Source organism: Polyodon spathula, chromosome 14 (assembly GCF_017654505.1).
Source record: "Polyodon spathula isolate WHYD16114869_AA chromosome 14, ASM1765450v1, whole genome shotgun sequence".
In the NCBI taxonomy this organism is placed as follows: domain Eukaryota; kingdom Metazoa; phylum Chordata; class Actinopteri; order Acipenseriformes; family Polyodontidae; genus Polyodon; species Polyodon spathula.
Window position 1 is genome coordinate 16,077,300 of NC_054547.1, and position 144,179 is coordinate 16,221,478.

The following is a 144,179-nucleotide window of genomic DNA, read 5'->3' on the forward strand; positions in this document are numbered from 1 at the left end:
GATATCCAAGGCCTTTGATATTTTTTTTATACCCATCCCCTGATCCGTGCCTTTCAACAACTTTGTCCCAGAGTTATTTTGAAAGCGGCTTGGAAGTTGTTGGGTAGGGTGTGTAGATTTGAAAAAAAAAAAAAAAAAAAAAAAAAAAAAAAAAAAGGCAATAAAATGAAAATTTTAAAAGGGGGTGTAGACTTTCTATAAGCACTGTATGTGTAATTATTTTATTTATATATACATATACACACACACACACACATATACATACACACACAATTTCTGATAAACTTTACCACATGTAAAACCTGTAACTAACGGAAATTACCAAATATAATTAGTATACAATTAGTTTTAAGCAAGGACAGAAAATTGATACTGAGCTTACAGCACTTCAGCTCAAAAGCATTTGGTATTGTCTTTAGAATTTCTTTTTCAGTAAATTATGTGAATTTCTTCAAAACACACAATACAAACAGCATGTCTCAAATCACTCTTTAATGTGCTAGTTATGTTAACTGCAGTTACATGTTAATTCATGAATATTATTTTATGAAGTTCCACAGTGCTTCTGCTTCTTTTTTTTTGTTGCTATGTTTCATATATAATTTGGCTTTTTCACTCAGAAACCAAACACAGAAAACACCTTAACGATGGCATGCCGGGATAAGAAAAAAGCTTGCTCACAAACAAAACGCCACATTTTACAAAAGTGCTTAAAGTCCAAGCATCATCCTAACAGCAGATTTCTAATGGTTTTGTAAGTGTTTAAACTGTGCTTTAAACTCTTTCAACACTACAGGGTTGATTTGATCAACCTATACCCCACTGGGATAAGCACAACAGCACTGGAAACTCAAAGATAAAAAAGACAACCCTATTGCTGTATAACTATTTAAACATATTTAGTGTCTCCCATGAGAAAAAAGGCACACACACAAATGATATAGGGCCATACTCAAGAATAAGACTGTTAAATAGTCTGTTGCACTGAATGATGTTTTTCCTAGACTGCTGGCAGTTCATTTTGGGTGGAGTTAGTTTTAAGACACCTTTAGAGATCTGCACTGTTGAAAGAGTTAAAATGTACTTTAGAGATTTCTGAGTCCAGGTATAAAAAAAGGTGTGAACTGTAATTCAAAATAACAAAATAAAAAACAAAGTAGCAGTATACTGTAAAAAAAAATGAAAGAAAAACTCTACATCTTTTTCTGTTTGTGTAATTGTAAACATACAAAAGTTAAATAAAAAATATGTAGTCGAAAAAAATCGTACCATCAGGAATTCTTGCATTTTGTAGAAAATAAAAATGTAATTAATTTCATCAAGTATACCTTAAATTTTCAGCCCTGATATGCAGGTTTTAATTGAAATTTGGTTGTCTCAAACCTCTTAACCTTATAGGATATGAAATACATGCTGTATACACCAGAAGTAAAAAAATGAATATGAATATTCAAGGCCATGGAATCATTAGGAGGGATGTGCGAGTGACATGTGTTTGTAGTGTAGCAGGGACACATCTGTCCAGCGGTTAAAATTTAGGTAGGTATACGGCTTCTAAGGTATTCCAATAGTGCATCAGTTCCTCTGGCCACAATGGCTGCCCTTGGATTGCGAAATGGATTTCCATCAAGCATTAGTGCTCTGCAAAAAAAATAAATAAATAAATAAATAAAATAAAAAAATGTTGAGTAGGTATTTCTGAGTTTAGTTTAAGTTGTTTTAAAAAAATGACGACTACGAATCTAATGGTGAGATTGAAAGAATTAATGCTTATTTTGTAAACTGCTAGAAAAATGTCTTGTTATGTTAAATTACCCCCCGATTAGTGGTATGGTTCTACAAACGGTCTTTTTACCAGTTACCAAAAAGTTTTGGTATAATCGTTTCTTTCTTGGTAATTGTGTAAACGTCACTAAATAAGTCGTGCACAGTCCGTTCAGTACAGGTTAAATAAAAGTGTTCGCGGCAAATAAATGTACGGGACAAATTTTACATGCGCTGTTAAAACAGGTTTTAAATTCATTGCATGTCTAAACGACATAAGTTCTGCATCTCTAGCTAGGCCCCATCGCTTGTTCGCTGTATTTTTCACATACCTCTATACAGACGTGCATACTGATCAATCCTCTACTGATCACTCGTTTTATCACCAAACACCCTAATAATGTGATCCAAGTCATTATTTTATTACTATAACATCTCAAAAAGCTCTGCAAATGTCCATGATATTCTTTGAGCGCTGGATGAGGAAGCAGCTACCTCCATTTGTATTGCTCAGATATGCCCCCTTTTTTTTGGCTTAATTTCAGCTTCTATCGGTCTCACTCGGCCATTGAAAGGTTTTCTCGGCTTTTTCAGGAGAAAAAATGACTCGAGACCTGTGCGTTACGTCTTTTTGATGATGTCGGACAGTGTCCGACATAGGAATAAAAAGGGAAAATTGTAATGTCGGACCTGGTCTGACATAGGACTACAAGGGGTTAGTGAGAGAAGTATAAAGCACTTTTAATAAATGCGAAATAACAAAGCAAATTATACCTACTCTATTAAATATCTACATTTCATCTATATTTCATATATGCATGGAAATGAAATAAACAAAACTAAATACAATAGAATTGCTAGAAATCAAGAAAGACTGCTGTTTGACTCTTTCCAGTACCAGTAAAGAAAAACACAGTAAAATATTACATATTAATGTTCAAAAACAAAAAGACCCTTTTAATAATGGGATTATTACTATGGTGTCAGCATTTTTACTCATCCCATTACGATAATGTAAGTGAACTTTTATTCCATATTTTTGCTTTCCTTTTTCTGGCTTTACAGCACAAAGAAACTGAACTGCATCAGACAGTCAGTGTTAAAACGGTCTTTGTGTAAATGATACATACCTAAGACTTGTGCAGTTGCCAAGCTCCGGAGGAACTTGCATGATGTCATTGTTCTGCAGGTCCAATGTTGCCAGTTTCGACAGCTGTTTCAGCCGGAGTGGATCAATAGTTCCAATCTGGTTGCTACTGATAAGAATGGTTTCCAGTGTGGTAATCTGATATAGTACGTCAGGAAATGCTTTAAACCTAAACAAAAAATAAAAGATGAAATAACACAGGTGTTGATAACTCAATAGTAAGAACGCCTATTATTACCACACGTGATACACAGTCAAACCAGCTTAAATTACTCCCGTTGACGTTAATAGCCGCACACTGAAATGTCGCATTTTATCGGTCCTATGTCTGATTTCCACATGATTGGAAGGTTTACTTATGCACTGTATAGTACTAAAATGGTACGGATACGAAGTACGGTAGCACAATATAACGTAGTGAGCAATGTGTATATTTGTGTTTTTTTATTATTACAATGTGTTGTACATGAAAAATACAGTGGATGGTGAAAATATTTTTCTTTAATGCACACTTAATGAATGAAATACAAAGTATTATATTTTGGCACTCGTTATACAATTTCTTATTACTAACCTGTTAAAAGAAAGAATTACACTCCTCAGTTTCATCAGGGCTTCTAGTTCTGCAGGTAGTGAACACAAAAGGTTGTTTCTAAAATAAAATGGAGCATAACACACAAAGTTAAGGAATCTACAAATACAACTATTAAGTTAATATTTTATACAGATTAGAGCAGTTTTACATATTCATAATTTCCATACCTGAAATCTAGATGTACCAGTTGCTGAAGCATGCAGATTTCCAATGGGACACAGGTGAGCTTATTGAAACCCAAGTTGAGGTCAGAAACAGTGGCTTTCAGTTCCACAATTCTGTCAGTAAATAACAATGTCTTGTATATGAATGATGTAGAGACTAAATACAACATTGCCTCTCTCCGTTTTTACAACGCTCCATAATAAAACAACTTATTAACAACAGTGCATAAAAGGCTGGCTTTGTCAGCACCCCAGGTTTAAAGTATTGCTTTGGATGAATCTTCTCTTAGGACAGTAGTCACATCACATCATTCAGGCCAGTCAGGTGAAGACTGCATGTAGTGCTGGTAATAATGAAACTTTCTAGATAACCATGGTGCACAACACAAACAAAAAAAACAAAATGACCCTATTCCAAAACAGACTAAATATAATTCTGTAACAGTTCAAATATCCCAACCCTGGACAAAGGACTTCAGAATTCACAATTGCAAAATGAAAAAGCATCTCCCTTAGTCAACCTGGTGTGCGTTCTGTAAAGACAGTGCTGATAACATTTTACCTTGTTGCTGGAAAGAACATCTGTAGGCTTTAATACTAGGTAAGTGCTTCTTTGTATTTATGAATCAATCAATATTTATTTTATATACTACCTTTCATAGTAGACTTTTCAGCACTTTGTATACAGCATGTAATATTGATTTAATAACAAAAGTTCTGTTCACTTTTAGAAGATATCCCCCCCCCCCCCCCCCCCCCCCCCCCCCCAAAAAAAAATGTAAAATGTTGGGAGACCACATGTTTGAACTTAAATACATTCTGGTTTATTTCAGTTATTAAATTAAAAGACATGGACAAAATGCAAATATAACCCATGCTTCTTCAGTGCATGTTCGAGCCCCCTCTCCCCTTGGAATTCTTTCTTCTTAAATAAACAAGCCCCAATTAAAGGATTCTTTATAAGGTGATGCACTCATGGTTTTTCAGTTTTCCACAACGGCTTCCCCTAGTTAGCGTGGATAAAGTCTTGAAACTGAAACTCAATTTCTTTAAGAAAATGTATTGGACAATAAGAGTCTTGTTTTTTCTTAATATAACCTATTTATTTCCCCGTTTCATTGTAATATCAGTATATATGATACAGCGTATAGTGTATGTGTATTTTACTTTGGAAAACAAGTCAATACACGATAATATAATGTGATCCATTCTGAGATATAAACTGGAATACCTGGCTGGGATCCCTGTAAGCTGGTTCTTGCTGAAGTTCACACTGGTAATAGGGTTGTTGCAAACTGCATCAAATACATCATCCGGAATGGATGCCTCTTGTTTCTCACTAGGAAGGGAAACAAAGAAAAAAAATTAACATGTTGAAATAGCCCTGTCTTTCACACTGGTACTGTATAAACTAGAATGCAAGAGGGAAATATTATGAAACAGTGATAATGTTGCTAGTGCTAATACATGATAATATTAAATATTGGTTAGCTCTCCTTTATAATAGCATAATGTATGTGACAGATACCTGTACTCCAGCGCCTTTAGTGTTTTTATGGCATGCACATTGACCTTGGCTTGGCTTGGAAGAGTCATAGCTGTCTGGGGAGCATCTTTGCCTTTCTCCTCTGGCTCTAAATTAACAAATAAATAAAATAAAAACATTTAAAAATCAGAGGCTCTATCCTACTTATCCATCAATGAGGAATTACCAAAAACATTTACAGAACTTAAATGACACTGTACCTTGTTCTCTGCTTCTCAAATATTTCAGCAGCTCTTGGGTTCCTTTCTAAAAGACAAGCACCAGAAGTTTTTAACATATTTAAAATGAGCTTAGGAGTGTATTTAAATAAATAACATAAAAGCACAGGGGTATGTGCTTGTTCATACAACTGGAGTGCTGTTTATCTCCATACCACGAGATGAGATTTTGCCACTTACAAACAAAGCCTGAACTAAATTGCAAAATACAGTATCAGAAGTTGTGAGATTATCTTTGTTTTAACTGTTTCTTTTTATTATTTTGGTAAATTAAATTTAAAACTGCCACTTCCATATCAGATGGCAAAGTGCGATTAAAACAAAACAGGGTAATATTGTAGCAAATCTTAACTGGGCAGAATCAGTGTTGTGGTTTTATAAGAATTAAATGTTTGTTGTATAATCATAACAAGTTTCAAATCTACAAATTAACACACACATTTTTTTTAGTTGGTTGTTTTTTTTTTGCACACCTAAAATTGATTTGCTTATTAAAAGTGAAATAGAAATATTAAGCCTCACCTATAAATGGACATTCAAAATGTATAAATTATTAGGTTAGGTTAATGATAGTTCCATTCTTGTCATCAAGTTACAGTTTGTAATTCATTGATTTTTTTTTTTTTTCTTTCTTCAAAACAAAGATTTTGGACATTCAGCTTACCCTGCACCTACCCATGGTAATCCTGGGTATGAATTAATAGACCTGTTTATTTTTTAATAATGATAATACTACAATAAACTAAAGCCAAAAAGATAAAGAATGTATAATCATGTCAAAAGCATTCGATCTGTGTATTACAACACCTTTTCCCATTAATAAATACGAAGATGCTGTGCTAAGTGATCAGAGTTCTCACCCTTATCAATTTCTTCCCAGTGTGGCAAGCCAACTCCACCACACCATTTGACACGATTGCAATTGTGTCAATACTTAAAATGCAGGAGAACGTGGTGTAATGCTAACTGTCAGACAAACACAGGGACTCACTGTTAGGAGATCTCTGCGGATGGACCTCAAAGGATTTCCCTCCAGGGCCACGATTTTCAGCTTTGGTAGACTACCCAGTGTGCAAGGCAAACTACACAGGAACAAAGACAACAAGTCACATGATCCTGCTCAGCCACTAAAAGTTATAGTCAATACAGGCAAATGTGTGTCTTTTCGTTCACATAAAGTCAGAAAAACATGACATATGAATCCAAATTAACATGTATACTAAAGTAATACAAAAATGACTACAAAAGATTTAGAAGTAAGTAGTTTTTCGAGATTTATGATTATACTGTAAATACAGTATAATCGTAAATCTCGAAAAACTACTCACTTCTAAATCTTTTGTAGTCATTTTTGTATTACTTTAGTATAAATATATGTTAATTTGGATTCATATGTTGTTTTTTTCTGACTTTATGTGAACGAAAAGACACACATTTGCCCGTTTTCCCATTGGAAATAGTGATATTTTGAAATATCACTGTCCTGGTCACAAAAGCAAAGTCTGTGGGGAATAATAGCCATTTTCTATACTTTTGAGGCATAGGCAATTAGGAAATAACACTTACTACCCAGGAACAAAAATTGTGTTACATAGTGTTATCCTACTGGCGCATTATCATCCAAGCCTGCATGTTGGTATCCCCACTACAGCAAACCAAGAAAGGCCACTTTGATAGATTTGATAGATAGATCGTGTTACCCACGGTTTGTTTGCAGAAATACCGAAATGCTTCATGTGACAATGTCTAGATAAGACACAGCAGCAGTGGATATTCCCCCAAGAGACTTTATGCCAGCCCAGTATATAAAACTAGCGTGACATACAGATGGTCCCTTCCACTACTGTACGTCTCTCACTGGGGATACAGTTTGCATTACAAGTAATGGTGAAAAAGGACAGACTAAATGAACTAAAATCAGCTAAATGCAGGCGTCCTGCACGCACTAGTCTTACAGTACCTGCTGATGTCGTTGTTCGTGAGCTCCAGCCTTTCAAGGCCCTTCAGCAGAGCGATTTCATCAGGCAGTGATTTCAGCTTGTTCTCGCTTAGCTCTAAGACACTGATAGCGTTCAGGTGCTTCAAATGCTCTGGTCCCAGAAGCTCAATTTGATTATTGCCAACATGGAGCTCCTGTAACAAAGTAAAACTGTTTAAACTCCTGTGTACAGTGGATATTTTTGTTATCTGTCCTTTTCACAAACTTCAACTCGTGTTTTTAAAGTGTGTTTTCACAGTAAGTTTTTTTTATTAATAAAAACAAGATTTGATATTCATTATAGAACTTCCCTAAAGTTGTCTTAAATGTTTAGTAATTCATATATTTATACAATTTATTTATAAAAACAGACCTTTGTCCTTGCTTAAGATCATGTCCTTAAACCATTTCACATGAAATAATGTTGTTTTGGAATTTAATAAAAGCTAGCCTTCAATGGTTATACCTTCAGCAGTTTACAGGATGGGAGTTCTGGGAGGCAGCGGAGCTTGTTGTGTCGGAGGTAAAGCTGCTCTAATGAGGCCATCTGTGCCAGCTCTTCAGGAACCCTTTCCAGCTGATTGCTTGTACAATCCAAATGTTTCAAACCTGCATAGATATAAAGTAAAGAGGATAAAGAGATAAACTGCTAAATTGAATCAGTGGTAAATGAATCATCTGCATATTGTAACAATGTTTTTCTATCCAACAAATACAAAACCTACAATTTTACAAAATATACACTGACATTCATGGAGTACTTTCATACAAATGAGGGTAGACTAATACAGGTGAGCCCACTGGAAAGAAGATGCAATACCCTATGTTCATATTGTAAAGGTGACCAGAAGTATTTGAAAACTACACTAATTATTATAGTAGAAAAGAGTTAAGAGAGTCTGGTTTAAAATCCTACCATAGCCAAGTCAACTACATGTGGCATATTGATTGTTGATGGTCTCTTATAAAGTCTTCTCTGTGATTATGATGTCACAAATGTTTAATCAAAAATAGTCTTGGAATTTTTATTTATTTATTTATTTTAATTAATTAAATCTGTTCAACTGCATTATGTTCAGAAAGAGCATCAATGAACCTTACATAAACCCTGTTGCCTAATTAGATGTTTTCCAAGATGAATTACTGACTTAATGTTGCACTTTTAGAAACACAAGTTCCACATAATGAAGGTCCAGTCTTACTTTTCATTGCTCCGATTCCTGGAGGAAGGCTCCTGAGTTTGTTATTAGACAGATTGAGTTTCACCAGGTTAGTTAGGTTACTGAAGCTGTCTGGGATAGCTGTCAGACGATTGTTGGAAAGATCCTGCAAATAAATGATCAAAGAAATGAAATAAAATGCTACATGCTATTAATTATACAACAAGTCCTGACATATACTGTAGCATCCAATAATCTACCTTGTCTTCATTCAAATCCAGCGATCAAATGACTGGCCGAATTGCTAAGGAGATGCAGAGCTTGATCCAAGGAGAGTAAATCTCTAAATTCATTTGTTCAATGTAGGTTTAAACTTTATTTCCACCAAGTATTTGTGTTATATAAACTGAATACTCCATCGATGTTCAGAGTCTTGCGGTTATTTCCCTCATGAGGATGTGTGCACGAGTATATGATATATTAATATATATATTTATCTATATATATATATATATATAATATATATATATATAATCTTAGAACATAAATTACTCTCCTGAGGTTTTCAAAAAGTTGATCAATCAATCACTGCATTGAACGTTGACGTAACTATTTCGGGGATTTGTCCCGTTTTGTACAAGTGTTGTGACTTTTTGGCAACTTTCACGTGATTGATTGGCTCTTGTAACCGAGAATATCCCCAATATCCATAAGTCTATAGGTATTCAGCTTTCTCTTACCGAAAACTCAAAAGAACTGAGCATGTCTTGAACGTACAGAAAACATAAATAAATAATATATGTATGGGTGTGTGTGTGTGTGTACGTGTTTACATACATATATATATATATATATATATATATATATATATATATATATATATATATACACACACACACATACACACACACACACACACACAGTGCTGTGCAAAAGTTTTAGGCAGGTGTGAAAAAATGCTGTAAAGTAAGAATGCTTTCAAAAATAGACATGTTAATAGTTTATATTTATCAATAAACAAAATGCAAAGTGAGTGAACAGAAGAAAAATCTACATCAAATCAATATTTGGTGTGACCACCCTTTGCCTTCAAAACAGCATCAATTCTTCTAGGTACACTTGCACACAGTTTTTGAAGGAACTCGGCAGATAGGTTGGCCCAAACTTCTTGGAGAACTAACCACAGTTCTTTTGTGGATTTAGGCAGCCTCAGCTGCTTCTCTCTCTTCATGTAATCCCAGACAGACTCGATGTTGAGATCAGGGCTCTGTGGGGGCCATACCATCACTTCCAGGACTCCTTGTTCTTCTTTACGCTGAAGATAGTTCTTAATGACTTTCGCTGTATGTTTGGGGTCGTTGTCATGCTGCAGAATAAATTTGGGGCCAATCAGATGCCTCCCTGATGGTATTGCATGATGGATAAGTATTTGCCTGTACTTCTCAGCATTTAGGAGGCCATAAATTCTGACCATATCCTCAACTCCATTTGCAGAAACGCTGTCCCAAACTTGCTAGGAACCTCCACCATGCTTCACTGTTGCCTGCAGACACTCATTTGTGTACCGCTCTCCAGCCCTTCGGCAAACAAACTGCCTTCTGCTACAGCCAAATATTTCAAATTTTGACTCATCAGTCCAGAGCACCTGCTGCCATTTTTCTGCACCCCAGTTCCTGTGTTTTCGTGCATAATTGAGTCGCTTGGCCTTGTTTCCACGTCAGAGGTATGGCTTTTTGGCTGCAAGTCTTCCATGAAGGCCACTTCTGACCAGACTTCTCTGGACAGTAGATGGGTGTACCAGGGTCCCACTGTTTTCTGACAGTTCTGAGCTGATGACATTGCTAGACATCTTCAGATTGCGAAGGGAAGTAAGCATAATGTGTCTTTCATCTGCTGCAGTAAGTTTTCCTGGCAAACCACTGCGTCTATGGTCCTCAACGTTGCCCGTTTCTTTGTGCTTCTTCAAAAGAGCTTGGACAGCACATCTGGAAACCCCCGTCTGCCTTGAAATTTCTGTCTGGGAGAGACCTTGCTGATGCAGTATAACTACCTTGTGTCTTGTTGCTATGCTCACTCTTGCCATGGTGTATGACTTTTGACAGTAAACTGTCTTCAGCAACCTCACCTTGTTAGCTGAGTTTGGCTGTTCCTCACCCAGTTTTATTCCTCCTACACAGCTGTTTCTGTTAATGATTTTGTTTCAACCTACATATTGAATTGATGATTAGCACCTGTTTGGTATAATTGTTTAATCATACACCTGACTATATGCCTACAAAATCCCTGACTTTGTGCAAGTGTACCTAGAAGAACTGATGCTGTTTTGAAGGCATAGGGTGTTCACACCAAATATGGATTTGATTTAGATTTTTCTTCTGTTCACTCACTTTGCATTTAGTTAATTGATATATAATCTATTAACATTTCTATTTTTGAAAGCATTCTTACTTTACAGCATTTTTTCACACCTGCCTAAAACTTTTGCACAGTACTGTATGTGTGTGTAATATATATATATATATATATATATATATATATATATATATATATATATATATATATATATATATATATATACACACACACACACACACACACACACACACACACACACACAGTGCTTAGAGAAAGTCTACACCCCCTTTTTCATTTATCTACACATCCTACCTCACAAGTTCCAAGCGAAAAACATATTCTAGAAATTTGTATAGCTTGGTTGTATAGGTTGGTTGTATAAGTGTCCACCCCCATTGTAATAGCAATCCTATATTAGCTCAGATGTAACCAATCGCCTTCAAAATCACATACCAAGTTAAATGGCCTCCACCTGTGTTAAATTGTAGTGAGTCACATGATTTCAGGATAAATTCAGCCGTTCCTGTAGGTTCCCTCTGCTGGGTAGTGCACTTCAAAGCAAAGACTCAACCATGAGCACCAAGGCGCTTTCAGAAGAACTCCGGAACAAAGTTGTTGAAGCACAGACCACGGGATGGGTATAAAAATATCCCTTGGAGCATGGTCAAGATGATTATTAAGAAGTGGAAGGTATATGGCACCACCAAGACCCTGCCTAGATTAGGCTGTCCCTCCAAACTGAATGAACAATCAAGAAGGAAACTGATCAGAGAGGCTACCAAGAGGCCAATGGTAACTCTGCAAGAGCTACAGGCTTTTATGGCCAAGACTGGTCAAAGTGTGGATGTGACAACAATATCCCAAGCACTCCACAAATCTGGCCTGTATGGTAGGGTGGCAAGAAGGAAGCCATTACTCGAGAAAGCCCACCTTGAATCCCGTTTTGAAGTATGCAAAAAACCACTCAGGAGATTCTGTAGCCATGTGGCAAAAAGTTTTGTGGTCTGACAAAACTAAAATGGAACTTTTTGGCTTAAATGCAAAGCGTTATGTTTGGCGTAAACCTAACACAGTGCATCACCCAAACACCACCATCCCTACTGTGAAGCAGTTTCTCATTGGCAGGGACTGGGGCACTTGTCAGGATAGAAGGAAAAATGAATGGAGCAAAGTACAGAGAAGTCCTTGAGGAAAACCTGCTGCCCTCTGCAAGAAAGCTGAAACTGGGGCAGAAGTTCACATTTCAGCATGATAACTATCCACAGCACACAGCCAAAGCTACACTGGAGTGGCTAAGGAACAAAAAGGTAAATGTCCTTGAGTAGCCCAGTCAGAGCCCCAACCTAAATCCTATTGAAAATCTGTGGCATGACTTGAAGATTGCTGTCCATCAACGCTCCCCAAGGAACTTGATAGAGCTTGAACAGTTTGGTAAGAAGAATGGTCAAATATTGCCAAATCTATGTGTCTAAAGTTGGTAGAGACCTATCCCAACAGACTCACAGCTGTAATTGCTATCAAAGGTGCTTCCACCAAGTATTAACTCAGGGGGTATGGTTATACAGTACATAATGACAGCTCACAACATCTATACAGTACATGCATTTTTTACATTTTGGTTGACAAATCAGTGTTTAGTGCCTGTTAAATCGGGCTTACCATATCACTCACACAACTGAGCTGTCCCACTCCTTCGGAAACCTTCTCTATTTCATTTTCTTGCAGATGTAGACTCCTCAGGTCTTTCAGATTCCACAGTTCCTCAGGCAATTCCTTCAGTTTATTGCGGCTGTGTTAGTAAGAATAATAACTTCAAATATTCATTGTAGAATACATTACACAGTAATAATAGTCCACCTGAATTATTCACATCTAATAATTTGCAATGAACATTTGTGCCAGTATTAAAACATTTGTTTTCTTTTAACTGTGTTTGAGTTTATAGTTTTACAATGTACAGCAGTTCCCAAAAAGAGGGGGCTGCAGAATAAACACAAATGCTCCCCAGGCAAGAGGATCAATTCAGAACTTGGGGTTTGATTGTTCAAACCTCAAGCTCTGAATTGCCCCTTTATTTAATTTCCATTTGTGAGTCCTGGTCCTTGTTTCTTTTTTCAGGTCGAAAAAAAAAGTCCCAATACCTTTTAGAATTTTTAATGCTTAAATCAGACTGCTGCGTACTCTTCTTTGTTTAAGAATAGATTCAATTCTTTAAGCCTGTCTGCATATGACATGCCTTTTAAACCAGGAATAATTCTGGTCTCGCTCTTCTTTGCACTCTTTATAGTGCAGCAATATCCTTTTCGTAGCTTGGTGACCAAAACTAAAAATAATATTCTAGATGAGATCTTACTAATGCATTGTAAAGTTTTAACATTACTTTCCTTGATTTAAACTCAACACTTTTCACTATATACCCGAGCATCTTGTTTTTATAGCTTCCCCACATTGTCAAGAAGACATTTCTGAGTCAACATAAACTCCTAGGTCTTTTTCATATATTCCTTCTTTAATTTCAGTATCTCCCATATGATATTTACAATGCACATTTGTATTGCCTGCATGCGGCACCTTACACTTTTCTCTATTAAATGTCATTTGCCATGTGTCTGCCCAGTTCTAAATGCTGTCAAGATCATTTTGAATGACCTTTGCTGCTGCAACAGTGTTTGCCACTCTTCCTATTTTTGTGTCGTCTGCAAATGTAACAAGTTTGTTTACTATACCAGAATCTAAATCATTAATGTAGATTAGGAATTGCAGAGGACCTAATACCTCCACTGGTTACCTCGTTCCATTTTGAGGTTTCTCCTCTAATCAGTACATTTTTCTACATGTTAACCTCGCCTTAATCCATGTGCAAGCATTTCCTTGAAACCCCTGCTGTGCTGCATCACACTAACATCCGAGTTGAGGTAGGTTTTTCTGTTCCCCCATTATAATTGTTTGGAAGATTTAATATGCTCTTAGCCAAGTGACTTTCAAAACATAGCATGCATGGAAGAGCTTGACAGGTACAAATTATGGAATCATTTGATTAGCTAAAACCACTTTGAATTAAACAGATTTAAACAATGTATGTAAAACTTTTAAATATTAAAAAATGTACCTAAGATTAACCTTTTGCAGGTGTTCGAGTTCTCCAATAGCTTTAGGTAGAGAGGTTAGTTGGTTGTCATGGATCTTAAAAAAATAAATAAAAAATAAATAAATAATAATAACAACACCACCACATTTTGCAATGCACTCCACTGCTTGTATATCAATTGCAAGGACTGGATTCAACAGCTTTACAAAATGGAATGATAAATATATAGGTTTGTTTAAAGATGCCATTTTTGGGATAATCCATGCACAGAAACAAGTCATATGAAATGCCAGGCACTATTCACAACTTTGTGTGCTGGGGATGTCTAACGCCATTTTCGTAAGACAGACATTTCTCTAAATCTTTATAAATTTACAAACCAATTACATTTATAAAATAATAATATTAATAATAATAATTATTGTGTATGTGGTTTTCACTTCAGATTACATTAAATTAATATGTTTAATTGTAACTAACTAATCATAGTAAATCAACTACAACTGAATCAAGACTTACAAATCAGTATATAGAACAGAGAAACAGCTGTATTGTGTGGTCATTCCATCAGCTAAGTCTACTGCAGGTATCTTATCTTCTAAAAGGAGGTACATAGATCATACGCACATCTAAAACAGTAAGAGCTGGCAGCAGTCTAATGTCCTCAGATAGAACCTGCAGCTTGTTTGATGCAAGAAGCAGTTTGGTTAGGTCTGTTTGTTCCCACCAGCGATCCACAGCTCCGAAACAGACATCCTGTTTAGCTTCTTCTGGTGTGTCTAAATTCAACCGCCACACACTCTGAGGCACTGAAATAAAAAACATACCGGTAATTGCCATTTTCTGTCTTGTCATTAACAAAACAGTACCTGTAACTACAACATCCCGATAAAATGGCAACAACGCATACAGTACACAATATAATAATTAAACAAAACAGTTACTGTAAGAACTCTACCTTGTTTTCATTATTAGATAGTATGCAGAAATTAGGCAATGGGACACCAAGTTTGAATTTTATGGTAGCTCCTTTGAAAACTGGCAGGAGCGCTGTACAGAATGACCAAAAAATGCAACAGGATTGATGCAGCGCTGCCTTGTTATTTCCCTAACAAAATGTACACATCAGAAAACTGAAATTTTGTTGACAGTGAAATAGTGAAGAGGTCCTGTTACACTATGAAACTTAATCCTTTCAGTACCATGTACGGCAATGGTTACAATACCTAAGGCAAATAATGAAATAGGGGTGTACATGGGCAAGGAGCCTAGAAACACTGCTTTATGACAAATGACAACTTGAAGAGGAACGCAGTTTGTTTGGGTGTTTTGATCATTACTATATTTCCAGTACTGTTCACCACACTCTGGGATTACATAATAATATAGGCAGTCTCTTCCTAGAACTCACAGGTACACAAAATGGTCTCAGTACTGGCATGTCAGAAAAGGCTTGCTTTATGAAACAGAGGCCTGATGAATCATCTACTAAATCAGGATACAGTACTTCAAGTGCCATACTGAGCCAACACATCCTCAGCTTAACTTGCAGCACCTCTGGCCTGGCAACAGCGGGGCTAGAAATACAGCTCCCACTACATAGCAGTCTGAGCCATTCTAGGTATGAGATTAATTAATTAGTTGGCTGTGCTTTTGACCTTTATAGTCTGTCTAATTAAGCCCAAGTGTTACTGTACTAACATCACAGCTCACACTGTAAAAAGTTTGAGTAGGTCAAGTGCAAAACCCTTACACCAGTATATTCTCAACGATCACATAATGTCAACTCTATAAGCCATATGCAGGTGGCCTCAAACAACAATTATCAATCCTACACTTTATGAACTACCTCTAGGTGTACTACATTAAAAGAGAACATGTTTTGGTGGTGAACAGTCCCTTTGTTTTTCATGTAGTTATTTTGGAACAGCACATCAGCTACCTCAAAATGTGGTTACTTTATTGCAACTGCTACTTTTGCTTTTTTTTGTGCGTTTGTCCTTACCGTAAATATATTTGAATGATCATGCGCTATTCAATTTTGCTTCTCAAGACCATGAGTCTCGATTTAAGTTACTGGCAAAATACTGTACAAATTGTATATGTGTGTGTATATATATATATATATATATATATATATATATATATATATATATATATATATATATATATATATAACGCCATGCAAGAATAAATCATGGATTTGAATATAAACAATAACAAGTAATGTTGTCATGCAGTCGAAAACCTAGAAATACCTCTGTTCTGATTCAAACACATGCTCCCTTCAGAAAGATATGTACACCATATCATAACGTTGGGCAGCTAGCTCTATAAAGTAACGAACTTCATATAATGATAGTTATTAGAACATTTTTAAACTGGGTTAGAGTACAGTTGAACGAACAATATTGTAAAGTTGTACAAACATGGTCAAAGGTTAATTACATTTGGTTCAAGTTCCAAGTACATTGATAATTCCAGCCAGCGAGACAACGAATGTGGGAGGCTAGGTACCATTTGGGAAAAGCTACAACGTATAACAGATTTGTGGAGTTACGCGCACACTAAATATCTTTTCCAATTTTTAAGCAAGTAATAAACTGCCCCAGTTTGTGGCAATGCACTTGGTTCTGCAAACTCAAAACACAACAAACCGCCATTTTATATCCTTACCTTCAGTTAGCCCTCTGCCAGACAGATTAAGTTGTCCGCTTTTTCTCGCTGTTTTTAATAAGCCTTGCGGTACTGTAGGCTCTTCCTTTTCATTTCTAAACCCGGCTCTCGAATCTACAAATTTCCCACCTCTTTTGAACCTGGACATACTTATGTGTAAAGTTTTTTTTTTTTTTTTTTTTTTTAAATACGACTAATTCACTGTATATTGTGAGGAACACGCAAATTTGTTTTTCGGTGGTATTCGAAGCTCTTAAATATTTAATTCACTACTGAGAATATAAAACACATCCAACAGAACCGCGCTCGGTCTTGTTTCTCAAGCCCCACCTTTGTGTGGGCCTCAATTTTGACCGTCGCGGGCAATTAGGTTACATAGGAGGTGTTCCACAATGCCTTGCTATTATTTCTGACATAACTTCCTAGAATAACTTCAAAGCTCATAGCATCTAAATTATAATTTGATGAAAAGTAAAAACGAAAAAAAGAACGATTCCTCGTACTTTTTGAGGGAACACAACATTTCAGTACAGCTAAAGCAATATAACCACTGTATATTTTTGTTGTTGTACACTTTGGGTTCCTGTTAGGCTAGCTCAATAAAGAAGTCCTGCATATTTTAATTACTGCACTTTAAACAGGCACAGCTTTTACAAAGTAGCACACCGAGCACCATACTCTCTTTCAAAACCAATGCTTTGCTGAAAATGGGTTTGAAGCGACGACCCCTAAATGTCCCTGCAGGGCTTCCACACTGCGCATGCGTCGCTGCTGAGGGTTGTGGGAAGGATACCGACAGTGAAACACATACAGGGTAACCGTTTTTGTGTTGTATGGCGGCGGCGCCCCTGTAATGTGTATCTGTTGAAAGGAAACTTCCAGAAATACCGCGGGTCCTGGAGTTATTAGTAACATTTAGACGGAGCGCTTGATGATTGATTCATTCCTGTTTGTTTTTTCTGTATTTAATTTGTTGAAGCAGGGTAGAGAATAAGAAATGAGTTCCACCACGAACGTGATCCAAGTGACGAATGTGTCTCCCAGCACAACCTCTGAGCAGATGATAACACTGTTCGGATTCCTGGGACAAATCGAAGAGATCAAATTGTTTCCGCCTGAGTAAGTAAAATCTTACTAATATATATATATATATATATATATATATATTATATATATATATATATATATATATATAGTAAAAATAAAGAGGTCACTAAGATGTGATAAGGAAGACGCGGGCCTTCTTGGTTTCGGCCTTCGCGTAAATCAAAGCCGAACGAATATTCTGGTATATTTACTCCCGCCGCTTGCTTAGAGACGTACCAGATTGTTAGGAGCGGCCTGTACATTAGCGAGTGCAATCTACATATTAGTAATACCGCTTTTAATAAAAACTGTAATATAACAAATAAAATATTGTTAGTTTGACACGTATTCTGCTTTTGAAATACATTATTCAAAGCCTTCCTTGTTCCAAGTTACTTTACGCAGTAACTGCGCAACATCTAGTTAGAATCCCGTATGCAACGAGAACAATGATCTACTTCTAAATGTCTACAGAACAAAGTGATTTAGCATCAATGGTATGTTTAAATTTAAAGCCTCGACAGTATTCAACATTATCGTCAGTGATGTAATTGATATGAGATACATGCTCAAAATTATTTCTGTCTACACTGATTTTTCTTTCTCACGGTTTGATTGACTTTTTGTAAAGTCATTCTCGAGTTGCTGTTCAAAATAAACATCCTGCTGGCTGTTGTAAATTGCTGCTTTTATTTATTTTTATTTATTTTAACCCGCAGTATATATACATTATCATAAACGAATAGCGCGTATTAAGACACTGTTGCCCAAAAATATTCTTATTTGGGGAAAGTAGACTTTGTGAAAAAATGATTAACTTATGTGTTCTGTGCTTTTGCTGTTTTTCACCTATGGAATAACAGCCGGCTGCACCACATAGCAACTGCAGTTAAAGGTAGGAGGCTCAAGACAATATCATCTTGGTGCTTTTTACTACAAACCTAAGAAGTCATGTGTGACAGATGGTGTTTTGACAGTTGATTACTAATTATATTAACCAAGCACTATGTCTTGTATACAAGATCAGGTAACATTTGAGAAGCCGGCTTAACAAGCAGTAATTTAACATACTGAAAATTCTAGCCAAAGTTCTAAACAATTCCGTTCCACACACATGTATGGATTGGAACAATATATTTAGTAACCATTTAAGGAATTTCTGTATTTCTTGCACAACAAATTTGTATTTTTTTCCAGTGAGTCTCCCTTGCCAGTGACTTCACGTGTCTGTTTTGTAAAGTTCCTTGAATCTGAATCGGTGGGAGTGTCTCAGCATTTGACTAACACAGTCTTCGTGGACAGAGCCTTGATAGTGGTGCCATTTGCTGAAGGTTTGTGCTTCAAATTTATTTTTGTGTGTTTTGGTCTGATACACCCCTGTAAGTTTGGCATTAAAGAAAAGTTAAATTAATGAAAATCTAATGCAGACCCTTGGCATACTGTAGAATGTAGACTTCTGTAACTCCAAACACTATTGCAAACATTGGTTTTCAGTAAATCAACTTGAATGAATTGTGAGTCTTTGTACTATACAGAAGATACACCACTTGTTCTTGGCTTTGAACAAATTGCATGTCACCCATGCTTGTTAAAGCACCAGATAGTGCATCATACTTGTTTTTGCATTAAAAACATTTGGAATGTTTTAATGTGCGCGTTTTCTGAATTGTGAGAATAACATACAGTATACCAAGGACTGATAGAAGCTGGGCTTGCTTGGAAGAACATGATCTAGTAAGCGAGTAAATTTCATCTGTAACCATGCTTTTCCCATTTAGAATATCATTATTAAACTTTTCTCTCTGTTATTTGTGTGTGTGATTTTTGTAGTGGAGAAGGCAATTGCAGAGCCCCCTCCTTGATGACTGAAACTGTGGGTCCTCTGCAGCGAACAGGGGATTGTAGACATTTACAAAAGGCCAGCAAGCATTCGAGCCCCCGTGTTTTCCTGGTGTATAAACACTTAACTCTTCTCTCTTCTTCTTTTTGTTTTAGGGCTTTTAATCAGAGAGGAATTGTAGCAAGTTAAACCACTTTCTACATTTTAATTTTATAACGCAATACATCAATTTAACTGAATCTGGTATTGAAACTAAAACATCTGAAACAATAATTATACGTAGATGTTTTCAAAATTTAGAATATATATATATTTCAAATCCAACATGATTTTAGGATTTTAAACAATATCAGTCATTTTAAAACATTCAGCAGTTGTAAGTTTTATGTGATTTTATAATCTGTCTAATGCCATAGCAATTGGAGGTGCCATTAAAAGAAAATAGTAGAATAAAGATGTTAGGGCTAACATGCATAGCAGTGTGCATGTGTTGAGATTTATTAGGGCTTGTATTCTTTTTTTTTTCGGTCTCTTAGTAACCTACATTTTCACCTGTCAGCATGCCATTTAAATATGGTGTTGGCACATGATTAATTATTTTACGGGCTCTGGTCTTTTCATAGTCATCCATTGTAGTTGAAATCGCACATTGATCTGCAAGTCCTTTGCTAATATCACTTTTTCTCTAATAGAGCATACATGATCAAACCAAATACACTGTTGACAGGGAATAGGACACAAAGTAAATTACAGTACTATACTGTAGAATGTTTTAATGAAATCCACTCCAACTATTGTAGAAAGAAGGGTCCAATACCTTTTTTTTAACAGTGGTTTTTCTTTTTTTGTTGTTGTGTTTTACAGTTCTTTTTCCTGGTTCAGCCAGACCTATTTACCAGGCCCTGCTGAAAATACCACCCAACAGTTTTGTCTTCTGCAGCTAATCCAGTTTCTCAAGTGCCCTTTATATGTTGTATGTTTTTTCTAAGATGGTAGACAGTAAGGTGATTACTGATTATATAAACCGCTATGGGATATAATTTCACAGATTATTCATGGGGGAATCTTGGGCACACATTACCTGCTAATGAGGGGGCTTTTGCTGGCACTAAACCTTTCTATTTGAGGGCATCCAGTTTTCTGTGCTCTTATTGGGGGTGACAAGAATGGAGGATCAGAGGCCTATTGATGCTGTTGGCAATATGTTTTTCTTTTCTTTTTCTTTGCCCATTCGGAATCAGTTTGCACTCGAGTGACATAACGTTCCCGTTAGCTTGTATGTTATTACACCAGGTAAGGAATAAAAAGACCACGCGTCTGTGTTTTGAGACATCCACGTTGACAGACTGGCACAACGTAGCCTACTTAACCCTAAGTAACCAGCAAAAGCCCAGGAAAGGGAATCTTTAAATTTCAGTCTGTTAAATGTATTTTACCTGTTTATGGTAAGTGTATACAATTCAAAATGATGTACCATGCTGTTGACCCCAAAAATCATAAACTCTTTTGTTTTGTGTATCTTGATTTTTCTGTGTGCTTTATAGCGAAGCAGCTGACACGAGTCGCTTGTTCATAAAACATCTTTTGAAACTTGAGAGCACACCCCACTGGAGAACCGACTGTGCTTGCTTACGTTTGGTTCATGACTAAAAAATCAAGTACAGGTGATAAAATCTTGGCAGTGTTAACCAACAGTAGTGTGTATTGTGATATTTATTTTTCTATTAATTTCCAGCAATAATATATAGAATCGGGTAAAGTTTTCAAATTTGCACAACTCTGGAAATACAATATTTTAATGATAACATTACAGTTTTATAGTTCGGAGATTAATAGTTTCAAAAACTAAGGAGCAGAATTGAACGATTCTTCTTTTTCTGGGTGTATTTATGTATTTTATGATCTAAGAGTACATTTTAATGCTTGTTTGTTTTTCTGCAGGAGTAATTCCTGATGAGGCTAAAGCTTTGTCTTTGTTGGCGCCAGCAAATGCTGTTGCAGGGCTGCTTCCAGGGGGAGGACTTCTGCCTACACCAAATCCTCTAGCATCGGTAAGTTTATGATGATTGTGGCCTTGAGGCGCATCCGGTAAAGGCACTCCACAGCCTGGAGGACGCTGGTTCGGGTCCAGGCTATTCCACTGCCAACCGTGGATGGGAGTTCCCAGGGGGCAGTGCACAGTTAGCAGAGCGCCGCCCTGGTGGGGAGCATCTAGGTCAGCCAGGGTGTCCTCGACTCACTGTGCACCAGCGACCCCTGTAAACTGGCAGGGCGCCTGCAGGCCTGCCTGTAAGCTATCCAGAGCTGCGTGGTCCTCAAACGCTGTAGCTCCGAGGTGAAAAGAAGCTGACTGCACACTTTTCGGATGACGCATGTGTTCGTTTTTGTCCCTCCCGCATGGGGTGGCAGCGGTGAGCTGGGTTGAAATAAAAATAATTGGACATTTCAGATTGAGGAGAAAATAAGAAATAATTGGCGATTGCAAATTAAAAAAAAGATTGTTGTGGCCTTACTAGGATTTTGGGATAAATGTAGTTTTATTTGACAGACCTCAGCAATAATTTGTATTTTATTTTAATCAGATTGGAGGCGTTCCTTTGTCAGCTCTGGGGGGTCCCACACTTGACCAAGGCCTTGCTGCGTATGGGTTGCAAGGAGCAAACTTAAATTCTCAGGTAAGAGCTACTCTTGAAGTGGATATGAGAAGCATTAATGCTTCCTGAGCAAATCAGATTTATCAGGGTTTTTATTCTGTAATGAAATTGACACATTTTTACATGTTTCTTTGGTTGTCTCTTTTATAGCATTTTAACAGTTTAATTTTGTTTTCACAAGACGTGGTGCAATATGTGTGTTCATGTGAAAACCTTGATAAATTTGGCCCTTTGTTTGGAAGACAAACATTGATTATTGGGTGAACTTGCACAGTGTGTTGTTTGAGGTGTAAGATTATACTTTGTATGCATTTTCTGGATGGTACATAACTTCAGTATTTGTTTTGCTAGTCTCTGGCAGCAGATCAGCTTTTGAAGCTCATGAGCAGCGTGGACCCAAAGTAAGCAAGTTCTTGTTTCAATGCTTTTTAGTTTGAGCGTGCTATATTACAACAGGAGTTTTCAACCTTCTTATTTTTTTTTAACTACCTCCTCTGTCGGGAGGTTTCAGCTAAAGTACCCTTTAAAATTTTCGCTCTCTGAATGGTACCACAGTTGCAGTAGCACATTTCTTTTTTTTCCTGTTTAATATAATTTTTCACAACATTTATGGACTGAAACTGCTGGTTTAGCACAGAATACCAAACAAGAGGTTTAATTCTTAACTTAATTGCATGTCTTTGGATGGTGGAACACTGGTAATCGGTATATTCGGCAAAGTTATTAGAAATAATACAAAATATCCTGCACTGTAAATGTTTATCATGTTGCCATTTACTTCCCATCTCGCCATAATTGTGCCATTTAAAATGTTTAATTTCAGAAACATTAACCATGATAAAACTATAATAACTAACAATGATAAACTTTTTATTAGCATAAGGGACTTCGTAATGTTCTGTCACTTTGCACTTTCTATTGACTCGTGTTTTCTTCATTTTGTTTTTCTTTTGCAAGAAAGAAATGTATCCATTTCAAACACCAAAAACAAATTCAAGCAGCCACTATTGCTAAATGCAGCTGTGCCTAATAAATAAAACAAAGTATGTGTATTGTGATTATGATTTATGTTTACTGTTGTACCATTCAGTTACTGGATCACTTGTACTTCTAAAAAAGTGAGCATTTATACTTCTAAAAAAGATCCTTCACTGGTATGCCAAGTTGAAAACTGCAAAGTTCATCAGTAGCATAGAGCGCTCTCCATAAGCACAATCGCCAGATGCCTGCATTGCTAACCAGTAATATATATTGTAGTGTAATCCAATTGAAATCATGCATGCGTATAGGTGCAAATTGATTATGGAGATATATGTATTTTTCATGGAGAGTTTTTAATTATTTGATAGTTTATTGTTCTATATATATATCTATATAATATATATATATATTATTCTATAAAAAATTTTTACAAATTCAATTTGATATATCCGACGACTATAGTATGCGTCCTATATATATATATATACAACATTTTACAAGTAAAAGGTGCTGACTGTTTAAAAACTTGTGCTGCAGGTTGAATCATGTGACAGCAGGACTAGTGAACCCAGCAATGAAATCGGATGCCTCAACTAAAGAAATAGAAGAAGCTATGAAGAGAGTCAGAGAAGCGCAGTCCTTGATTTCAGCTGCTATTGAGCCAGGAAGTGTGTATTTAATAACCTGCATTCATATCCTTATTTGTGTGTTCATAGAATATATACGGTGCCTATAAAAAGTCTACAAGTCTATACCTCTTTCAAAATGTTCATTTTATTGCCTTACAGCCTGGAATTAAAATGCATTAAACATTTTTTCATTTATTTACACATCCTACTCCAACTTCCAAGCGAAAAAAATAATCTAGAAATTTTGTAGAAAATGTATTAAATAAAAACTGAAATAGCTTTGTTGGATCAGTGTCCACCCCCCTTGTAATAGCAATCCTAAATTAGCTCAGGTGTAACCAGTCGCCTTCAAAATGAAAAGAACAAAGTGGCTGCCATCTGTGATAAGTTGTAGTGATTCACATGATTTCAGGATAAATTTTGTAGCTCCTGTAGGTTCCCTCTGCAGAGTAGTGCATTTCAAAGAAAAGACTCAACCATGAGCACCAAGGCACTATCAAAAGAGCTCCTGGACAAAGTTGTTGAAAGGCACAGATCACGATGGGTATAAAAAAATATCAAGGGCCTTGAGTATCCCTTGAAGACTTATCCAATTATGATCTTTCAGTTTTGTATTTAATATATACTTTTTTTTTACCTTAACAGTGTGGAGTATGGTGTGTAGATAAGTGGGGAAAAACCAACACACCAAAATGTGAAAAGTTCAAGGAGGTGTAGACTTTCTGTAGGCACTGTGTGTGTGTATCTATCTTTCTCATTTATATATATATATATATATATATATATATATATATATATATATATATATATATATAGGTTGTGGATACATATATAGGTTGTGTATACATATATAGATCACTTTTTTGATTGTCTGCTGTTAATTAAATGCATATTGAAAAATACATGTGCTAAGCAATTTCTGCTGTCTAGATCCATTTTTTTCTGTTTTCTTCTTTTGTTTAGTTAATTTGTTGCATTGTAAGCATAATCTGAGAATCATAAGAATAACAAAACTATATTTTAGATAAGAAAGACGACAAACGAAAACATTCAAGATCCCGATCTCCATCTAGAAGGCGAAGATCCCGTTCCCGCTCCAGACATAGGTATGATTGTCAAGGGCTAATTAAAGAGCCTGTTATGCACATTTATACCCTCAGCAGTATAAACAGGCTTGTGTTCTAATCTCCATTTGACTTGTACAACAGTAAGTGCAATTTTGACATGTATTGTAAAACATGGATATGTTTGACTATTTTGCACAAAAGCAAACAACTTTTGTTTTATCTGAAATGGCTACATGTATGTCCCCCAGCGATGGGGTTACACTGTATGTATATAAATATGTTGCACTTCAGTATTTCATGTATCTTGAACTGCTTATTCAGTTGTGATGAAACTTTATTATTTTTGTTTTAGACGTTCAAAGAGCAGATCTAGACGAAGGTCACAATCCAAATCAAGAAGTAGAAGGCGATCTAAAAGTCCTAGGCGGCGGAGATCACATTCTAGAGACAGGAGCAGGCGTTCTAGAAGCAAATCCAGGTATAGAACAAGCATTCAAGTGACCGTCTTTTTAAAATATATATCAACAAGGATTTATCGAAGGTGTTACTAGACATATAGGTAGATTTGGCAAATAGTCTATGCCACAAATGTATATCTAAGTGTATATCCTGCTTAAGTGTATTAAATTCCAAAATCCATAACCAATGTTGTGTCATTAAATTGACCCAATTAAGTGTCATGTTGTAAGTGTTAGGGATGGGACGGTATAAAATTTGCACGGTATGATAACCGTGGTAACCTTAATATCACGGTATACAGTACATCATACAAGTTATCAAATAAAGGCTCAAAAGAAGAAAGACTAATGTAAATCACTTAAATTACCGTCATTCACAAAAATAAAACCACCAAAACACACTTCCTTTCATGGAATGATTTAAATATTTGGTATTTAGTATTTAACTATGCCAAATAACTTGGTACATTTCTTTTTTAGAAAGACGATCAGAATAAAAAAATTAAAAAAAAAAAACCCACTAAAGTTGTACTCTTTGTGTTATACTACAACAGTATTAAGATCTATTATTTGCGAAAATGATGTGGTCCTGTAATTTGTTAAAACATTTTTAACGTATAAAATTAAATAAATAAATATTTTGTTTAGCTGATGGCAAATAGAATTGGGGAAACAGTCGGCCTTTTGCTTAAAACACAAACATGTACCACAGGTTATTTAAGAACAGAGATGAGTAGTTTTATTTTTTCAACCAGATAAATACAATATGTACAGCAAAAAGTATTTTAATACTAAAACGTGTTATTGGATTTAAATTTATGACATTTACATTTACAAGTAAACTTCCAATGATTATACACGTGGAGTTTATATTTAAAAATTCTTCACTGACTTAAGAAAATTGGAATACTGTTACAACTTGTTTAAACAAAACTACGTTAATAATAAGTAGGCTGTCCTGCTGCAGTCACAGGTCTGTGCTGTTTTTTTATTTGAGATATTGATTGTGTTCTTATAGTGCAGATTTCTGCAGTTCTGCACAGTGCTGCACAGAATCTCGGAGATGCGCTGTAGACTCCACTCAACACCCACAGAAATATTTGCAGATTCTGCACAACCCTGCGCAGCTTTGAAATGTTGTTGCGGGAGGCTGGCTGCAGCAGTGAACCAAAGGGACGATCACGAGTGACCTGCTAATTGTAATGCAAATAACCACTAAAACTACTGCTGCCACCTTGTTAGCGGAGGCGAACGATACTTTATGAATATACAAGGAAGTCATGAACAGCCTTGTCAACGCTGTATTAAATAAATAAATCAATTACAGGCAGTCCGCGCACTTATGACACAATTGGTTCCTGAAAGTTGCGTTGTAAGTCGATGCACATTTTCCCATAGGAACAAATTTAGAAATTGGGGTTACGTTCCTGACTCTTCAGCCAGATAACATAGTTTTACAAAAATGACCCGTTATATTGTACTCATGCAAATATTTATTTAAATCTTTACACTGAGCCTGGTGATAATGAGCATATTACTTAGACATCTACCTGGCTTGTTTAAAAGTACAGACTAGAGGCTTTCCAAAGACGTATTCACTATGTGAATGTGGTACTCCTAGCAGGCAATATGATCTCCTTAAGTTAAGCCCCTAAGTTCGCAGCTTAGGTTTCGTTTTGAGCCAATTGCTCTCATCAGACATTTGTTAATGGCAAATAAATAATAAATAAAAAATAAAAACGCTAGACTAAGTCAGGGCGACCCCGACAGGTACTGCATTTCGTACACCGAGCATGCGCACATGATGCATGGCTCAGGTCTCGCTATGTTGTAAATGTCTTATCGATGTCGTAAAGTTGAAGCAGGGTAATAATGCAAACGAGTCGTAAGTGCCGAGCCTAGTAAGTCATGGTTCGCCAGTATTTAAATAATGTACTAAATCTGTGAAAGTGATGTAGAATTTTACAGTAGTTAATGTTAATCTATTACATTAAACTGACAGTTGTTAATCCAGACAAATGTAAATATAGAATGTTGACATGTATGCTGTGCTGCAAAATTTGGAGAAGGCATTTCTCTAAAAGCCTCGTGTGACGTCAGAAAGACAGCAGCCAAGAACATCTGGCGCAGCAAACTGTGTAACAGAACACAGCAATTGAAAAATGTATTCTGTGTCAGTTTCAAAGCCATTATCAAAATACAGTATCAGTTAACAAAAAGATCTTCCTCAGACACTTTGCTAAGGCTGCAAGTACCATTGCTTGATTTAGCGTGTTTGCAGTTGAAAAATGTGTTAACCATTGTATAACCAAATTATGATAATTGCAGTTTAGAGTAAAAGCAACGGTATAAATACTGTAGTGTACCTAAACCTCGGTAAACCGAAAAACCGATATACCGACCCATCCCTAGTAAGTGTATATTCCTGTTTTGCTCTATAGCAGTGATTTATACAGTTAACTGAGTACATGCATTGTGAAGTGAAAGAGTCTTGGGCCCAGTGTCAGGAACGTGAACTCTTTCAATACATTCCTGCAATAAAATGACTGCAAAAAAGGAAACACTTTTGAGACTGTAAAAGACTATGATGTGCTAAAATTAACACATAGTTTGTTAAAGGTACAAAAATAATGATTTCTGTATAATTTTCAAGTAGGCTAAAATTACATGTAGTTATGTGAAGACTATGAATGAATACAGTTTTCAGAATGAACATGTAGCACAGCACATTAAGGATAAGTGGTGTGTGTATTTGTTTTATATAGCATTGTATGTTTCCTGATCAATCACAATTTTGATCTTACTCCAATACAGGGATAGAAAGAAAGAAGAAAAAGAGAAGAAACGGTCTAAAACGCCACCAAAGAGCTACAGTACTACTAGAAGATCTCGAAGTCCAAGCAGGTATTTATATTGAATAATGTGTACCATTTAGTTTTCTGTCATGTATTCACCAAGTGTTTTGAAAGTAAAATAACATTTGTATTCTGTGCAGGGACAGAAGGCGAAGAAGAAGTCGCAGTGTAACTCGATCTCCTAAAAAGTCACCCAAAAGAAAGATCTCCAAATCACCCTCCCCTAGAAGGTTGGTACTGTTCTCTTGGTCTTACAAATCTACATGGCTTTTTAAATATTTTGTTAACAAATCAGTTGCAAAAATTAAATAACCCTTTTTTCCAATTAATATACTTGTTCATTTATATATATATATAAAATTGCCAAATCAAGCAGAAAGCCATTGATATTGAAAATAAACAAATGTAATATTATGAAGTGTTTTGACACATGCAACCGTTCACACGCTTTACTGATCACTGGGTCATCTGTTTATATATTAGTCTCTTACTAAACCGGACATCTTGCAAGTCAGACAGGTTGTCTGAAACAGGTGTCTGGTTTTATTTTAAATGTGTAAATATACTGAGAATAACGTTGTTCTCTGTACACATTCCAGTATGTAAAAAAAAAAAAAAAAAAAATAATAATAATCTGTACAATAGGGCAATGCAGTTTACGTTAGTAAAATGTGCTGCTTTGTACACATTGTACAGTACAAAAAGTAAAAGATGGAAGTAAATAATTTGTGCGCATTCTTTTTTTTAGCATGGCCTACTTAGTACACAATTTAACACAAAATAGATCATGGTGCAGCATTGACATGTTATACTATACAATACCTTGTATACCCGATTCTGCTGAGTCAACGCCCACTTTTGCACTATCGCCCCACCTCCACTTTTAGCTGAATGTAAATTTTTCACTGTTTCTAAAGTGTGCAAAAAAATAAGTAACCAAAGCTCAAATGTCTGCCATTTTAAATCTCGCACTTCCAAGTGGGTAGAACAAGCTGTGCAGTACAGTAGTTGCTCTGTGCATTGATTTTTACAGTAGACTTCAGCTTTAAAGGTTAATGTGTATTTTATGAAGATTTAAAATGCCATTAGTGGATTTATGCAGCACCCTTTTTTCAGGCAAACCCTTTACTTTTTATTTAACACTAGAACCGCCGAGGTTCTACTCGTACCTAAAACCGCCGCCGGCAGTCATTATGATGGTTATATTTTAAACAACATCAATATAAAAATGAAAGACAAACAACTAAAAAGTAGCACATCGTATCAAACATCTGCACAGCCGAAATGCCGTATTTTAAATGAACAATTCAAGTGGTTATTTTCTAACTTACCACATATAAACCACTACTTCAAAAAATTAAAAACTGTAATAAAATAAACCTCTCAAAAGAAACTGGTGTGTAAACAGGTATATGTACATACAAAACTGTAAAAACGAAAGTTGTTTTTAATTTTTAAAATTTGTTTTCACTTGCGTGTGTCACTCAGTGCAGCACTGATTCCAGGTTGAGCTGCAGCCCTCTGCTGTTTTGCAGTTATCTGATCGAAATGTTTCTGCCAAAGTGCTGTGGCTGGCTTCAAGGTGAAATCTCTCCAGATTTTCTCAGGTGCATTCCTTGTACAAAACAAAGGAATTGATGGCTGCCATGTCCAGCAGAGAGAACAGGCTTGTATATAAAAGTAGAATATTGTAGATTATATTAAGTAAAATATTATAAAAAGCAGTGAAAGCTAGAGGGGATTATAACCTTTTTTTTTGCGATCCTTCCTTTCAAACGCTGTCAGGGTATTTAATACATGTATTTAGGAGAAATCAAGAACGAGCAACCATGTATTTTTCGTACACCCAGAGTAATTTAAATTTTAAAAGTGAAAACCATAAAAATGACTGTTGTGGCATTCTAGTGTTAGTAAATGTTAACTGCACTACTTGATTCTTTAGTGTAATTGTGTGCTGTGCTTTACCTTTTTAAATATTAAACATGCCTAATTCTAAGCATAGAACGACATTACAGTGGACTTATGCAGCACCCTTTTTTTCAGGCAAAACATTTACTTTCTATTTCATCATTTAATACATGTTAACTGCATTTCTTGATTCTTTAATGTAACTGTGCTGTGCCTTTTGCATTTTAAACATGCCTAATTCTAAATGTAATCTATCTAGCTAATGTTACAAGTATTACAGTAATATTGCTTATTTCGCCCCTGCCTTGAGTCAACACCCCTCCCCCACTTTTGCCTTAACATCAACTCTACGCCCCCTTGGCAGAATCCGGTATATAGTGCACACGCAGAAATAAGTCTTTAAAATGGACATAGAACATTTGGGAAGTGTGGCTGCAAGTAAAACACATAGCCTACCTGCTGCTTTTGTTTTCTGTAAGTATGAATCAGACTTTATTTGCAAAAGCAATTAGACTTAAAATTCAGATGTAATGTAGTCCATATCTTGCATTTCGATCCACTGGAGCCCATCGGTGTTTCTGAAAGCTTCTCGACCTTTTCCAATTGATTTATCAAGTTAGTTTACACTCTTGTTGTTATATGCCCTTTTTTAATCATGTACTTAATTCAAGTGATTTAGTAGGCTACTTGTATGTGTTCTCTGTATTTTCATCCTGTCTTTGGTGTAACAAGATTATGTTTAAAATGTTTTTTGTGTCTTTGGATCTTGCAATTTTAATGATCCAACGTCACACTTACGTGGATGTTATTGGTGAACATACGTTGTCTGGCATATCTGAATGTACAGCATACCGGTGTTTATATTGGCGAGGGCCGATTTAATCTAAAATATGCCTGATATGCACATGTAGGAACAGTAGAAATGCATACTTGTACTTCCTCAACAAATGTGTAAATGTTGTATCACTTTAAAGGGGACAAATCTGATGAGGTAACAGAACACTTAATTGACCTTAAGTAATAGACATAGCATAATCTTGGCTATCAATATGACTTCAGGCACAAGAAGGAAAAGAAGAAGGATAAGGAGAGAGAGCGAGACAGAGGTAGAGAAAGAGAGAAGGACCGAGACAGAAGCAGAGATGAAAGGGAAAGATCAACCAGCAAGAAGAAGAAAAGCAAAGACAAGGAAAAAGAGCGGGAGAGAAAATCAGACGGTGAGAAGGGAGATGTAAAGGTATGTAACTTGAGCTTCTATGGGATCATGGGTGATTTCAAGTGATTTTACAAATTACTTTTAAATCGAAGGAAGCACAGACATAAAAATAGCTGTGTAGTAATTAACAATTGTGATGCATAGACAAGTGAGTCACGATATTGCATTTCCTCTTTCTACTCTAATGACTTTATATTGAAATGCTTGATTGTAAAACATAAATATGGTATCGAACTGTTTTGTAATTGGTAAATTGAGTTATTTCTGCAGACCAGTTAGCTAATTGATGGAGGTTAATTTATAATTGTTTAATTAACACAGCGCTCTAAACTGGGACTGTTGCAGGCACAGATGACTAAGGGAGAACAGAATGAGGTATGATGGGTTTTTGATTTTTTTGTACAATTATTTGTGGTCTGCAGAAATATTGATTACTAATGTCAGCATTCTGCAGCACAGAACACTCCTAAGGCTGGGGCAATTAGGATTCATCGATATATTGTTCTCCAAAAAAGCTGATGCATCTAATAGTCATGTGTGGAGCTGTGGATTACTGTGTAATGCTAGTAGCGCTTAAAACTATTTTTTTTATTTTTTTTATATAACATTGTTCGTGTTGATTTGTACCAGTTGGGGGTCAGAGCAAAATAAAGTTTAAATCCATCCAGTCAGTAACAACCAATCAAGAGGGGGAAAAAAAAGTGCTATCATTGCCCACAGCAGTTTAATAACAAGAATCTTGTCCCTTGCTTACATTTTAATTGTGTTATGGAAAATGATAGTGTCCGCATTTTTGTATTAATTTTAAGCAATGACTAGCACTTGCTTACAATCTGCCCAGCATTACTGAATACCTGCTCACTAGGGACTGACGTTGCTGGGATAATTAGTACTTCTGACCAAAGACAACTTTTGGAACGATCTTGGATGTGAATGGGGGGGTGGGGGTGGGGGTAGTTCAGATGAATAAATGCAGATTTTGTTTGAAGTTTTTAATCTCATTAAATGATCATGCAAATTAGTTGTTACCGGTGTATCCCAAACATTACTTTCTTTACTTTACTTCCTTGCTGTCTTAATTTAGAAAATAATTGTCAGACATTGGAAATCATTGTAGCTCTGTCAATACAGTATTAGTAATTCTAGCACAACTCGCAGGGGGCGGGGCAGGGGGGAGAAGGTGAGTTCAATCGCAGACCTGAGGAGAGCAGAGAAGCTCTGCGCCTAATGCAAAAATTAATTGCAGATTCCAAATGTAATAAAAAACAAAAAAAAAAAAGCTTTCCTTTGCTTAAACCCTTTAGTCAAAAATGGTGCACCTGCATGACTATCAGTAGTTGTCAAACGTTACAATGCATCGATAAATCAATGCATTGCCTCTGCCTTAGGCCAAATAAAGGGGATCAGATCCCCAGAAAGTATTTTTTTGGTTAGTAAGAAATTCAGTGCAAAGATAATGTGTTGCTTATTTAGACTGCTAGACTATACCCATTGTGTTTTATATATAAAAAAATATATATAATAAAAAATATATAAATGTAATGGGTTTAATTCATGTTTTCATATTCACATGGTTTAACTTTTTAAATTGTGTAACTTGAAGAAACTAGACAAGATATGTATAGTTTTTTTTCATTGTTGGTAAACTAAGCATTGCTCATCCATTAGGTGACAAGAGATTATGATGAAGAAGAGCAGGGGTATGACAGTGAAAAAGACAAAAAAGAGGACAAGAAAGGTTCAGACTCTGCTTCTCCCAAGGTGAAGGAGTCTTCAGTTGATAAAGGAATGGGGGACACAGTAAGAGAATCAAAAGTGAATGGTGATGATCATCATGAAGAAGACATGGACATGAGTGACTGAATGCATCCGTTGCCTGTCATGTGTTTAGAAGTGCTTATGGCACATTAGCAGACATGTATCAGTACCATTCCTTTAGCTTTTTTGTTTTTTCATATGGCAGCAAGAATATGCTTGGTGCCTGTTGACTGGAAAACTGCAGTCTTAAATGTACAGTATAAAAAAAATGAATACATTGGAAACATTGCATCAAAAATCTGGGAGACTAAACCAGTTGGTTTCATTTACAGTAGATGGAATGCCGTGTGCATGGTGGTTGTGAATTATGTCCATTTCAATACTAAAATACTGTAACATCTTTTGTTACTGATTTTGCCTAATGGGGAAGTCACATGGTTATTTCTTCTGTTCAGTTAGTTATATATGCTCTTTACAAGTGCTTTTTGTTTTTTTCTATTTCTGTGCTTAGAGTGAGTATATAGATAGGTAATGCGATCTCTTATATTTTTCAAAGTGTTTCTTTACCTGTGTGGAATTATCATCTTTTGCTTATGTAACAAAATGCTATTTCAAAATAAACATGTAATGCACAGATATTACACTGGTGGGTATGCAAGCTGTTGCCATTATGTAAATACATATAAACATTTCACTTTGTTTGAAAATGACACATCCAGATATTAAATTCTGAGCCTTGTGACGGTAGTTTTGAGAATTGGTTGTCATTAGTTGCCCTGGTCTGATTTTATTTATTCTTTTTAATAAAGCTCTATTGATGTATTTTCTGATACTCTATGTACAAGTTATTGATCTTGTTGCCCATTGCTCACTGTTGTATTTGGATTATACACAGATCTGGTGAGTGCTCAGTCTTGTGGAGCTCTTTTTTTTTTTTTTTTTTTTTTCACCCCATATGGGTTAAACATTTGTTGTGGGTTGTAGTCTGCTCTGTTCATGTACAGTTTATCAAGTGTTTTACAAGTAAATATCTTTGATAATAAAACCCCTTTGAAATAACAATTTGACTTTTTTGCCTAACAATATATTTTTTTAGTCATGTATAATTATATGCCAGATTGATTTTTCAAAACTGCTTAGTTGGCTGTTACATCAAATCACAATTGATGTTTTTGTAGTACACACAAGTTCTGTGCTACAGCAAATAAAATAACAGGTTGAAATAGCCAGCGGGTTAATGTGGGACATGTACTATAGCGTAAAGCAGAATTGATCCAGGTTTGTAACTAAAGGGGGATAGTTCATACCATTGTCATAGAAAATAATTGACTTTTTTTTTTTTTTTTTAATTTAGCAAATAGAATGTGAAAGGGTGATGTGTATATACTTAGTGGTGACCGTTACGATACACTGTATTCTCTGAGCATGATGATGCATGTAGTCTTCCAGTTGAAGGCTAGAAATACTCATATTTGCAAACATCCATTAACTTTTAACTGCAAGTTGAACTAGCCACAGGCTAAATTGGAACATGCCCAGTGATACCTGTATCAAACAACTAGGCAACTCTGTCCCTGAAACAATGGTCTTGATCAAATAGTAGTCATATTTCTAATGGCGTATTGGTACTATAGATTTCAAAACTAATTTGGTCTTGCTAACAATAACAATTACTGTATCATACTGCTAAAATATGGAGTAAGAATTCAAGTTCATAAATAGAACCACCAGAATGGTGAATGCTATACCCTATTATTAATGCAGCACTGACTTTACTCTTCCAATTCTTCATTTAAACAGGACATTTTTAAATATTGTTTTATGGAAGCTATGCAAGCTTAAAGGTGTCCTTCAAAACTGATTTTAGTTAAGGGTGCAAAGAAACACATTGTTTTAAAAACAACAAATCCCTTTAAAACTTGAGGTATATTACAACTTTATTACTGTACACATCTGTAGTGATTAGTGAGGGGGGGTTCAAAATACATGAGGTTGTCACATTCTGTGCCATTTTTTAAACACTTGATGATGGGGGTTATTTCACAAAGTGAAAGGGTTGCGCAACATTCATTATATAATGTGTTACCCACTTTTTGGTAACAGCAGTGAAACATCTAAAAGAAAGGATTAGTATGTACACGTTTCCTGTAGCACTAAACACTGGAAGCAGTCACACTAAAGCTTGTAATAAAAACCTCCCTTAGATATCAATCTCTTTACCTTGCAGCAATACATTATTACACAATGCATGTAAAACGTAAACAGAGATTAAAAAGATTGTGGTAACAAAGAACCAAACCTGAAATAGAGGTATTTACACCTTGGAAGAAAAATACTTGTTTTTACAAGCTTTAAAAATGTAATTTACATTTTACTTGGTTGAGGATTTTTATTCAATCTGGCAAAATGCATTCTTACCTTAATGTATTCCCATTACCATTTTGTTACATAGTATACAAACTAATTTGAAAACAAGGCTTAAACTACTATTTATAAGGACACCGTCACTGTCTGAGGCGTTTAGGATATTAGTTAAGACATTCCATTTTTACAGAAGTTCCACATTAACGTATTCCATTGTGTTTAATATCAAAGTTAAAGGATAAAAATGGATGAACAAAACAGCACCCAGTGCCCCTTGTGTTTTTAGTATGGTCCATAGAGGCTTACAATGCATGCTGTTTTCACATCCATGTAGTTAAGATACACTGAAGCACCTGGAAGCTCCCAATAAGCTTTGCCACTAGAAAGGGCAGTCAGTCTGAAATGTTACAATGTAAGGTCCTACACAATGTATTAAGTGTCCAATCACAAAAGAGGCATTCAGGTTAAAGGTCAGGGAACCGACTAGGGTCCTCCTTAAAGTCACTGGGAATAGAGAAGATGGAGTCTTCAAACTCATCATAACGGAACTCCTGAAATGTCACAGTGGCTGTTATGGTAGGAAACACAGGGATATCTGGAAAACAAATGCTCAGTGTTAATATACATCATAATCAAACATACCATTACATATAGTGTTGTACAATACAAGCTTATATCTAAAGTTAGGAGGCTGTGTGGTCCAGTGGTTAAAGAAACAGGCTTGTAACCAGCAGGTCCCCGATTCAAATCCCAGCTCAGCCACTGACTCCTGTGTCTGAGCAAGTCACTTAACCTTTGTGCGTTCGGGTGAGACATTGTAAGCAACTGCAGCTGATGCATAGTTCACACACCCCTAGTCTCATATCTTGTAAAGCACTTTGTGATGCTGGTCCATTATGAAACACGCTATATAAAAATAAATATTATGTACGGCTGCCCTGACCTCAAGTGGAGTAAAAATCAGCTTGTATCTTGCAGCACCCTACACTAGTATATTCTTATAACATAGGCAAACCAGAATAATGAAATAGTACACATAACCAATGTGATGTAATTTCCATCTAATACAATGACATTTCAGATAGTCATATCACATCAATGCAGTGGCTCTCAAAAGTATTCACCCCCCTTGAACTTTTCCACATTTTATTGTGTTACAACATGGAATCAAAATGGATTTAATTAGGAGTTTTTGCCACTGATCAACACAAAAAAGTCCATAATGTCAAAGTGAAAAATAAAATCTACAAATTGTTCTAAATTAATTATAAATACAAAACAGAAAATAATTGATTGCATAAGTATTCACCCCCTTTGCTATGACACACCTAAATAAGCTCTGGTGCAACCAATTGCCTTCAGAATTCACATAATTAGTTGAATGGAGTCCACCTGTGTGCAATTAAGGTGTTTCACATGATTTCAAGTTAAATGCACCTGTCTCTGGGAGGTCCCACAGTTTGTTAGTACATGTGGGGTTGTTTTGGAATGAAAGCTTAGTTTCAGATTCTTGCATGTTGGATTAAGATTTGGTGCACTTGAAATTGTTCCTGTCAGATTGATTTTGAATAAAAGTTAAGCTTCAATTAAGGATTTTTGCTTTCTGTACTGCGTTTTAATTCTTTAATGAATCGGATAAAGCAAAGGCAGAACACTGCATACATGAGAAGAATAAGCACATGTAATTATAGTTTTATTCACAACCTCATCTCATTAAATTACTCTCAACTCTTTCATTTTCATTGTCCTTTTTCTATAACAAACCCCTTGATATAACGAACAAAAGGCTTGGAACCCAACATGTTCGTTATAGCGATGGTGTACTGTACTTTAATGTTCACTTATGGGGTAGCCTTTGAACTACTGTATAAAAACTTACACTAAAAACTTATTTCCTTATTTTCCACCTGAAAACAAATCCAACAATGTCTTTTTCGCAGCCATTTAGTCCTGCCTTTACACTCGCGCCGCGATATACACACATAATAATCAGGTACCAAAAAAGCCACCTACCTGGTTCATGGCGTGTTTAAAAGTACAGACTCGGGGCTTTCCAACAACGGAATCAGTGTGTGTATGTGGTGCAGCACACAGGAATATCCCCTAGAAAGTGTCCTGAGGGCATCAGGTAATTCTTAATAGTTAGTTCTGAGTTAAGCATTTGGTTAGGGTTAGGTTTTAGGGCAGGGGTTAAAGTTAGGGTTGGGGTTGGGTTAGGGTCAGGGTGGCTTTTTCTCGTAAAGTTGCCGAGCTCTGCAAGTGAAAGGCAGGAATAAATGGCAAATGCCCTTGAATCATCTGATGCCCTCAGGACACTTTCTAGCGGATATTCCTTTACGCTGCATATGTGGTACACCTGGCCAGAACTACGATCGCCTGAAGTTTTAAGCCCCTCATCATGTGACAGAGTTCACAGCTTAGGTTTAATTTTGAGACAAGCTCTGTCATTGTAGCAGCTATACTGAAAGAGGCGGTATCATTTGAAAGTTTAGAATCTCAATACCAGCAATAACCACTTAAGTATCACAGTGAAAGATAGGGAGCTAAAGAACTGCAGGCTTGGAGACAAGACAGCGTGAGAATGAGACACAGAGAGCTTTATCCACTGTGTTTGTGCCAGACAGGAACTGCTTTACATAGTGGCACAGAAAGTAATGGGGCAGGGCCTGAGCATGTCAAATTGTATGTAAAATCTCTTCAGTGTTCCATATTCTGTTTTGTTCAAAACAAAGTTGTGATTATGCTTGGTTGTTTTTCACCCTATTTGTTTGGTGTTAGGTTTGAGCCACACATAGCACTTTGAGTTTTGGCCAAAAAGCTCTATCTTGGTCTCATCTGACCACAAAACCTTTTCCCACATAGCAGCTGGGTCACTCTCATGCTTTCTGGCAAACGCCAGACGTGCTTTCAGATGGTACTTTTTGAGTAACGGCTTCTTTCTTGCCACCCTCCCATACAGGCCAGTGTTATGCAGAGCTCTTGATATGGTTGACTGGTGCACCATTACTCCACTACTTCAAAGTGATTGTTGGCCTCTCTGTGGCTTCTCTCAAAAGTCTCCTTCTTGTTTGAGCGCTGAGTTTTGAGGGATGGCCTTTTCTTGGCAGTGCCTGGGTGGTGTGATGCAGCTTCCACTTCCTGATTATTGATCCAACTGTGATCACTGGGATGTCCAAACACTTGGATATTATTTTGCACCCTTTCCCTAATCTATACATTTGTATTACTTTATCTCTAACTTCTGTAGAACGCTCTCTACCACATATACTATGACTGATCCTGTTGCAACTTATATAATATGAAAGGACATTTTGTGGCCTTTCATTTCATATGTTACATGCATGCAGTACAAACTATCCAGTAGTTAAACATACATAAATGAAAACAGTGACAAACAGGTGGAAATAGGGCTGAGTGTAAATAATTACTATTACAGTCCGATGTAGTTAGCTACTGCATTCACTGAGGTCTCCTCCCACTTACAGTTTTTTTTTTTATTTTCTGTAAATTTTCCTCTCTCAGTTTCTTGTGCTCTCCCTTTCCAAGTCGACAGACACACTCCCTAAAAATGCACCTTTAAAAGCAGTACCGACACTGCACTAATGCAAATAAAGAAACGATAGTATTGTATTACTTATTGATCGCATTGTCACAGCAATATTTTTATAAAAGCAAGCCAAGTCCAAACACAGAATATGTGTGCTATCCTGGGTTTCTCTAGCTACCGCATGCAGTATGTTAACAGTTGACGCCAGGAACCAACGAAGTACAAAAAAACCTGATAACATGCAAACTCAAACTGTGCAGCAAAATTGCTATACTTTAAATACCATGCGCAATTCATATTTTTTCCAGGATTAAAACACAGTATGCAGCTTATCTGGAGCGCTGACGATATATTAATATATGTATACATACCTTATAAAACAGAAGAAAAAAAAAAACAACACATCACTTACCAAGTTTTACTGGGAATCCTGGTGGGAGTTTCATTTGGACAAATTCTCTGAGTTTGTTAAAGTGCTTAAAAGGTGCAATAACCTCTAAAACATTTAGTAACCTACAGAGAATCAAAAAAACAAAAAAACAAACAAAAAAAAAAACAACGGTCAAATAAATAAGCATCACAAGAACATAAGACTAATTAAATACACGAAGGCCATTCAGCCCATCTAAATGCATCCATTTCACAGTAATTGATTGATCTCAGAACTTTGTCAAGCTGGATTCAAGTGATTCTTCCTCAACAACACGACTAGGTAGTCCATTATATACCCTCACCACTCTGTGTGAAGTGTCTCCTGTCTGTTCGAAGTCTATTTCCAACTGTGTTCCCTGGTCCTGGTTTCTGTACTGCGCTTAAAGTATTGGTTTGGGTAAAAAGTTACACAAGTGTGTTGCACTGTATAGATAACTCTTAGTCCATATTATATACGTGGAAGACGATACATGTTGTGTGATATCTTGTATAACTGCTTTTCATCTTCAGCTTTTCCTCTAAGTGTTAAGATGCAGCTCCCAAGAAACCCTTCTCACTTACGATTCAATGCTCAGAGGGAAATCCTGACTTGTTGCTACAGTTGCTTTAAAATTCTTCTTGCTCTCTTTACAAACAAGTTCTCTGCCAAGATGAGGGGCTCTACAGAAAAGGGTACACAATATATATATATATATATATATATATATATATATATATATATATATATATATATATATATATATATATATATATATAAAAAAACAACATACATTTCTGGGCACACCTGGAAGAAATAAACTCTTTTCTGTGTTTAAACACCATTTACTTACCAGGCGAAACTCCTCTATACTAATGGATTGATGCTACTTTCGAACAAATATTATCAAGCCCAATAGTTTTAATATCTATGATTTATATGTGTAAAGAAGGCAAGTCATAACACTAAGCAGCAGGTGACTCTTTGTGCTTGTTTTTTTCTCCTGTCAGTTTAACTGTTTTATTTCAGGCAGATTAATTAACAGTCACATCCTTTTAGCTCCTCTGCAACATGTCCTAGAAAAGCCATCATCAAAAAACTGATTTAAATAAAAGTCAACAATATCTAACAACAAGCACCAAAAATTAAATTAATAAAAACAGAAGCCCTCATTATAATATGTTATGCTATGCTTTAGAAACTAGCTGAAATATTATTTTATTACTTTATTTTTTGTTGTAGCTATTGTGGAAAACTCAAACAATATAATAAACTTGGTATTTTCAGCAGACTTAAGCAAGTTGGAAGCAAATATAACAACAATCTAACAAATCTTAGCAGGTTCTAATAAAGTAGAAACAGAAAAGGCACGCACTTTCCGTTTTCAGCAGAGATGTACTCCTCCCAGGAGATAGTGTTTGGAGTAGGTTGAGTGAGGGACTGTCGTCGGACAGGCTGCAAGACATAAAGCAAACCACAGCTCAGTGTGCTTCAATGAAAGTACTTTTGAAAGGAACAGGGTTGAATGATTTTTGCTACTTTTTAGTCTTCAGGACTACACTTTGCATCTCTAATAATCTTCCTTTTTCCTTTCTGTTCCTTAACTATTTATTTGTAAAGTATTTCTGCAGTTGCAAGTCTATAAAGGCTTACAAATCGGCAACTTTTCAATAATAGTGTCCTTAAAAAGAGAGTAAATGAAGCAAAAAAGTGTTTGTACAATTTTGAACACTAGGGGGCACCAATGTGCTACTGAATCAAAGCAAGGTAATAATCCACAGCCTTTCGGCACAGCTTTATTACCAAATTCCATTACACCTCATACTTTATGTAACAAAATGTGCCATTAAAGATTTATGAGAAATGGGGTTCTCAACCTTTTCAGTATTTAAACTCTCTAACTGTCACTGGGTATAACAATTACCCTTTAACTTGTATCTAGTGAGCCACATACCCAATGACAACATTCTATACCATGCTTTATGAATGAAAGTACTACCATTGATTACAATTACAATTTCAGAGTACTCGAATCAAACAATCCTCTACACACTGTACATAAACCTCCCAAACATTGCCTCAAGTCCTATTTTAAATGCCAAACACACCATCAAGTAAAATATTAAGTAATTCATGTTTGCCTTCTTGTGCAGTTAATTGTATATGGTCAAGCATTACTAAATAACGTAAAGTATTCAAATTCACGTATCCACACTTTAAATTAAATTGTAGAAAGAGATGCCTGTTTGAAATGTGTCTCAGGGGTCCTTTACTTTAGTGCAGTAGTTCCAACATACAAATAAAAATTGTACTAAACATAAACGGCCGTTCGGTTCAAAAGCTTACAGAACAATTTCACGTGAAAAAAGCCTTCCACCTATGGGAAGATTGGGGAATGGGGTCCAAGAGTCTGTGGTAACTGCAACTTTTTCTCTTTGAAAGTTTTGTATGAACAGCTGCAGCACAATTTTCTTTTAAGCTTTTCCAGCCTCGCTGTTATTGTTTTACGGGTCAGCACTGTATTAAGATAATCTTACATCGATTTCAAAACTGCTGCATTCACGATTCACACACACTGTCCTCATAGGGGATAACGTGATCACAACCTGTTCAGCCACATCTACAGCAAATGTTGTTAAGAATGTTTGCTTTTTACTGCCACCAGTAACTCCATCCACAATAATTCTGAATGTTTTCATTTCAAACTGTGAAACACTGAACTTGTGTTTTTGTGGTACGGCAATTTTGTTTGGCATAATTATTTACATTCCACGGTTTTCTCACCCGGTTCCTCAAAATACTTCCAAACGTGGCTTCCTTTGTTTAGAGATGCCATTTTAAATATAGAACCAACTCACAAAAAAACGCTTGTCATTAGCATTATTTAGCCCTGCCGTGGAATTGATACCATACCACGCCTACTATAGGCATAAACACACATAGTGCACCAATGAAGCACCAGATCGATTGAGAATAAAACCCACCCAGTTTCTGTTGTACCAATTAGAAAAACTACTTGGAGGCAACTGTCAAACCCCTTCCTTGTTATAATATCCGCCCTTAGTGTGGCACTAAAGCAGTCTCATATGCAGCAGAGTATCATTTGATAAATTACTAAAATTAATGCATAAAAAAATATGCGTTTGGTGACATTTGTCACATGAACGGTTATACGTCTAGCATATTATTAAAGGTTTTACCACTTCTTTAGAGTTTATACGTTTAAACGTTTAAACGTTTAAAATTCCCACCCCTACGGTACTGTATTGTGAATACCCTGTATTGGACATATTGGACATACTGCAAGTCATTTCTAACAATGTTATTTGTGGTTCTGACTTCCAAGATTGTACTTTGAAGACAGCACTTACTGGTATAGAATTTACAGCCACATAATTGCATCAGCAGAGTTTGACACTGCAGAGGGTGGCCTGGGTCTAGTGGATGGAGCTGCCAACAGTGCATTTCATTTTAGCAATGAAAGCGAACAGCAGCAGGATACAAAATGTGCAAAAAATCACCCCAGGCCGAAAATAGAGCATTACATAACGATGAACATGTTTCAGTTTGGTAAACTTACATTAAGAAGACAAAATAGTGCTAATCTAGTCTGCACAATGTTCGTCTTAGCACTGATAAGAGACCTACTATGTATAAAAGTGCCTGTACTTGGTTTCTAACAAAATAAGACATTTATTTATAGTGAATTCTGAACTGTACTGTTACAGTGTTCCCTGTTATAACACGCCTCGTTATTGTGCCGAATCGGTTATAACATGGTAAGGTCGTGGCTCCCATTTGCTTCATAATGCCACTACAGTAGCCTTTTTATACTCATTATAAGGCGGAACACAAGTAGCACAGTCTTGTAACTATGACTCCCCACTATAACGTTACAAAGGGTGAGCACTGTATGTGGAATTATTGTTTTGTAAGATGATATGTAGTATACACAAAAAAAATAAATAAAGCATACTCCTTTTATTGTGATATCGTAACAATATGTACCCAGGTGCTTGTGAGATATATTGGGGGTTCATTTATAGAGGTTGTATGCCTTTAAGAAGAAAGGCATGACGGGATATCAGCTGTTGTTAGCTGATATACAAATGCTTAAGTGCAGAGATGCTGGATTATTACACTGCGGTTTCATGCAACAGTTATGATGGTGAACAAACGTGTGTGAGTAATGTTGTGTTAAAATAAACAGTTGCATTCAAAAAATGTAGACTAGCAAAAAATGTCATGAAAACTTAACATAAGAAAACTATTTAAATGAAGCAATAAGCTCAATAATTAAGCTAAAAAGGAAGTGAAAAAGTTACCTTTTTTTTTTTGATGAACCCCAATAACCCTACGTTATCTTTCCCCAGTCAAATTGTAGAGTGACTGGTAATTTACCATAATAAAAAACAGTAATGAAAAAGAAAATGTAGAACACAAAAAAGCATAACCAGACATTGTCAACACATTGTTTAAAGTCTTTGTTGTATTATATATTTAAGGTAAGGCATGTTTATTTTTTCCGTTAAAACTGCTCCTGGCTATAATGTTCTGCCGCCCGGCTGAACAGAATTCCTGGGGAGAACCCTGAGATGACAACACAGTCGAGGTCGTACTGCTTATTATCCTCTAAAAGCACCCACGTGTGAACATTATAGCCTCTGGATGTTTTTTTGCAATGCAGTTTTATTAAATTATCCTTGCAAAAAAGCTATCGAAGGAATTTCTGTCAAAATGTACCACTGGATCAGCCCTGCATTACAATATCCTGACTTCCTCCACATTTTAGTAATTTACTGTAAATGTTTGAATAATTTCACCAACATTTAAACAGTTTCTTTTTTTTTTTTTTTTAAAAAAAGGACATATTCCGTTTAATATGTTATAGAAAAAATTGTTTATATGAACGTTAACACAGAGGGGTCTATTTTTAGTGGATGATCTTCACCTCGAGTCCATCTGGGGTTTTCCGCTATGGGTGATTTATTGAGCCATCTTTAAAAATCACTACATTAAAGAAAATGCAGCGTAATAAGGTCTGCAAAAAATCAGGTTTATTCATTTCAAAAGTATCCTGAATCTTCCTTTCCTATCCACTGTTGCCATGCATTTACACAGGACAGAGAATGAGTCTGAACATTAATGAGAAGATCTGCATTTTCTCTGCAGCAGTCCAATCATAAGTCTAATCATAACTGAGCAGAGGTGGGTCAAACAGTTAAACGTCTTGAGTAGGTTTAACCAATGGAAGAGTGAAAGATCTAACCCTTGTTATGCAGGTGTCCAATCATGAGTGAGCAGAGGCAGGACATACACCATTGAAGGTATTCCCCATTTTAGTTGAAGGTCTTGCAAGTTTAACCAATGGGAAAGTCAAAGATCTACCCTGGTTTTGCAGCTGTTCAATCATTAGTGAGCAGATGCTAGGATGCGCTGTGTAAGAATAGCTGAATTTTGCACGATATAGCAAATATTACAGACAGCGTTACTGACAATTACATTGAGAATTTTGAAGTAATATTCAGAATTGCTTTTTACAAATTAAAAAATAAATAAAAAAATCAAGACAATGGAGACATCGTAGTCGATTTGATTACGAATCAATTTTCAAGAACAACTTTGTCACAAAAATTGGAGATTATTTAAAAAAGGGAGCTATACACCACAAATACCCAAACTGACCCAGGATGGGAAGGGATATATTCTGTTTTTTTACCTTTGCAAGCAAGAACTGGCATTCAGAGGGCACGATGAAGGCACCAATTCCTCAAATAGAGGTAATTATGTGGAATTACTTTCTCTGATTTCTGACTACGACAGCATATTAAGCAATCTCTTAACTACAGCCACAGTATTCTCAGGTACAAAGTACGAAGCTGTAATGACAGATTAAACAACCCACGATGGAAACTCAGCTCAGCTGTCTTGTGTTATCAGGTATGTGAAAATGTGTGCATTTGCTAAAATAAAAATAATAATAAAAATGCTTTTAAAAAGACCATTCCCATTGGAGGGCTTTTTTAAATTTTTTTTTATTTTTTATAGTCTATTGATTTTTTAGTATTACTGGTACTATGCAGGACAGCCGCTATAAGATTGTTACCTTCATTAAAAATGTGCATCAATTAATCTACTGATTAATCAACTAATGCCCATTAATTAACCGATCAACATTTTTAATTGAGTGACTCAATATGATATAACTGAGGTATGTAGAAAGTGAATTAACAGACAGCATCTTCACAGCCAACTTCAAGAGGCAGTAATGTTTTTAAATCCTCTGTCCTATACTGCTGTTTTGTTTGTGTTATGACCAGCGGGATAGCATTGTGATTGCTAATGGGAAAGTATAAAGATATGCATTCAGCTGTAGCACCGGCAGTGTTTACACAGTAGGATGTGTACAGTATAAGGTTATTCATTTAAATATTTATTTATCATCTTTTCTATATACACACAAGTGTTTTACACACGCAGTCTCACTAGTGCATCATAAAAAAAATTCCCCTGTGAATAGTAAGCATTTAGGAAATTAAACAGAATCTTAACATCCTAAATCAAACCCTTCTTCTTTTTGTGTGGCCTCTTGTGCAAGGCCCTTGGGCCCTTAGCTGCAAACCTCTGAAGAACTGCACTGGAGGTAAAAACATTCTATTTAAATCATACCTCAAAATTCTGCTCAATTAGGTTTCCTCCTTTACTAAGACTTTCCATTATGGCCTTGTTTCTCAGAATGTCTTCTTCACTGAGGTGCTCTCTCCGCTTCCTCGATTCCAGTACTAAACCGTTCACAGAGTAGAAATCTGCTAAAAAATTCCCCACTCTTTCCTAAACACAAAGCAGAAGGAAAGGTCAGACTTACTGTATGCTGAACAAAATACAATTGGAGGAAAAGCACCAACAGGGACAAACAAGAGGTGGATTGGTAAGGTGACAGACAGACCTCTAGGTTACTGACTCAAATCCAGCCAAGGATGGTCATGCATGAGCAATAGTAACATTAGGTATTAGGATCCTTGGTAGAAAAATATTTCACTGACTAAGGAATCCAGACATGCTGCTTTCCGGAGAGGCCATGGTTAATTTTCATCACACGTTCTGCTATCCCTTGCTCACGTTCAGTAGCACAAGCCTCAGTCATGCACTGTATAGCAAGCCACTGTGTAGTACAGCGTGTTTTCAGTTTACCTTCTGGTATTAAGTGTCAGCTCTAAAACACAGTCAGATGTAATATTTACTTTATATTCTCCACTGGGTGGTGGAGTAGTATGTCACTCTCCAAAAAAACCTAAAATTAAATACAGTACAAGGGGTCATTACAACTGTTAGGGAGACCACAGTAAAATTAGTACTGGTGGTCCCAAGCCCAGTTCCTAACGGACAGGTCCGCATCACAATATTGGCACTTTGGTATGTAGTCGTTAGAGGCCTAAGGACTAAATGTGCATGGAGATTACGTGGTCATACCCTAAGAAGGCACTCAAGGACAGACTTCAAAACTGCAGCAGTCACTGTTTTTACCTACTGTGCTATAAAAAGTTTCACAAGTTGTTTACATTTGTTTTACTTGTCAATTGAATCGCTGACAAAAAATAAGCTGGAAAACAGGTTCTAAGAGAGCTCCTGTTTGTCCACATCAAGTAAAAACATCCAAGACATCGTGTACACAGACCGTTTTGTCTTCTCGGAAAAGCCAGCCAGTCTGGGCTCGGGAGAAGGTAATGGATTTAGTGGAAAGAGTTGCTGAATATATATCGCTGCTCATCAAAATATCCACCTCCTCCTCCGTCTCCATCTCAGACTCCTGGAATACAAAGTATTCAGTTTGTATGCAGGTTAAACACTAAATCACGGTTTTCCCCACAACTAAAAGATTCATGATTCTTATTACATATATCATTCCCTCATAATCCGACTGACTGATAAGCTGTATTTTTTTTAGATGACACAGTAGTGGTCTTACCTCATGATGGATTCGCTGGTAAACTTTCTGCTCGTTATCTAGAACTACAAAAGACTCTGACGGAATGGCATCCCCACTGAAAATGAAGCTGAGGTCGCCTCGTTGGCACTTCATGTCAGTAAAGTCAATAAGTGTTGTATCAAGCCTGTAAAAATATTGAAGGGGAGTGATTCAGTGTCAAACCGAATTGCTCGGTGTAAAAACATTGGCTCGGGTGCTCCTAGGGTGGGGGATGGGAAAAAGGCAGAGATTCCTTTTTATCATCGCGCAACAGCGAACCCTACTGTCCAGACACTGAGCAAAATGATTCCTTATTTATTGTGTAATAATAATTACATTAATTACTGATATTTAATGTTTACCGATTAAAGAACTGTTGCTGAACGATTACATCCCCTACGATTAGTCCAAATCCTGGGTGTTTCCCAGGGGCCGTATTCACAAAGCTGACTTAAGTCTAAGACCAAAAAAAGGGCTCAAGTCGTTTTTGCTGACTTTGTTATGACTGAGGCTTAAGTCCGTTTCACTGTTGCGGTAGTGAAAACAAAAATATCCCACTGGAGACACCCAACAATGTGCACCAGAACTTCCACCATTCTATACGCAAAATGAAAACATTCATTCTGCAGTGAATGTTTGTTGTCATGAATTAAAAGAAGTTTGATATTCTGTTGTAAAAGCAGCCAGCAATGGTCTTGAACAGTTTATGTTTATGAATATCAATCTATATCATCAAATAACTCATGGAGGTAAAGCTTTGCAAATAGAGCCCACTGTCTGTACGGAGTTATGTAGCTCTGATACAGGACACATTTTACCATTGCAGGCCTTCACAGATACCTAGCAGATGAAGATGTTATGGACGCTAGTTGCTAATATATATTCATTTTCAGATAACTTGAAACACAAAAGGCTGTGAACAATATAGAAAGAGAGAACAGTGTATGAACCTACCTGATGTTGATACCCTGTTTATATATTTTACATGCATCCGAAGGCAGAATACGGGAAAGTAAAGGCACTGAAACAGAACAAAACAAACCAACAACAACAAATCACGATTAAATAATATGAAGATGAACTACAGCTACTTCTCAACATGGCATTATTGTGTGGCTTTAGTGGCTGGAAAGAAAACCAACATAAGCCTTCTGCTTTTAAAATATTCATTCCAACTAACAAAGACCAGCATGAATCTTTTACTAGTCCTTTTAAAGATGGACTTGTTTAGTGAAGCAGTGATGGGGAGAACAGGGAATTGAAGTCCCTTTTTGTATTTGGATTTGACTTTGGAACTTGGAATATTACGCCAAGGCTTTAGAATGAGATTTTTTTTTTTTTTTTTTAATCTCCAGCTTTGAATATATTTTTATTTTAGGGTAAAACAAAACAAAAAAAAAGCTCCAAAAAAACTTGGTGCATGTGTGTAACTTTCTGGTAAGATTGTTGCTGGGCAGCATTGCAGAGATATATTAGTCTGAATAAGTCCAGGCTCCAAAACCAAACTTCACTACCTGATGCATTCCTTCTGGGAATCAAACTAACAAATCCAAGCAGTGTGCCTGTTCATACCCAACATGGATCATTAACCCAGCAAACTACAGGTTCATGAAGTTTTGTGAGTTTCCCTGATCTAAAAAAAACCTCTAGTCCTTTCCTTTTTTTTTATTTATTTATTTTCCAACATTCATCATAACTACAGCCTCAACAACAATTTAGTATTTACCATGATGTAAAACTTTATAGCTGTCGCGAAACTTCAAATAGTACTGTAAAATAATTTATCAGGTGTACACATTTGAATGTACTGCCTTAATGGCTCATGAATTACATGAAGACCAGTTAGCTATCCCTGGTGGAAAACTGCACTTCATTGCAGATGTTTGTAATGAGCTTTGTATTAAGCAAAGAAAAACAGCTAAAGTAGCAAGGCTGGCAAATCATGTAGTATAAGATGTCTTGCTTTAACAAAGTTGACAGAGTAAACAGCATGTTTTACTGTCCCTTTTTTGGTAAGCATGTGTCAAAGTGCTACTTTTCGGTTCCAGTTGGCTGCCATAGATATATAGTAATCCACCTAGTGTCCACTAGCCAGATCATTTGATGGTCTTTCCAACACAAGGGAGTGTCAAGGTCATGCATTACTTAATTGGAGGACCCCTGTACTGCTGAGCAAGCCAACACTGCTCTCTGCACTCAATAGGTGGGGTAGCAAAAAAAAAAAAAAAAAATGCCAGCTGATTTGAAATGTCAGTCAAAACCATTGACTGCCATCTTTAATTTATCCCATGGTCACTTTCTGCAATAAACTACAGCCTTTACATAAGAGATTGCATTTCCCTGAGGGGCCATTAAGCTGTAATCGCAATAGTTTAACATTAAGAATTTATATTTAAGTTAGCATGCCGGTTTGACACCAAAGAACCAGGTTAAATGTACAGGTTTTAAATGGTTCCTCCAAATATGCAACACAATGGGCAATTGTCTGCATCTACATCAACATTTGATTAATGCCCCTCTTTACTGTAGCCTGTATCTATAGCAACCAAGTTACTGGTAGTACTATAGCATAATAGACCTTAAGACAAGTTCATACTCATTATACTGATCTCTGAATTGTTAGTGCTTTGCTGCATACAAAATGTGGCAGTAATATTATTCTGACTTGCTAGCTACCTTTATTTTTTTACTGGATGGAACTCTTTCCAAAATTTGACAGCTTTTTGTATTGAGTTGCAGAGGATAGCATAAAAACACAGTTGGAAACTTAAAATGTATTAAACTCCTAAAATAGTGAACAAATGCATTTTCTAAAACTTCGGAGGTGTCTCATTTGTAGAGTATGTTAAAATTCTTAAAATGCCTGGAGATGAATAAAAAAAATTAAAAAAAATTAGAATAAGAACTCCTTTAGGGACGAATAAAAATAAAACAGGAATATTGTAAGGTAGTTTGTTACTCACCCCAGCTTTGAAAATCCCAATGAAGTTCTAAATAGAAGTCTCCCAGCTAAAAACAAATAAATAAAATACCATGAAGTAAATCAATAAACATTTACAACAAAAGCTAAATGAGTAGATGGAAGAATGGACGCAACACCTTACAAGGCCTCAGTGACAACCACCAGTGCAATTCCAAGGATACTATATTATACGTTAAGCATATATATATATATATATATATATATATATATATATATATATATATATATATATATATTAATATAATTTGTCGAAGTGGCAAACAAGTCAAAATGATCAATATAAATGGTTTGGAAAAACACACAAACACCTGCCATAGCACTGTCAAACATACACTAGGACCATGATGGGTAGCCAAGGTAGCACTGGTTTGAGGTGGCATTGAGTCTGCAAGTTGCTTATATTGTTCTGGAGGGGTAAGTGTCCACTCCTCAGAGATTACAGCCTCCAACTCAAATTGAAATTGAAGGTAGAAAATCTGCAGTGAAGTACAGAATGCATCATTAGCGACACTACAAACTATTTCCTTTATCAAAGTGTTTCAGAGCACTCAGGATCACCACAGCCTGCTTCTCTATTTTCAGCCATTTCTGCTGATTCTACCAAGGTAGAAAAAACCATCTCTAGCCTCCTTTCATCAAGCAGCCTCACTATCCCATTACCTAGGAAGATGACCCCTAAACCAGGTCACCAAGAATCTGGAGAAGTGCTGCACTAGAATCTGGCAAGCTACCATGCAGAGACATGAACTGGTAACCACACCGCTCAACACACTAGGGACTGATACCTAAGGTGTTGGTCACAGTTTAAACTAGTACTGCAAAATGAATTTAGTATAGGGAAAGAGGATCTTCATCTCAAATTTTACCGTACCACGGTTTTCGAAACTCTTAACAACCTAGAAGTTGATGCTTACCCTGGCAGGGTGTACTGCACATTGATCAAATCAACCCCTTAGTGACATAATACAGGGCACAAGTATTTCTTTCTTGCACAATAAATAGGAAGCCAGTGATAGTGTTACCTGCGCTAATAAGAGGTCAATGGATTTCATAGCATTATTACTCCTTTAAGTGAAATCTGTATGCAGTTATGTATCACCTTGTTACAATAAAATATACCCAACATGTCTAAATATAGTTTGTTAGAGAACTGACTATCAGAATAGTTACCTCTTTCAGAGCCTTAAGTAGCTTCGGTCGCTTGTCTTCTACACTTTCTCTTGACTGCTGCTTCAGTTTTCTTAGGAGTGCTGTGACTGGAAGAGAAGAATTGCATTATTACAAAACTGTAGCAACACAGTACATGCATCTACATAGACTACAACAGCGTATAACTGATTAGCGAGAATACCAGAAAAGGCTGTAAGAGCCCCTAACTTGTTTTCTACTTGTACAGCTAAATTGGAGCACAATCTTGTAGCAGGGCTGAAGCCATGCACATGACAAGGGTGTTTCTGTGTTTGTTTTTGTAAATAGTCAGTGCAGATTGTAACTATTTATGAAAATGTATAACGGAGACACACCCTGTCTGCTGTGTTTGGTTGCAGGGAGAAGCAGCAAGTGTTTGCCAGCTGCAGGTCCCTGGTCAGCAGGTGGGCGTGTTCCAGCAGAGCGCTGGGTATAAAAAGGTCCTGTCGCCAGAGGCTGTGTGTACGGTTGGGGTTTGGTTAACTTCCCAATGGGCTGGTTTCTGAACTTGGCTTTCTAATCCAACATCTCTTGGCTGTTATTTTTTTTTTTTTACCATTAAACCCCACTGCCTGTGAATCCCTGTAGAGCAGCTCAGGTGTTAAAACAGTGTGTTTCAATATTATTTTGATAAACTACACACCTATATGCATAGTTTCCACATTTCCTCCATATTGCACATACCTACAGTTTTATCTACTCACTGTTCCCTCATTTATAATAAACAAGCTTGTTTACTGTAAAAACAGTTAATTGTCTTATCAAATATCTAGTCTGGTTACAGTGCGTAGGAAAAAAGTAAATGTAAAAGACTGAACGTCAATTTTCTTTGGCCTCCGCATGCAGACTCACCAGTCATCAGATGTGAAAATAAAACAGAAAAATATCTTGCACACATCAATGCTTAATCTGAATTAATCCTGCATGGCTCTTCCAGTTTTTAGTTTAGCCTTGTGTAACCACATTACCCCACTCTCATTGATGGAATAGTGCTGGCTCTGGATTGCACACAACATGCTGTTGATTCCAATATGACAGCGCACAGTCTGCAATCACACTGGTTTGGTCTAACCTACAGTGCTGTACATACGATGCCTGCTTCTAACCCTTACCCAGGCAGCTGTAAAAATATGTCAGGCATTCCCTTCCAAAATATCTCACACACCCTGTTGAAACCTCAACATTATTAGTAACAGCAGCTTTCAGAATGCCACAGGAAAGCTAAAGTCTAGTATTACTGGATTCAAAAAGATAGAAAAAGGACCTCAAGTGGAACAATAACCAATACGATGACTTTTACAATTGTTTAGCACCTTTGTGGTTACAGATATGAATGTATTGTGATACTCTCTGAAAAGTTAAGGGAATATTAGGGTCATGCTCTACCGCTACAGTGTTTTGTAAAAATGATTACAACCCCCTATGTGCCGATTAGTTAAGCCTCTTTAAAAAAACAAAACCTATTCTTAAAGTCCTATTTTGTACATACGCACGCCAGGTTAAACACAGCTCGTCTCCACTGTTGTCGTGCTACACCTACAGAATTCTTATATCCTGTTTCAGCTACTGTTTACTGTCAGTCACTGTGCTTTTGCCACTCCATTTTTCATGGCGAGACAGAATCCCCGATTGTTATTCTGTGTTTGGATCAACATTTGTCTTCTGCTCCCGTATCACTGAAAAGGTGATAAATAAGAAGAAAATTGTTGAAGACACCAAGGAAGATTACAACAATCTCTGTGAACTGGGCAGATAAATGGGAAATGTGGATATTTGATAGCCCTCCTCATTAGTGAAATAAACCATCAACCTTCACGGAGGGCTGTGGTTATTTGTTTTTATAACCAGTACACCATATGAACAAAAAAAAAATAATAATTATTAAGCCTACATTAAACTGCTGAAATCTGAGATTACTTTTCTTAGATCAAGCGCCACATCTGCTCTGGAATGTTGTTTGGAACAATGCAATCTGCCCGGTCATTCAGTTGTCACAGCAGATTTGAATGATTGCCAATATCAATGATTGCAAATAATATTCACTCAAGAACACTAAATATGAAGGTTATGCAATGCTACTGTATATCTCTCAAACACTTCATGTATAGTACAGTAAAATAAATTATACATAAAAAACCTCATTCGCATTGGCACCCCAAGACTACTGTATACTGTATGATGTAATGAAAGTACTATTCTACCATAAACATTCATACCAAAGTGCTAACCAAAAATATATCACTGCTGTAGCCATTTGTTCCATGGGTAATTGCACATTACATAGCAAACATCAGATACCATTTCTTGTGTACAAGATTACTTTTTTTTACTTTGCAATTACTTTGCCCAGTGACAGTTATTAGACACGTGTTCAAGCTATTCATCTCTTCGGCAGGCAATACTTTGCAAGTGAAATGAGTCCATTTGACTATCTGACTGCTGACATCATCACGAGGCACCTACGGGGATATTATCCTTTACCAATTTATCAGTTGAATGATTTGGAAAGGTAATTTGACACTAGGGATACTTTTACAAAGTTCTTCTCAGGGATAACCTGGAAATATACTATTGCCCCACTGCTGTAGATAATAGGTGAGTTGACAAAGTTTCTTCTTAAAAACAGTTTGGCTTGGATGCCTCTAGTTTGCGTCTAGGCTGTGCAAAGGGGCCGAACTTTCCTGGGTACCCCGAGGGGGGCGTCACATTGGCTCTGACGCTCCCAGGGTGGGGGATGGGAAAGCAACAGGGACTTATTCTCCTCATCGTGCAACAGCGAACCCTACTGGCCACACACCAAGTATATTCAGAGTGGATAAGAAGCAGGGTTGCTCTCTGTCTTCTGGGATCGGTAGCCCGCCCACTTCTGCTCTGGATTGCTCTGCGTAAAAACGATTCTGGCTTTAGGCTTGTGAGATCGGAGGACGCTTATAGGCCCTCAGAACGTCCGATGTGTGTGGGGACATTTCAAACTGGGGGAAAAACAAATAAATAATAATTGGGCACTCTTACATAAAAAAAAAAAAAAAAAAGCAGTTTGGAAATAGACGTATTTATTTTCAGTAGTAAAATATAGCAAAACCCTTGTTAATTGAACCCTTATAAAACTCTGCTTCGGGAACAAACATGCTTGCATATAGGCCTATGAAGCATAATAAACACCTTCAAAATAGAAATGTTGGCACGGGTCGTCTAAAATAAAATTTACAGCAGTAAACAAGAAGCCTATAAAGTGACAGATGTTAAGCACTGAAAACATTCCACTGAACTATACTTACAGTATCTAAGGAACCAGGAGTGCATACTTGTATCTCACTAACTCAGCTAGCTATGTTAAAAATAAATAAATAAATAACTAAATAAAACACTGATGTAAACAGTTGCCAGAAATGGCCAAACACCTCTCAACAATTAATTATTTATAACTCAGTTTTTAATTGGTTGACATTTCAGTATCTTATCATGCACCTACTGTCATATTAAAAATTTAAATATTGAAATGCACAATTTCAAAGGAAAGCAGTTGTTTTATTGTTTCAATGTTCATATATATTTGAAACAAGCTGTAATTCCTTAGTAAATCTGAAAGCCAGCACTATACTGCAAGATACAAAATACATAAAAACTAAAAGGTGAAGAATTTTGTGTCCTGTTAAGGTTTTTTAATAAAACTACTGGCCAACCAAGCTGTTGTGGATTGCTCTGTGACATTCATTATGTAAAACCATGGCCCTGTAGGCAATGTTGATCAATACTATTGATCACATCAAAGACTTAGGCACAGTTCTGCACAAGCAAATAGTCTTAATACAGCAGCATGCACTCTCAGAGACCAATCAAATCAAGACACCATAATGAGTCTTTCCACCCAAACCAAAGTCAGCAGTACTGTAGTGTACAATAAATCAGTCAAATAAACCAGAAAATGTCTGTGACTTCTATATAGCTAGAACTCACACAGACAATGCTAACTTTATGTGGCAATTATGTTCAATACTTAACAACTACCTCAGTGTAAAGTTTACTGAATTTATACAAAAAGGTTCCCAACATGTGTATAACCCAATAGAAAGCCCAGTAGGTCACCAAATTCAGAGAACTGTAGGTAATAAAAGGTAATACAACTTTTAAAGTATTTTAACTAGCTTTCTGTGGTGCTGCATCTTTGTAGCATAAGGGGTTCCTTCTTCAAAACAGGTTTGCCCTGTTTTGTGTGTGGACTCTACTTCTACACTGTGTGAGAGAGTGGAACAGTGGAGTTTTGCATCTTTAGTGACAAGCAAAACAAAACAAGCAAAACAGATTGATACCTCTAGAGCAGGTTATTAGCCATCAGTGATGTTTTCCAGCTCTGGTACATCAGTGATGTTTTCTAGCTGTTGTACGAAAGGCAACTGCTTATTGCACAGTATAACAGACTGTTAATCACTCCACACTGTACCTCTCTTTTCAAGAGTAGACTTGTTTTAATTTTATGTTTTTTTTGCGTAAAGGATTCAATTTCACAAAATCAGATATCTACACTGTAGAACCGAGACATTTTTTGCTCACTATAGTTTTTTAACATAAACCTCGGGGGACAGGATATTCAAAATTCAATTTTCAAACCTGTCTAGGATTTAGACAGATTTAAAATAAACTGTCTGAGTCGCTTCTGATGCCAAACTTTTACAATGTTGTTTATAAATGGGTTAGTGCTGCAGAAGCCAGCTCAGAGATGAAGACAGTATTTTGATAAGAACACTGCCTGAAATATCTCTCATTCACAATAGTGATAAACATAACAGCAACCAAGTTTGACTCTGATATCAGATATGCTCCTAGCAACTATGCAAAAATACTGTACGCTTTCACAAAGGAACTGTACAACATTGTACAAGCAAAATCAATATAAGAGAGACAAGGACTCGGGGTGCTCGCCAGTGCTGATGATCGTAATGGGCCGCTACATTGCTACCTGGAAAAATGACGCTGTAATCACGTCGCTACGCTGTGTTTTCAGTTTGTGTAACAGCCAAAAAATAATTAATAATCCTGTGAAACATTGCTGACTATTCCTTTCTGTGAGAAATTGATTTGCTTAAAATACTTGTATCAGCTCTCAATACTCTTCAATGGGTTGGTTGTGACAGCATGTTCTTTAGTTTGGTGTGTGTAATGTATGTGACATGGAGACAAGATTGAACTTCACTGACCTTTATTAGCACATTCATTCCCCCTTTGACAGATGAGACTAGATCCTGGATGTTTAATGTTTAGTCAGGTGTAATGCGTACACACACTAATGCTATTACAACAGTTCAGTTACAGTTGCTAGCAGCGCAATCAACAGTGGAAATTAATACAATAGTATCCCATTACGCACAGTATTTTATTTTAAAATAATGGGTTATGTCTCATATTAACAGAGATCCACATTGCTAAGACATATTATTTGTATTAGAAGTACTATGGAAGTAAAAGTAAATGTGAACACACACACAAGTAGGACTTGAAGTTTTCAGGTTTTATTTTTAATCAGGTGATTAAACTCAGAAAAAAGCTGTTCATTACAAAACAAGTTTTGATTTTACCTTCATATATTGCCTCAGCCTAATTCTGGTCCCTTTAATTTTATTTCAAACAGAGCTGACGAATTGTTCATTCCCGATCCTACATTTAACTCACATTTCATTTTTACAGGTCGCCTAATTTAGCGTTGTGCTTTTGTTATTTTCCACACTAGTTTAGCAGGGATACCCTTACAGATTTTTTTAAGCATAAAAATGAATACCTAGAGCAGAGTGTACACAGTCAGGTGTCAATCCGAAGTGTTTTTTTTTGCTAAACAGTCAGCATCTTCAGGGGATTCTCATGAACCTCATCTGCATCTGCCATCTACTTCTGATTATGAGTACTGCAGAGACCAAAGCAGTTGCAAGCAGTAGTAATGCAGAAAACCGCAAACGAAAAATACATTCTTAGAATTCTGAATGGGAGTATCCATGGCTTGTTCATCGAGACTGCAAGATGTACTGTGTGTGAAAGAGTTGCTGGGCAAAAAAACAACATATACTCACAGATGTACAGTTTTTCAAGAATCTTCGCTTAAAAGACACAGAGATACTGTTGCTGCTACCGGAATGCAGAAAAATATTAAAACACATGTAGATGATGGCAACAAACCGTGCTTAGAATCCGCTTAGAGACGGCATACCTCCGTTTCTTACTCATCTTTTATCAATTAGTCATTAAAATAATGCTGCAGAAGTTTTTTTTGTTTGTTTTACTACTTATGTCAATATATTTGTCAAAACTGATTTACTATATGTTACTAATATAAGGTATGAAATGCTTACTCTCCTAATGGAATTCTTCTTTTTGATTTTTGAAATAAGGCATCTTATTTTAGTTGGAAATGTAGTTCTTGGGGTTTTTGAGAGTATAAAATTTGTAGGCAGTTTATGTTGTTAATTTACAGTGGCTGTGAGAATTGGGGTGGGTGTGTACTATACCTATTAAGCCCACCTTGTAAATTAAGTTTTGCCGAACGGAAACCAATGCTAATGTCTTTTGCATTTTATGACAAAGTAAGAAAACAAACACCTAAAGATCAGGACTTAACAAAATTAGAATCTTTTTGGTTTTGATGAATAAGAGGTGGTAGGCTTAAGAGGTACACTTATCTATATTACTGTTTATTGTTTTGAATTATTACCAAAGCAACAGAGGCTGCTTCAGGTCTGGGGGCATTTTTTGACCTGTTTAAAACTGAACAAGTCCACTGAGCAACTAATAAGACAATAACTAATAAGACAATAGTGACATTGTCATTGACACTGATCGGCTTCAACTCTATACCGTATGAAATTATTACTTACAGTTAACATTTTTAAATCCTACAATATACAAAAGTTGCAGTACAGTATAAAGAAACAATATGAGAAAACTACTCTTCACATCCTTCTCAAAAACACCCAATTGCAAAGAAATGTGATTATTGTAAGGATAAAGGCTGGTTTTGTGACTAGTATCAGTTTTTTAGACCAATTTAAAGTCTACCTCTGCACTGCCTTCCAAATTAGTGGTTTTCACAGCTTTCCACAATGACTGAACACAGAAGGGATTTCACAGAGAAATGACAGACACTTAAATTAAAGGTCACAGTTAACGGCCTCATGGGCCTGAAGGTCTTTGAGGGGCGGGGACAACTAACTGGGGCCTCCATGTAAGGAATTGCCAGGAGGAATCAGTAACTCTGCGACAGCTTTGTGAAGTCAGCACTGCCTGCCTGCCTGCCTATTTGACTGACTGCCTCTTTTCAGAGATTCCTGTGCCTGCATGAGGTAGGTATTGCTGACACTTGTTTCCTTGCCTCTGTACACAAGGGTGGTGACAGGCAAAGCACTGGTCAGCTCTTATATGGGGTCCCAGTTTTATTTCATATAACATGGAATGATTTTTGTTTTTGTTTTTCAGTTAATTCAAAGTTAAAAAACATTTGAATATCCGTTTAATGGTTGCCCCAGCCCTAGAGGAGAAAACTGAATCAAACTGTGCAGACATTAAAAAGAATATAAAATGCCACTGTGACAGGTAATGAATTATTCAATTAATGATGCAAGCAGAGGTAGATCACTGTTGAGTCTTTTTCCATTTTTCTTTTCAGGTCATCACTTCCCTACTGGTCAAGCCCTAATGCAAGCTGACAGTCTGCCAAAGGACTCTGATTAGAACTAGTTTTCTTTTGTTTTTCTCTCCATAGGACAGCAAACACTACTATCCGCTAATATTTGACCACGGAAAGAGGCACTTTGTGTTTGGTAAAGTTCCTTAGGGGTTTATTTACACTGCACAGGCTCCAGTTCAATTACCTGGCCATCAGACAAACACATTTTCATTTTCCTATTAAAGGTATTCAAGCCATTACAGTCAGCACTCATGTATCCAACTCCACCAGTCACAGGTTCCCCTGACAGATAAATGTGAATGACACCTTTTATGAAACATAACATTAACAATAAGAGGCATGGAGTACTGTTTATTCTGCAACTTAACTGAAGTACAGTACTGGGAAATAATATTTCTGTACTGTCTAAATAGTACTTCACGCAAATGCATTAAAACAAAAACAGCAAACCTACAGTAATAGGGGAAAAAAAGACTGCATTATAACTTACAATATAAAGTGCGAGTGTGCTTAGGATATGGGCAATGCTGGTGGCTTACACTTGCTTTTACTTTATTAAATGCAACATCAGCAATGATGCAGTTACTTAACAAATTAAAAAAATGCTTTTGACTGGCTTTTCAATTGGCAGAACCTACATAAAGCAACAAAAAAACAAAAAAACAAACATAAAAAAATATATATATATCAAAAGCGCACTTACACAGTGTCTGTATTTTTTAATAAATAATTTAAGAAAGCCACTACGTTTTTGTTTTGGTTGTGTGGGCAGAACTACAAAAAGAAAGCTGTTTTTGTGCTCCCAGAAAAATTACATGTCCAGCTACTATAAATGAAAAACTACAGCCACTTTGAAAAGCTCAGCACATAAAATGAGGCAAGTTGTAAAATGGAGTTTTTGAGGGAATTGGTCTTATTAACACAGCTTTTAAGAGTCTCAAATCGGCTCAGTTCTAAAAAGACCTTGATTAGTCTGCAGTGCTGTGTGTGATACAGAGCTTGGAAGCAGCCACATTCAGGCTGTGTGAACTTAATTGAGACATAACAATAAAGAATTGAAATGGCGAGATCCATCACCTACTTCAGCCAACTCTTTACTGTAAGCAAGTCCACAGTATTAAATTACACTGTTGGCATGAATACAGTAGCCTAAATAAAATGACCAGAAAGGAATATAAAAACAACCTTAAAACCAAGCAGCGCTTAGTCAAAATACCATTTAGCAACTTTGTCAAATGAAATGCAAATACGCTGCTGGATAGAAAGCACAAGGCAGACAGCAGATGCTGTCAGGCTACAGTTAACATTCAAATTATTTTACAGTCAAGAGATAAGACACTAATTTATTTTAGTTATTAAAAAAACCAGTAATATTTTCAGTTGTGTATATAGACAGATATAATGGAATTATTGTTAGATTGTGCTTTTGATGGTCAACACAGTATGTATAACAAGTTAGATGGAGAAAAGCATTTGACTATTCAGTTTTTCTCTGACATTTTAGAAACAGATGGTTCTTTTGTAGAGTGAAGGTAAATCAGATTTTAAAACGGAATGATGCCTTCTAAGGCTTTTTATAATGTTATGCTCAGCAAGCTGCTACAATTTTTGGCAGACTGGCAAAGTTTCTGTTTTTTGATCTTCGGATTGACTCAAACAGACAAGATGAAAGCGCTCCAGATCATTGGGTCTTTTTTTTATAATAAACTTGTAATTTACTGTTTTACCTTGTGCTGTGCTGTCTGATCGGTTTAGTTCCATAATAAAACATGGCTGCGGAATTTGTAGGTATCTTAGTCCTTTAGTATGCCAGAAAGCAAATATGAGTGCGAAGTATTAGTTATCTTAGCTACTGTAATTTTCCTGTTGCTTAGATTCACTTTGTATCATTTTCTGTTTCAGAAATCCCAAGTGTGACTTTTTAAAACTCAGAAGTGTAAAACAGCCCTTTGTCCTCAATATATTTTTATTCAGGGACCAGCAACCTCCACAGAACCAGGGGCCGCTGTGGTGACCCACAAAACAGTTTGTGGGCCGCCACCGACAAAACTGAACAGTTTACCTACACAACACCAACAAACGTACAGAAACACACTGGGCAAAGCATGGAGTACAATTATACTGTGTTTATTAAAAAAAGGAAATCTTTGAACAAAGACATTACCGCTATACCGCTGCTATCGTCTTTTCAGTCAACAATCTTAAACCACAAATAATTTACAACGTAAAACCACACAGAACTCAAACAGTGCTTAACACTAATCTGTGCAACAGCAAAGATAAATAACTATTTAAATGGGTTTCAGTTACATTTGCTAGCTGCCTATAACTTCTGTCTTTCTCAAAGAAAAAAAACTCCAATGAAAAAAATATGTGCGCAAATAGTATTTTGAAGGTGCGTGGATTCCCACAAAAAGCAGCCATAACACACAAATGCAGGCTTAATCTATTCCCACTTAATACTACACGTGGTTATTAAATTGCACACTGAGTTCCCAGAAAGGAAAACAAAAACATTTCTCTTAACAAATTAAAACAAACAATTTATTTAAATTTGGCCAACTTCACCTGTCTTTCTGCTGGCTCAGCACTTTGCATACAGTTACTGCATAAGTATTGATACTAGACGATACATTGACAGACTGCGTGTGGTGTGATAAAATCACTCCAGCGACAACAACACAGAAGCTGGCTGCTTAAGTGAAGAGGTGGCAGATCTAATATCTAACTCAGAGGGGTCGCCATTGGTCCACGAGTCACCACTTGCCGACCCCTGCTTTTACGGATTACTGTATACCCAGCTCACAAGAGTGCAACCATAAACTTGAACAGCTGCAACACTCTGTCCCTAGTGTGATTGTATGATAATCCCACATCAATGTTAAACAAGACCCAGAAATAAACTGTGGGTGATATAAAATCACAGTTGTTTTATTCAGCTTCTGTAAGCAATAAATGAAATTGATGTAGCCAGTTTTTTGGCTGGAATCAACAATTTTTAATGAGCCATACAAAGTCCCTTAGTTACCATTAACCTGCACTCGTAAAAGATATAGCTTTTTAAGAGGCAGTTTCCATGCTAATACCTTGAACAGAACAAAACTACATGAAAAACAATTTGCACAGCATTCCACGCTCTACACAGCTCTTTATTCATTTCAGTAACAAAGACCACTGCATATTGTCTCATCAGTACGGATACGCAATTACAGATGAATACTACAGTACAAGACTTTAAAGTAATGAACAAGCACTGCAGGCACATACAGAGGGTCCTCATAATCCCATCAGAAACGCAAGGAGTAGAGTGAAATGTATTCTGACATTAAATTCCCTGTTATTACAACGTTGCAACCGTGTTTGTCATTTTCAAGAACAAAAGGCTAACGTTAACAACAGCGATATGATATTGAATGCATGTTTTTTCGGTTTTACATATGGGAAACGAAAATCAAATGTCGCTTAACAAGCTTCCCTCAGCGTTTCACTTTGGGATGTACTTTGCTATGTGTGTTGCCTGAGTGACAAGCAGTAAGTTTTACTTATACCTCAACATAACTTCAGTGACTTCTGGTTGCATGTTTTGTGCACACGCATTAGACAGATACAGTGCAAAGTGATGATCTAATGTTTTTGGAGTGCTTACAGCAAAGAAGATATTGAACGTGCATTTACAGGTTAAAAATATGCATGTACAAAAATCGGAAGTTGATAGCCAAACACAATCCAAAATGTCTACAGGAGGTTTGGCGTGTATGGCAAAAGTTTGGTGAACACCGATGCAACAATTAAGGCAGTTATCATGTTCACTCATTAGTGTGACGGACAGACAGGAATAAGGACCCTAAAAAAGCTCACTATGTTAACAAGCACGAAGTGTTACTGTATGCTGCTGTTGCTATCATTATTTAGCCATTTACAATAGGATCTTGGTTTTATGTTGCAGCCGAAGGACAGGTGTGCTTAATAGTTTTAATTTTTACTGCGCAAGTTGGTTGGTCCCTTTGTGACGCAATCTACAAATGTTAAAGTTTAAACAGTAGTGATTTGTTTACAGAATATAGTGGACTGTATATTGTACATTAACAAATAAGTAAACGAGCTACTCTGTATCACAACAAGCAATACAGGACATGTTGAACTGATTTCAGGTTACCAATTCCACTGCTAAAAAAATGTTGGTGTCAAAACAGGAGCTTTTTTCAGCACTGCACAGCAAAAAACATATTTAGTGTGCAAAAAACAAAACGTGGTCCTTCTACTTTGAAAATAAGCAGATGCAAATACTACCAGATATTGAATGCTGCATTCATATATAAAAAGCTACTTTACACCAATCAGATGGCTTCCCATTCTCGATGTAATAGTACTGTCATTTCATTTAGAGGGATGTTTGCTTCACTGAGAATTGAAGGTTTGTGTGTACAATAAATAAGGAATGATTAGACATACTCCAGGCTTTGTAACATCTGTTACTTGTGCATAATGACCCTTATCTAATACTGTCAATATGCTGTTGGAAACATACGGCTGTTTTCTAAAGATCTCTATCAGCTTACTCATTTGTCTGTCTCCATAGCTGATAGCTTCTGCAAGAGGACTCCATCCCTGAGCATTTTTCACCTTTACAGGGGCGTTGTGGGCCAGGAGTAAATGGGCACACTCTGGAAAAAAGAAAAAGACAACAGAAGACACAGAAATATTAGTTGATTGGCATTTAGAATGTACAATAGCTTGTAAGAGAAAGAAACCACGATGGATAAATGGTTAGGTAATTTGATTTAAGGAACTCCATGAAAACAAAAAAAGAAAAAAGGTAGGTCTAGAAGTAATTCAATATTCACGTTATGACATAAGGATCTTTTTCATAGTCATTTAAAGATGCTGTTATATGAAATGGATGGCTTCACGTATGAATCCAAACTTCCACCGAATGTTCTAACACTACACTTTGATAGTAGTGCTTGTAAGTAGTGCACATATAACCCCTTATAGCTCTGCAACCCTGACCTGCACAACTGTCTCAAGACTGAGAGAATGTCAAATACTCTACTGTATGCCAAAATATCTGGTGCTTTAATGATGGGGATTAAAGTCCACTGGAGCCTAAACTGAGCCCTCCAAAGTGATTTCACTTAAATGACAGGATTAAACAGACTTTCACATTTCATTCAAATTATGTGACAATATGACCTTTCAGCTCTGCCAGCCACAACTACCTACTGCTGTACAGCATACAGTTATAAAGTCACTACAGTGGGTGCTGCTGGAATAGTTGAAAAAGTACATTTTGTTGCTTCTTGTATTTGATTAATATACTGTGGTGTTCTCATGCATTGTTTATACGTCTGATAATTCATTAGAAGCATTTGATGCTGATTGCACATCTAACAGTAATCTTATTTTGCTATTCTGTAAACTTGAATGCCAATGGTTATTTCATTCTTTAACAGATAAGACATTTTAATACTGTACGCAGATAATACTGTAAAAAACATGACTTTCACATTCACACAGGATTGTGCTAAAATGATAAACAGTGATTCTAAAGAAGAGTATGCAAAGTAAAGCTTGCTGAGAAAACCTTGCCATTTCAATAGGATCAAGGTAAACAATGTGTGCAGTAGTGGCTTTCTGTTCAGTAACACGTAGGATTAAAGCAAATCAATGCCATTGATTTTTTTTTTTTTTGCGACAGCTACAGCACATTATATATCACACAAACAAACAAGTCAGCTCTCCATCCACTTAAAACAGCGTTTCGATTTGCATTTTCCATAACCAAACCGAAATGCCATATTCTGTAATACACACAGTACATGTATAGAAATGTAAAGCGCCTCAATATAGCCAGTGCCACTCTGCTCAGGGGAGAACATTACCTGCCAATTGTCTATTAATAGCTGACACTGCAAAAGTTTGATTGTAAATTTTGAAGTCAGCACTCGTAGTAGCGGGTATGAAATGTGCTTCCTGAGATATTACCACATCAAATAGCTACAGTAAATGTACCAAGTACTTTACCAGTCACTGTTTTCAGTAAACAAAAGCCTGGTGCCACTGTACCTGGTTAGCTGAACTGACAATAACTGGGATTTTATTGCTTAATCTTGTCCAGTGGAATGTTCTAAGGCTAAAGGATAATGCCCAAAGTAACAGCACATCTTGGACCCTGAATCAGATGTTTACTGCCTCTTGAATAAAGATTGATCCAAAGGCCGTAAATTACTGGTACTAAATGCAATTACTTGATTTTCTGCATAACAAAAATGCTTGTAACTATCTTACTACAGGGTTAATACGTAGCCACCTACTGTTACTGTAGCCCTGGCATTTCACAATAGAGGACGTATTGTATTGGACCATTTGGCTAAAAAGGCAATTTTATACTTGCACTTCTCCACATTTTTAAATATTTAAACAACCTAGCCAAATTATACAGTTGCCAGCTGTAACTTAAATGAAAAGTGCTGTAGATCTAACATGTAAGGGTTCCCAAACTTTCTTTCAAACTATCCACGGGAAGTGTGAGATGTTGTTCTCCTTACAATCAGTAGCCTTTTCCTGTATTTGGTAATAGTATTGTTAGTGCAGGCATTGTACTTTACATTATAAATGTAATATAGAGCAGACATCCAGGTAGTACTGTAAGTATTACAATCAATATACAGTAACCCCAAGCATCCAACAAACAATACAGTACATAAACAGATTGATGCCTGACGAGTACCGCTTTGAGGTCAATTCGGGAGAGAACATGTCTGTATGCACTGTACTCTGAAACCATCTTGCAGCCCAGTTTGGGAACCCCGGACCCACAACACAAAACAGAAATGTTAGACTCCCCATCTGCATTCTCCTCCGATGACATATCTTTACATAATATTTATTTATTTAATTTATGGTCCTTGCACAGACACCAGGGAATATAGGAAGACAAAAAGTAAACCAGTGCATTTCAAACCAATATCTTTGTTGTGTGCCATTCATTTCAGTTCAATTGATGTAATTGCTAACTTAAAAGGCAACCATTTGTGCAATGACCTGGACACAACACAGGTTTATAGTTTGCCTGAATAATTACATTTACAAAGTTTAATACAGCTAAAGCAATGCATGTGCTTTAATACAGTTAAAGTACATTTTACTTTAGGAATTAGAATGCATTGATTCTTCAGCAGACAACTCAATTCAGTAAGCGGAAGACTGTGCATTCATATCGTCATATATGCTAATAAAGTCAGGAAGGCCCTATTATGGTCCTGTCCAGAACTCAGATCTTTCTAAATGACAACAAACACCCTATAATACAATACTTATAATCCATCTGATCATCAGTAAACTAGGAGAGTAAACAGGCAACTCTAGAGGTCCATTCCCGCTGCCAGCCAACCAAAAAACAAACGCAAAGTCAAAACCAAGTGCAGGTCTGCCGGTCCCAGTTAAATAAAATAGCAGCCAAGTCAAAATTAAAGCACATCAACAAACGGAAAGGAAAATCAAATGAACAGCAATGTTAAAAACAAGCCCAATTAATGTCCAATTAATGTCCATTTTAAGCATGGTTGCGTTGTAGCTAGCTAGCAGCTGTTGAATATTTTGAAATACAGTACACCCTCGCTATAACAACCTTCATTATAACGAACATGGCCCCTAGACGCCAAATAAAAATACAAATATGATAATATTGTAACATATACTAAGTGAGGTCTCTGAAGTGCATACATGAAACAAACAGGTACATGTAAAACTACTTTTCTTCACAATGTCACCTCGTTAGCTTACTCCAACAGTTTACCGTTCATTTTGATTGTCCTTTCACTGTAACAAACCCCTCGATGTAACGAACAAAACGCTTGTTATAGTGAAGGTGTACTGTATCTACTCTCGCACTGAGAATGATTTTCGCACGAACACCACCACTTCCTGTGCTTGTTTTTTCTGGAGCATAACATTTTAGGGGACGCAGCTTGGTGTTTGCGTATGCCTAGCGACGGGCTTGTAGAGGTCTTTAGTGAATCGAGCGCAGTCCAGTAGCTCAGAATAAAATTATATATCTTTCCAGCCTTAAGATCTTAGGATTGCTAGCAAAGTTACTGCATGACCCTATCAGGCTGGTCAATAAACATTACTGTATATACTCTAGGCTTTAAAAAGCAGCCTGTTTGTTTTTAGGATGTAGATCTACAGTGGTTACAGCTTGTATTAAATCGGAATGAGAATATGTTATTTGTAATAGCTGCTCAGAAGCATCGTTTTATCTTCCTTTCCTGTACCTGTTACATAAAACGCATCTCCACTGTGTTATAAAATGCAAGTCTCAAATGCATCAGTGGCAGGCTGTGGGAGATTAGTAGAGAATCCAAGATTTATCTGCTGTGCTCTATAAACAGGAAACACCCACAGTCCAACAGATTACTCATTAAAATGAAAACATTTTTTATAGTGCTCAGTATGATAGATAACTGGCTACACCACTAGTAGAATATTAATATTTTTACAGGATAAGAATGAAATTTTTAACAAAAACTGCAGTACACAGTTCTTATTAGAGCAACTATGTTTTGTTTGTTTTTTTGTTTAAATATTTTATTCCCCTTTTTCCATCAAATTTGATAGGCGGGTGCCTCACCGCTGCAACACTGATCAGGAAGACTAAAGATTAACGGGCAAACTTCATTTGCTACTGAACCTGACCAACCTCCATCTGGCCTTGTTGTAAACATGAGGTGGACTGTCCCCAGCCAATTTACCTGCCTAACCCCGGGAGCACAAAGTAATCACTTCCTAAGACCCCCCCCCCCCCTCGGCCGAAGAACAGAGCAACAAGATCGCAATAAAATACAAATATAAAATTTCCTTTTCTATAGCACCAATGCATGCCAGGGTGATTCCCAATTAAAATGTAAACGATTCCCAATGACCTTGTGGTTAAATCTGCTCCAGCTATTAAAAAGCCCACTGAAACAGATACTGGGGTAGGGCTGTTATCTGTGTAGTTCAATAGTAGACCTGAAGATCTTAGTTACCAAAAGCTGTTTATAGTTCTGAAGCAGTCATGAAAGTTATTTCAAAGTATACCGTGAAGGCAACAGCACAGTAATTCATCTCAATGGTAACTTACAAAGGCATGGTACTGGTTCTTTAAATCCAATGTGTGGAATACTTTATATTTGGAATATATATATATATATATATATATAAAATCGTTTTTAAAAAGTATTTGCCCCCTGTCTGATTTTCTGCATTTTTGCATATTTCTGACACTGAATGTTATCAGGTCTTCAACCAAAAATCTAATATTAGATAAAAGGGACCCTGAGTGAACAAATAACACAAAATTTTGAAACTTATTTCATTTATTTATTAAAGAAAGTTATGCAACACTCAATTCCCCCTTACCTTTTAGCAGCAATAACTGCAACCAAATGCTTCCCGTAGATACTGATCAGTCTCTTACAGCGCTGTGGAGGAATTCTGGCCCACTCCTTCAGGCAGAACTGCTTCAACTCCGTGACATTTGTGGGTTTTCGAGCATAAACTACTCATTTCAGGTCCTGCCACAACATCTCAATGGGGGTTAGGTCTGGACTTTGACTAGGACATTCCAAAACTTTACATTTCTTGTTCTTCAACCATTCTGATGTAGACTTGTTTGTGTGTTTCAGATCATTGTCTTACTGCATGACCTAGCTGCACTTCAGCTTCAGCTCATGGACGGATGGCTTGACATTCTCCTGTAGAATTCTCTGACAAAGAGAAGAATTCATGGTTCCTTCAATGATGGCTAGTCATCCAGGTCCTGATGCAGCAAAGCATCCCCAAATCAGGACACTACCACCACCATGCTTGACTGTTGGTAAGAGGTTCTTACTGTGGAATGCAGCGTTTGGTTTTCGCCAGACATAACAGGGCCCATATTAGCCAAAAAGTTCCACTTTTGACTCATCTGTCCATAGAACATTGTTCCAGAACTCTTGAGGATCATCCAGGTGCTTTTTGTAAACTTGAGACGATCATTCATGTTCTTCTTAGCGAGCAGTGGTTTCTGCCTTGCTACTCTGCCATGAATCCCAGTGTCTTTCTGATGGTGGAGTCATGAACACTGAGGCGAGAGAGGCCTGCAGATCCCTGAGTGTTGTTCTAGGGTTCTTTGTGACTTCCTGGACAATTTTATGCCTTGCTCTTGGAGAGATTTTGGCAGGACGGACATTCCTTGGAAGATTCACTACTGTCCCAAACTTTCTCCATTTGGAAAATATGGCTCCGATTGTGGATTGGTGGCGCATCAGCCTTAGAAATGGCTTTGTAACCCTTTCCAGACTGATAGGCATCAACAACTATTGTCCGGTGGTCTTCAGGAATTTCTTTTGATCGTGGCTTGATTTGCCTCTAGAACCTGTGTGCTGACAACTTCACTCTGATGGTAAGGGTCAAAGTTAGTCAGATTTACATTGGGCAGGGCTGGCCCAAATCAGTTAACCGAAGTATTCAAACAGCTGACCCTAATTATCCCTTTAATTGGGTTGAGTTAACTAGGGATGAAAGAAGCACCAAACTTTAGAGTCATTTTTTCTCTCGGACTCCCTCTATATACTACTACAACCCACAAAAAATGTGCAAAAATGCAGAAAATTAGACAGGGGACAAATACTTTATACTATACTTTCACAGTACTGTGTGTATATATACAGTACTGTGCAAAAGTTTTAGGCAGGTGTGAAAAAAAGCTGTAAAGTAAGAATGCTTTCAAAAATAGAAATGTTAATAGATTATATTTATTAATTAACTAAATGTGAACAGAAGAAAAATCTAAATCAAATCCATATTTGGTATGAACACCCTATGCCTTCAAAACAGCATCAATTCTTCTAGACACACTTGCACAAAGTCAGGGATTTTGTAGGCATATAGTCAGGTGTATGATTAAACAATTATACCAAACAGGTGCTAATGACCATCAATTCAATATGTAGGTTGAAACACAATCATTAACTGAAACAGAAACAGCTGTGTAGGAGGAATAAAACTGGGTGAGGAACAGCCAAACACAGCTAACAAGGTGAGGTTGCTGAAGACAGTTTACTGTCAAAAGTCATACACCATGGCAAGACTGAGCACAGCAACAAGACACAAGGTAGTTATACTGCATCAGCAAGGTCTCTCCCAGGCAGAAATTTCAAGGCAGACAGGGGTTTCCAGATGTGCTGTCCAAGCTCTTTTGAAGAAGCACAAAGAAACAGGCAACGTTTAGGACCATAGACACACTAGCTAAGGAAACTTACTGCATGCATATATATATATATATATATATATATATATATATATATATATATATATATATATATATATATATATATATACACACATACACACACACACACACACACACACAGTGCCTTGCAAAAGTATTCAGACCCCTGACCAATTCTCTCATATTACCGAATTACAAATGGTACATTGAAATTTCGTTCTGTTTGATATTTTATTTTTAAACACTGAAACTCAAAATCAATTATTGTAAGGTGACATTGGTTTTATGTTGGGAAATATTTTTAAGAAAAATAAAAAACTGAAATATCTTGCTTGCATAAGTATTCAACCCCCACACATTAATATTTGGTAGAGCCACCTTTCGCTGCAATAACAGCTTTAAGTCTTTTGGGGTAAGTATGTACCAGCTTTGCACACAGTGTCGGAGTGATTTTGGCCCATTCTTCTTGGCAGATTTGCTCCAGGTTGTTCAGGTTGGTTGGACGACGCTTGTGGACCGCAATTTTCAAATAGTGCCACAGATTCTCAATGGGATTGAGATCAGGACTTTGACTGGGCCACTGTAGGACATTCACCTTTTTGTTCTTGAGCCACTCCAATGTTGCTTTAGCCTTGTGCTTGGGATCATTGTCCTGCTGAAAGGTGAATTTCCTCCTAAGCTTCAGTTTTTTAGCGGACTGAAGCAGATTCTCTTGCAGTATTTTCCTGTATTTTGCTCCATCCATTCTTCCTTCAATTGTAACAAGATGCCCAGTCCCTGCTGATGAGAAGCATCCCTGCAGCATGATGCTGCCACCACCATACTTCACTGTAGGGATGGTGTGTCTTGAGGCATGGGCAGTGTTAGGTTTGCGCCACACATAGCGCTTTGAGTTTTGGCCAAAAAGCTCTATCTTGGTCTCATCTGACCACAAAACCTTTTCCCACATCGCAGCTGGGTCACTCTCATGCTTTCTGGCAAACTCCAGACGTGCTTTCAGATGGTATTTTTTGAGTAAAGGCTTCTTTCTTGCCACCGTCCCATACAGGCCGGTGTTATGCAGAGCTCTTGATATGGTTGACTGGTGCACCATTACTCCACTCCCAGCCACTGAACTCTGTAGCTCCTTCAAAGTGATTGTTGGCCTCTCTGTGGCTTCTCTCACAAGTCTCCTTCTTGTTTGAGCGCTGAGTTTTGAGGGACGGCCTTTTCTTGGCAGTGCCTGGGTGGTGTGATGCAGCTTCCACTTCCTGATTATTGATCCAACTGTGCTCACTGGGATATCCAAACACTTGGATATTATTTTGTACCCTTTACCTAATCTATGCATTTGTATTACTTTATCTCTAACTTCTGTAGAATGTTATTTGGTCTTCATTTTCCTTCAGATTCACAGCCTTACCAATGATCCTTCAACAGTGGGGTTTTTATCCAGAAAATGTGACAGCAACTTTAATGGTTCACAGGTGGAGGCCAATGGTAAGGTAATTGTGTCCTCGTTAGGGCAATTTCTTTCATCGGTGCAAACTGGGAGCTTCCACAGCACAGGGGTTGAATACTTATGCAAGCAAGATATTTCAGTTTTTTATTTTTCTTAAAAATATTTCCCAACATAAAACCAATGTCTTACAATAATTTATTCTGAGTTTCAGTGTTTAAAAATAAAATATCGAACAGAACGAAATTTCAATGTACCATTTGTAATTCGGTAATATGAGAGAACTGGTCAGTGGTCTGAATACTTTTGCAAGGCACTGTATATATATATATATATATATATATATATATATATATATACACACACACACACACACACACACACACACACACGGGGGGGGGGGGGGGGGGGGGGGGGGATATAGGTCCACAGATGTGTGAAATCCATGGGTAACTGAGGTGTCATTGTGTGTGACTAAAATGCATGAATAAAATACAGTTTAGTAATGTAAACCAAATTAGCATTTACTGAAGATGCATGTAATACAATATATTACAAAGACAGTACAATGTTTTAAAATTTGTTTACTTTGACAGTGTTATTCCGAGCAAAATAGTTTCAAAGTGCGATACACCGCCAACCCTGTTTCCCTAGCTTTCTCTGTTAACAAAAAATAATAATAATAATAATAAAAAAGAAACGGAAATACTACAAAGCTACAAGATCATATGAATAAGTTTCTAAAGTAGTAGTGAGTAGTTGTTTCTCAATGTGAACTAGATGCAAAGAAATGTCGTTTTCTTCAGCTACTAGTTTGGTTTAAATTTATGCAGAAAATAGTTTTCCTAAACATAGCAAGCAGATTCCAGAAACAGAATGAACGCTCAAAGCAAAATAGTAGAGAGTACACTTTCATATGCAAACTGCACGGAGCAACACTTCAGTTCAAAACAAAACAAAAGCATATAAAGCAATACTGTAAGTTTGATCCTCCAGGACTCCTCGATCAACTCCAGTACTAATCTGAATGAAAGAGAAAGTGAGCTGAGCTAAGCTGAGTGCACCTTGATTAAATAGTCATTGGCCTCAGCGGACCCTCCTTCCTTCTCTTTGTGGGTTCAATAGATTTTGCATTGCATCACCTCTAGAGTCCTTATTTAAGCTTCCCTAATAGTGGTGGACAACATTGGTTCTACCTGCAAGTGCACATATTTGTAACTGTATTTACTGCACAGGACACAATGATGAATGGATCTGAAACAAACCACACTGATATGGTTCCCTCATAATCCCTGATGTGCAATAAGATAAGACTTGGACTTGAGGTTTGAGGACTCAGCTACAAGTCTGTATACATATTCATTCATTCCTTCATTTATGTACCCATTTACTTATCTTGTTTCCTTATCAAACAGCAATATTGAAATGGCTTCATGGAAATAGGATACAATAAAATGACATTATGTTGCTAATAATCTGGAACCATAAGCTTGTGAGTTTGAGCTTTTTAAACCCCTCAATACTAATGCAATGAGCCGACTTACCTTTGTGCCCCATCATTACAGCAAGGTGTAAAGGTGTGTTTCCTAAACAAGAAAAAAAAAAAAAAAAAACAGCAGCATTTTAGTCATAAAATTATGTTACAGTATACAGTTCAGTAAAATAAAAAATTTGGATACATGTATGGGGATGTAACCTTATTATATAATTATTCTGTCTGCACTAGAACTGTATATTAGTAACCTGAATCCCCACCACAGATGTAGTGTACAAATTATTATGTACATACATACTGTACATCCATTGGATGTGCTTAGGAGTGCCTTATTAAGTTTAATCACAAACAAATATGATTTGCTTCGTGTTTGTTTATATATATATTCATATATATATATATATATATATATATATATATATATATATATATATATATATATATACACACATACATTACATACAATATGTATATATATATATATATATGTATATATATATATATACATATGATATATATAAAATCGCTTCCAAATTAGATCTGTTTGTGATTAAACTTATATATACTGTAAGTACATACTCCGTCACTATAGCTGTACAGATCAGCCAAAATAAATAGTACACTGTTGGGAGTACCAGTGCAAATCTACTACCGGTGGGATTTTTCTTTTTTTTTTTTTTGCACTGCATTGCATTGCAGTAAAGTTGTAATTTACTGCAGCCTTGCTTTTTTCATTTATGTGGTTACTGTGTTTATTTTCACATGTCACGCTCTGCAGTTGCTGGACAATTTAAACATGTAAACATCTGCTTTTAAATGATGATGCCATGTTTTGGATGACATGAATAAATATTGTACAGATGTGTTTGCTATTTTGTTTTGATCTTGTGGGTGCAACTGAACACGCAAAGAGCAGTTTACTGCAAGCCTAGTTTTAAATGTTTTCCTACATTTAACTGGTTGTACATCTGCTTTATGGTTCATTTGTTTTACATGCTCATACTTGTTCTTTCTGCGATGTTTTTAGCTCTGAAGATTCCAATTGTTAAACTTCAAATGTGTTTAATCCTACAGAAACCTTAAAACACAAAACATTGGGAACAAAATGACAGCTGAGAGAGAGAGAGAGAGAGGAGAGAGAGGAGAGAGAGAGAGAGGAGAGAGACAGATACAGAGAGAGAGGAGAGAGAGAGACCCCCTCAGGACTGCATGAGTGAGTCACAGGCTGCACAAGAACCTTTTGACATTCCCAGCCATGCTTAGCCTGCTCTACAATGTATATCAATGCTCTGCATACTCATGAGAAATCCCCTCTTCCAAGACCTGCATTAATCACCGATTGGTCTGTCTGCTGCAAGAAGGGACAGGGAACTTCATCCAACCCAGACATCACAATAAATCTTGATGAAAAAAATTATCAATGTGGATTAGTTGTATTCCCAGTGGAAAAAAAAAAAAAGAAGAGGTTATATTTTTCTTAAGAAGAAACACCAAAAAACATTTTTGTTGAAGCAGTTGCTATGATAGGGACATGCTACACATTATAGGACTTATTTCACCACACTGGTTACATCAAAGGAAAGAAGCCTCCTCTACATATCAGACGTATTAAAATAAAATCACACTGACATGTAGCCACCTATAGCCTGCAGTAACTCACTTGAGTTTATATAGGGCAGGGGTTTTCAACCGGGGTGTACACGTACCCCTGGGGGTACTTCTAAGGGTCATACGGGGTATGCAGGATGACTAAACAATGCACAAATAAACATGAAAGTAAGAAAAAATAATGATCTTGAGTTTTTTTTTTTTTTTTTAAAAAACGGTATTAAAACCACTGTGCATACTTATTGAAACTTTGCTTAGCAGCTCAAAGTGAACAGCTAATGAAAAAAAAAATTGCGTGGATTTCCACTCTGACATAGGTGAAGCAGGTGTCTGGGGATTGTGCCTGGAGAGCGCTGTGCTGCTCATGATCTTTGCTGTTTTCAACTTGTCATATCAGTGAAGCACAGTGTCTCTGCGTTTTTTAGAAGTATAAATGCTCTGGTAAACATAAACAGTCATCACAATACTTTGACAGTTTTTGTTCATTACCGTGGCTGCATTTTATTAACAGCAGTAGCAGCTGGCTGAATATGTGTTCGTTGTTTGATGCATTTCTTACTTGGAATAGAAAAAACGAAGGAAAGCACAAAAGTCAGAAAGTGCAAAGCGACAAAGTTATACAGAGTTCCTTCGCATCCCTTTGGCGTTAGTAATTAATTATAGTTTTATCTTGGTTAATGTTTTTGATACTGTACATTTTAAACAGCACACTATGCTGAGGTGGGAAGTAAATAGTAACGTGATAAACATTCACAGTGCAGACTATTTTGTATTATTTATAACAACTTTTCCCAATAGAAAGCAAAAGATTCCTAAATACTACCTTTTAACTCTTTGCATCCAAGTTTTAAGAATGAAGCCTGTTTGGTTTTCTGCCTCAGCAATTTGTCAGTCCCAGACTGTTGTGTAAAATTATATATTAAATAAATGGGAGAAAAAATACATGTGTTAACCAGATTATTCTGCCTTTTATTGCAACTACAGTACCATTCCTTGAGCAAAAATTGTAAGGGTACTTTTGCTGTCATCCTGAGGTCATGCTTCCCAAGTCGTTCATCTAACCACTGCTTCCAATATGAAATGTTTATGATTCCTTCTATTTAGATGATATTAGAAAGTACAGAGGCAGCAGGAACTTTATGAACGAAAATGCTGTGTTTGAATTGATCCATGGCACAAAAGTTGTGTCTAACTCATGATGCAAATTTCATACGGGTATAGCAATCGCATGCTTGGTTTTGGGTGGATCTGTGTTGTTGTTACAAAAATGAATGGCCGTATGTGCTCTAACTGGTTGAAACGACCTTGAGGGTTGTATAAAGTACATCATGGTAAACTACACAAGCAGACAGGATACAAAGACGACAGCAGTGGCCATAGACATTGCTATCCGTTCCACCTGCTTTAATAAATCTCCAGTGCCGGAAAGCCTATAACAGGGCGCAAAATAGCCGGTGGCACCGGCAGCAATTGCCGCAACATCCAAGCTGCTTGCCACAAATTATAAAAAAAGAACAGAAGACAAAAGTTGCCTGCAAGCCCACTTTCGCCGGTGTCCCTCAGCACCAGCACAACTGATCCACATCCCATTCACAAACTTGCTCAGCGTGAGCTGGCCCGTTCTGTCTCAGTTCAGTTTAACTGCCTAATCTCATCCTGCGCGAAAATGACTCTTTATCATGGTCTTTACATTATTGTTGCCATTCCTTTTACTGTACACCTCTCACGAGACACATATTGGATTGGTTAATGACGGGCAAACAGAGGGAGGGAAGCCATTATACAGAGCTCAGTATGACCACACTTCCAGAACTCGTGTTCACTGTGTGATTTTTCCGTCTGTGAGCCCCAATTGCTCCATAATGCATTACAATAGCCCTTTTATACTCGTTATAAGGCGGAACACAAATAGCATGGTCTTGTAACAATGGTTACCCACTATAGCGTTATCAAGTGTAAGCACTGTAATGATAATAATAATAATAATATGAAATTACAGTTAAGTACAGTACTGCAGAAAGGACGAGATTAGACAATTCAATTGAATTGTGACAGATTGGCCTTTAAATTGCAATAATTAAAAATTCAATGGTGCAATAGACATTCTAACGCCTTTCATTCTAACTCCTTACAAGAATTTAGTGATGGAGTACGCCAGAAAAAAATCCCCCTCACTCATCCCAGTCATTCTTTTCTTTATTTGATTTCCTCTTTCTGTGTCAGTCCAAACACATGCACTTGTTACTTAGGACTACTTTGCTTTTTATAGTGTGTTCAATTGTTAAAGTTCCTGATTGCGCCACTAAATAAACCTGGTTTCAGCAGGTCTTAACACAGCGCTCAGTTGTCTATTGGGAGTCCCACTGCAGTTTCATCAGAACTGCTTCGGCCAATATGTTAATGATGGGGCAGGCGCTCTATCACAGGGCAAGACATGTCTTCAGAATACCATTTTAGTGCAGTATTTATTTTTTTTTTTTTTACATCTTCGATCCATTTATGGGCCACAGAGCCAGGGGCAATCGCCATTATCGCTTGCACTCGTATTTGCGGTGTGATCAGAATACAACCCTGAGAGTTTTAGTTCATAGACAGTAAGAGTTTAAGATGTTTGTGTTAATAAAAGGTTTTTAAAACATACTTTTCATGTTTTTTCCTTGAGAAACTATATAACAAATAGGTAGTTAATGAAAAGATGATTTAAATCAATTTTTTTTTTTAATTTTTAAATAAAGTTATTTAAATCGATTTGATTTAAATCAGCCAACCCTGTGCCTTGCCCTTCATGACCTTAACTTCATGCCCTGCTATGAGACGGACAAGTTTCAGGGTCACTGATAACAACCGGAAGACCAAACTCTGGAAAAAAAGTTTTCCCTTGTTTGACACACTTTGAGACCTAGCATTCAAAGCTGTACTTCATCATTGCAGACTCTATTTCTGCTGGATTTAATAATGTACAATGTGTTTCAACTCTGCTAGAAGAGTCCAGGAAAAATAAAAGTGTGGGCCGAGCACAGATAAGAAACAACAGCCCTAATGTTCTTTCTGTTTGCACCAGTTCAAACTATACTTGAGTTTAAGAAAATGTTAAAACTTCTGTTTAAGGGCTTACTGTAGCTTTGCCCTTATTTGTCTTCATCTGTCAGAAACTAATACAGAGAAGCTCTTATGTTCCAGTACAGAATACAAAAAAATAAATGTTCCTCCAGTGCACTACTGTAGTTTCTGACAAAGATGCCTGTGTCTTGTCTGATGGCTTTTCAACAGCCACCATTATTCTCTCTAGATAGACTCTAGGAGAACTCTTAAAGGCATATGGCACTGAGCTGCATTGTTCTCTGTCTCTGCTACTGTAGACAGCCATCCGAGTCCAATGTGTTGCACATAATGTAATGCAGCTCCACAGGCATGTGATCAATATAATGAAGCAGGACCAAATAATCAGAAATATCAGGTCTTTATTTTAAGGAAATAAATCACAGTCATACCGACTGGTTTAATAAGGCACGGATCACAGTTTGACTTGTTTGATAAGGCACGTTGTTTCAAGCAATAGACAAAGTGCAGTTATGTTTGTAAAATAATGAAGACGTCACTATGGTTATCATTATGATTTTTTGTTTGTTTTACTGATAACACCTTTATAAAGATTATTGTTATTAAATGGGTCAATAAAACACCCCAAAAGAAAAACACCAGCAGGAATGGAGGTAGTGAGCAGTTGTATCAGAATCCACCACTGTTAAATATTTTAAATACTACAATACAAAAACATGGATTAGAAAATAAACAATAATGAATCACTGAACAGGCCATGTATAAAGCTACCTTTACTGACACCGAAAAAGTTAACAGCGAGACAAAACTAAAGTCAGAAATGTCAACAAGGAATTCGCGTGGACAACCGTTGCGCTTTTTTTTTTTTTTTTTTTTTTTTTTTACATTTACGCATTCAATGCTAAAAGCATTATTGGAATTCCCTGGTCTTTAAATTTTCCATTTGGAACAGATGGGGTGCAAAGTGGCAATTCTTCAGTATGGATGCAGACTTGCTAAATGTCTGCAAGTTTAGCATGCTGCAGCCACTGCTGGATCAAACTGAATTAATTCGTTCAACACAAAAACGTATTTCTTGTAAAAGTGATTGGACAAGAATCCAAAACTTTGCAATACGTAAACTCCTGGTGACCTCATACTGTATAGCACCTCTTAGTATTCCTAAGTGCACTTACAGTCAGACGTACATCCAAAATGTAAAAAAGTACTGTAAAAATAAAGTGATCTTCCAGTAACAGAAGCTTGACCAGGGAAATCAAATTGGCTTTTAAAGGAACACATTATCAAATCAGTTTTATAGGAACACTTTATTTATTTATTTATTTATTTTAATTGCAATATATTCACACCCATGCTCAGCCTGTATGTATTTTATTTTAACACAGGGAAGACAAACACAGTATTGATCAAGGTGCTTTTAAGTTTGGTTTATTGTTAAAAGCTTTAGGCTAAACGGCCTAAGGAAACAAAACGGGTTGCATCCGATCAAAGTCCTTTTGATCTGGCCATAATTTGTTTCCCAGAAGCTATAACATATTAAATAATGGGCTTATCAAAAACCGAACAAGAGTAGATAGCATTTTTTTTAAATGCAATCAAATTCCTACAGGTCAGTATGGTCAGAGTCTAAATGTACACAGTAAAAGTCAGACACCCGATTTGTTTTACTTTTGGGTATTATGAGTTGTATTATAAAATACAGAGTATGCAATTTATTGGTGTGCAATATTTTATTTTATATGCAGTAGTGCAGAGGACTGGCCAATGGACCGTAAAATAATAAAATTAACAATCAAGTGATCCAGAAATAACACACTTAACATCTCTGAGGACATCAGTAGCCGACTCAGTGATGACTGACAACAGAAAAAGCAACTACAACGTTGTACATCATGTGCAGTGTGTTCCGTCACCTTTCCCCGGTGGGTGAGGGGTGATACACATCCTCCATACATAGTCAAACCCATCAGAACCTGAACTCAATCACCACAGTAATAAATACAGAAACGCGAGTCAAATGTACAGCATAGTCCAGGCACGAAACTAGGCAAGTTGCACAACAAGTCTGTAGCCGACACTTTACACTGTAGTCTGTTTAACTATCCAATGTACTTATATACTCACCATGCATATCCTTTTGAGATATATTGTGGGTCCTGATTAGTGATGACAACCTCCGCACATCTCCCTGGAACACACATTCGTGCACCGGGAAATCCTCCACTTTCCTGATGATCGGGTTTTTATTACTGTCATCAACAGTCTCAATTGTTGTATTACTAGTATTGATATTGGTGTTTGCATTGATCTGTGATTGCTGCTGTTGTATCGACGGAGATTTGACCAGCTTATGATTGCTGAAGATCTTGATGGCTTTGCTCTTATTACTAGTCCTGGTGGTCGAAACGAAAGTCCCAGTCGCGGCTTCGTCGTCGGGTTCCAAGAACTCTTCATCTTTGCTGAGTTTGTGATCTTTGCGCAAAGAGCGGATCTTTTCACCCGTCATTTTTTATGATTATAAAATATCAACAACTGGGTCGATGGTGGAAGTAACAATGAATACAATTGATTAAAGTTGTTGCTTTCGCTTGTTGTGGCGATGCTTCTCGGACTGCACAATGCAACATGAATTATACACACCACACTACATGAAAACATTGACTCCCCAGGCTGTACCATACGGCTACCAAAACAGAAGCAGCACGAATTAAAGAAAAAAAATGACAAAAAACGAAACCACTAACCGAGTCTTTTCCACCGTAACTCAAAGTAAAGAGTTGATTCCTTATTATCTCCAAGGTGGTATCCTCACTCACTGACTACACCAAGGCAAAAATCTGCCATCTTCTGGCTCTGATCTCGCGAGATATTACAAATCAAATACTATACCATAGATTAGGAGGTTAGATATCGCGAGGCTTGAGCTGGTTGTCAATTGTGTCCCTCAAGTCTCGCTATTGTGTTCTGGATAAGAATTGAAGATTTATTTTTATACACCATTTTATTGAAGCGGTAGACGCAGGGTTTTTTTTTTTTTTTAATGTTAAACTATGATAATTGAGCATGCAAAAATAAGTTGTTTGTAAAGACTGTAAAGTTATTTAACAAGTTATTTATTTAATAAGTTTTGAGAATGCAAATAGTTCAGTTTTTCCAAAATAAAATGTTTTTACAAACCCGTTCCTCAAGTTTCATTTTCAGTACCAAAATTAAAAATAATTCATTGTAATTTGCTTCTTCAGCGGTGGTATTAGACTAGTACTGAGAAAATTAGAATGGTCCAAACATGAGACCGACAAAAGTGCTGGAAAACTGGTTTGACACGTTTTCCTGTGATATCTGAGAAAGGAGCAAAATACAGCAAAAGCAGTTTATGATGACCACAACTTATGACAGCCTATATTGCAGCATAGAATGGCGAAGCTTGCAAAGTGTAAAGTCTATAGACAGCACACGGTAAAAGCTGGTAAAAAATAAATGCACAGTAAATACAAAGCATTGCTAACTGCACAATTCCAGAAACCTGATTGTTTCAGACCATTGCAGTTTTGACAATATATACACTTTGCTAATAGAAGAAAAGTCCTAAGTGAAGTGTGAACAACAAAAAGCATAAGCAATAGCACCACTGTCAGCTTGCCCTGGCAAAAAAAAACAAAACAAAAAAAACAAAAAAAAAACAACACTTTGCTTTAGTTCTCCCTGTAACTTTTTGTCTATATGAGGTAATTCCTACTGATTTGGCAGTGGGAATCACTCTTTAGCAGACATGTAACAGGTCTGCTTTCATACTGAAGAATTGCCAGTTGCACCCTATCTCTTCCACTTGGAAAATTAAAGAACAGAGCATTTCAATAAGTAGTGGCAGAATAGGGTTTATTTATAATTACCCCCATCAAACTCAGTACTGTTACCTTGGTAATATGAGCAGCAGAAAGAAATGAGGGATCACAGAGGTGGGAGGAGGGAGGAGTGGCCAAGGAGGAGGGAGCAGGGAGGTTGGCATTTATAACCTGTATTCATTTGATCATAAAAAATATGGTAAAACTAGAAATAAACATATTAGTTAATATGTCAATAGCCAGAATATTTACATAAATAGTCTGATATTCCCAAACTGAACTTTTAAACTAAATAAGAACAGCTCATTCTTGGCTTGGGGCCCACTAGGAGCGTTGCATTGGCAGGTCAAGGTTAGAGGTTACTCACTGTCCACCTGATCGATAAGTGGGTTGGAGCTGTATGGCAACATTGAGGCCAGATAGTGCAAATTGGGATGTAGAGGTTAAGTGACTTTCTCAGGGTCACACAATGAGTCAGTGGCTAAGCTGGGATTTTAACCGGGTATCTGCTAGTTACAAGCATGTATATTTAACCACTGGACCACACAGCCTCCTATAGTTAATGGGGAAAGACTTTGTATTCCATTGCCAATCCACAGTCAACCAACCCCATTAAACACTACATTAAACTTTCTTTCCACAACACTTCAGCACCCCCTTGTGGAAGCTAAATAAAATGTTTTTTTTTTGTTCTATTCATACAGATGCACTTCCTCTATCAATTTTGAGTGTGACATATGCACCAACTGTATGAATGGTTAAACACACTATACAGTAGTTAATAGGGCTTGTTGAGTATAAAAAAAAACAAATCGTTAAGAAATTAAGTAAAATATTTAATTATAGATTGTATTTTTGTACACTATTATTTGTGGTTAAATGACCCAGAAACAGTATTTGCATAATTACACCTAATTATACCTAATTACACCATGTTCGTTTCCAATTTGTAAGATCTCAACCTTGTCGTACAGCACTTAAGTTCTCAAGTATAAATATGACGGAGGTTCCTAAGAAGGATGTGTGACAGACATGTATACACAAGTATACTAACAAGGACACCATCTGGTCTAAATATTTTCTGTCTACATTTCATTGAGTTGGCAAAAATATGATACCAACAAGGCAATGCATCATGCTTGTGACTGAAGTAATTCATATAACAACAGTCTAAAAAATAGTAGCCCTGTTAGACAGTACTTACATACTATATATATTATATATATATATATATAGATATATATGATATATATATAGATATATATATATATATATCTATATAAATCATTAATCAAATAAAAAATAAAAACAACTTTTTTTTAAATAAATGTTGATAGAATTCATGTGCCTGGTCTCACAAATGATGTACCATTTCCTGCTGAAATGCCTCATACAATTCCCTAAGTCTCATCTGTCAAACTCTTCCATTTGCTGTGCAGGTCTGTGACAGGTTAAACACACCTAACATGTAACTTGTGTTTATTTGGTGGTTTATTTGTATAAATAACGTCTTTATTTTGTACCAGTACTTGTTTTCATTACCTCCCACATTCCACAGTCTAAATGTGCCTAATTATTCCACCAAATTCAAATCATTGACAGCATTATCTTTATTTTCATATTTAAATGTGTTCATTTAAAACATGTTCAAGTATTGTGAAATGTGTGTTTACCTAAAAAAGGGTTAACTATCTAACTTAGATAGTTAATAGGCTGTTAATTTCCATGTGCAGAATGTCAGGTAGCTCCCAGCTAACATTCCAATCGATTTGAATCCAACTGTAGTTAAGAGTAACAAGGGGGTTGAATTTCTCAGTGCCTGAAAGGTGCCAGTAACAGGAATCTGTCTTGCCGACAATGTTGATACAAGCCTCATTTAGTGTTTTTTGTGTAGAAATAAGCCAAAATAGTATGTGTTTTTGAAGTTATTGTTTAACCTTTTCGTTTTATAATTTGTAAAATAAACATGCTTTAACTGGTGCTTTGACCCTGTATCCCACTAATGTGTCGTCCATTGTGCTGTGCAAGGCAACGTGAAGCCTCGTCCCTTTACAAGGTCTCACATGTGCAGCTCTGAAAGAACATGTTATAACAAGCATGCATTTTCATTTTAAGATAATATCTAGTCCGACACTGAGTTATTGAAGTTGGATAGTAATAAGGCCTGAGGCTGCTGATCTAGTCCGACACTGACTTACTGAAGTTGGATTTCATGACTCTTTGGAAGGCTGATGATCTAGTCTCACACCGAGTTATTGAAGTTGGATTGAATGACTCTTTGGAAGGCTGATGATCCAGTCTGACACTGAGTTATTGAAGTTGGATTTCATGACTCTTTGGAAGGCTGCTGATCTAGTCTGGCACTGAGTTATTGAAGTTGGATTGCCTGAGGCTGCTGATCTAGTCTGACACTGAGTTATTGAAGTTGGATTGCCTGAGGCTGCTGATCTAGTCCAACACTGAGTTATTGAAGTTGGATTTCTTGAGGCTGCTGATCTAGTCTGACACTAAGTTATTGAAGTTGGATTGAATGGAAACACACAAATGATTGTTAGCTACAACCAATTTACACAAGTAATGTGTTCAAAATATTGTAATGGTTGTAATCCCTGTAGAGCTTTTAGAAGGCTTTTTTTTTCATTATCACAAATATATGTAGGGGTTATTTTCTCCCTTCAAATAAAATTAAATCTACCCTTTTTGAAACGGCTGTCTGGAATGCAGGGTATATAAAAATGTACATGTAAAATGCTTTGTTCTGCTCTTTCTTAATATGCAAAAGAAAAGAGCACTGGGCTCTAACGTTTTTAAGCAAATGTTGGCATTAGTTAAGTATTTAAAAAACTTGGCAAAAATAAACAACATATGTGCAATAATATTTCAATGCATTACCTAGTTCATATCAATCTTTCCAGGTATGCCAAGTATCATGAAAATCCTCCTCCATTTCCAATTCAACAAGAAGAACAAGAAAATGAATACTGTTCCACTTTTTGACTACAACTCTCTTAATATATAACATATTAAAATACTCTTGTACGCATGATGTTAACAGTGTCTAGATCTGTAATGACTCTGTAACTTTTTGGAATAACTATGCCCTAGATTTGCCCTGATGTTCAGTCCACCATACAGTACACAAGCTTCTCTTCATCCGTTCAACCTGACTCTTTCTGAGCCTGAACTGAAATTATATGTGACTATTTTGTTCTGAATCTAGAGTCATGGTGACTCTACAATATTAACTCAGTAGTCATTTTGTTAGTTTAGGCTCAGAATGAGTCAGGTTGGCTGAGTGGTGTAAGGTGCTGTATTCTACCTTCTAGGTAATGCCAAGCTGAGTCACACAAATATGTGAGATTACAAAATAAAAATAAAAAAGTGAATACTAGGCTATATTAAAATGTGTTGTGTACTTTCTTTATTATAGGTGAGATAGCAAAATTCTCAGTAAAGGTGTGCCTTTTGAACTGCATAATATTTACATTTTGGGCACAGCAGTTGCCTAAAAAGTAAATGCATTATTTGTTTGTTTTGAAAAGAACTGGTCTGGTTTAGCAGGATACAGAGAACTGTAGCAGAGTAAGGGAAGATGTGAGGGCTAGGTGTTCAGATCACAGCTTTACCTACTGTTGTGGGCTCAAATACAAGGTGACTGAGTTTTTTTGTTACTTTTTTTTTTTTTTTTTTTTTTTTTTTTAGATAAAAAAAGTGTTATGTATGCAGAAGGGTCAATGTTTTAGTGGTTAACTTAAGTGGCTAAATAACATATTTGCAAAGTGGACTTCAGCACAATTGTTTAACTACAGGCTTAATGGTTCTTAAACAACAAAACACAATTAATAAAATAAAATAATTCACATGTCATTCCGTTTAAACTATACTGCACTGCAATAACTGGTTGATATTATTTCACAATATTCCCAGCAGTAGACGATAAAGTTAAGTGCAGTTGCATTCAAAATGCTGAGAGTTGCATCATGCCAAACATGACAGTGTTGCCTTCACAATGCTTTTGTAAGAGGGGACACATTCACATGGTCCAACACACCTTACATTTTAACGAATGATTGGATGGCGGTCAGTTTTGTATTGCAAATACGGTACTCAAACTGGTTGTGGTGGGGGGTGGGTTATGAGGTATTATTTTAAACAAGGCTGGATAGACAGTTGACAGCTAGAGAATTTATTTTTTAAGTCAAAATGTCATTCATGTGCGCTCACATTCACTTGTTGATATAGCAATGGTTCTGATTTCTTTCAACAGCGGCTCTGCATCCACACTGAACACAGCGATGCGAGCGAAATCGTCAAATGTCAATCCACATCAGACGCAACTTGGAAATGATCCTCAAGACTGGAAAAAAATACATGACCCCGCCCATGCATTCCTATTGACATACTAGAGATAATAATACATAATAATAATCTTTATTTTTATATAGCGCCTTTCATAGTGGACCACCATCTCTAATCACTTTACAAGAGACGGTGTGTGAACTATGCATCAAGTGCAGAGTCACTTACAAGAAGATCTCACCTGAAAGATGGAGCACAAGGAGGTTAAGTGACTACTGTGAGGTCGACCCTCTTCAGCAGGACGGTGGGAGGGATTTCCTCCTCACAGCAAGGCCCTGACAGGGCAGCTTTTTTATATATGCTCAGTGATTGACGGGTCAGAGAGGTTCTTCCCATTCAGTAATGGTTGTCATTCCACTTGAAAGGGAACTAGACAGTACAAGATTTTTTCAGTACTTCAGAGTTGCTTAGCATCACCGGACCACAACTTCACAAAAACAATACACACTGGAGGGATGCCCTCAGTCCTTGGGAGAGGTTGGCTATTTGTTTAAGGTAATAACACAACACATTTGTATATAGCATGTGTAGAAAGGTTAATAACTAAATAAATAACTTTAAAATTATATATTAGGCTTACTATAAAACTGTTGTTTTTGTTGCCTGCTAGAATAAACCATAGAAAAAAGTGGACATAACAGAGTCTAAACGATTATTTCATTTTTATTTAATGTTTGCATTTTTTACAAATTGTGATAAGCCTAATCCCTCATGTTGCTGTTGTTATTATTATTATTATTATTATTATTATTATTATTATTATTATTATTATTATTATATATATTATTTATTTATTTATTTATTTATTTTAATTTTATTTATGTTTATCTAAATATGCCATCAGGTATTCCCCAACGGGATCAACAAGAGACTCATTTTGGACTTCTTATTAAACAATGTAGGTGAACTAAATAACGTAGGTTCCTTGCCACGGGGGATTCATTTAAAACAATAGCCATCAGCTACAGGATGGGAACATCGGCAGTGTCAAAAGTGGTGAATCAGGTTCTTATTTATTTATTTATTTATTTATTTTGTGTGCCCACTTTCTTGTTTGTTGTTTTCGTTTTTTGTTAAAGCACAAGAGCGCCAAAGTATCTTCCTCATCTACTGCGTCCATTTTCTCTCTCACCCTTTTCGCTGTCTTAAAAAAAATACGATTGAGCTGCCTTCTTCAATACTTGCGTGGCGCAAGTGTGAACGACCCTTGACTCGGTAAGCACCCCAATCTTGTGTTATCGTGTGGCAGAAATACTGCATTTGCTGCGTTGTCCAGCAGTGAGTGGGTTTGTTACCGTCGCATCTCTGTAATCGCCGGCATTGCAGCTTTCACAAGGTCTTTCTGAAGCACCTTTTTTTTCCCCCACCTCACATAAGTGAGAATTGGTACTCTGTCTTACTTCTGAGTCCTCTTCCGGAATCTTTCTTTTCATTCCACCACCCTTTACCCCAAGGTAGAGGACTCTAAAAGAAAGTTAGAAAGGTCAAGAGAGAAATAGAAATGAACATTGCTAAGGGGGCTAAAACCAATTCCAAATTTTTTTTCCAATATTACAACAGCAAGAGAACATTCAAAGAGGAGGTTAAATGTCTAACAGATACAAATGGCAAAATCATAGACGAAGAAAAAAAAATAGCAAATATATTAAAAGATTACTTTTCATAAGTTTTTACAAAGGGGGATATGGACAACATGCCCCACATGTCAGCCTGTTCCTATCCAGTTTTAAATAACTTTAGCATAACCGAGGCAGAAGTGTTAAAGGAACTAGGAGCTCTTAAAATAAACATATCCCCTGGGCCGGATGAGATCCTCCCAATAGTACTCAAAGAAATGAAAGAAGTTATTTACAAATTGCTAACCAAGATCATGCAACAGTCTCTTGACACAGGGGTTGTACCGACAGACTGGGAAATCGCAAACGTAATACTGATCCACAAAAAGGGAAACAAAACTGAACCAGGTAACTATAGACCAATAAGCCTGACTTCTATTATATGCAAACTTATGGAAACTATAATAAGATCCAAAATGGAAAATTACCTATATGATAACAGTATCCTGGGAGACAGTCAACATGGTTTTAGGAAAGGGAGATCGTGTCTAACTAACCTGCTCGATTTTTTTGAGGATGCAACATCGATAATGGATAATTGCAAAGCATATGACAAGGTTTATTTAGATTTCCAGAAATCTTTTAACAAAGTCCTGCATGAAAGATTAATTCTCAAACTGAACGCAGTTGGGATTCAAGGAAACACATGTACATGGATTAGGGAGTGGTTAACATGTAGAAAACAGAAAGTACTGATTAGAGGAGAAACCTCAGAATGGAGTGAGGTAACCAGTGGAATACCACAGGGATCAATATTATGTCCTCTGCTATTCCTAATCTACATTAATGATTTAGATTCTGGTATAGTAAGCAAACTTGTTAAATTTGCAGACGACACAAAAATAGGAGGAGTGGCAAACACTGTTGCAGCAGCAAAGGTCATTCAAAATGATCTAGACAAGATTCAGAATTGGGCAGACACATGGCAAATGACATTTAATAGAGAAAAGTGTAAGGTACTGCATGCAGGAAATAAAAATATGCATTAGAAATATCATATGGGAGATACCGAAATTGAAGGAGGAATCTATGAGAAAGACCTAGGAGATTTTGTTGACTCAGAAATGTTTTCATCTAGACAATGTGGGGAAGCTATAAAAAAGGCCACCAAGATGCTCGGATATATTGTGAAAAGTGTTGAATTTAAATCAAAGGAAGTAATGTTAAAACTGTACAATGCATTAGTAAGACCTAATCTTGAATATTGTGTTCAGTTCTGGTCACCTCGCTACAAAAAGGATATTGCTGCGCTAGAAAGCGTGCAAAGAAGAGCGACCAGAATTATTCCGGGTTTAAAAGACATGTCATATGTAGACAGGCTAAAAGAATTGAATCTATTCAATCTTGACCAAAGAAGACTACGCGGCGACCTAATTCAAGCATTCTGAATTCTAAAAGGTATTGACAATGTCGACCCAAGGGACTTTTTTTCGACTTGAAAAAAGAAACAAGGACCAGGGGTCACAAATGGAGATTAGACAAAGGGGCATTGAGAACAGAAAAGAGGAGGCACTTTTTTACACAGAGAATCATGAGGGTCTGGAACCAACTCCCCAGTAATGTTGTTGAAGCTGACACCCTGGGATCCTTCAAGAAGCTGTTTGATGGGATTCTGGGATCAATAAGCTACTAACAACCAAACGAGCAAGATGGGTCGAATGGCCTCCTCTCGTTTGTAAACTTTCTTATGTTCTTATGTTCTTAAAAGTCTACGAGTTGTGCTGTTGAGCAAGTTCCTTTGCTGTTTTACAATGCACTCTGAGAGTTGTAGTCTATACTTTGTCTCTAGTCAGCCTTGCACCTGGGACAAATAACATTACACTACATGGCTCGTAAATGCCGCTGACAGCCGCGCACTAGTTTGATTATAAAATGGTGCGGTACTCAAGCCATTGCTTGTGATAAGTTTCTGTGCAGATAGCTAAAACCAGCCCATTTAAATGCACTACATTTGAATAAAAAAAAAAGTGCTGGTAGGTAAATCTTTTGAATTGAGAAGTCCCGGTGTCATAGGAAATAAATTGATCGCGCAAGTGCAGTATGCAAAAGTAACACAGGGTAACAGTTTGATTAAAGGGGAGGTTCACTGCATGGCTTTTTATTTTAATCTGAGCGTTTTATTTGCAAGACTGTTTGTGTTGGTGTGTGTTCGTGCCACTGTCTTTTCGTATGAACTTTAAAATGTGTGATCGGCGACTCATATGGTAAATTGTTTTAAACCCGCCTTTTTATGTTTCTATAACATCGTTGTCAATCAGATGTAGTTTATGTGTGATCGCTGAGATTTATTTATGTATTAAATGATTTTACACCTCAAAATGTTGTCAATCTTTAATCAAAATTAAAATGTTTCAGTAATAGACATGCTGCACTCATAATATTAGTATGACAAGGTTTTACATTTTAATATTAGGGTTAGCTGTAACTTACAGTTTAGATGAGGCAAAACGCAGACCTACCACTGCCAGTTAAAAAAAAACAAACAAAAAAAAACATCTCCAGTACATTGTTTTGCATGTCTTAAGATTTACCATTTATTGTTACACATACACTTATGTTTATTTAAAAAAGGTTCTAGGTTTAGGGTTGTGGTTTTTAAATAAGGATAGAGTGAAGAAAATTAACCACAAATAGCCAGACTTTTTTTTAAAGGAATGGTGTCCTGTACTTAAAAAAAAAAAAAATCTCATGGTGTTTGCACACAGTACATTAACATAAATGCTATATTGTTCGTAAACGTGATAACTGTATTCCTTGCAATAATATATAGTATTACTAAGGGCTCGTTACATCTCTATATAGAAGCTTGCCTATTCAACATTAAGTATAAGTTACTTGGAAGCTAACCTGGAATGGCTCAAGCAATAGAAGTCTTTTCATCCATGACATATTTATTCCTGAACTTACATAGGGTTAAATTCAGCTACTGTAAATGTTATTTTGAATTCACAGATTTTTTTTTTTTTTTTTTTTTTTTTTTTTTAATTTATTACTGGTACCTTGCCTCCCTTCTATAGGTCTCTCTCTGGCTTTGGGTCTGGCAACCACAGTGGGGACAACATCATCTGTATGAATGATGTATATGGAGGTGAGTGTGCATGATAAACATGAAATAAATGCAAGAGATGAATCAGTTTTGCATTTAAACATCAGAATTCAGTTGATTTTGCTGCAAGTAATAATTATCAGTACTTGTATTATAATGAATGTTACATGACTGGATTAGAACCTGACGCCCAAAGGAACGGAGTAAAACTGGTTTTAACAAAGAGCTTGTACAAAAAAATCAGGTGATCGTCTTCAAACTGAGCTAGGGTTTTATGGAGCACACAGCTTTTGAAACTGTTAGTTATGTATGTTAATTATGTTTGATGCAGTGTTTGTTTTTATATGCATTGGAGACAAGATATCTTTTAAGGTATACTGTATGAAGCTGGAAAATGATTGAGGCAGTACTGGAGGGAAACTTGACTATTTGTGAAAGCTAATTCTTAATTAATTGTCGGTCAGATATACTGTACAAATTGAAAGTGACTTTATGTACTGCAAACCACATTATGTCCTGACAGCCTCTTTATTGATTTTTTTTTAAACTGATGGCAGTATTTCAAGGGTTTTAAGAAATAACTCACAATGATGTGTGCTAAATAAAGCTGCTGCTTCTAGTTGTTTTGTTGAACTCCTGCATGTTCAGTTTAATGCAGCTTTCTTCTATTGTGCTTTTCTTTATGTGAATATAGCTTGTCTGGGTTGAGACACCAACAAACCCCACCATTAAAGTCATTGATATCCAAGGCTGTGTGGATGTCGTCCATGCTCACAATAAAAGACATCATCGTCGTGGTGGACGACACCTTCATGTCTGCTTATTTCCAGGTCAGTGTCTACCCATCGAATTGAATGAACATGTGTGAGGCTGAAGTAAGAGCCAGTGGCAACTGCAAATATGTTTTATTTAGTTTTGCTGGCAATATACTGCTGTGCAGTAGATGGTACTGGCGCTCACTAATATAAAGACACTTTGGCTTATATGTCTATGGCAGACAACTAAATCTGAAAAATGAAATCAAGTCAAAGCTCCTTTACATACGATCAACAAAAAAATGTATATAGCAATAATTTGAATATTTGGAATAAGAACCACTGAATTATTTGAAAAGTAAAAAAAATAAAAAAACATAAAACAGCAGCCCAAGAAAATGTAATTTGAAGCTACTTCTATGGCTGTGGCATTTGGAATGTTTCCAAGGCCTAACCAGACTTGTTCATAAACATGTTGGGTTACATTTGTATTGAACAAGGTTCTGAGGTTAACTGTGCTAAACCGGAGGGAGGCAATGCACAGCCCGGTGTAGGCTGTGAATGAGAATTTGTTTTTTGATGAATATTGTCCGAAAGAAGTGTTATTGTGTCCCTTCCACCCACTTGTCATTGGTTACTGAATTTATCTGCATTACTACTGCATTAGTCTCCTCTGTGGCATGTTATACTTCAATAAATAATGTACTCTAGCTGGTGGTAAAATCTATAAAATGACAAGCTACCATAAATACAGTATATGATAAAGGACAGTATTTTCCCATGCACTGCACTATTTTTATGGTACAACAGTTAAAAAGTTAATATTTTTTTTATTTCTTAGCGACGTTTGGCCCTCGGAGCAGGTGTTTGTATGTACTCTGCCACGAAATGTATGAATGGTGAGTATTGTATAGAAATACAGAATGTGGAACTGCACTGATCTCTTTACTTATCTTTTTTGTTTCTTTGCTTTGTAAACTTCAATCAGTCTTGAGCAGATATGTTTGATGCAATGCTTTAGATTAAATGTGATGCTGCTTCCTGGTACCTGGTGCAATCTTTTTAATTGAATTTTTTATACAGTGTGTATAGTGTGTATATATATATATATATATATATATATATATATATATATATATATATATATATATATATAAATCATCTGTTGTGAAAAAAGCAGTAGTGTGCACTGCCAGGCCAGATCAACATTTAAATAATTAGATGGGAATTTTTTAAATAACGTTGCACTGCTTGTCTCGGATGAATCATTCCACCATCCATGTTTTGTAACAATGGCAGTGTTAATTTGTATGTGCAGGTCACAGTGATGTTGTCATGGGACTGGTGTCTGTGAACCATTATTATTAACAGTAGTATTAGCATATGTCTTCTATTTAGCTTCATTTGTAATAGGCTTTTTATTTATTTATTTAAATATAGTCGTTGCCAATTATTTTTGTTATTTTCTCCCAATTTGAAATACCCAATTATTATTTAGACTCAGCTCAACGCTACCACCCCTGGGCTGACTAGGGAGGGCGAAGACGAACACGCTGTCCTCCAAAGCGTGTCCCGTCAGCCATCTGCTTCTTTACACACTGCGGATTCACCATCCAGCCACCCAGGAGCTACAGCGTCGGAGGACAACGCAGCTCCAGGGCAGCTAACAGGCAAGCCTGCAGGCCAGACAACAGGGGTCGCTGGTGCGCAGTGAGCAGAGGACACCCTTGCCAACCTAAATTGAGCTCCGCCTCCTGGGAACTCACGTCCACGGTCGGTTGTGGAATAGCCCAGACTCGAATCTGCGACATCCAGGCTACAGAGCGCCTTTACTGGATGCGCCACTCTGGAGCCCCTATAATAGGCTTTTACCTCAGAATCGAACACTAGTCCATGTTATTGGGTCTTCCCTTGTTAGTGACGGCTGCAGTTTAAGAAGCGCCAGGGTGGCACAATCAGGCATTATAAACCTATATATATATATATATATATATATATATATATATATATATATATATATTTTTTTTTAATGGACCTTGTATTCACCATTGTGAATAATGGCATTTCTTCTGACCTTGTGCCCCACAGTGCACAGAGGCATGCTGTTGTTTTTAAACTGAGCAGGTTCTTGGCTCACCAGTTGTCTAACTATAATCTAATAGTCCGTAACCAGGGGTCCTAGAGCTTAAAGCATTGCCTTTGGAAGTTCTCGGATGGCTTTTTTTGTAAATTTGAGTGCTCACTATTTTGCACAGCAATTGTTGCTGTCCCCTACCTCTTTGATTGTTACCTGTGTAACAGAGGGCTGAAAACCCTTCACCTGAGGATGAAGCAATATTTCATTAATGCAATGGAGGCTGTCGTGTTGACAAAGTTGTTTTCCCAGGAAATGATGTACTAATGGAAAACTTAAAACAGAAAAAATGGTGGCTTTCTTATCACATTTACCTTTGCACTATAATACTCTCCATCTGCTGGCTCCATGTGCAGTTTACAATGCAATCTGCAACTGGACGATGCACAAGGTCACCTTCATCTAATGTCGTGCACATTGCACTGCTCTTGTATAACTTTCTGCATGAGAGCTAGTTAAAGAGATCCGCCAGCAAGTCTCAGTGTTAACTGGGAATGCTGCCAATGGGAACAGGCAGTACTTATTTCAAAGGTCTTTCAACTTGGACCCAGTGACAGACAGAAGTGTGTCATGACATTTTTTATCATCGTAACACTAACGACAACTATTGCAGATGCATCTTCAAAATACTGTTTGATTTTGCACAAACAGATTTAGTTCTTTACTTGGAGGTGATCATTTGCAGTGTGTAACACAGTAAGGCATAGAACTGTTCTGTACTTTTCTTTTTACATTTTTTATAACACAGAATGTATATATATTGATATACACCCTGGTGTCATAGCCGCTGGATGATTTGCTTTGGTTGTACCCTCTCCTCCTCAGGATTGCCTACACACCCTCAGTACAAGTTAATGAAACGACACTGGCTGTCCAGAAATGATTTCCTTTTATATCAAAGGTGACCTCACAAATGCGACTGCTTTTCTCAGCAACTTGAGGGTGATTTTTCTTTTTCTCTCCAATGAGTGACCTGATCTGACAAGGAAGGTTGGCTGTTGAAGTTGTCATACACATTTTCTTGCTTAGACTTTGTTATCCTCACAAGTCCGTTATCATTTTGCTATTGACTGTTGAGTTCTGCACACCATCTCAATGGGCTAAAACAGCTTACAGCTAAATAATGGAAAATTCTATGAGAGGTTAGAAATGTTTTTTCTTACCTTGGTCAATTTGATCAACCCCGTACCCCAGCAGGATAAACAACAGCTGGATTATATTGGCGCATTGAATTATCTTTCCTATACTAACAGAGCGATCGCCAGTTCTGAGTAATTGTCTATACAGATCTGCAGTATTGAAAGCGGTAACATCCTATTATGTATGTTTGTAATTACTCTGTACTGCGTTGGTGAATATTTATCTTGCTTCATTAACTATTCAAACAGAAGCAGTTTCTGAAATGACCCTTCATGGCTGACTGTATGTAATTGAGATGGGGAATTATATTCACTAATATCCTAATCTGCAGTAAGGAGAAACATTTTTAGCAAATAATGATCTGACCGGAAGCATGAAAAGAGAATGGTATTAAATACTAGGAAAATCCAGTAGATGATATAGTCCCTTTAATGTTCTTCATGCAACATTTTACTTGAACTAACATCTTGGCACCAATAAATCAATCAATTTATCAATTTAGTATTATGATTTCATTCACGTTGAATCAAGAACAAAAAATAAAATGACTGTTTTCTTGCTCTCCACTGGTAAGCTGTCATATATACTAAGAAAACAACTGATCAGTCATAAATTAGATGGAAATTTAAGTTTAAAATACTTAAGTACAGTGCATAATCGATTCTAGAACACAGACAAATGTCTTTGCTTTTCACAAATTTCTGAAAAATGAAAAGATATCTAATAGCTACATCTTCTCTAATATATCTTTGCAGCTTTTTGCACTGACTGAGAGTTTGAGAGGATATGAAAGCCTGGCGGAGCATTAGTGAGTATTTTTTTAAATGATTTTAAAGAGAAGAAGTCTGTAGCATTTGGATATTGGCACTACCCTTATACTGCTACAGCGTTCATTTTATTACATGATTTCTGGTCCTGTGCCAGTTTTTTTTTTTTTTTTTTTTAACCTAAATATATTTGTGTTTGCATTATCCTATTATATTATTATTTTACTAGCTGAAAAGAAAATAGGTCAGTGTTAGTCTACTGAACATCTATATGTATTTCTAGAGTATGTTGTTTATGGTGTATATTAAGTCGTGTATCATAAAAGAAAATGTATTTCACAACATTTTGTTCATTAATTATACAGTAATCCGCCCTAACCGTTTATCCACCATGATCAAGCTTTTCAGCAAGGTTAGTTTAACATTGAACAGAGAAGATTAGTTCAGAGATTATAGATCCTACGAAAGTTTTTGTACACTGTGTTGTATGTGATCCATGCACACCCATTGGTGGTAGTGTCCTGTGAGCTGTTCAATGTGTTGATTTGTAAATAAATCCTGTTCGCCTGCGGGGCGTACCAACCTCTGTTTCAATCTCTTGCCTGTCAGTCAGCAGCAGCAAATGCATGCACCTACACAGCAGACGGCTGTCTGCCACAAGCATTAATACCCTGTATCTTTCTAATCAAGGGAATTAGGGGAGCTCCCTAATAAAAGCTGAATCTCAAAAGCATGATTGTGTGACTATCGTAATTGTTACAGCTGTGTATAACGGTATTTAAAACAGGATTCATTCATCTGACTTTTTACATATCCTTACTCTGTATTTGTAAAAAAAAAAAAAAGATTAAACAGCTGTTTATCAAAAGGAAAGTATTGACTAATGGAAGACTTTGTTAAAGTCTTACTGATCATACCGATTCTAACAATAACAGATTATGGAAGGTAATTAACCATGGGCACAGTATATACTGTAGTAGTTCCTGGAAATCATACTTGAAAACTAGAACTAGAAAACCAACAATGACATGTGATTGTCTTTTTTGCCAGGGTCAGGTTTCTTTTTAATATTTGCTGAGCCCCTGTTCTAAATGGGGGGGTTATCCAAAATGAAAATGCATGTTCATACTGGAGAAAAAGCTCCAATCGTTTGGCTGCAGTACAGGTATTTGAACATACGAGGGCGTCTGTGGCACAGCATTGGGCAGGTTTTGTGAAAGCTGAAATTTGATAACCTTTTATACCTATTACTATACTGATATCAAGCATACATATTCTGTCATTGGTGTTCTTGTATAATTTCTTCAACTTGTGTTGTAATGTTGTACAGGACAATATCCGTCATTACTATCCAACATTTTCAGTACGGCAATTTGCAACTTTTTCGGGAGTTTCCATGTGCTGTTAGTGTTCTGTGAAGAAAATGTTTACATAGGATCGGACCCCAAGATTGTAATTGATAGAAAATGCCTGGATTTAAATTTTTTATTTAATTTTATTTTTTATTGGAAAAAGGTCATTCTCTCTCGGCCTAAGGTGTTAAGGTGAATATATTAAAATTATATTTTACAATTTATATATTAGACATATTATGGACCAGCACCCTACCCCCACCCCCCCAAAAAAAACCAAAAACCCATAATTACGTTGTAAGTCTGCTCCCAGCCTCTCGGTTGAACCCACTAAAGTACAAGATGTGATTTGAATGAAATAGTGTTATTAATACTCCTTCAGTTTTGTTGTCCAAGATAGAGGTAGTTGCCTTCTGTAGAAAATACTTCTATTTAAAGAAAAGGCTTGATTGAAGCCCACTGGATTAGAGTGTCTGACTACATAACTACATGTCTGTACTATATAACTTGTTCAGGTGAAGTGAGGAACAGGGGCACATTAGCTTCCCCTCACAGCTCACACTGTAATGGGGTAATGGTCTGAATTTACCCCCACCCACAATCACATTTTTCAGGAAGACAGAGGTTTTTGGAACACAGGAAACAGCAACTTGGTAGTGTTCACAGGCACACAACTGACAGACAGCTCACAGACTAACAGGTTGTACACAAAATAACTGACATTCACAAAGACAAGGTCACAAAAGACACAGCATTAAATAAGCCTCACCTTGCCTACTGCTAACAGGATTCAATCAACAGTTACACCTAGTATTATTAACTCTTACCAGTAAGAGCATAACCCCTTCTCTTGGAAGATTATCAAATACGACATGGCTAGAACAAAACACTTGTCAAACATGTAAAGCTACAGCAACTTCATTAAGGTAGGCATCCTAATCTAAATAAAGCAATATACCGTCATATATCAAATACACTTGCTCAACAGCATGCATGATACATAACCCTCGGCGCTATCGACAGTAGAATAACAATAACAATCATAAACACAATAACATGCATTTAAATATTACAGTGAGGGTCTCACCTCACAACCCCATTCGTTTTTCAGTCTCAACACAGTCTGAATATTATGTTGTTTTATTTGATGGGGCTGCAGTGAGACCATCAGGTTCGTTTTGCTTCTGACCTGAATCCCAGATGATGGGGAATTATGTTCGAATCTTGTCTCTACATCCCTACACTGAAAACTACAGTTTGGAAGGCAATCTTGACAACACAGTCTGCTTTTTGTTGGGTGTACTGAGAAAGAATGTAGTAAACTGGCACAAATGAATTATATTGTAGTGGGACACGGCAGCAATAAAGTACATGTACATTAAAACACTTCTTAGACCTTTTCTTTTTTATTTTTAACAATATTCTTAACTGCTCTTCCTGGAAACAGGAGTGAGTCAGCAATCAGTCATTAACACCAGCCACAGCATCACCCCAAGGTGTACTTCAGTGTGAGTTATGAAAAAAGGATCCGAAACACATGTCTTGGAGAACATGACTACTAAACAAGGTTAGTTGCTTCTTCTGTGCTGTAAACAAAGAACTGGCTGCATATATGTTTTGAGCGACTGAGAAAGTTTGTGTTATGATTTTCTATTGTTTGCCAAAGACTCTACGGTAATCATCAGAATCCAGTTCTAAGGTAAAACTGGTAACAGACTAAGTCAAGCATACATTTCTGTTAATGTAGGGGTAGTCAGTTATTTTATTTGAAAGTCCACAATTCTTAGTTGCAGCAACATTTTCACTCTGACTCCTATCCCCATATCCAAAAAAAACCCCCACACATAGCTACGTAGCAAATATTGTTATTATTCCACACTAACTCAACCAGAAAAGGGGCATTTTGTTGCCCGACCAGCTCACATTTTCATAGAAAAGTTCTTGGGCCCACTGAGTTCAGCAGTGCTAATCTTTTTTTTTTTCCCCTGCAAGCTGTGAACGGGCAAAGGCCAACCTTAAGTGAAAAAGTGGCAATCTATTTTTGTGTTTTCTATCAGTTTGTAGTAACCCCTCAGCTGCAAGCTAGTGCCATTGTAAGCACACCCTGTCACTTTTTACTCTAGATCTAACTCCAGACAATGCAAAATTGAAGAATAATGCCAGTTAGGATTATGTGGTATTTTAGCCTCACCAAAGTGTCCATAAACAATGCTCGAATGCATGACAAATGCAACTTCAACAATCTATCGCAAAATCCGCTGATACCAAAATGTTTTGCTTGATTCTTGTAGATCTCATCAACACCTATCCAAAAATGGCAGTGGGTGATTTTTTTGGAGACCCCAAAAATGAGTTATTTCAGCCTAAACTTGGCAGAAATCCATAAAATTCTAATTTCAGAGGGGGTTAATGACCAGTGGGGGGACTTGAAAGAGTGGTCCCTAAGGTTCTTACAGCAAAACTAACATTTTACGACCTGCATCCCCTACAGGATAAAGGGTTTGACTGAAGTTCGAATAAAACTCGTCACTTACACCTCATCTGGCTATTTGCCAAAAGTGAGTTAGGTACTACAAGGTCGAACAAGGTACTACACATGATGGTGGCGTCTAAGTTGAGCCCAGGGTGATTTTTCACTTTTGGTTGACCTTTGACCGGCCACAGCTCGAAGGGAAAATTTAATAAATAAAATAAAAAAGATTAGCCATTCAGAACTCGGCAGGCCCGAAAACCCCCAAGTGAATTTTCTAACAAAATCTGTAATGGTCGGGCAACAGCTCTGGTTGAGTTGGTATGGAATGACCCTATTGCACATGTTGGTTTGAGAGCTCTTCACTGTTTTTTTTTTTTTTTTTTTTTTTTTTATAAGCCCAACTACTTTGTCTTAAGGCATAACTACCTTCTTTCATGTCTTATAATTAGGCTTGCTACTTTTTATTTTAATCTGTAAAGCTTTCTAAATGTCGACTTCCCCAAAAATATGAGTTCAACTTAAAATATATTTACATAGCATAAACATTGGTAAAACCAGTTACAATTGTATCATTTTCTTACCAAAAATAATCATCTCTAGTTTGTGTAGTTTTTATACTTGCTGTCTGTCCCGTCTCTGTTCCGCTATTATTGGCTAGGAGTCACTGTCAGTCATCTCAGTGGTCAATCATCAAGACCTGCACCGACTGCACTTTCATTTGCTACAGCGGCTGTCACTCTAAGCGTCTACTTTGAAATTAGCGGGTTAAGATGTAGGTAGGCTATTGCTACAGGTATAAACAGTGACAGTTACTAGTTTGATTTGAAAATGACGCACAAGAGGAAAATACTTAGCGAATATTGCACACAATACCCTGACCGACGTCTGAAGTATCCGCGGCAGGATGAAATGGGTCCTTCTGCCTTGCCATCCAGTGAGTCCAGCTGTGCTGAAGCAAGAGATGGGGTGGATCTCAGACTCCAAATAATAAGTGCAAATTAGTTCTAACTATCTAATGTTTGTTCTGTGCATATTTCTATTTGTAGATTTAGGCTGTGTGGTCCAGTGGTTAAAGAAAAGGGCTTGTAACCAGGTGGTTCCCGGTTCAAATCCCGGCTCCCGCACTGACTCATTGTGTGACCCTGAGCAAGTCACTTAACCTCCTTGTGCCCCGTGTTTCGGGTGGGACGTTGTTGTAAGCTACTTTGCAGCCGATGCATAGTTCTCACACCCTAGTGTGTCGGGGCACAGAGTACAGGTGTTATTGACATGCTGGGGTGCTGAAGCACCGAGGCACCCCGTATAGTCAACGCAACCCTGGGTATGGCATAGCATACACTGGGGTGGATACACAGGCTCAAGTGGCTGAGGTAGGCAAGTACAAGGAAGTGCATAGGCGCACTTGCACCTCATACACTTGGGTGCTCGCCACCGTACACACCAGTTGTGCACACCGTGACATTCTCCAGTCTATGTGGCGGGATAACTGGTTTACTACTGTGGACACCTATTCACGTTCCTATTCGTCCCGCGTACAGGAAATATCTCCGCTTTGCTTTACAACAAAGAGTCTTCGAGTTTTCCGTGCTGCCATTTGGCCTCTCTTTAGCCCCGCAAACGTTTTCAAAGTGCGTAGATGCGATCCTAGCATCTTGCGGCTGCAGGGGATCAGGGTGTTGAATTACCTGGATAACTGGTTGAGGTGTCTACAGTCGCAGGAAGGGGCACAACCTGATTCTGGACCATGTGCAGTCACACAGCAGGGCAGTGCATAACTTAATATCGGAGTGGAGCACAGGTTCAGCACAGGCTCAAGGAGCGTGTTAGACAGGAAGAAAAAGTACAGTTTTTTTTTTTTTCAAACTGCAAAGGTAGAAATAGGAAAAAATACAAGCCCACACACAGCAGTTCAGCTATGGAGAAAAAACAGTCACCATGCCATGCAGGCGAGCTGTAAAAATGTATTATGTATTTATTTATTTAACCAAGCACGCCAAGTAGTAGGCGGATTCAATTCAACAGTGGATCTCAGCAGAGAAGTGGTAAGAGAAGTGGTTTAAAGCCTTAGTTGGTACCCTTGTACTGGAATGATTTTCATTATTAAAGGGAAGATGAAAAATGAGGTACACATAGGTGTTTGCTTAAAGGGGTTCTAGCTAATGTGTTACATTACCTGTCGTTTTCTTCCATTTGCTATGTGGATCCTGTATATCTGATGTTGTATAACACGCTCTTCTTACATAACTGAACGAGTGAGCCCTACATAAGAGTGACGAGTAATACAGCTATAATCTATAATGTGTCTAAACTTTGTGGTATAAGACTCGTAGATTAGATTTATTGGACCCTATTCATTTCAGGTTTTTACTCCATTGTGTAATTTGCACAATTTAAAGACACATAAATAAAACTAGTGAGAAGCAACAGGGAGGGCTACTTCAGTTACGACGAAGTACCTGTTTTTAAAACGTTTCTAGTATATTTCATCACTGTACAGTGCCTATAGAAAGTCTACACCCCCTTTCAAAATTTTCACCATTTGTTGCCTTATAGCCTGGAATTAAAATGCATTAAAATAGTTTTTTTTTCATTTATCTACACATCCTACCCCACAACTTCCAAGTGAAAAAAATATAAAAAATAAAAACTGAAATAGCTTGGTTGGGTAAGTGTCCACCCCCCTTGTAACAGCAATCCTAAATTAGCTTAGGTGTAACCAATCACCTTCAAAATCACACACCAAGTTAAGTGGTCTCCACATGTGTTAAATTATAGTGATTCACATGATTTCAGGATAAATTCAGCAGTTCCTGTAGGTTCCCTCTGCTTGGTAGTGCATTTCAAAGCAAAGAGCAAAGGACAAAGTTGTTGAAAGGCACAGATCAGGGGATGGGTATAAAAAAATATCAAAGGCCTTGAATATCCCTTGGAGCACGGTCAAGACGATTATTAAGAAGTGGAAGGTGTATGGCACCACCAAACCCTGCCTAGATCAGGCCGTTCCTCCAAACTGGATGACCGAGCAAGAAGGAGACTGATCAGAGGCGCTACCAAGAGGCCAATGGCAACTTTGCAAGAGCTACAGGCTTTTATGGCCAAGACTAGTCAAAGTGTGCATGTGACAACAATATCCCAAGCACTCCACAAATCTGGCCTGTATGGTAGGGGGCAAGAAGGAAGCCATTACTTATGAATGCCCTTCTTGAATCCTGTTTGAAGTATATAAAAAAACACTCAGGAGACACTGTAACCATGTGGCAAAAAGTTTTGTGGTCTGACAAAACTAAAATGGAACTTTTTGGCCTAACTGCAAAGCGTTATGTTTGGCGCAAACCCAACACAGCGCATCACCCAAAGAACACCATCTCTACTGTAAAGCATGCTGGTGGCAGCACCATGTTATGGGGATGTTTGTCATCGGCAGGGACTGTGGCACTTGTCAGGATAGAAAGGAAAATGAATGGAGCAAAGTACAGAGAAATCCATGAGAAAAACCTGCTGCCCTCTGCAACGGAACGGACCGGACGGAAGGTCACTTTTCAGCATGACAACGACCCAAAGCACACAGCCAAAGCTACACTGAAGTGGCTATGGAACAAAAAGGTAAATGCCCTAAATCCAATTGAAAATTTGTGGCATGACTTGAAGATTGCTGTCCATCAACACTCCCCACGTAACTTGACAGAGCTTGAACAGTTTTGTAAAGAAGAATGATCAAATATTGCCAAATCTAGGTGTGCAAAGTTGGTAGAGCCCTATCCCAACAGACTCACAGCTGTAATTGCTGCCAAAGGTGCTTCCACCACGTATTAACTTTTTTTTCCCCCTTAACAGTGTGGAGTATGTTGTGTAGATAAGTGGGAAAAAATCCTCATTCAAATGCATGAAACTCTGAGGCAGAGACACAACAAAATGTGAAAAAATGTTCAAGGGGGTGTAGACTTTCTATAGGCACTGTGTGTGTGTATATATATATATATATATATATATATATATATATATATATATATATATATACACACATACAGTGGTTTGCATAAGTATTCACCCTTTCAAATTCAACGCTTTCAAATTATACTTTACCTGTAGAATCTACTCAAACTACTCCACACTGATAGTTAAAAAATGCATGTAGAATATAAATAAGAGTTACAGAGAAAAACAGATTAATCTCAGTTGCATAAGTATTCAACCCCTTTGCTACTGAAGCCCTAAATCGGCTCAGGTCCAAATGACTTGTTTGAAAGGTCACAAAATTAGTGAAATGGTTTCTGACTACACACAGGCTAAGTCGTTTAGCTTGTAGATAATTTCCCTCAGGTATATAGACTTTCAAGCTGCAACTCACATAGTGATCCAACAAAGCAACCATGAAGACCAAGGAGCTTTCGAAACAAGTCAGGGATAAATTGGTAGAGTGGCACAGAGCAGAAGGGTACAAGAACATTTCAAAGGCGCCGATTAATCCTTTCAGCACAGCGAAGTCCATAATTTAGAAGTGGAAGATGCATCATAACACCCAGACACTACCCAGATCAGGTCGCCCTACCAAACTGAGCAGCCGGTCAAGCAGGAAACTGCTTCGGGATGTCACTCTGAAGCCAACAGTGACCTTGAGAGATCTGAAACGTTCTGTGTCTGAGATGGGGGTCAGTGTTCACACATCAACAATAAGCTGGTCTCTACACAAATTGGCCTGTATGGACAGGTGGCAAGAAAGAAGCCATTACTCAAAAAGTTTGCAAAAAAGCATATAGATGATACTGCAGACATATGAAAAAAAGGTTTTGTGGTTAGACAAGACAAAAATTTTACTTTTCAGTCTACTGTGCAAAGCTAATAGAGACCAATCCAAAAAGTAATTTTTGTAATTGCTGCAAAAGGTGCTTCTACCAAGTACTGACTTAAGGGGCTGAATACTTATGCAACCAATTTTGTACATTGTCTTTACAAGTTTTGCTGACATTTAACCTCCACATATAAGTGTTCAGTTTAATCACTACAGCTTTGAATAAAAAAGTTTGTTTGAAAAACTGCATCCATTATTTGTAATTCTACAAAATGTGACATTATTGGTAGGAGGTGAATACTTCTCCAAACCACCACCATTTTATTTATATATATATATATATATATATATATATATATATATATATATACACACATACACATACACACACACACACACTTTGAAAACGTTGTGTGCGTCTGAAGGACATTCACCAAAATAGTATAATGTTAAACATTTGGTTTACCGTGAACTGTAACCCATTCAGATAAAATTGCTATTTTGAGCATGGATCCCGTTCCTATTGTATTGGTATAGGTATTGTAAAATATACTAGGCCTATTGTACCTTACCAAATATGACAAACTATTTGAATACTTTAAAAACTATTCAAGTAGTGTGTCAGGTGTAATCTGGAATTCAATGTTTGTGTTCATTTTAATTAACTTTTTTCTCCATTAGCTAAATGAAGAATTTACTGTGGATGTACCATATCTGCGGCCCGTGTGCACATTTATAATTGCAAAACACATTTTAACAGGGATATGGCCGGGACCCAAAAACTGAATTCTACATACTGCTGTTGTAGTGTCTGGAATAGACAGGTTTTACTATATCCTAAAGGTCCGATGGATACATGCATGATAATATACCTTTTGTGTTTAGAATCTTTAGTTATCCTGCAGTACTGGATGTACCATCTAAGCCCACTTAATGACAATATATTATACCAATTTAAAAAAAATTAAACATTTTCTTTATGTGATAATTTAGCGATATTTAATTGTCAGGCATGTGTTTAAAAAACAATTCAAATAGAGAAAGGGCACACATGAAGCTCAAACGGTTTAACAAATGGTTAATATTTTGTCAATAAGATGACATCAGAATTAAGATCAATATTCTTCATTAAAAACAACTTTGTCAGACTGTCATATATCCTGTATAGCGTGAACGTTATAGCACCACTAACTATTTTGTTTAATGACTAATGCAAGTAATGCTTGTGTTTCAATATTTTACTAAAATCAAGCAAACATATCACAGCAATGGCTCCAGTGCAGTGTCATGAATTGATTAATTTTTTTTTCAAGCGTCAAGATGTTTCAACCACAATTGTTAAATTTAACAAAAGTTTTCATATTACTATTATTTTGTTTGCATCGTTTCCTTTTCTTGGTTTTTTGTGGTATGACTCCCGCCATCTTGTTGCCAAGTGGTTCCGGTTCCAATTCTACCTGTATATGCAAAACGGTCATTGCATTACAGATAGAACTGAGCTTACTTACAGCTTTAGGAATCTCCTCTACACCCTATAATTAATTGGTAAAAACTCCAAGGCACGATGACCCTAAATTTTATACTGTGAACAAACTGCACTGCAAAATTAGGCACTCACAGCTCCACTACACCCGTCACTAAATGTGGTGAGGTTTTCAGAAGCCCCTAAATAATACCTGCAATGTGCAGTTGAAGAACACACCCAATGACATTAGGGAGTACTTGTTCTTTTTTGCTGGTTTGACTTATTTTATTTTGATAAGAACAAATCAAACCACAAGGATGCTGACATTTTATTTTTATTTACATTTTGTTTACAATGCCATTTCATTGTACGAACCAAAAGACAAAGCTAAATCAGATGCTATTTACTGCCATTACTCAGAGGAAAGCTCAGGATGTGTGACTTAACTACCTTGAGCCTTCAACTAAAACAAAAATACAGCAAAAAAGTGAAGAATTTTTTTTTTTTTTTTTACCAACATTTCTAAATTACATTGCCTCCTAGTTTATATAGGGTCTCTTATCCAGCAGGGCAATGGCTTAAGTTTGCCTAATGGAAGTCTGTCTTTTTTTTTCTTTAGTGTATGGTAAATTCGGAATATGGCAAAGTTAAAATGTTTATGGTTTGCCTTGCTCAAGAGAGATGCTGCAAATTAACTGATATGGTCAGAGGCCTACTAACAACTTCTACAATCCCAGCTTTGAAAAACAGTAAATACAGTAATGTTATCTTGGAAGAATTTAATATCTTAGAATTAAAAATAAAATTATGCCTGTCGTTTAATACTTGCAAGCTGCAAAACATAAAATTAAGTGTCCACATTTAGCTAGTGGAAACAATAATAAAATAAAAAAGAAAGACACAATCTTAAATACTTACCTTAAGGAAATCCAACATTATCAAGCCAATACAAAAGGTTCAGGAAAAAGCAGTCAAAACTGCTAAATAAATGATGTTTAAAAAAAATTAAATCATACTTTCAAAGAGTGCGCAATTTTTTGTGGGTTTAAATTCAATGAAACACTATTAGATTTGCCCTATGCTTTAAAGTATACAATTTGAATTTGATTGTAGAATGAATCTAACCCTCCTGCAAGATACTACTAAATATGTTGAATTGTTGTCGTGTTAAACCATATGCATTTCTTTGCTACTGTCAAGGTGGTTTATGATTCATTATTCATTCACTTTTTGCATAGATGATGGAAGTAAAAACAGGAAAAAATAAAATAAAAACCTTAAAACATTACTGCATGGGATATGAGGAAAATAAGTTGCAGTTTCTAAGAGCAAGGACAGACATGCCACTGCTGTATCACCACAAAAGATGATTTAAGTATAAACAGCATGACGTAAGATTCAACAATACACCTGTATCTTTAAAACACACCATGCATCTGTCTAAAATATATTGGTTTGAAAATGACTGATATTAACTTATTTTTTTTTAGAACTTGAGGACTGGGAGCCAGAGTGAGATGATCCAGAAGACGATCTACGGGGTCTGCAGAAAGACAACAAGAAAGCAAGCAAACCAATGAGTGCAAAAACATTGCAATCCCAGCTGCCTTTAATACTCTTCCAAGAACACCCCCAAATCAAATTAACCTAAAAAAAAAAAAAAAAGGTTGAAACTACATACTGAAAACAGAACCTACTGTACATACATGATTTAAAGATACACAAGTTATTCGCAGAGTAATATCAACCAATTACTACCCAACACTAATGTAAATAAATTAATAAAACTAGCACGATACACCTATTTTTATTCTACAGAAACCCAAACCTTTCTGTTGACCGAGATCTTGAGCGTCTTTTTTTTCGGTCACCAGATGAAGACCTGGAGCGGCTTCGTTTCTTGCCTCTGTCAGGCGAAGAGGATGATGGGGAACTTGAACCAGATCTTTTTCGAGGAGAGGAAGACCCCCTGCGTGACCTGGAGCTAGATCTTGAGGTTTAGGGGATAAATCAGATTTAATCAGATTAGTAAAACAGCAGCACGAAGTCACAATCCACTGCAAAAGTCTGGTTTGAAATATACCCACATAGACTTTAGAGGAGGCTTATAGCAGGAAACTATGGCTCCTGAGGAAAGAACTATAGTTACCAACAGGTGACTATAATGGCCGAAGCAGCAGGAGGTAACTATAGTCCTTCCCTCGGGGGCAATAGTTTCCCACTACAAGCATGCTCTACAGTCACTATTTACTATACACACACATTTTAGTATATATATATATATATATATATATATATATATATATTTTTTTGTAATATAGTTTGGGCAAGTTGTTGGTTTTTCAAATACAAGAAAAAGAAAAGTCTTAGATCAGCTAGAACACACGACTAATAAGCATTCCACAATTTCCTCCATAATCTGACAATATGAGCTTCATTTGGTCCTGGAGTGAGAGCATAAGTGTCACTGGAACTAGAACGGTGTTCTTTCTCTAGCTTCTGGTCAAAATTCCACAGCTGAATTGAAGGGGATTTTCTTCAGCAATGCAGTCCCTTTAATGCAACAGATGTTTTTTGCTGGTGCCAGTCTAGGTATATATTCCAAAGGTTAAAGGAAGAAAATAATGGTTCTCCATCTCCTTTGCCTCCTCACATACACTCTCCAAACCAGAGAGCATGCCACCTCATTCACCTTGATTTAGACCTGCGTGATCGAGCACGATCTCTGGAGCTCGAGCGAGATCCTGATCTGGAACTGGAGGAACTTCCGGATCGGGATCTGAAAAAAGGATAACATATTTTCCAATTCTTGTGAGCTAGGAGACAGTTGTACAAAAAAAACACATTCTCTGATTATTACAGGGTGGGGTGACAGGAACGGCATTTTCAGTCATGAAGACAATAAGTAATTTAAGTCAGTTACTAAGGTCTACCAGCAGTCTTGATAAATTGGTAAAACAAAACAAAAATAAGTGCATTGACAACTAAATGTAAGTGAAAGCATCTCATTGCACATATAATTAACTATTATGCATATTTTCTTAAAAAATGCAATCTAAAGTTAGTTACTACCTAAAAACAAAGGACTGGATTAAAACAATCACTAAAACATAATAAGTATACCCAAGAAAAAAGCAACTTTGCTCTACAAATTTAACCGTAGGAGTGCCCGACAGTTCATGGTTTAAATCCAAGGTTTGCAAAGCTGGTCTAGTAGGCAGTGTTTTTTTGTTTGTTTTGTTTCAGTACTAGTGGAGAAAAAGAATATGTCTTACAAAAAGGAAGCCAGGCACTGCTAGAGTTAAGTGTATAGAGGAGTGTTTATACATTTTTTTTCCTGCCTGTACCAATTGCCTTGCACAATAAAATGCAAATATCATTTGAATACCGTAACAAGAAAACATAAAAAAGCATTTAATTAAAAGAAAAAGAGTCAAACTGATACTGACATTTTGCCTGGAGTTACCCTTGACCTGCACCCGTTTACCTGGACCTGGACCGCGAACTGGAGTGAGAGGAGCGGGAGGACGAGCGAGAACGGGAGGAGACAGACTTTGAGCCGCTCCCCTTTTTAGCCTCCTGCTTTTTTTCATCATCGCTGGCATCCAGGTCATATTTGGAAAGATCAGCCTCGTCTTCATCCTCATCTTTATCTTCTTCGTCGTCGTCATCCTAACAGAATTCAGAAGAGGTTAAGCTACAATTGTACTTTTGTCACTTTATTGCAACGTTGTTGGGTGATTTTACATCAGTTGTGTATCCTGAATTCATGTAACAATCTGCAATTTCTCAAAGAATATTTTGATGGAACTGGAATTCTACTTTTGCATACGTTTTCTTACTGTAAACTTCCTAATTAAAGCACGTGATTTTATTAATTATCCCAAAGCCCCAGTAAAAAGTTTACTGCAACCTTGAAAAAGCATAGCACAGTGGAAGCAACCATGCTTTTCAACAGAAACTGGATTGGAATGCATGGATCCTTCACACTATGAATTAATTTCTTACATCTAGTTTGTATTTTGAAAGATCCCCATCCTCATCATCTTCCTCCTCCTCATCATCCTCCTCCTCCACTGTTGCCACCACAGCTTTTTCCTTCTCTTCTGGGGAACCCTTGGAACCAGTCTTTCCACGGTACTTCTTCTTTTTACGGCCAAACTGAAGATAAATGGATAAGGATTATATTAATGACACTTCTTTGATTAATAAACTAAAACTATTCTAACCAGTTAGATTAAAAATGGCAACTAAATCACTAGGCAAACTTGCTGCTTAAGCTCAAGATGCATCTTAATCAATATTTAAATAAACAAAAAAAACAGAAACACTTTAAAAAGCAGGTTAATCTCTTTCAAAAAGACCTGTCATTGGAAGTTATCTCCAATATTGCAGAACTGGTATTTCATTTTCAAAGCTTAGCAACTAATGTGGAGAACACTTTCTATAATAAAACTCTTCTAATAAAACTGGAACTTAAAGACGGGGTGTTGTGTGTTTGTGTTGTGTGTTCTTTGGGTTTCTTGGGGATCCTAGTGTGTGTGTTCTAGTAGTGGTTAGTTGGGGCATCACATTTCCCTAATTTAAACCACATAACATGAACAGATTATTCCATTCATTTAAAAAAACTTAAAAAAAAAAGTACAAAAAAAAAAGAACCTTAGTTTTTATAAGCAGGCCTTTACTGCTGCAATAAACCAAATTAATGTAAATGTTTTAGACAAGCCCATTGCGTAATTAGAACACAAAGATCTAATTTCAGAAGTTAGCATTTTTATAAATTGAGGTGCACTATATATTTTTTTGGATTAAAAAAATTGAGAATTCTTCACCTCATCATATTCCCCATCTGAATCTTCACGTTCAATATACTCTACATTCTCTCTCTCATTAAATCCTCCTCCATAGCCTGTTGGGTAGACAATATCAAATGTATTATAAATGCATTTAATGTTCAAACAATAGCTAAAAAAAAAAAAGTATTCATGACATATGGGTGACTTCCATCAGTAGCAGACCAGAACAAACTGCTTTGCAAAATAAAGGCAGATCATTCAGGAATTGTCTGCAATAACATTAAGTGTACCACCCTGTATACCAGTATATAGGAATCCAAAAGGGTGTTCAAAATCTACACATCTAGAGATATTCTGCAGACGAAAAAGCCAAGCACCATTAAGCAGCCAAGGCCTGTGTATGGTGATATATTTGCACAGGTTGGAACATCTTTGCCAATGAGATTGCTCCCTTTTAAATAACTACCCTAAAATACCTGTACAATAAAAACAGAAGCTTTTGAACCTATTCCTTGTAATGCAGATTTATCCCTCTTCTGGACTCCGTATATTCTTGCATTTATAACTGTAAGCAGGATTCCTTCTATAGATTAATAACTACGTACCTGTCCTTTCTTCCAGCTTGGCATATTTAGGAGTATTGCACATATTGCACTCTGACCTTCTGGCCCAATTCACATTACCACAGCTGAAAAACAAAAAGATGGTGTGTGTGTGTGGGGGTTACATTAAATCATTGTGTGTTTTTATTAAATTAGTAAAAATACATCTAAAATTGTGATCATGCAAGTGACTCGCGTTACAATGAATTCTACAAAAGCATACATTGTTAAGCACATCAACAGACTAATTAATAAGGATTACTTCACAGAAAATGAACGTGGAGCACGAGGACAACTTTCCATACTGACTCCAACTAAGAGTAGTATCTAGGGATCTAGCAAGTTGTCTCATTTATACATAACCAGAACCCTGATAAAATAGCAGACTCAGTCCTGCACATGTGTTGTAGTCATCATCACTTATCACTAGATAAAACCGATTCTGTGGCTTAGGTCTCCTCAGAATGACCAGAAATAGTAACAATTACAAAATAACTACTCAACCTAACTGACATGAATGCAGTATTTCGAACTGACACCACAACTATTGACTTGCCATTTTATTTAAAGCACCACAAATAGTCAGTACCTGCCCACCACCTACAAGTGCTGACAATTTGAACCATTTTCAACAGTAATGAAGCCTACTTACGTTTTACACTGCCAGTCATTAGCACTGAAGAGGCCACGGCTCTTTTCAGCAAGAGTCTTTCCAATCTCTGTTCCTCCTGCCTTCATCATCTTAGCTTCGGTTGTTTTTTCTGGTAAACAAAATAAACAAGTATCTTAAAAATCCAATTTAAATGATACACATTATACTGAGAGAATCAGCTATGACACACACATATTTTTTTCTTTAATTGCTTTTAAAATATCTTGATCTTGGTGTGAATGATGCTACTATGTCAGTACAACAATTTCTTCCCTTGACTGTCACAGTATTACTGTTTTTAGGTCTGTGAACAGATTAGGGATTCTCATTTGCACAAATACAGTAATTTGATTTAAGTTCTTAAGATGCTGTAGCTTTTCTAAACTCCAAATAATGTTTTAGTGGCCTGATCTGAAACAATACTTTTTCAACTTAACCAAAATAGAATGCAAGATGAACATGGGGTCAGGCCAAATTGGCAAATTTTCCAGCTTCATTATGATCACAGAAAATGTCTATCCAGAACCATCCTATTTGTCATTGTTATCACAAGTGATGACCATTAACCTAACCCTTTTCAGAATATAGCCACTTGGAGATTTATATCTGGACGAATTAACAACTGATCTTCATTGACCTTTGAAATATAAAACATAAAAAAGCATACCTCTGCCACACCTGTTGCAGTTTGTTCTTCTGGCAAAGTTAACGTTCCCACACCTTTAATATACAACACCAGATTGCTGTATTTTAGTTATGTCCCAACAAACAAGTTTACAACTCTGAACTGCATCAAACTGTAAAAGTTAACATTACCTCTTAAGGAGGAAGTAAAATACATTGCTTCACACATTTTGGGAGGGTTGTAGTGCAATTTTTCTCCATTTTAAAAAGGTAATACAGCCTTTAAAACAAAAAAACGTTCCCTACTTAACCTTTAGAAGCTAATTTGTTTTAACAGCCTCAAATGCAAATTCTTGACTAGGCCTAAAATTACATTATTCAGTCACTAATACTAACAGAACATATATAGAAAACAACAGTCGGAGTATTTTCAGATTCAAAGAAACACGTTTCATAAAAATACAAAAGTAGGTGCGGTTGTGTTAAAAACGTAAAACGTGTAGAAGGCTAGATAACCGGATAGGCATCAAGCATTTGCTTATTTTATTGCACAGCCAAGTATAACCCAGGAAATGTTAGCTTCCTCCCAACCCCGAAGGTATCTATCTGGTGCAACGGTGCTAGTGTGCCATTTGTTTAAAATAAATAAATAAAATAAATAAAAAAAAACCTTTACATTGTATCGTTGTGTGAACAACATCATCTGAATACAAATAAAGATGCTAAAATTAAACATCCCTTCCCTGTTTTATTTTGGAGTAGTTAAATATACGTATTAAAACATGGCTTAAAGATACCCACCATTGAATTATATTTTATGCAAAACCATAATAAATGCATAAAATTTACGTACAACACATTAATATATATATATATATATATATATATATATATATATATACACACACACATAAAATGGTAAACTAGTAAGATTTGCTTGTTCGTTGTCTTTTCACTTCAGATGTCCTGTTGAAGCGGTCTACAGCTTTTTTAAAAGTAGAATACACGCATGGCATCTTAAGCAACTTAATAATGAAAACAATATTCACTTTTGTAAACTGAAGAACAGCTAGGCCTGAGTAGCACACCGAAATGCCTCAAACCCAGTCACTACTTCTCCTGCACCACGCTTCGGAAATAACACCTAACAATATACCCGTTTGAAAAAAAAAAAAAAAAAAAAAACTACTTTGATTTAACATTAAATAACTAATATTCCTCTCACTTTTTATCTGAGCAAATCCAGTCCCCGTCGCTCACGCGAAAACTCTTTGCAGGCACCTTGGTTTCCATTATTTAGCCGTCTATCTGGGCCAGTGAAATCAATCTGTAAAACAAAATGAGTTACAACAGTCTGCACATCCTCACAAATCATCAAAGAAATGCTCAGAACAATTAACAGCAACCAAATAAATAATGTATAACCTAACAGAAAGCTTCGATGGTTCTTTCAAATCGATCTGGCAAAAAGAAAGACAACAGCGTTGGGTCTTTGAATAGTTTCACGGGTGACAATTTACCAGGCGCATTGCCACCTACCGGACAGGAGTCTTTTTTTGTTTTAGTGCATCCAAAATTGGCGGGGCAACCATTAGTCTGGGGGCCCAATTAGAAAAGCCCTCCCAAATTTAAATTTCGTAGCGCTCCCTACAGAAAAGGTTTAACCCCCTTTTTTTTTTTTATTGAATGGTACTTAGGGATTCTCACTAAAATCCCCCCCCCCCCCCAGGGGGGACTACACCATACTTTAGGAAATATGTATGGTTTTTTTTATGTATTTTCTAAATCATGTCAAATTGCCTTCTGGAATTTCATGAAAAAGTGAAAATAATGACTCTGTACAATTCTACTTAATTTCCATCCTGTATTGATTTAATGATTGCAAATGTACTTTATATATGCTTGCTGCTAGTTATTTGGTCTATGTGTAATTTATTAACCAATTACACAATGTCATTTATTTAAAATCAAACTGATTATAGTCCATGACCGAATAATCAAAGTTAACATTAAGTTAACTCGTTGCTCTGCTGAAATATAAATATACTGCAAACCAGGATTCGTTATTAATTATTGTGTTTAATTTCATATTCTCATTATTAATACACTTGCTTTTTATGTATCAGCATTTTGTTTGTGTATACAAAGGGGCAGGGTAGAGTACTGTGTCAAAAAAACCAAAACCAGACAAAAAACTCCCGCTTTGCATGAGTGTCTCTCTGTCACGGCTGATCTGAGGCAGTGATATCTGGTAAAAGCATCACCTGTTTTACAGAATATCCATTTTGATAGTTAAATTCCTATCAGATTTATTTATTTTTTTAATATGATATGTATATTTAAGTCGACGCAAAAACAAAACTCTTTTAAAAAATTTCTGTGTACAAACACATGCATCAGCGCTCTTTCTCCTCAGTACCCTCTCAAACTGGCCTGTTGATTCCAATTAACTTATTAAGGACTGTTTAACATGTTTATTAACTGGCCTAACTACATACACACATACCATTGTTAAGTATATGGCTCCAGGCCGACAGGATAGTATAAATTGGCAATCAATGTCTTAGAACGCTAGCCATTCTAAGCGCCAGCCAATCTCAAGGCTACAAATCCAAGGGCAGTCTGATCTGTGGCAGTCTGAGCAAGGACCTTTTCTAAATCCCTCCCAATGGCTACTAGAGGCCTCATTCCTACCTTGACACCTAACATCTGGATCCCCTGGACAAAGAGGGCTCACTCGTTCTCCACTCCCAGAATGAACACTGGTAAGTATCTGCTCCACATACCCTTACTAACTCCTTCTCCCCCTACGCTGCCTGCTACAAACTTATAACCGATACCAATCTTGACCTTCTCTGTCTAGCTGAAACCTGGCACTCTGTGAATGACATGCACTCGCCGTATCTAGCCACCCCAAAGGGGGTCTAGAAATAAATTCAGCAAACTAAATTGTGATAGCAAAGTAAAATATGGTATATTGGGTTTTTCTTTAAATCCAGGAGCTTTGGCTCGATGGTTCATCACTGCTCATGAGCACTCAACTATCACAACATCCATTAAGGTAATGTGTGATATGGTAGACTCAGACATTTCCAAGGAAAACACAAAGAGGCTGCACCACGCCATGTGCAACAAGATAAAGGAAAAGTAAAAAAGATGGTCAATGCAATCAAAAACTCCATGATAATCCATTTGATTTGAATGCTGACTTGATGTCACTCGCCAACATTGCAACTGGCATTGTTGCACCCATAGGTTTCCACCAAGCTTGTTGCTTCAAATGATATAGGAATCAAAGCAATTAAACCGTTTGTGGAAGATTCAAATTCAAATGCCATTGGATTCTTTAAAACATTGCACAAGCTCAACATCTAGATATTTTTATCTCTAAACAAGAAGATTAAATCTAAAGTTAGTTGTGATAAGACTGTGACTATCAATGCATACAGGGAGTTGTTCAGCCATTTTGAAGTAGCTGCACAAACCAGAAAAATTGACCTGAAGGAAGTTTTCACACCTGAGCTTTCTACAGTTCAATATTCTTTAGCACATTCCAATGGTACCCTGAACAAAACGTGTAAGCTATTGCCGGAATTAGAAAAAGAAAGAGTCCATGTATTATCTGCCAGAATCTAACATGCCCACAGCTTGGATAGTTGATGGCATGGCTGTTCTCCAAATGGTTGGGCAAGGAGGTGCAACTACTTTTGGAAAACTTGCTGAGTTGGAGCATAAGCATACGAAGGACACCTCGCTACCGCCAACTAGTATTGGTGGTGCACGCATGCAACCTCAAGGACCCTTGTGACTAATGAAGGCGTAGAAGGATCTACCACATTGATTCAGCAGAACCTGGTCAATGTATACAGAGTAGCCCAGCTAGCCGCAGTACAAATATCAGTCAATGATGCGCCTTGAAATAGCGCCCATGACGTGACCACCCCTCTAGTAGAATGCGCGGCCACCCTCCCTGGTGGGGGGGAGGCCGGCCTCATTATAAGCAGTCAGTACTGTATCCACAATCCAATGGGCCAGTCGCTGCTTGGAGAGGGCTTGCCCTAGGGTCCTTTCACCATAGCAAATGAAGAGCTGGTCAGACTAACGCAGTGCCTTTGTCCCATTCATATACTCAATGTCCCCACCGGGCAGAGAGAATTCAGTTTCCTACCCTCCATATCAAAGGGTGGGGGATGGAAAGCTTCTAATTCCACCGACTTGCTCAAGTGGAAAGCAATAAATACCTTGGGTAGGAACGCAGGGTTCATGCGTAACAACAGCCTGTTTCCATTATCCCAGATACGCATACAGGAACTGTGCACAGACAGAGCCTGCAGGTCACTGACCTGCTTAGCGGAGGTGATGGCCAATAAAAGGGCTAACTTCTTAGAGAGGCCTTAGTGAGAGCCTCAGGTACCGCATCTAGACTCCACTCGGGGAGGGCATCCCTTCTAGGGGGGACGCAATCGCTGAGCACTCTTTAGAAACCGGGTTGCCAGACTATGGGCTCCTGGTGAAACTGAGTCTATAGGAATGTGGCATGCAAATATAGCTGCCAAGTACACTTTCAGCGTAGAGGGGGACCTGCCCACCACAGATCTTGCAGAAACTAAAATAATTGCTATGGGGCAGTAGATATGGTAATGGCCTCTGGCCATGCACCACTTCTGAAAATATCTCCATTTGTAAGCATATATTGCTCTTTTCCAGAAAGTCAGGGAACAGTGGCATCATCAGGAAAACGTATAAAAGCACCTTGGGCAATCTGTTGGCTAGGTTATCGATGCCTAGTGGACCTCCGCAACAGTGGAGGAAGAACCACAGGGGGAAATGAGTCATCTCTACTGAGGCAGAGAGATCAATTTGGCCTTCCCTGAAGCGATCCCAAATGTGCTGCACCACCCGACGGTGGAGTCACCATTCTGACGGTGAGGACCCTCCCTCCAAAGTGCACCGCGTGCCCCAAGCACAGAGAGTACCGTGCACACCGAGAGAGGCAACATGCAAGAAGAAAACAGCGAGGCAACATGCAATAAGAAAAAAGAGAGGCAACATGCAATAAGAAAAAAGAGAGGCAACATGCAAGAAGATAACAGCGAGGCAACATGCAATAAGAAAACACAGAGGCAACATGCAATAAGAAAACAGAGAGGCAATAACAAAACTGTAAGGCAACATGCAATAAGGTTAGCATGATGATGAAACTGAACAGAAAGCACCCTGTTCTCTTTTATGAAGGCCTTCTTTTTTGTTTTTAATGGAAAGAATCACCTTCGGGCGAGTGCCAAATTTGGAAACAGTTCAGATTTTTAACTAGGCAAAGCGTCGAACGTACAAACGTTCCTCCTCTTTGAACACACACCCAGAACGCAGAAAGCTGCAGGCTTTTATATCCTGGCTGAGTTTACTAATTATGTGTGACTGCTGGCTAATTCAATCATTACTAGCTGACTGTCATGCATTCCCATTAAGGTATTTAAAAATACAAAACAAATAATGGCCAACGGGACGTCGCTCGTCCTTGCCAAACAATAAATCAAAACCTGGCTTTTCGCCGTCATAATTATAAATAAATAACTCATAATAACAATACAAAGCAAATGCAAAACATGCACAGGGGCAGGGAGTACCCCGTTCTAAAACAAACAAACAATACATGTTTAAATCATAATATAATAACTGTAACACATTTAGAGCTTTGCCCTGCTCCCTCTCATGTGTACAGTGCCATGCCACACTGCAACTATGCCCTGGGCAAAAACCAACATAAGAAAATCAATTTCGCGGGTCATTTTTAATGCGGTTGGTCGGACAGCCTGACTTGTGTTTCCTAAGTCTATGCCAGCAGGATGTTTTGGTGTGAAATCCAGGGGTGTATGTGCTTGATGATCAGGGTCATCATATGTAAAAAGAAGAATTAGGAGCATGCAGTGGATTAAAAACAGAGGAAACAGAAGGTATAGATGGTACAGAGGGAGGCATGCAGTGAAGACATTTCTTCATGAAAGGATATGCTCGTGCAGGAGCTGTAAAAGAGAAGCGAACCACCAAAAAAATGAGTTACTAGTAAGAAGTATCCAGAGGTCAGGTACATGCAAAAACAGGAACAGGAATAGCTGTAAAGGGAAATTGGGGGGAAGAAAAACACTTGCAGAATAGGGTACCAATGTGCACTGTCGTGTCGTATACTTACCCTGCAGATGAAGTGCTGGGCTGGGGTTCCTCCAGATCATCCTCCTTATCCTCCTGCAGCAGCAGCTCTTCAGGTCCTCCTCCATGGCGTCCATGCCTTCTCTGTCCTTTACACACATACACAAAGTAAAAGTAAACTAATAATAAAATACATAATAAATAATAATAATAATAATAATAATAATAATAATAATAATAATAATAATAATAATAATAATAATAATAATAACTAGAACTGCCCGACAGTTTTAAGGTTTCCAAACTCAGTACCAGCTGGCAATGTTAGCAAGCTGTACATTGCAGCACAAGTGTCAGCAACAGATCAGTTTTATGCACAAATTTCAGTTCAAAATACTGCATTAGTTCATTATCTCATGATGCTTTATAACTTTAAACACCATAGTAACCATGACACTATCTACACATTATAAGGAGTTATATGCTAATTTTACATTTAACCTTAACCACTTCAACTCCAGATATAAAAATGAAACCCCTTCCCAGGTACCAGATTTTGAAAACAATAATAATAATGTTTTCAAACCTGTAATTGCTGTAAAATGCTAACCTATGATGAATAAAACACAAATAAATGACCTAAACTGTGTTTTTCATTAACCCTTTATGCTCCTGTGTACTACCTACCCATGTTCAATAAAACAATGAAAACACTGCTAATACCAATAATAATCAGTAAACCGTAATTATCAAATAAAAATCAAAGAACACGAAAAAGTGTGCCATTATCGATTTGCTCTTGAAATGTTCAATACAACAGAACCACTGCATATTTTTCCTGTGTCCTTTCTTTTGTTTTTGTTTTCGTAGTAGACCCTGCACCTTTTTTTGCAGTCTCTGCTTCCCTTGTGTTGGAGGGATAGTCATAAATGTGTGTACAGGGCTACTTTGCGCAGGCATTGTGATGGATCTGGCTGCTGTAGATGCCTGCTTTATTGCCTTGTAACCAGGGCTGTGTTATGATAATATTTCGTTGCAGCACTGCCATTTCAAACCAAACAGCTTCCTGTTTGCAGCTGGCTTACCTGTAAAGTAGCTGCATGCTCTTTTCTTTGTAGAGTTTGTACTGTTCTTGGCTCCACATCATCACTGAGTGATAAGTCAGCATCACTGTTGCTGGTATCGAAATCCTCAGAACCATCGTTATGTGAAACGTGTATCAGAGCCATCATGAGGGAATAAAAAACGACAGCATATGAGGGATGCTAAGTCTTGCCTGACCAAGGTCAGCAGCGTGAGCATGCAACCTCAAGGACCCTAGTGCCCACAGAAGGCAATGAGGGATCTACCACATTCAGGTGATAGAACCTGGAAAAAGTATGCAGGGTAGCCCAGCTAGCCGCATCACAAATCTCAGCCATGGAAACACCTCGAAAATGGGCCCATGACGTAGACACATCTCTCATGGAATGTGCGGCTATCCGCCCAGGTGGGGGTAAGCCAGCAACATCATACGCAGTTGAGACTGTGTCCACAATCCAATGCGACAGCTGCTGCTTCGAAAGGGGCTGTCCCAGGGTCCGTGATCCATGGCAGATGAAGACTGGTCAGATTGATGCAGTGGTCTCGTCCTATCCACATAACATCTCAATGTCCGAACCGGGCATAGAAGGTTCAACTTCTTATCCTCCTCTGTCGCAAACGGCGCAGGATGAAAGAACTCCAGTTCCACAGACTGATTCAAGTAGAAGGCTGTAACCAGCTTGGGTAGAAAAGCAGGGTTTGCATGCAATGACACTCTGCTACCATTATCCAAAAACGCGCAGGAGCTATGCACAGACAGCGCCTGCAGCTCACTAACCCGCTTTGCAGAGGTGATAGCCAAGAGGAAGGCTGTCTTCATGGACAGGTGCTTCAACTTGATGGAGTGTATAGGCTTATACGGGGCCTGCGTGAGAGCTTCCAATACAATCTCAAGGCTCCATTCAGGAAGAGTAGCCCTCCTAGGAGGGTGCAATCGGCGAGCGCCTCGGAGAACGCGGTTAGCCAGAAAATGAGCGCCCTGGGACACTGACTCAACGGGGGCATGGCAAGCAGAAATAGCTGCTAAGTAAACCTTCAGTGTGGAAGGTGAACTACCAGCCTCAAGAGGCAAGGGACAGGAGATTGGATCATGATCGTTAGTACGGCACGAATCTTGGAAATATTTCCACTTATACGCATACAGTGACCTAGTGGAATGTGCTCTATCATTCTGCATTCCACAACCGCATCTGACAGCCCTAAGGCTGACCAGCGGTCCCTTTCAGGCCAGACCCACAACTGGAGCCTGCCCGGCTCCGGGTGGCCATCAGATCCAGTAGTTGCTGGATAGCTTCTACGTACTTTGAAAACATACGCGGAGCTAAGGAGGCTGAACAGCAGCAGAAAACTCGTACACAATGCCCTGAACGGTGAAGTGGAGAAATTTCCTGTGCTGTGGACGAATGGGAACGTGAAAATACACGTCCTGTAAGTCCACGGTGGTGAACCAATCGTCCGGCCGGACAGACTGGAGTGTGTAATGATGAGTCAACATGTGGAACCCTTTTTGTTTTAGAAACCGGTTGAGAAACCCCAGGTCCAGAATGGGGCGAAAGCCACCGTCCCTCTTCAGTACCAGAAAGTATCTTGAGTAGAACCCCTCTCTGAGAGAGGTGGGATCTACAAGATGAATGGCGCGCTTGTCCAGAAAGGCTGCCACTTCAGTCTGGAGCACTGAGGCCTGAAGCGGATCCGTCACGTACGTAGTTGTGATGCCACGAAAAGGAGGGGGTCCCAAATGAAACTGAAGCTCGTAACTGTATTGTATGGTTGGGAGCACCCACACCAGCTAGTAGTGTTGTGTTTTGCCGTGAATTGGGTCTGAGGCCGCCAGCCTTCAGGGGCCCTGCTGGGTCGGCTGAGGCTAGGGTGGGTCTAGCGGTGGCGGTTGTCTAGGACGGAAACCCTGGAAAACCCTGGAATCGCCTTCTAGGTTGTTACTGCATGGGCTGGCTATGGCCACGTCCATGTCCACCATGCTGAGGGAGGGTCCTGCCTCTTGCCTGAGATGAAGCCTGTAGGTGTTGCCTAAGGTGGGAACTGGCACAATCTGGGTGACTGTTCACATCGAAGTAGAGTGCCAGAGGCTTGACCTGACCTGCGCCGGAGCGGGTGAAGCGAGCAAAGCTACTTGTTTCAACGCCTCGTGTTCCCTAAGAGACTTCTGCAGGATCTCGTCCACTATCAGGCCAAAGGTGTGGCCTGGTGATATGGGTGCATCCAACAAAGGCCTTATCAGCATCAGGCACCCGTGCCTGCAACAGCCACAGCTGTCTGCGTGCGACCACTAAATCCGCCAGACTCCGGCCAAGGGTCTGACCCTGCAGGCCGGAGATCTGGAGCAACGTATGCAATAGTAATCGCAACTCCGTGGCCACCGGCTCTGGGAGCAGGGTGTCACGCAAACTCTAATCCAAGTACGCAGTCAGCATGCTGGATGTGTTCGCTAAGCGTGTACTTTGGCCTCCCGCCACATAACCTCTCCAGACATGTGTCTCCGTAACCCTGGACTGCAGGTTCGGGCACACAGGGTCCTTGGGCATACCTCCCACTGGTGGAGCCTTAACCAAGGCTGCGATGGTGGAGTTCACAGGGGGAAACCCGGCCAGGCCCAGCTTCTCTGCACTCTCATGCAAGGCCAGGGGAGAACCATGTCTCAATTGCGCCGGCGCTGTTCTGGGTGGTTCCAAGAGGAACACCTCCATAAAATTGGGGAAAGCTGGGAAGGGATGAGCTCACGAAGCCAAGTCATGCGGTCAAAAGATGGAACGGCGTGGCTCTGTCTGCATTGTCCAGGGGACCTGCAAGTACACCATGTGCACCCCATAAGCACGGACACGTAAGCAGCCTCGGAAGTAGGAGCCGTATCAGCCTGGAATTCGGTCTCTGCCTCGAAAAGCAGACTCCCCTCACGAGGCGACGATAGAGAGCGTGTCCTCGTACAAACAGAGCGCCTGGTCGATCCGCTCGCCCTGCTCTCCCACGGTCAGGGTGCAGTACAGAGACTGCGACCGGCACAGGGGGTGGGGGGGACGCCACACGGGGGCCCACGGCCGGAGCACTGCATGCACCGAGCACCGGGCTACCGCTTGCACTGAATACTGCCTGCACAGATGCACAGAGTACCATGCAACGGCAGACACCGAGCGCACTGAGTCCCGTGTGCACCAAGTACCATGCAGCACCGGCATGCTAGCCTGTATCTGTACAGCGAGACAATGGGCACCGTGCGAACCATGGAACCGAAGTAGCACAGGCAGAGTCTTACGCACCGTGGTATTAAAAAACACCAGGGCAGCTAGGCACGGTGCCTACCCAGACTGCATGATCACACACCTGAGCAGCGTGTAGCGTACAACAGGGGGTCAGGGCCGAAGCCTCGGCGGGTTTATAGTCAATGAGCACTGTGAGCACCATGGTACCGAAGTAGCATGGGCAAAGTCTTACACAACACAGTATTAAAAAACACCGGGACAGCTGTGCATGGTGCCTACCCTGACCGTGTGTTCACGTGCCTGAGCAGTACATAGCGTAGAACAGGGGGACAGAACCGAAGCTGCGGCGGGCTATTGACTTACACATACAGTAATACAAAACAGTTTTTAAATACAAAACACAGTTAAAATATTACAAGACAAATGAGGGAGAGCATACTGTCTGTTGATCGAAGGACCTACACCAGAGGTGAGGGTCCGCGCAGCCTGTGTACCTCTCAACCCAGCAACAAGAGAAGCCTCGGTGAGGAGTATACGGCTGGCCTGGCTGAAGCAGCAGTCGTGCGGCTAGTCCTCTGCATGGTGGTTCAAAAATAAACCGTGGCAAAGTTGTACTGTCAGTCAAAACACACATTATCAAATCAGAGCTACGTAGGCGAGACTCAGCGTGAAACTTTATAATAGGTCAGTGTCGATTAAAAAACAACAGACTGTTCGATTTACGAAGGGGGGGGGGTTCAATTTCTTTCACAGCTACTGTTTATAAACATTACCTCAAACAGTTTACTAACTATAATCCCAAATAGTTCTGAACAAAATAAACATATAGGCCTAACAGCCAACTTTATTTATCTGTGCGAACTCCTACATTACACTTCAATTTTCTATAATAGACCTGCCTGGTAAAGAAAATAAAAATAAATTAAAATAAAAGCACTCGGTGGAAGTAAGCTAAGATTTCCACAGTTGTGTTAATAAGTACATAACGTACGGTATATCGAATATGCCATCAAAACACAAGTTGGGTTGTTCAAAGCGAAAAGAGCAGAAAATTTAAAAAAAAAGTGTACAGTGAATGTTTAAAAGTGGGCCGACAACAGCAGATGGAAGTATAGGGCAGCAGCGGAACTGCCAACCTCCTCGTCGCATGAAAAATAAACAACAGTTGAGGGCCGGAGGAAAGACGTGAATCGGAGACAGCGGATTGGAAATGTACAACAACAGCAAATACAAGGTACTGAATCATGTATTGTAAACCTGGTACCCAGTCAGGCACCTTTATGTGATTTTTATGATCCAGCTACTTAGTCTGACTTTTGTACCAAGGAGCTAAGAGTTGAAATCATGAAACATAAACCTGTGCAGCTAAATAAACTGACGTTGAATTCCCCAAAAATCACGCATAATTTGTACTCATTTTTGGAACAACTAAAAAGATTTATTTCAGGTTGAGTCTGATGGCCATCTTGTTTTACAAAAGAACACAATTTTTACCTATTTGAATTCCATTGTCCCCAGGATGATGCCTACCAAGTTAAGAGTTAATTGGTTAAACAGTTTGCAAACAAGCGGTTTAATGTTTGGGGTATGTTTTGGTGAATTTGGTGGCAGCCATTTTGATAGCAAAATTTATCGCAGCAACTTCTGCTTTGCAAACTTGCTGATGACGTATGCTAAGTTTCAGATCAATCAGTTCACTGCTTCCTAAGAAGAAGATTTTAAATTTTTTTTAAGGAAATGTGTCAGGTAGCCATCTTGCTTTACTCACAAGCACCACTTTTGAAAAAGTCAGTTGTATTAACACTGGGATGATGCTTGTCAACTCTGGAGTTAATCAACTCAACTCTGTTAAACTGAAGCAGTTTTAAATTTAAGAACAAAACGTAGGTCTGGCTGCCATCTTATTTTATGAAAGAACACCATTTCCCATTTTGATAGTAAAATTTATCGCAACAACTTATGCTTCGCAAACTTGAAGCAGGTTTGATTGCTGATGACATATGCAAAGTTTCTAATCAATCACTTCACCAGTTCCCAAGAAGAAGATTTTGAAAGTTGGGCTTGGTGGGTTTTCTCCCAGTGGTTTCCACCACTGCGGCCTTGGTTAAGGCTCCACCGGTTGGGGGCTGTGACAGAGAGCAAATGAGTCCTAGCCAACAATCTCCCTCCCAACCTGTGGGGAGGCTGTATAACAGGAACAGTGTGTCTCATACTGGATGGTTCGACAGTTCATTCCAGGGTCAGTCAGAAGCTGGCCATCCAGGAAGGGGGCGGAGTCACAGTACCACAAGTCATCGCCCTAGTACGGTAAGTGATGTGTCAGTCATGGATTGGAGGAGACAAGCTGCTGAAGGGGGGGTGACTAAAGGTATTTTAGGGGATGTGATGATGCAATCTGTTCCTTTTGTTATGGTTATAGCAAGGACTGAGAAAGGCAATGGACCATTAATTGTGTATTGTGAGTGTTAAGTGTTTTTTTTTATGTGTTGCTAACTGTCTGTGTTTGTCATTGTTAGATGACTAACATGAACTCGGGAGCTGTCGCTACAAGCCAGCGCCAAACCCTGACTACACTGCACCTCTAATACACCATTGGTGTCTTACACCACATCAGCACCAAGAGCACTCACTATCGGGAGAAGTGTCTGTATCAGTGTTGTGTGTCTGTGTTTATTACTATTATTTCAGGACAGAACCCCGTGGTTTACACGCTGGCAATACACATTGTTGTGTAGAGCCAGCAATATTATTTAATGGTCTCAAGCAGACCAAGAGAATTAAAAAGATTGTTTGAACTGAGAACTTTGTGTCTGTCGTTGTTTGGAGCACTTGCATCACCATTACATCTGCGCACTGCAAATCACTTGTTCACAGGAGCTTAGCTAAGGACCCTGCATGCCCAAACCCGCAATGCAGGATCACAGAGACTGTGGGCTTATGCAGCGGAGGCACAGGTGACCCATCTAGCAAACACAGTGGATATACTGTCTGTGACATACCTGAATGTTTATTTATGGTTTATATTTTTAATAAATAATTATATTTTTAATTAAAGTGTGATGGACTTGACTGATAGATACCGGAACTGTAGATGAGGTGTGTGCTGTGTTCAATTAACCCAGATTGATTAAATGAGAGAAGTGAGCAGGGTATAAAGACACCGATACGGAGACTGAGAGGAGAGACTGATACTGGGATGAGATCGGACCTGTGTATATAGAAGGGGAGCGGAGCGAGATTATGAACTGAAAGTTTTACCAGTGGAGGTGTTAATAAGCGGAGCTGAGCGAGTGCAATAGAGGGTGTCTATTGGTAAAGAAAGCTGCTTGTTGCGGATCTGGGTTGCTGTGGGGTGTTTAGGCTGTGGATTTCGGCTGGAGAAACTGGAGGCGGGGCGTCCTCCCACACTGTGATACAGAAGTTAAGTCTCACTCTCTTCCCCTCTCTCTATAATTAATCTGGGTTGACTGGCCTTTTTAATGTGTAATATGTGAATTGTTGAAGTGGTTTTAATGTAATGCAGTACACTGTAGTTTAACTAAGCGATTTTGAGTTATTAATTACGTTTTGCACTGTAATTTATGTTAATTATTTGATTATTATTTGTGTGTTTAATTATGTGATTGATATGGTTTTTATTTGATTTGTGTTTATTGGTTTGCCTTTCCTGTGTGTGTCCTAATATTTAAGGCTTTTTGTTAATTAGTCTGGGATTGTGCAATAACTACTTTATTCGGAGCTAATTGGTATAACTGTTGTAATTCATGTTTTATTTATATAAAAAGACATTTTAAAAACTATACCTGGTGTTGTGTATGGTTTGAACCTTTACCCTCCTGAGTCTTTGGGGATCTCTAAAAAAAGACCTTCCCGGTCAAATAAGGCAGTGGCAGCTAATTCCGCTACTGGAATCCAGCTGGCCATAAAAGTAGGTCCGTTACAATATAAATCATGTAAAGATTACCACAGTTATTAATTCACGGTAGCCTTCAGGCTTTTATTTTATTTTAAAGCACCCCTTCAGCTTTTCTGGCTGGAGTCCTGCTTTCCTGTCACAAGAACTATAAAACAGGCAGTGAGATCAAAATTGTGAAGACAGAACTTTATTAAATATTTAAAAATATTATTTACATAGAATTACCAGTGCACACATTTTTGAAAGCAGTAAAGACACTGTGAATACAGATCCAGGGTGTAATACCTGCACTGTCACCCTGGATGAATCTGTACTATTGCCGGAAACTGAAGTAATGATATATTTGGAATTAGGGTTAGCATTTTTCAGATCCTCAAAAAGAGAACACTACCCAGGGGGAGTGCTGACAGGCAGGACCAATTTTTATGTAAGAGTAATCTTTCGTTGTGCAAAATGAACACAGAAAAGCTACATTTAAACTAAACTGTAAAGTTTATTTCTACTTTGAACATCTGAAAATGATTAAAAAAAAAAAAAACAAGTATAATGACATGCATCAAACATACATGTAACTTTTTAGTCAGTACTCCATTGCTCAGCAATCATAAATGCCTTTGCAAGATAACTGTGTCAAATCTGTGCACCAAACATTCTTTTCTTACTGTGCTTCTTCTTTTTGTGCCCATGCATATTTCTCTGCAGAGCGTATCTTTCTCAGCAGTGGATGGTGACTCATAAAGTAGCTCTGAAAGTCTTTGCAAGATGTGTGCCTGAAGTTGTGCTGTGCAAGCAGGATCCCTTTCAGAGACTCAAAAGTCAAGTTGTTCCTTTCCTTTGTCCACTGACATTGGATCAGTGAAAAAACTTGCTCTACATTTGCATTGTGAGAGGCAACAGCATGAATCTTCGTTGTAAATCTCCCTCCCGACCTGTGAGTGCGCTTAGCAGCAAGTACAAAGTTCTTTGGACGGGCTGGCCTGACAGTTCTTTCAGTCAGTCTGGAAGAAGGAGAGACTCCGTTGCAAGAACGTATTGACCCGGAAGGGAAACAATGTAGCAGCCGCAGATTGTAAAGGCAGCTGCATTCCTTTACCAAGGGGTCATGCGTGATAGTATATAAGGGGGACTGAGAATCATAATCTGTTCCTTCAAATTGGTTTGTAGTGAGTAAGAGCCAGAAGGACAGTAAAAGTGTATTGTTACATAAAATAGCGAGTGTTGTGTTTTTGTTTGTTTGTAATTGTCTCGTCTTGTCTTGCATCTTACCAGACAGTTAACCAGTTTCGGAGCTGTCACTAGGGGCCAGCACAAAACCAGACAACACTGCACCTTTTTCACAAATATAAAACTCTATCACCCACCACAAGCACTACTGCATGCACCCAGGACTGGTGACCATGTTTGCATTATTGTTGGATGGATATTTGTTTATTATTTGGGACTGTTCTTGTTATATACTCGGTGCTGTACAAATTGATGTGTACTGCCGGGGAACTATTGTTTGGTCATCAGCCCTGGAAATACAATAAAAACATTTCTAAAAACTGGATTACAATTATCTCTGTCTGCTTCTTTCACACACTGCATCACCCCTGCACCTGTCTACAATAAACCACTTTGCCACAGTCGCATTCAATTTTTTGGACCTGTTGAAATATTTGACCTATTTTTGGTGTGTTAGCAAATTCTTGAACACTTCATAACTTCTGCAACCTTCCACGCATTTCTTGAGGTTACTGAACTAATCAAAGCACACAACAAGAACATGCTTTAAGTTTAGAACTCACCGTAGCTCGGTGTTGTTTACATTATCATCTGTGCCCTGCTGCAGTTTGACATTCAAGCAACACTGTGGCAAAGTGGTGAGTGGATACAGGTGAGTGCAGTACAGAGCAGATACAAAACAGACAGACAATGATTTCTAGGTGCAAGGGTGTTTATTGAAAGTTTTACAATGTCCTTAAGGCAAACACTTGTAAATAATAATTGCTGGAGTGATACAGCGGCATGTATCAGTCAGAATTGTAATCCCTGGGTTTGACCCTGTAACCAAAATTCCAGGTTTATATGCACACGCACACCCACACTAAACACAAAACACAAACACAGTTTGTAGTGACAATGAAGTGGTGTGAATACAGTACTCCGTGAAATGCAGGGGTGAAAGTGATATCCGGGTTGATACATGCAGTATACAACAATACTTACATATAATAGAAACATCTTAGTTACAAGCATAAACTGCACTGTAGCCACCTGTAAATAAAACATGCAATATGCAACAATCACAGTACTGTGGAACAATGCTCTCAATGCAGTTTTCAATCCATACAGGACTCTTGCATGTGTTTGAATTCACTGCCGCTAAAGCAATGGTGTTGGCTCTCGATGCAAGTGCAATAGAGGCATTAAACAGCAGATTTTATTCACAATCTTCCATAAATTCATCCAAAAACAATGCTAGTGCTGAGTTTTCCACCATCTTGAAAGTTCTCTTTTCGTAACACACTTTTCAATAAGAGCTAACTTATGTTCCCTTTCAAGTGGAATGACAACCAAATTGGAAGAGCCTCTCTGACCCGTCAATCACTGAGCATATATAAAAAAGCTGCCCTATCAGGGCACTGCTGTGAGGGGGAAGTCCCTCCAACATCCTGCTGAAGAGGGACGTCCTCACAGTAGCATATCGCCATTTTCTCTCTCACCTCACTGAGAGAATACCTGGATTGCTTTACACTCTCCTAATGCTGGAAATTGGCTCCTTTGCACGGTGAAAATGCTTAAAAATTAGTATCTAACCTGGAAAATCAGATTTGCTACAGTAAGATACGATATTTATGAGTATTTTGAGATTGCTAGTTGCCTTAATCTCACTTCAGTAGATTCTACTGAATAGATCTGGTTTCGACCCCTCTACAGAGACTGGTGCTAAGCCTGTATTCTCTTTTATTAATCTCCTGGTAGCTATTACTCTTACTTAGTTGCGTGAGCTATTGTAGCAGAGGTCGACTCGGAAATGCTCTTTCAAAACACGCTCAGTTGTCTATATACAGAGGTCTTACCTTACCATCAGTGAGAAGCAAAAGAGAACAAGGCTTCAGTGGGCTGATTGTTTAATCTGTCGGTAGGCGAGACCGAGGACGTCACCCCAGGAAGGGGCCTATCGGCAGCTCTGATATAAAGAGCTCAGTGAATACCTACCTAGGGTAGGCATATCCCATAAGTATGTTTTGGTGGTCATCTTCAAATTGAAAGAGAACAACTTTAAGCTGTAAGGTTGTGAAACTAAAATTGGGAATCGTGTAGCAAGACAAAAGTATTTGAGCAGCGATGTAGACAGTCAATCTTCTGGTAATCAAGGACAAAATCCCACTGTGACTAACTCTTTCTGTGAAAAATGCAATATCCACCCTCCATAACTGCACATCAGACTGCACACCTGATGTCAACGAGGTCAGAACTCAAATATCTGTCAAAGCTTTGACTATACAAGGTCCACATGCATTGTAAGCTCTACAGTAAAAAAATCAATACACAAACCACAAACCTACATTTTTTATGAAACAGGCTCATTTTCACTTTGAGTTTATGTCTATCACACCAGATAAATACAGGATTGATGGAGACCATAAACTAAAAAAATCTAAACAAAAGCTAAGCCATGCTTTAAAATCCATTTTCACCTTTTATTAGCTATATTAACTTTATTACTTGTATTGTGCTGGGAATCTTTTAGTTTATTTTTTTTAATGTTAACTGAAGATATGAAAATGTTTGAAATACAGCACTACAGATAATCTGCATAAAATCTGATCGCAGCAATTTTACCTACAACACAAGCGATAAGGTTACAGAAACTCTTCGTCTATAGCTGCGTCTAAATAATATATTCCAAATAGAAATATAACAAGGAGGAGCCAAAATCTCTTCAATGGAAAAAAGGGGCCAGGTGATAATATTGCTGTTGCCAATAAGAGATTTAAAAGCTTGGTTAGCATTACAACACTTTACTCTCTAAATGATTCAGTTGAGCTTGGAATTAACAGTTTTATTACAGTTTCCTGCACATGTTAAACAGCGTAAAACATACTAAATCAACTGACATACATATGGTTACCACATCATCACCCTGTGTACTGATTGCTCCTCAGCACCCATTCTGGCAAAACCTGGTGTGAATGAACTAATGTAACAGCTACAAATTGTGTTTAATGGCTGATATCGCAGAACCCTGTTAACACTCATCTAAAGTTATCTAGGTAAGGTAGCCCAATGTCCTATCCACAATACCGGAATAATAAGCAATCAGCATGAATTGAAAGCATGCCATTCACAATCACGTTTTCAACATGGGAGGGTCATGCATTGCATAGGTCATGTAAACCAGTCATTAATACACAAAGGTTTTCATAATATAAATGTCTCAAATCAAATCATCTTATTGCTAGGTTAAGTAGTACAAGTTGACCAGATGAACGTTTGTACATTATTTTTTTTTATTTGAAGTCTTGTGTACTGTTTCAAAAGGGTCTTAAAATGCAAGGTTCACAGTGAACTGCTGTGGAACATTTTATGTGTGAACATACAATGCATTTAAAGCTACAAATTGGGTTGCTACCTCTTTTCTATTTCAAGGGACTCTCCTAGTGTGAACTTTAATTTGAGCATGTCTTGTAAAATCTGAAGGTGAGTGGTGTTTATTGTCTAGCATTTGTCAAGGGGCGCAACCTTTAGAAACTTTATTGCATCATTATGGATTTATTTCATTAATTAAATAAGACAGAAACAAATCAGTAGGATTTATGTGAATATACAATAGCAAGGATCTTTTATATGTGGTTTCCATAAACTAATATTTACAGTAACATTTTATATACAATAGGTTCACTTAAGCAATGTATTTTTAAGATCAAATAACACACAACATTATAGTGCCTATAGAAAGTCTACACCCCCTTGAACTATTTTCATATTTTGTTCTGTCAGTGCCTCAGAGTTTTATGCATTTAAATTAGGATTGTTTTCCACTTATCTACACACCATACTCCACACTGTTGAGGAGAAGCTTTTATTGAGAAAAACTGAAAAACTGAAAGATCATAATTGGATAAGTCTCCACCCCCTTGAGTTAATACTTGGTAGAAGCACCTTTTGGCTGCAATTTCAGCTGTGAACCTGTTGGGATAGGTCTCTACCAACTTTGCACACCTAGATTTGGCAATATTTGACCTTTTTTTTTTACAAAACTGTTCAAACTCTGTCAAGTTCCTTGGGGAGCGTTGATGGACAGCAATCTTGAAGTCATGCCAGAAATTTTCGATTGACTTTAGGCCAGAGCTCTGACTGGGCCACTCAAGGACATTTACCTTTTTGTTCCTTAGCCACTCCAATGTAGCTTTGGCTGTGTGCTTTGGGTCGTTGTCATGCTGAAAGGTAAACTTTCATCCCAGTTTCAGTTTTCTTGCAGAGGGCAGCAGGTTTTCCTCAAAGACTTCTCTGTACTTTGCTTCATTCATTTTCCCTTCTATCTTGACAAGTGCCCCAGTCCCTGCCAATGAGAAACATCCCCATAATATGATACTGCCACCACCATGCTTCACAGTAGGGATGGTGTTCTTTGGGTGATGCGATGTGTTGGGTTTGCGCAAAACATAAGGCTTTGCATTTAGGCCAAAAAGTTCCATTTTAGTTTCGTCAGACCATAAAACTTTTTGCCACATGGCTACAGAATCTCCTTAGTGATTTTTTTGCATACTTCAAACGGGATTCAAGGTGGGATTTCTTGAGTAATGGCTTCCTTCTTGCCACCCTACTATACAGGCCAGATTTGTGCAATGCTTGTGATATTGTTGTCATGTGCACACTTTGACCAGTCTTGGCCATAAAAGCCTGTAGCTCTTGCAAAGTTTCCATTGACCTCTTGGTAGCCTCTCTGATCAGTTGCCCTCTTGCTCAGTCATCCAGTTTGGAGGTACAGCCTGATCTAGGCAGGGTCTTGGTAATGCCATACACCTTCTACTTCATAATAATCGTCTTGACCATGCTCCAAGGGACATTCAAGGCGTTTGATATTTTTTTTTTATATCCATCCTCTGATCTGTGCCTTTCAACAACTTTGTCCTGGAGTTCTTTTGAAAGCACACATGGTTGTGTCTTGGCTTTGAAATGCACTATCCGGCAGAGGTAACCTACAGGAACTGCTGAATTTATCCTGAAATCACGTGAATCACTACAGTTTAACACAAGTGGAGGCCACTCAAGTTGGTGTGTGATTTTGAAGGTGATTGGTAACACCTGATCTAATTTAGGATTGCTATTACAAGGGGAATGGACACAGTGCATTTTAATTCCAGGCTATAAGGCAACAAAAAGTGAACATTTTGAAAGGGGTTGTAGACTTTCTATATATATATATATATATATATATATATATATATATATATATATATATATTCACAGCATGTAGCTATATATGTATATGTCCCGTACTGACCCCAATCTTCTTCGACTTTCCGACGTTGGGGGTGGGATAGGGCAGAAGAAGCTGAAAGGAGCAGTTAGCAGGACAGAGTGCCGACTAGAAAGGACCGGACTTAGGATAGAGGAGCGGGCGAGGCCCTAACTCTAGTAACAGACCAGCAGAGCCGGACATGGAAACTAGGATAGTTTGTGGTTACTGACTGAGGGGGGCGATGCCGACACATCCCAGGGGCAGAGGACCCAGCAACCGAAAACACATACGAGGGTTATGACTCGGGGAGCTGCCCATAGGGAGGAAGTCAGTCCCAGTAGACCGGGACATGAAAAGAGATAGAGAGAGAGAGGTACACAGCATCTGAGACTTCTGTAAAGGGGCATTCATTAAACCCCCAATTGGCCGAGACTTCACACTGCCTGGGACCTGAAATAAGGACAAGGCATAGAGGTTAGTATGGGACTCGAGCATGGGAGTAGCCACGTCCTGAATTGAGACAGAGTTTAGAACAGAGCCTCAAGTGATGTAATATAAGTGCAGGAGCTGCGAAAGGACAGTGTGTGGCCGGGGGTCCGCTCTGACTCACATGGTGAGAATCCCCCTGAAGGTAAGGGAGGCGGATGCCTAGCCCTGAGGTCAGAGAAGTGAGACTCACTTGCCCCCTCAAAAGAAGGACCCCTGGCTCCTCTCCCACACAACGTGAGACGAACAAAAGACAGCACATGGCAGCGCATAACATAAGCAAAAGACCAGAAGGACAAACTGGACAAATAGGAGGTTGGCTAGTAATTTAGTAGGATGTGACTATGTGTATACCTGCTGCTCAGTGAATAGGGAAAAACCCCTCGAGGCTAATTAGGGGAAAACCTCTAGTGGCCCCAGCAGATAGGAAGCCCCCACTCCGGGCATACTAGCAATTTTAAAATGACAAGCCACTATATCACAGGAGGATGAATGAATGTAAGAATCCATCACAGAGGACCAGCTCCCCACATTCTTGATCAGACTGTGAATGATGTTGGCCCTTATGGAGGAGGTGGCTACACCTATACGGAATGATGGGGGGGAGGGCTTGGGAGTCGAGGAGGGAGGCCTGCTCTGGAGGCGAGGGTGGAGTCAAGCCGGGTTGAGAACCAATGATGAGTGATGTGATAGGAGCGAGAGGAATCAATGAACAGAGGATCTGAGGGGAAGAGGGGGGGTTCCATACTGAAATAGATCCATCTTGGAGGTATGCAGCCAAATGATGAAGTAAGCATCGAAGGCGGTCGAGAGGCAGATGATCTCCGTAGATAGATCCTTGTGGGAGAGAAGCAGCCTTGAAAAAAGCAAATTAAAAAAGTCAGTTCATATAGACAGGCAGGAAAGTGAGGCAGGGGAAAAACACTTAAGAATACCACAGAGGTATGGAGAGAATGGAGGGAGATGGAGAGAATCCCTAGCATGGATGGTGAGAGCCAGGATCCGGTTCCGATTGAAGGGATATGATTATTCGATTCTGGGAGCAGAATGTTGAAAACACTGAGCTGGGGATTCTGAATGGGGGTTGTGGAAGCAGATGGGACCAGCTGACGGAACTTTGATACCGAAAGTAGGATACAGAAGGAGAGCTGGAACTGAGGACAGGTGGCAGCTGGACTGAACAAACATATGAATAGGCTGCTGTGGAATCTCACGTTCAGAGATTTGGGTTTCACAACTCCAGTTATTCTCCTAGAAGTGGAACTCCTTAACTCATAACACTATGTAACACAATTTTTGTTCCTGGGTAGTAAGTGTTATTTCCTAATTGTTTATGCTTCAAAAGTATAGAAAATGGCTATTATTCCCCACAAACTTTGCTTTTGTGACCAGGACAGTGATATTTCAAAATATCACTATTTCCAATGGGAAAACAGGCAAATGTGTGTCTTTTCGTTCACATAAAGTCAGAAAAAAACAACATATGAATCCAAATTAACAAGTATTTATACTAAAGTAATACAAAAATGACTGCAAAAGATTTAGAAGAGTAGTTTTTCGAGATTTATGATTATACTGTATTTAGAATGTCAGTTGATATAGGTAGGCAAAAGGTTGAGGCAGGAGGGAAACTCCTGAGAATCCCTCGGAGTGGCAATGAACTGCAGGAATGGATAGAAAAGCTGGAGCGCAATCTTCGCAGTGATAGCAAACCAGCTTAAAGACTGTATTAAACTTGTGGTGTTATACTGCCATCTAGAGGTTATTATTGAAATTAAACCATTGGCTTGAGTGAAGCAGGGTAGAATATATTTGCTTATTGTGATTAAAATCCTTGTCTATGTAGAACAACAATTACATATTCTTTTAGATTTTAATATATTAGACACATGTTTTAGGACAGTTAGTCATGTATATGAATTCGTTAACGGAGTATTTAGATGTCACAATTCGACAAGTTGAACGAGCCCTCACAGGTTGTGAAAGCACAGCAACAGGAAGCCAGAAGATTGCAGTAATGAGACAGGGAGCTCGCAGTGCCTGATGAAGTTGCCTGGTTGCCATGGCAACTTAACACTCCCCACAGTCACTCAATGAGGGCGTTGTCATGGTAACATGGTCTGAGAGGCGCTGGTGGAAAAGGTGCAGTACAGCAGTGTTGTTGGAGCTTGTTGTGACCAGTCGAAAGCACGAGCCGCCATGAAATAGAGTATGAAATGGGCTGAATAGGCCATTTAAAATGTTGGAAAACCAGGGCAGCATCTTCTGAAGGAACGATAAATTGTGCTGGCTCTGGGAGTGGGGGAGAGGCAAGGTTGAACTCTGGAAGAGCAATGGGGGGTACTGAGGAGAATGGACCAGAAGAATGGGTGCTGGAACTGAAGGCAAGTGGAGCAGAAGAAGGATTCTCCAGCCAAGACAAGCGCTGAGGGAGCAAAGTTTGCAGCTGATTAAACCTGTCGTGGGGGGCACCGCTGGTAGAGGGTTGAGCAAAGTGTGTAACTGCTGCAGCAGAAGCTGTGGCTGTGCCAGTAGGGGGAGCTAGGCTGCGTGAGCAGGGTCTTGCGAATGCACAGCAGGAACTGGAGCTCTCAGAGTAGCAGAAGAAGACACCTGACGACAGAAACTTGCAGACGGTGGGGGGGGGGGGGATCACAATAAGTAAGAAACCACTACTAGTCATGATTCAAAACGAAACAGTAGACAGCAAAGGTGCAAGTGATCAGGGCTTAAATAGAAAATAGGTACTAATTGACAGGAAATTAAAAGCCCCAGCTAGTTATGGGAGGATAACTACGATGCGGACGATTGTATATGTGATATATATATATATATATATATATATATATATATATATATATATATATAATGAATATTCATTCAAGGAGGGTAGTCACACTTTGTCGTCTTTGGCCCTAAGTAGTCTGGTCTGTTACAACAAAAAGGTTTGTCAATCAGGTCACAGGGTGATCATAAAAGTAAGGAATCGGGTGTCGTTGGCGTCAAAGAACACAAAACTTTCTTGTGGCAAGGTACGACGAGTTGTGCATTCTTTTATGGGTCTTTCGGCACCAATGTTGTACTGGACTGTCAGTTGACTAACTGTAGCCCATCTGTTGCTCGGCACAATTCATGTCAGCCTCCTTTGGCCTCTTTCATCAATGAGCCGTTTTCAACTACTGGCCTGCCATTGGCTGGATGTCCTTTGAGTGGTGGAAGATCCTTGATACACACGGGAAAATGTTGAGCATGAAAAACCCATCAGCGTTGTAGTTCTTGACACACTCAAACCGGCACGCCTGGCACCTACTACCATGCCCCGTTCAAAGGCACTTAAATCTTTTGTCTTGCCCATTTACGTTCTGAATGGCACACATACACAATTAATTTCTCAATTGTGTCATGGCTTAAAAATCCTTCTTTAACCTGTCTCCCCTTCATCTACACTCTTTGAAATGGATTTAACAGGTTACACCAATAAGGGATCATAGCGTTCACCTGGTACGTGTATGTATGTATGAAATTAATGATGTTTAAATTATTAAAACATCATTTATTTCAGGATGTTTGAATGTTGATACGGAGCGGCTGGCAACCCCAGGCGAAGCGAAGCAGCTGGCAACCCCAGGCGAAGCAGTAGCAGCGATCCCAGGCCATGCAGAGCGGCGGGCAACCCCAGGCCATGCAGAGCGGTGGGCAACCCCAGGCGATGCAGAGTGATGGGCAACCCCAGGCAATGCCAGGCAGGCATCCTTGGGCGAAGCGTGGCAGGCATCCTTGGGCGAAGCGTGGCAGGCATCCTTGGGCAAAGCGAGGCAGGCATCCTTGGGCAAAGCGAGGTAGGCATCCTTGGGCGAAGCGAAGCAGGCATCCTTGGGCGAAGAGAGGCAGGGAGTCAGGACAAGCTGATGTGCTGGCCCTCTTCGTAGCCGCTGCGGCCGGGCCATTTTTCCCTGTGCGCCCCTCAGCAGACTATGTAGTGACTGCTGAGGAATGCCAGCCTCAAGTCCTGGTACTCTTTCTTGTACAGAGAGAGGCAGTTCCTTCTCGGCTCCCCCTGATGGTGACGGAGGCAGAGGCAGCTCCAGCTCCCCTCCTTGTGAGGGTGGGGGAAGTGATACCAGCAGGCATTCATCCTCTGCTGGTGGGGGAAGTGATACCAGCAGGCATTCATCCTCTGCTGGTGGGAGAAGTGATACCAGCAGGCATTCACCCTCTGCTGTGGACAGGGACCCAGCAGGCATTCACCCTCTGCTGGTGGACAGGAACCCAGCAGGCATTCAGCTCCTGCTGCTCTGCTCCTGGCGGTGGAGGTGGCGGAGGCATGTAGTCTCCTGCCAGTGAAGGTGGCGGAGGCAGAGGCAGCTCTTTCTGCTCTGCGCCTGCCGGTGGAGGTGGCAGAGGCAGCTCCTGCTGCTCTGCTCCTGCCGATGGAGGTGGCAGAGGCCTGTAGTCTCCTGCCAGTGAAGGTGGCGGAGGCAGAGACAGCTCTTGCTGCTCTACGCCTGCCGGTGGAGGTGGCAGAGGCAGCTCCTGCTGCTCTGCTCCTGCCGATGGAGGTGGCAGAGGCCTGTAGTCTCTTGCCAGTGAAGGTGGCGGAGGCAGAGGCAGCTGTTGCTGCTCTGCGCCTGCTGGTGGAGGTGGCAGAGGCAGCTCCTGCTGCTCTGCGCCTGCCGCTGGAGGTGGCGGAGGCAGAGGCAGCTCCTGCTGCTCTGTGCCTGCCGGTGGAGGTGTCGGAGGCGTGTAGTCTCCTGGTGGTGGAGGTTGGAGCGGCGTGTAGTCTCCTGGCGATTTAGGTGGGAGCGGTGTGTAGTCTACCCTTGTCACAGGGGACTGGTGCGGCTCTTCCTCCTGCTCTGGAGACAGCGGTGGAACCTCTCCCTCTGGCGCCGGATATGGCAGCAACGGCTCCTCTCCCTCTGGTGCTGGAGATGAAACCAGCAGTCATTCTTCCTCTGCTGGTGGATATGGGAGTGGTGGACGCTCTGCCTTCCTCTTCTCCTTTCCCCTTCTCTGCCTCCTCCTCCTCCTCTCCTCCCCTTCCTCTCCTGGGCCAGTTCCTCCTCTCCCTCTTGGTAGGGGCAGCAGAAGGGACAGTTGGCGAACAGATGGTCCTGGTCGCAGAGGAGGCACCCCAGCAAGGGCTTGTTACATCGCTGTGGATGTCTGGCCCTTAGGCGGCACTCCTCCTCCCTGTCCTTCACCTCTTTATCCTCCTTCCATCCCATTTTATAATTTTTTTTGTTGTTGATGTTGTGGTTCATTTTTTGTTTGTTTGTTTTGGACAAAAACACCTCTCCTGGTCTAACACTTGGAGGCGCTGTTAATCCCCCTGTTAAGACAGATGATGTGAAATGATGATGGCGCTTGCTTGGGCCAGTTTATTGCAAAATAAAAGGGTTTAAACAAACAGAAAACAGGACACGGCACTCTACGCCAAAACAAAAAGACAAACAAAACAGACTATACAGACAAACACGGTGCACAGACAGACACACTAACAAACACGGTGAGCAGATAAATAAGCAAGTATCGTGCTGGTCCCACCAGCACGCAATAGCAATTGATATTTACTTCTAATTTTCCTCCTCTCTCTCCCATTCTCCACTCACCGAACACCCAACCGCGAGTGAGTAAAACGTGCATCTATATATACTGTTGTGCTGGGATTCAATTACTAATTAATTTTTCACTTGAATCCCAGCACGTGAATTAATTATGTGCAACCTCGTGCTCACATATTAACTACTTTAAATGTACGTGAAGTGATGTACAATCCTATGCCTAAATACAAATATATATTTTAAACACTCGTGTTACACAGACCCGTTTATATCCCATGTACCAATGACTATACACCAACATTTAACAAACCACACGCAACATAACAGATAATATACACAGGGGCGGGCGCTTTCTCACAACCCTCAGTTTCCTTAATTGTGCACAGGAAGCTTTTACGTTCGCTGAGTGCGGGCTGCAAAATCACCGGGCTCGGTTGGTTTTGGCGCCTGCTTTTAGTTGTGGTATTTGTGCCCCTTAAGCACTCAGCTGAGTCGCTTACTATCGAGCTACTCGCTCTTTTCAGCTTGCTGACTCTTCGAGCCTGGCTCGCTGGTTATTATTGAGAGCCTTATTGTTAATTATTGTAATATTTACCTGTAATTAACTTTTTGTTTTTCTTTCTTTCAGGAAAGAAACATGAGGCGTGTATGTTTGCCCTGGGCCTACCTTAAGCACAGCAGCGGTCTTTATTAGACCTTAGCCTGCTGTAGACACCAGCTGCACATGACGTTTCTTGTAAACACTGCGTGTTAGTTTAGATCTCCCAATCAGGTTTTCTGAGGGATTATTCTTCAAATGTGTCTCACCACATCCTCGCAGAGTGTGCCCCATGCCCATCTGTGCACACCTGTGCCCCATGCACACCTGTTCCCGAGCACCCTGTGCATACCTGTGCACATCCGTGCCCTGTGAACCTGTGCACACCAGAGTTTATTAGTTTACTACCTTCTTGATTGAGGTTATTAATTGTTCAGCACAAGCAGGAAGTATAACAGAAAGAACTAAAATAATAATGAAGGCAGGATAAAAACATTTGGGCTTGACAGGGAAGTCAATTGATCAGATAAATGTCAACTTGAGTCAGGTGGAAGTAGTTAGGTAATGAGTGTGACAATATTTCAGTGGAATGCTGGAAGTCTTATTGCTAATGGACAAGAATTCAAGAAACCTATGAATCATGAAAAGGAGATTGATGTTGTACATATTCAGGAACCATGGCTGGTAGAAAAATTGAAACTTAACATTTAAATTATCAAGAGCTTAGGATAGTGATTTAGAGATACGTGGAATTAAGATAAAAAACAAGAAATGAAGATTTGGATATTTTTAATTATTATAATCCATATCAGAAATTGAATACAGAAGAATTGGGAAATATAAAATAGGCAAGCATAAGATCATATTATGTAGGTATTTTAATTGTCATAAAACGTTATGCGGTAGTAGGAATATGGATGCTAATAGGAGAATGATTGAAGAATTATTAGATAATGGAAGGTGTGTGTGTGTGTGTGTGTGTGTGTGTGTGTGTGTGTGTGTGTGTTAAATAACAGAGAGGGTACTCCTATGGATATTAGAACAGGAAGGATGATAAACATTGATCTTACTATAGTTACCTATTTTGCTGAGTTAATGAATATATATTGAGGGGGAGGAGGAGTTGGTTAATAGACTTCAGGTTGAGAAAATAAAATGGGGGTTGTTCAAAGAATATTGTCAGAAGCATTTAATTGATGGAGGATTGAAAGGTAGTAATGATGAACAGTATGAACAATTAGTATAGTGTTTCACAATCTTTTTCGTAACAACGCCCCCTAAGGATCAGCTGAGCCTAGTCATCACCCCCTTGCCACAGAAAAAAAAAAAAAAAAGAATTATTGCCAATTAATAATGCCGTTTAATTAACATCAATTATTAATTACATTTAATTGCACTGGTTCCGAGAATTAGAGAAACAATTCATAAAACACAAATATTTAAACCCCAGTCACTGGTATAATCAACACGTAGATACATACATAAAATGTTTACTATTGTGCAATATTGCCAACATATCTTCTTTGCTTGAGCCATGCTGTGGATAGCAATAGAGATATGCAAACCGGTTCCTTTGAAATCGGGTACCAGGTTCCTGCTTTGGAACCGCCGAACTGCATACAAATATCAGGGAACCGGTTGCAATGAGTATTATTATGTTTTTAGTAAAACTGATTATTAAAACAGTAATTTCTGTCAAAAGCACATTTTATAACTATAATTGACACGTTCACAAACAAAGGTCTTTAATATATTTATGACAGCAATAACAGGGTGTTAAATATAATTATATGTATTTCCCAGGAGAATAATTCAGTCTCACTGTGGCAGGAAATGGCTGAGCGATGACGTCAGGCCAGAAGGAGGAACTGAAAACACAAACAGGCAGGTACTACAGTTGAAAAAGACCCGCTGTGGCGCCATTTATTAAAGAACACAAAAATAAATAAAATATTTAAACAAAAACAAAACATTTGCTCAACGCGCACGAAAATAAATAATTAAATCAAACAAAATCTCAAACACAAAATAATAACTAAAACTAAGGTCAGGCTGGGCCAACTGCCTTCACTGATCCTTACTATTTTCAATTTTGCTCTCCTCTTTCGCTCTCGTTCCGCTTCTCGAACACCCACCCAGAGTGCACAGAGCTGCAGGCTTTTATTTACTATGGCCAAGTTGGTTAAACTATAAATTCTCTCATTACCCCTTAGCCACATTCTGCACAAGTTTTAAAATTAGCAACTGGCAGAGGACGGGCTGCCAATCTCTGCCAGAACACATTTAAAAAAAAACAACAACAAATGCGGCTACGCCATCATATTTAAATACACTAAATAAATACAAAAACAATAACCACGGCTTTCGCCGTCAAAACAATAACAAATACAATAAATAAATCATAATACATGAATACAAAATAACAGGGGCGGAGGGGGAGACCCCGTTCTAAAAATAAACAAACAATACATTCAAACAGCAGGGCTTTCCTACTGCCCTGCTACTCTCACTTTTACATGAAGTGATGAAAACTCTTTGCTTAAAGTGAAATCTTCTGCACCTCGAGGAGATCATTCGCAAGACAACCCCAAGCCGAACACAACACGATTTCAGCTGTCTAAAAAAGTAATTTAACCCCAAGCCGATGGGGTCGCATTTCGGCTTGGGATCCTAACATACACTGACCTGTTTGCACATACCATGTGTTTTTTTTAATTGTACGCTTTGTGATATTTGCAGTTAACAAGGTTCATATACAAGTACACAATGACATTCGCTGTTGTAATAAAACTGCCACTGTGCAAATTGTAACCCACAACAAAGGCAAGTACTGTGATTCGAGATGCAATATGCATGTTTTATTTATTAAATAAAAGTTTTAAACAAAACAAAACACTTGCACAAACAAAACGGCATAGTGGCCAAAACAAATAGACAAACAAAATAGGCACGAAACGATACCAAACAAGTATAATGCTGCGGTATAACCAGAACGCGTAGCAATTGTTTATATTTTTTGCTTTACCTCCCGACCCTCGTTCCGCCTCCGAACACACTAACCTCTTTCTACCTGTGATCACCCTATTTATACACCTGTTCCCACATTTTTACAGGGAGGATTTTAACTGCCTCCTAGTCACCACTATTTCACATGCACACAAACCCACATCCCCGTGCTCACATACCAATATACATTAACTCCCCGTGATACATGACCCAAACTATACAAAATAAACCAAAATTACACCCAGTGGCAGGGGTATCCCGTCACAGTATACTAATGTGAAAAGTATATGGATTAAAATTTAAAGTATTGCAGGGCAAGGAAATGGAAAAAAGGGATTCCATCACTAAGGAGTAGAGATGATTTAGTTTTTGAGGATGAACAAAAAGATAATTTGTTAGGAGATTGTTTTGAAAAAATCAATAGTTATAATTTTAATGTAGCTTCTCGAGATAAGATGGAGGATTTTTAAAAAATTACATTCCGAGGTTATTAATGATGTGAAAGAAATTTACATATTATAAATAATTATTTTACAATAACTGAATTGAAAGAAGAGATTTGAAAGGGGAAAGTTAGTTTTTTAGACAACTTTAGGAGGAATTTTAGATTTTTATAACAGGAAAAATATGGAAAGAGGGGAAACTTCTGAGTAGATGGAAAGAAGCAATTATAGTGGCTATTTTGAAACAGGGGAAAGAGGCAGTGAATATTGAATCTTACAGACTGATTACCTTAACTACTACTGTATGTAACATTATGGATAGGATGATTTGTGTAAGGTTGATGTGCTTTATTGAGATTAGTATGTTATCCAAATTTCAAGTTTTCGAACATATAGATCCACTTTAGATCAAATAATTATGATTACTACAGAGATGGAGGAGGCAGTGAGCAATAGGGAAATGTTTTATTTCTAGATTTTCAAGTTACAAACGTTAACAAAGACAATATCCCTCCCTTTCCTTTAATCCCCCCCAACTAATCATATCCCACCCTTCCCACTACACCCAGCCACCCCACCTTCCCAAAGTTTCAAAAAATAAATAGTAAGTTGGTCCTACACCACTGGGCAGGAAAGGGAATTGAGACAGGACAACAGACAAATTTATTACCTGACTCCAGTTTGAGAAACTGCATGACCCCTCTAATCCAATAAACAAAAGAAGGTGGGTGTAATGTATGTGATTTGTGCAATTGGTTAGTAGCACTACTTCTCGTAGCGTAAGGTTGCCACAG

The 144,179-nt window shown here is 38.1% G+C and overlaps 4 protein-coding genes across 16 annotated transcripts; 1 reads left to right on the forward strand and 3 right to left on the reverse strand.

Annotated features, from left to right (window-relative positions):
• Positions 1–207: 207 nt before the first annotated feature.
• On the reverse strand, positions 208–17,394 carry lrrc40 (leucine rich repeat containing 40). Its single transcript, XM_041270148.1, has 15 exons — positions 16,692–17,394; positions 14,643–14,824; positions 14,037–14,110; positions 12,587–12,716; positions 8,615–8,738; positions 7,879–8,021; positions 7,395–7,567; positions 6,426–6,516; positions 5,417–5,462; positions 5,199–5,304; positions 4,902–5,009; positions 3,674–3,784; positions 3,486–3,563; positions 2,895–3,080; positions 208–1,641 (listed from the first exon to the last, which is right to left on the reverse strand). Exons 1-15 carry the CDS (start codon positions 16,837–16,839, stop codon positions 1,536–1,538), a joined length of 1,806 nt encoding a protein of 601 aa, XP_041126082.1. The 5' UTR covers positions 16,840–17,394; the 3' UTR covers positions 208–1,535.
• Positions 17,395–17,506: 112 nt separating this feature from the next.
• On the forward strand, positions 17,507–34,072 carry LOC121326728 (serine/arginine-rich splicing factor 11-like). 10 transcript variants are annotated; one of them, XM_041270157.1, is made up of 14 exons: positions 19,021–19,108; positions 19,608–19,728; positions 20,482–21,281; positions 21,559–21,668; positions 22,200–22,292; positions 22,623–22,672; positions 23,790–23,920; positions 24,906–24,987; positions 25,301–25,426; positions 28,221–28,310; positions 28,402–28,491; positions 31,229–31,406; positions 31,707–31,760; positions 33,054–34,072. In XM_041270157.1, the coding sequence occupies exons 3-14, from the start codon at positions 21,260–21,262 to the stop codon at positions 33,246–33,248; spliced, it is 1,221 nt and encodes a 406-aa protein (XP_041126091.1). In that variant the 5' UTR covers positions 19,021–19,108; positions 19,608–19,728; positions 20,482–21,259; the 3' UTR covers positions 33,249–34,072. The 10 variants fall into 10 exon arrangements, with proteins under 10 accessions (XP_041126086.1, XP_041126087.1, XP_041126085.1 ...); XM_041270159.1 differs by lacking the exon at positions 19,021–19,108 and having other exon boundaries at positions 19,115–19,728; positions 20,482–20,621; positions 21,162–21,281; XM_041270152.1 differs by lacking the exons at positions 19,608–19,728; positions 20,482–21,281 and adding an exon at positions 17,507–17,810 and having other exon boundaries at positions 18,975–19,108; positions 31,731–31,760.
• A 990-nt stretch (positions 34,073–35,062) lies between these two features.
• Positions 35,063–80,974, reverse strand: LOC121326727 (ankyrin repeat domain-containing protein 13C). 2 transcript variants are annotated; one of them, XM_041270150.1, is made up of 13 exons: positions 80,869–80,974; positions 73,506–73,547; positions 63,829–63,933; positions 51,583–51,668; positions 50,393–50,438; positions 48,384–48,450; positions 47,430–47,574; positions 47,139–47,270; positions 46,133–46,294; positions 40,839–40,918; positions 40,048–40,146; positions 39,467–39,567; positions 35,063–36,102 (listed from the first exon to the last, which is right to left on the reverse strand). In XM_041270150.1, exons 2-13 carry the CDS (start codon positions 73,519–73,521, stop codon positions 35,972–35,974), a joined length of 1,170 nt encoding a protein of 389 aa, XP_041126084.1. In that variant the 5' UTR covers positions 73,522–73,547; positions 80,869–80,974; the 3' UTR covers positions 35,063–35,971. The 2 variants fall into 2 exon arrangements, with proteins under 2 accessions (XP_041126084.1, XP_041126083.1); XM_041270149.1 differs by having other exon boundaries at positions 80,249–80,974.
• Positions 80,975–106,183: 25,209 nt separating this feature from the next.
• Positions 106,184–114,049, reverse strand: LOC121327090 (zinc finger Ran-binding domain-containing protein 2-like). 3 transcript variants are annotated; one of them, XM_041270877.1, is made up of 11 exons: positions 113,967–114,049; positions 113,762–113,863; positions 112,580–112,632; positions 111,913–112,021; positions 111,264–111,346; positions 110,695–110,771; positions 109,871–110,023; positions 109,350–109,534; positions 108,555–108,641; positions 107,691–107,852; positions 106,184–107,405 (listed from the first exon to the last, which is right to left on the reverse strand). In XM_041270877.1, exons 2-11 carry the CDS (start codon positions 113,827–113,829, stop codon positions 107,339–107,341), a joined length of 1,044 nt encoding a protein of 347 aa, XP_041126811.1. In that variant the 5' UTR covers positions 113,830–113,863; positions 113,967–114,049; the 3' UTR covers positions 106,184–107,338. The 3 variants fall into 3 exon arrangements, with proteins under 3 accessions (XP_041126811.1, XP_041126809.1, XP_041126812.1); XM_041270875.1 differs by having other exon boundaries at positions 113,962–114,049; XM_041270878.1 differs by lacking the exons at positions 106,184–107,405; positions 107,691–107,852; positions 113,967–114,049 and having other exon boundaries at positions 109,312–109,534; positions 113,762–113,955.
• Positions 114,050–144,179: the final 30,130 nt, after the last annotated feature.

Excerpts from the sequence above, each read along its gene's own strand:
- LOC121327090 (XM_041270877.1), bottom strand. The coding sequence starts at position 113,829 with ATGGAAACCAAGGTGCCTGCAAAGAGTTTTCGCGTGAGCGACGGGGAC. Across the intron at positions 111,347-111,912 it reads AATGACTGGCAGTGTAAAAC|CTGTGGTAATGTGAATTGGG; the intron begins GTAAGTAGGCTT and ends TTTGTTTTTCAG. Across the intron at positions 108,642-109,349 it reads AGTTCGCGGTCCAGGTCCAG|ATCCCGATCCGGAAGTTCCT; the intron begins GTAAACGGGTGC and ends TCCTTTTTTCAG.
- LOC121326727 (XM_041270149.1), bottom strand. The coding sequence starts at position 80,630 with ATGACGGGTGAAAAGATCCGCTCTTTGCGCAAAGATCACAAACTCAGC. Across the intron at positions 47,271-47,429 it reads ACCAGCGAATCCATCATGAG|GAGTCTGAGATGGAGACGGA; the intron begins GTAAGACCACTA and ends TTTGTATTCCAG. Across the intron at positions 40,147-40,838 it reads ATCTCTGCTGAAAACGGAAA|AGCCCCTCATCTTGGCAGAG; the intron begins GTGCGTGCCTTT and ends CCTTTTCTGTAG.
- lrrc40 (XM_041270148.1), bottom strand. The coding sequence starts at position 16,839 with ATGTCCAGGTTCAAAAGAGGTGGGAAATTTGTAGATTCGAGAGCCGGG. Across the intron at positions 5,463-6,425 it reads TCCGCAGAGATCTCCTAACA|AAAGGAACCCAAGAGCTGCT; the intron begins GTGAGTCCCTGT and ends CTTGTCTTTTAG. Across the intron at positions 3,081-3,485 it reads GTAATTCTTTCTTTTAACAG|GTTTAAAGCATTTCCTGACG; the intron begins GTTAGTAATAAG and ends TTTTTTGTTTAG.
- LOC121326728 (XM_041270151.1), top strand. The coding sequence starts at position 17,689 with ATGAGTTCCACCACGAACGTGATCCAAGTGACGAATGTGTCTCCCAGC. Across the intron at positions 17,811-18,974 it reads ATCAAATTGTTTCCGCCTGA|TGAGTCTCCCTTGCCAGTGA; the intron begins GTAAGTAAAATC and ends ATTTTTTTCCAG. Across the intron at positions 31,407-31,706 it reads GTGAGAAGGGAGATGTAAAG|CGCTCTAAACTGGGACTGTT; the intron begins GTATGTAACTTG and ends TAATTAACACAG.